General features: G+C 35.7%; 23 protein-coding genes and 1 long non-coding RNA gene across 29 annotated transcripts; 9 read left to right on the top strand and 15 right to left on the bottom strand.

The window, feature by feature from the left end:
* Positions 1-1,321: 1,321 nt before the first annotated feature.
* LOC6646104 (protein phyllopod) lies at positions 1,322-5,864 on the bottom strand. The gene is made up of 2 exons (XM_002068652.4): positions 5,484-5,864; positions 1,322-2,437 (listed from the first exon to the last, which is right to left on the bottom strand). Exons 1-2 carry the CDS (start codon positions 5,670-5,672, stop codon positions 1,508-1,510), a joined length of 1,119 nt encoding a protein of 372 aa, XP_002068688.1. The 5' UTR covers positions 5,673-5,864; the 3' UTR covers positions 1,322-1,507.
* A 3,448-nt stretch (positions 5,865-9,312) lies between these two features.
* Positions 9,313-13,113, top strand: LOC6646105 (valine--tRNA ligase). Its single transcript, XM_002068653.4, has 6 exons — positions 9,313-9,407; positions 9,468-9,685; positions 9,820-9,987; positions 10,048-11,310; positions 11,379-12,405; positions 12,468-13,113. The coding sequence occupies exons 1-6, from the start codon at positions 9,350-9,352 to the stop codon at positions 12,971-12,973; spliced, it is 3,240 nt and encodes a 1,079-aa protein (XP_002068689.2). The 5' UTR covers positions 9,313-9,349; the 3' UTR covers positions 12,974-13,113.
* Positions 13,007-15,584, bottom strand: LOC6646106 (origin recognition complex subunit 3). Its single transcript, XM_002068654.3, has 4 exons — positions 15,448-15,584; positions 14,576-15,376; positions 13,289-14,517; positions 13,007-13,228 (listed from the first exon to the last, which is right to left on the bottom strand). Exons 1-4 carry the CDS (start codon positions 15,472-15,474, stop codon positions 13,132-13,134), a joined length of 2,154 nt encoding a protein of 717 aa, XP_002068690.1. The 5' UTR covers positions 15,475-15,584; the 3' UTR covers positions 13,007-13,131.
* A 343-nt stretch (positions 15,585-15,927) lies between these two features.
* On the top strand, positions 15,928-20,223 carry LOC6646107 (nucleolar protein dao-5). Its single transcript, XM_023177802.2, has 4 exons — positions 15,928-16,073; positions 16,124-16,314; positions 16,384-17,286; positions 17,346-20,223. Exons 1-4 carry the CDS (start codon positions 16,011-16,013, stop codon positions 19,972-19,974), a joined length of 3,786 nt encoding a protein of 1,261 aa, XP_023033570.1. The 5' UTR covers positions 15,928-16,010; the 3' UTR covers positions 19,975-20,223.
* A 244-nt stretch (positions 20,224-20,467) lies between these two features.
* LOC111519075 lies at positions 20,468-21,552 on the bottom strand. Its single transcript, XR_006954085.1, has 5 exons — positions 21,341-21,552; positions 21,166-21,269; positions 20,941-21,106; positions 20,787-20,881; positions 20,468-20,720 (listed from the first exon to the last, which is right to left on the bottom strand). It is a non-coding gene; the product is annotated as an uncharacterized LOC111519075 (long non-coding RNA).
* A 3,323-nt stretch (positions 21,553-24,875) lies between these two features.
* Positions 24,876-28,144, bottom strand: LOC26530104 (aquaporin-11). The gene is made up of 10 exons (XM_047010411.1): positions 28,106-28,144; positions 27,346-27,528; positions 26,876-27,289; positions 26,127-26,771; positions 25,941-26,044; positions 25,665-25,872; positions 25,508-25,591; positions 25,313-25,379; positions 25,122-25,244; positions 24,876-25,056 (listed from the first exon to the last, which is right to left on the bottom strand). The coding sequence occupies exons 2-4, from the start codon at positions 27,521-27,523 to the stop codon at positions 26,569-26,571; spliced, it is 795 nt and encodes a 264-aa protein (XP_046866367.1). The 5' UTR covers positions 27,524-27,528; positions 28,106-28,144; the 3' UTR covers positions 24,876-25,056; positions 25,122-25,244; positions 25,313-25,379; positions 25,508-25,591; positions 25,665-25,872; positions 25,941-26,044; positions 26,127-26,568.
* A 527-nt stretch (positions 28,145-28,671) lies between these two features.
* Positions 28,672-29,472, top strand: LOC6645999 (transmembrane protein 186). The gene is made up of 2 exons (XM_023177791.2): positions 28,672-28,739; positions 28,792-29,472. Coding segments are annotated over exons 1-2 (654 nt in total). The 5' UTR covers positions 28,672-28,738; the 3' UTR covers positions 29,445-29,472.
* Positions 29,473-29,494: 22 nt separating this feature from the next.
* LOC6646000 (organic cation transporter protein) lies at positions 29,495-33,087 on the bottom strand. The gene is made up of 7 exons (XM_047010405.1): positions 32,995-33,087; positions 31,203-31,748; positions 30,438-31,137; positions 30,288-30,381; positions 29,925-30,025; positions 29,788-29,868; positions 29,495-29,730 (listed from the first exon to the last, which is right to left on the bottom strand). Exons 2-7 carry the CDS (start codon positions 31,721-31,723, stop codon positions 29,524-29,526), a joined length of 1,704 nt encoding a protein of 567 aa, XP_046866361.1. The 5' UTR covers positions 31,724-31,748; positions 32,995-33,087; the 3' UTR covers positions 29,495-29,523.
* Positions 33,088-36,423: 3,336 nt separating this feature from the next.
* On the top strand, positions 36,424-38,583 carry LOC6646001 (mucin-5AC). Its single transcript, XM_002068659.4, has 3 exons — positions 36,424-37,657; positions 37,725-38,136; positions 38,202-38,583. Exons 1-3 carry the CDS (start codon positions 36,559-36,561, stop codon positions 38,266-38,268), a joined length of 1,578 nt encoding a protein of 525 aa, XP_002068695.1. The 5' UTR covers positions 36,424-36,558; the 3' UTR covers positions 38,269-38,583.
* A 2,410-nt stretch (positions 38,584-40,993) lies between these two features.
* On the bottom strand, positions 40,994-42,479 carry LOC111519060 (caspase-3-like). Its single transcript, XM_023177845.2, has 3 exons — positions 41,781-42,479; positions 41,306-41,714; positions 40,994-41,239 (listed from the first exon to the last, which is right to left on the bottom strand). Exons 1-3 carry the CDS (start codon positions 42,448-42,450, stop codon positions 41,161-41,163), a joined length of 1,158 nt encoding a protein of 385 aa, XP_023033613.1. The 5' UTR covers positions 42,451-42,479; the 3' UTR covers positions 40,994-41,160.
* Positions 42,480-43,591: 1,112 nt separating this feature from the next.
* LOC111519064 (caspase-like) lies at positions 43,592-44,711 on the bottom strand. The gene is made up of 3 exons (XM_023177858.2): positions 44,293-44,711; positions 43,828-44,233; positions 43,592-43,760 (listed from the first exon to the last, which is right to left on the bottom strand). Exons 1-3 carry the CDS (start codon positions 44,636-44,638, stop codon positions 43,682-43,684), a joined length of 831 nt encoding a protein of 276 aa, XP_023033626.1. The 5' UTR covers positions 44,639-44,711; the 3' UTR covers positions 43,592-43,681.
* A 998-nt stretch (positions 44,712-45,709) lies between these two features.
* Positions 45,710-47,076, bottom strand: LOC26529104 (caspase-3). The gene is made up of 3 exons (XM_015177695.3): positions 46,416-47,076; positions 45,941-46,349; positions 45,710-45,874 (listed from the first exon to the last, which is right to left on the bottom strand). Exons 1-3 carry the CDS (start codon positions 46,981-46,983, stop codon positions 45,802-45,804), a joined length of 1,050 nt encoding a protein of 349 aa, XP_015033181.1. The 5' UTR covers positions 46,984-47,076; the 3' UTR covers positions 45,710-45,801.
* A 1,509-nt stretch (positions 47,077-48,585) lies between these two features.
* Positions 48,586-49,895, bottom strand: LOC26529386. 2 transcript variants are annotated; one of them, XM_023177860.2, is made up of 3 exons: positions 49,373-49,895; positions 48,835-49,111; positions 48,586-48,767 (listed from the first exon to the last, which is right to left on the bottom strand). In XM_023177860.2, the coding sequence occupies exons 1-3, from the start codon at positions 49,827-49,829 to the stop codon at positions 48,701-48,703; spliced, it is 801 nt and encodes a 266-aa protein (XP_023033628.1). In that variant the 5' UTR covers positions 49,830-49,895; the 3' UTR covers positions 48,586-48,700. The 2 variants fall into 2 exon arrangements, with proteins under 2 accessions (XP_023033628.1, XP_015033190.2); XM_015177704.3 differs by having other exon boundaries at positions 48,835-49,243; positions 49,373-49,894.
* Positions 49,896-51,479: 1,584 nt separating this feature from the next.
* On the top strand, positions 51,480-53,390 carry LOC6646003 (caspase-3). 2 transcript variants are annotated; one of them, XM_023177872.2, is made up of 4 exons: positions 51,480-51,629; positions 51,706-52,175; positions 52,242-52,653; positions 52,719-53,390. In XM_023177872.2, exons 2-4 carry the CDS (start codon positions 51,743-51,745, stop codon positions 52,783-52,785), a joined length of 912 nt encoding a protein of 303 aa, XP_023033640.1. In that variant the 5' UTR covers positions 51,480-51,629; positions 51,706-51,742; the 3' UTR covers positions 52,786-53,390. The 2 variants fall into 2 exon arrangements, with proteins under 2 accessions (XP_023033640.1, XP_002068697.3); XM_002068661.4 differs by having other exon boundaries at positions 51,480-52,175.
* A 2,288-nt stretch (positions 53,391-55,678) lies between these two features.
* LOC6646004 lies at positions 55,679-60,225 on the top strand. Its single transcript, XM_002068662.4, has 6 exons — positions 55,679-55,886; positions 55,951-56,365; positions 56,437-56,528; positions 58,890-59,447; positions 59,514-59,919; positions 59,987-60,225. Exons 1-6 carry the CDS (start codon positions 55,694-55,696, stop codon positions 60,057-60,059), a joined length of 1,737 nt encoding a protein of 578 aa, XP_002068698.3. The 5' UTR covers positions 55,679-55,693; the 3' UTR covers positions 60,060-60,225.
* A 5,268-nt stretch (positions 60,226-65,493) lies between these two features.
* Positions 65,494-66,512, bottom strand: LOC124460145. 2 transcript variants are annotated; one of them, XM_047010408.1, is made up of 4 exons: positions 66,284-66,512; positions 65,858-65,940; positions 65,657-65,795; positions 65,494-65,596 (listed from the first exon to the last, which is right to left on the bottom strand). In XM_047010408.1, exons 1-4 carry the CDS (start codon positions 66,396-66,398, stop codon positions 65,502-65,504), a joined length of 432 nt encoding a protein of 143 aa, XP_046866364.1. In that variant the 5' UTR covers positions 66,399-66,512; the 3' UTR covers positions 65,494-65,501. The 2 variants fall into 2 exon arrangements, with proteins under 2 accessions (XP_046866364.1, XP_046866365.1); XM_047010409.1 differs by having other exon boundaries at positions 65,494-65,553.
* On the bottom strand, positions 66,512-67,236 carry LOC6646005. The gene is made up of 4 exons (XM_002068663.4): positions 67,028-67,236; positions 66,871-66,959; positions 66,675-66,807; positions 66,512-66,615 (listed from the first exon to the last, which is right to left on the bottom strand). Exons 1-4 carry the CDS (start codon positions 67,149-67,151, stop codon positions 66,545-66,547), a joined length of 417 nt encoding a protein of 138 aa, XP_002068699.2. The 5' UTR covers positions 67,152-67,236; the 3' UTR covers positions 66,512-66,544.
* A 1,607-nt stretch (positions 67,237-68,843) lies between these two features.
* Positions 68,844-69,729, top strand: LOC6646006 (extensin-1). The gene has a single exon (XM_002068664.4). The coding sequence runs from the start codon at positions 69,076-69,078 to the stop codon at positions 69,661-69,663; it is 588 nt and encodes a 195-aa protein (XP_002068700.1). The 5' UTR covers positions 68,844-69,075; the 3' UTR covers positions 69,664-69,729.
* Positions 69,730-69,734: 5 nt separating this feature from the next.
* On the bottom strand, positions 69,735-70,455 carry LOC26529779. The gene is made up of 4 exons (XM_047010404.1): positions 70,251-70,455; positions 70,090-70,175; positions 69,894-70,026; positions 69,735-69,834 (listed from the first exon to the last, which is right to left on the bottom strand). The coding sequence occupies exons 1-4, from the start codon at positions 70,357-70,359 to the stop codon at positions 69,770-69,772; spliced, it is 393 nt and encodes a 130-aa protein (XP_046866360.1). The 5' UTR covers positions 70,360-70,455; the 3' UTR covers positions 69,735-69,769.
* Positions 70,456-72,317: 1,862 nt separating this feature from the next.
* Positions 72,318-80,950, bottom strand: LOC6646249. Its single transcript, XM_002068665.4, has 11 exons — positions 80,885-80,950; positions 80,535-80,736; positions 80,358-80,475; positions 79,998-80,304; positions 79,831-79,945; positions 78,677-79,749; positions 74,423-75,368; positions 73,868-74,347; positions 73,201-73,806; positions 73,001-73,127; positions 72,318-72,938 (listed from the first exon to the last, which is right to left on the bottom strand). Exons 6-11 carry the CDS (start codon positions 78,707-78,709, stop codon positions 72,524-72,526), a joined length of 2,607 nt encoding a protein of 868 aa, XP_002068701.1. The 5' UTR covers positions 78,710-79,749; positions 79,831-79,945; positions 79,998-80,304; positions 80,358-80,475; positions 80,535-80,736; positions 80,885-80,950; the 3' UTR covers positions 72,318-72,523.
* Positions 80,951-81,159: 209 nt separating this feature from the next.
* Positions 81,160-83,039, top strand: LOC6646250 (membrane-bound transcription factor site-2 protease). The gene is made up of 3 exons (XM_002068666.4): positions 81,160-81,234; positions 81,303-81,743; positions 81,798-83,039. Exons 1-3 carry the CDS (start codon positions 81,160-81,162, stop codon positions 82,818-82,820), a joined length of 1,539 nt encoding a protein of 512 aa, XP_002068702.1. The 3' UTR covers positions 82,821-83,039.
* LOC111519071 (LYR motif-containing protein 2) lies at positions 82,951-84,808 on the bottom strand. Of its 3 annotated transcripts, none has more exons than XM_023177896.2 (4): positions 83,929-84,075; positions 83,748-83,862; positions 83,335-83,681; positions 82,951-83,276 (listed from the first exon to the last, which is right to left on the bottom strand). In XM_023177896.2, exons 3-4 carry the CDS (start codon positions 83,371-83,373, stop codon positions 83,040-83,042), a joined length of 276 nt encoding a protein of 91 aa, XP_023033664.2. In that variant the 5' UTR covers positions 83,374-83,681; positions 83,748-83,862; positions 83,929-84,075; the 3' UTR covers positions 82,951-83,039. The 3 variants fall into 3 exon arrangements, with proteins under 3 accessions (XP_023033664.2, XP_046866353.1, XP_046866354.1); XM_047010397.1 differs by lacking the exon at positions 82,951-83,276 and adding an exon at positions 84,657-84,805 and having other exon boundaries at positions 83,391-83,681; positions 83,929-84,107; XM_047010398.1 differs by lacking the exons at positions 82,951-83,276; positions 83,929-84,075 and adding an exon at positions 84,657-84,808 and having other exon boundaries at positions 83,391-83,681.
* A 4,224-nt stretch (positions 84,809-89,032) lies between these two features.
* Positions 89,033-105,113, top strand: LOC6646252 (sine oculis-binding protein homolog). The gene is made up of 3 exons (XM_023177801.2): positions 89,033-89,179; positions 102,003-102,501; positions 103,124-105,113. The coding sequence occupies exons 1-3, from the start codon at positions 89,084-89,086 to the stop codon at positions 104,926-104,928; spliced, it is 2,400 nt and encodes a 799-aa protein (XP_023033569.1). The 5' UTR covers positions 89,033-89,083; the 3' UTR covers positions 104,929-105,113.
* Positions 105,114-105,167: 54 nt separating this feature from the next.
* Positions 105,168-106,877, bottom strand: LOC6646253 (guanine nucleotide-binding protein subunit beta-like protein 1). Its single transcript, XM_002068669.3, has 4 exons — positions 106,601-106,877; positions 106,366-106,510; positions 105,785-106,298; positions 105,168-105,727 (listed from the first exon to the last, which is right to left on the bottom strand). The coding sequence occupies exons 2-4, from the start codon at positions 106,501-106,503 to the stop codon at positions 105,408-105,410; spliced, it is 972 nt and encodes a 323-aa protein (XP_002068705.1). The 5' UTR covers positions 106,504-106,510; positions 106,601-106,877; the 3' UTR covers positions 105,168-105,407.
* Positions 106,878-108,033: the final 1,156 nt, after the last annotated feature.

Here is a 108,033-nt window from a genome sequence, read left to right as displayed (position 1 = left end):
ATGAAAAAGTTTTCAATATTGAAAACTTTCCGGTAATCTAGAGTACAAGCTACATGGTACCAACTGAGTTGAATACCTTCTTTTTAATTGATTGATAATAATTGACTTAAATAATCTCAGTTACAAAACAAGCGCCCGTATCCCGAATTTAACTATTTCGTTTTAGTGAATCGAAAAAAAAGATAAATTGTTCAGTATATTTTAAAAAAGCCAGAATTCCCGCTGCCATCCGTTTTGGAATTTGGACTTTAAAAAAAGCCACACTTAACGGGAAAAAAGCTGATTTTGAAACACTGCAACTCACACCGATGATGCCAACTCGAACATTTTCTTGCACTTATACCACAACTATCTTCAATCGAATTCGCTGAGCCACTATTTGAGTTTGACGAGCTCATGAATGTAAAAATAGGGTGAAGTACACGTGGAGAAACTAGTGCCTGTTTGTGTGGTTGTTTTATATTAGGGGGAAATACATGTAAAATTTTAAATATTTTTTAATTATTGTCAATTGAATTCTTTAAGAATACGTTACCAAAATAATAAAATCATACTTTTTATCAGTTCCTTTAAGCGTGTTTTCTCAAAAATGCATTTTTCTGCACAAAACCTATAATAGTTTACCAAATTTTCATTACTTTTGAGTACAGCTTCTGTTAGAATTTAATTAGTCAATTTACGAACATTTTTAAAAAACAATTTGTTTTAACCAAAAATTGTTGCCTCGAAATAGCCTTTGTTTCCGTATTAGGACTATGTTCCGTATATATTGTTATTTCTACTATCGCTGTTAATTAAAAATGTCTAGCAAATATTTTTGATTTAACCTTAATTTCATACTTTTTTCGGGCTTTGGGTTGGGGAATTCTAATTTTCCCTTCTTTTAAAACGGTTGTTTCGTTCAAAATTTTGTCCAAAAATTACGTAGGCATCATTATTGTTAATATTTAAATTTTTAATTGTCATGTCTTGTGGTTCATTTAATTTCCCTTTTTCCCAGATTAAGTGAACTTTGTAATTTTTGCGATTTTCATTTGGTTGTTGTGCTAATTATTTTTTATTTTGTTTAATTTGTAATACTTTTTCTTCTTTTTTGGAGCAAAACAAACAAATTCAACTACAGTTTTGTTAATTTTTGGGGGAGTTTGTTGTAAATTCTAATATATTTAATATATAACTTTTCCTTTCTTTTTTTTGATCATCAGCTTCAACTGATCTTAACATTCTTAGGTCTTGTCTCTTGCTTACATTCAGGCGCTAATTAGATTGACTAACAATTAAAAAGAATTTAATTAATTTTAATATTTGTTTTTGTTTTTTTTTTGTTTTTGTTTGTTTGTGTGATTTTGAGGTACTATAAATATTAACTAATGCTTGCATTATAATTGTTTTTATATTAGGTATTTCATTTGTTTTTTTGTGCATACAATTTGACTAAGTTTTTTGTTCTATATGGTAGTAGGAGGGGCTTTTGTGAGGAAGTGGGGGCGGAGGGGGTAGGTCCTCTTTAGGCCAAGGAAATACTAAGTCCTTGGGGTAATCGAAGATTTTGTAATTGTATGGCCGCTTGGTGGGAAATTTTCATGTGACTTTCTTTGTGGTCACTCCAGTTCGCTTCCTGTTCCTTTTCCGCTTCCTCTTTCCTTTCAGAAATTGGATAGCTTAGGCAACGCCTGGCGGTGGATTTTGTGGTAGAGTTGTTGTTGTTGGTGGTGGTGGTTGTCGTGGTTCTTGTGGTCTCTGGCGATGGCAGAACTTCCGAAATGACACTATCGAATTCCAATAAAATCTCATCATCGTCCAATGTCCTTGACCAACGTGGACGTGGCTTGGTGGGGCTCATAATCCGAGGTAAACGTACATTCAGCTCCTTCTCCTCTGTCTCCCGGCTAAGTGTGGTGCCCAAGCGTCGAAACATGGCCACCACTTTGCCATCAACTGTGGGCTTGGCCCATCTTTGGTTAACTGGAAATGAATCCCTGACTAGAGCTGCTGGTGCTGCTGCTGCCGCCACTGTTCCTTGTGCCACTGACATTCCCTTGTCCTGGCGTGCCCTTGGCACAACACATCTTCTTGGTCTCGGTTGTAGCGTTTTACTTTTTGGACTCCTGTTGACCTTCTCCCACACTTTATTTGAGGATCTTCGTTTGCTATAGCTTATGGCAGCCATGGGCACATTCGAGAGGTTTTGGTTTGGGCTACGCAGTTGTTGTTGTTCTTGTTGTCTGATTTGTGGACGCACTTGGGCCACGGGTCGTACTTTGGCTACCACTCCTTGCTCCTGTACCAGTCCTCCTGCACTGCTATTGCCCATATGCGATGGACTATGACTTTGGGATTCAGCATCGTTGCTATTGCTGCAACTGGATTGCAAGGAATGCCAATTGATTAGCCAATTGTTGCAGCTAAAGCATAGAAATTTATCCTCATTCAAGGGCTACAAGAGAAAAATAAAAAAAGAAGAGATGTGTGGTTAGTTTAATGTGTTTGGAAAGTGAATTATATTGAAAAATTGCTTAATAGAATATAGGGTACCCCTAAAGGTATGCAAAAGTAAGACGATAAACTTAAAAACTGCATACGAATAGTTTTTACAAAGAAAATCAATCTTAACAACGAACATAAGCTTTAGTTCTCTTTACCTTTCTTTGAAGGAATTCATTGACTTAATATTGCATAACTTTAGGAGCAAATTTCCTTCATTTTGCTCTACTAACGGTTACCATCCTTTAGAATTATACAGATTTTTCCTGTTCCTGTCCTTCTTACTTTCTTAACATTGCGTGCAACCGCAAGATAACCGTTTCGATATGCCCCTTAAACTATGCTACGCCCATGCGCTTACATTGCCCTTAACCACATAATGACTTTAGCCCTGTCACTCGTCTCATCAAATTTTCTACTGCTCACTGGAAGGTGCAAAAAATATCATTGCGAGACAACAACAAACCCAACTTAGTTAGGGCAGTATATTAATTACCTTTACACACAGCCACAGCATTCCTTTCGGGTATCAATAATAATTGTGCACCTGCCTGCCAACGAAAATTGCGCCCAGCAGCAGCAGCTGCCGAAAACCGAAAAGAAAAAAACAAACCAGCCAAAAAGGGAAAAGAGGAATGAGACCCAACACAAAAAAAAACCCGTTTGTTCGGCGGGCCACGCGACCCTATGGCCTGCTTCTACTACCGATAAGGTAAAGCCAGTCTCGATCAAATAAATATATAGGGTCCAATGACGACATTAGGCACGCGCAGGCGCAGACCCATAACCAGAACCAGAACGCCGACGCGCCGACGCAGGGACAGCTGCTTAGGACATTAGGCAATGAAAGAGTGAGCGATAGGGACCACGCGGTGGGGGGATCTGTCAGGATTTTATATAGTCTGGATCCCACAAAAGGTGAATGTGTTTGCTTGAAAATGAAAATAATATAATAAAAACCCATAATAATGCAAATTGGAGGCCAGGTGCAATCCAGACCAAGAGACAGTCGCACGCACAGCAGCAGGAGGAGAAGTAGAGACAGAGGGACAGAGAGAACGGAAGGCAGCAGATAGACAGATGCATGACAGCAAAAAGTTTTGGGAAAAGAAAAGGGTGTCCTATGCGAGGGTGCAAAGGTGCGATCGGGCGGAGCAGGTGGTAAAAAAACTAACGGTTTTTAATAAACAGGATAAATGAATTAGTTCAAAATTCTGTTAGTTACAATGACTTTAAAACACCCTTCAGTTGAAATATACTTTAATTCTTTTAAAAACTGTTGCAGTCCTCGGTAGATGAGTTGTCTAAGTGGCCTAGTCATTTAGGCAACTGAACAATGAGGATCCGGGATCCGGGTTCAAAGTGGGTAGAGGTTGTAGACACTGACTTTACTTAGGGTCATTCGTAACAGGCCCGGGTTTGATGTGATAAGGTCCTTTTGTTCGTACTCTATATACATATATTACAAACAAGATGTGTAAATATTAGTTCCCAAATCGCTTGCGATCTAAATCAATAACAAAACTACTTAGTCAGCTTATAAAAAGTACCAAATGGATGACAAATATCTACAAATTTCTATCCAATATCTTTGACCTATCCTAAGATGTTTGTTCATTATAGATAATTCTTATTATTATTTAACAAAAGAACCTACACGTTCTTAATTGGCTTAATAATTAGGCCTATATGGCTGATACCTAAAACCACCCAAAATATGCTCCATCAATTTACTTCTATACTATATTCTTTGTTTTGTTCCACAACTAGTCCTTTTTTCTAGTCTTCGTTTTTTAGTTTTTGAAGAAGCCTTAAAAATTGAGTTCCCAAAAAGAAAGAAGACCCTCAAGGAACTAGACAAATTTTCAAATTTCATTGCTAAGACTTCCCCCAGTCAATGATCTCTAACAATTGTGCCAAAAACAAAACCTAACAAATTGACTGACAATCTCCTCTGCGAAAAGAAGAAGAGTGAAAAGGTAACTGATAAAACAGAAGAGATATACAATACACACATACAGAGACAGAGAGAAAGACATAAGGGCCTACTCTGGCTCTGGATCGGCTGCAAAATCGCAGCTGTCGTTTGAGTAAACAGGGAGAAAAAAAACACAAGAAGAGGTTTTTTTTTGAGTTTTTAAACCCGCAGATATTGTGATGGAAGGCCAAGTAATCATAATAAAACAGACGAATTGTCGCATCACATTAGCTGGCTCCGTGCTCCACCTTTATCTTGAGATCAGAGAGAGAGAAAGAGAGATGATGATGATGATAGTGGGTAAACAGGTAGCCACCAGTTAGGCAGTCAGCGTCCTGTAATTGAATACCAAAAATGCATTTCCATGGAAATGTTGTTGTTGTTCCCATGGTTCATTCTATATATTAGGACAAGCTGTTCAGAATTATGTGAATGAAATGTGAAAGAGAAGGAGAAACAAAATATTGAAAATGAAAATGAAATAAGTGGCATATGCAAAGTGTCCAATTACCAAAAGGTTGAAGGGAAATACACCAGCTGCTTTAACCGGGCAAAGAGTGAGAAGAACCGGAAAGGATATGTGTGTTTGGTTTGGTTTGGTTTTTTTTTCGTTTTGTTTTAAATGTTGGTGACACAGAAACCAAAGGCATGAAAGACATGGCCAAAGAGATGGAAGAGCTTTGGTCTCTTGGCATTTAAAATATTTCTGCCTGGATGCTGTTCTGCCACTCCCCCATCCACCTTCCATTACCCAACGAACTATACCCTCGCGAAGTTCATCCCCTTTGAACCCAACATGAAACGCGCACGAACACTCCCACAATGGATGGTTCTTTTTTTTTTGCCTCCTCCTGTCGAAGGACGTTGTAACTTGGATGACTCACTCACTCATTCACTCAGTCACAAAGTTTTATCGATTTTCTACTTTGAAACGTCGCTTCCCCATCTTCTCCTACTCTTCCCGCCCATCCTATGAACAATTTTAAACGCTTTCACCCAATTTGTATTTTCCAATATTTACCTGAAATTTAAATTTCGCCTGAATTAATTGCACAATATTTGGTCCTGAGCGTGGCTCATAGATGTTAATGGTTTGATTTGTATGGCAACCGCAAATGAGGCAGGTGCGTTTCAGGTATTCCGAGGAGGCGGCTGCCGTTGAAGCTGCTGACATGGCGGCAGCGGATTCAGCATGGTTATCCGCAGACATTTTGGCGACACTCACACACACACACACACACACACTAGCACACTCTTGAATTTCCTTCTGGGGAAATTCGTTAGATTTTCATTCGCCTTTTTGCCGGACTGACGTCACACTGGCCTGAAAACTAAACTACAAACTGTTTGTTGCCCCACACTCGTTTTCGTATATAACTTTTTGTTTGTGTGTTGTTAGTCTTCCCTTTTTCGTTTGTTTTTTGGGGTGGCGCGAAAATTTGTTGTAAAGCAAAAACCAAAATCGAGAAGCCGAGACAGAGCGATAGAGAAAGGCAAGAGAGACCGACACGTCCTTTATGTTGCACGGACAAAATTCGAATGAGGCAAGGAAACATGGTGAAGATTGAACCACCGAACGTAGCACGCCACGAAGTGGTGGCGCATTCGGAGCTCGGGTTTCTTTGCTTCGACGTCTACTCTGGCCTGCCCTGCCATGCCTTGGGTTTTCTGCCTCTGTCTACCTAAAACTACCTTTTGTTCGACTTGCCTCTGATGTTGTTTTTGTGAGGCACGCTTGGCTACACTGGGAGAAATTGCCAGTCAATAAGGTTTAGTATTTATTTAACTACATATGAAATGTTGTTCGAATCGTTAAAAACTAAGTCTTGGCTTGTAACTTAAAATCCAATTTGTTAAGTATAACTTTAATTCCATTTAATAAATATTTTTTAAAGAAAGTTTTTTAGAATAGGATCATATGTACACTAAATCGTACTTCTTTGGACCGTTTAAAATCTTAACTTAAGTCAAACAAAGTCTCTTCATCAAATACATACAATAAGTGAACCAATCTAAAAACAAATGAATAATCATCTAATACTTTCTATTTTCATTATTAGGTATTGTTATAAATCTTTTAAATCTATTGAAAACATAAGTAATAGTCGCGCAAAAAGTTCTTCTTATGACCTAACATGGTTATAACTCTTGAATTTAGTAATAATTCATATGTTAAAAAACTATTTAAAATTATGCGTCAAATACTGTAGTCTGCTGTACTAATTAACATTTACAATTTTTATATGAAGAGGGTAATTATTAAAAGGAAGCAAATATGATGTCAAAATCTATACCAATTTCCTTTAAATTTTGTTATCAGCAAGTTAAATCTATCTTTTTAAAAAAAATTATATTTTAAAATGCATTAGTAATTATTATATTAAGTACTTCTTTCTACAAAGAAAACGTAGCAAATACTAAATGAAATATGTTTCTTAAATCAATTTCCCTTTTTAGATACACCAAAAATATAAATTTGATTGTTTACCAAAGAAAAAAATGCGAAAATTTTTTTGAAATCAAAAACAAATGATTTAGGATCTAGTATTGATAATAAGAGTCTTTTTAAACTAATATTTTAATTTACTAAACGTTAGTTTAGTAAAACTTCGTAGGTGCCGTAGAGTGCTCTTTGTTAAATCGAAATACTTTAATTCTTTTACAAATACTTTATATTTCCTTTATTATGGAATTACCTGGACTTGGGTCCAATTAAATTCCTTCTCAAGATAATCAAAACTCTTATAAAAAAGTTGTAAATGACCAAAAATTCACTTTTCTAATTTCAATTTTATTCTTTGGACTAATTAAGTTCTTAAGTACATTAACTAAATCAAAGTTTTTGATGAGATACTTTTTTAATTACTTTTACTTTTAATGATGAACATGAAATTTTAATAATAACCAACGACCTTTGCAAAATACTTCTCCTATTTGTTATAAAGCTTACAATTTATTATAATTAAATAAAATTCGTGGCTAATTAATGATTTTAAGCGACGTAAGGGACACTTCTTGCGACTTCTAATACTAAGAACTAAATACTTCAGCAGATATGTACTTCCTAACTCCTTTTTGAGTCTTAATTGAAATCTAATCATTAAATAAACAAACATCTCTTCAGCGTTAACGCAAAAAAGAAGTACTTTCCGAAACCTATTAAGATCATACATAACCTAATGAAATCAAAATTCCTAATTCAATTTTGATGAACCGATTATAGTTAATGTTAAGTCTTTAGGTTAATTGTTTAAGCATACTATTTACAAAGGGTTTTCAGCTCAAGAGTTTCTCTTAACAACCCATTGAATCCTGTTGTGCACTTCCTTTTGATGTCAGGAGAGGGAATCCATCGATTTGTTACGCATATGTCGATAATTCAACGATTTCAACCGACATATGCGGTGCGGAAATGTCGTTTTGCTACGGTACTCCCTTTGCACTGATTCAAATCTTTTTGTTTTCTTCCTGCCCCATTCATCATTTCATTCATGAGCACAAGACAAACTCCTTTTGTTTACTACGTTTCATGGCGTAGTAAAAGTAGCAGCATTTTAACCCAGTCCGAAACCCAAGGCAAAAGGTAAAAAGGTGCAAAAACCTCGACATAATTGAGAAGAAGGTAGAAACGAACACAAAAAAAAATGAAAACATCTGTCGCAGCACTAAAAACCTTAAAGCCGATTGCAAGCTGCAACATTGCCTCAAAATGAGGTAAATACAAGTACATTTCAGAGAGAGAGAGTGAGAGAGAGAGAGAACATATGATTGAGTTACCGAAAACCGAAAAAAATACATATAAATGAAACGCACCTTTTGGTTTTTTTTCTTTTTTTTTTGGAGCTGCAGCAGCGGCAGCTGGTGTCGATGTTGAAGATGAGCCGCACAGGCAGAGGCAGAGCCAGTGGCAGAGACTGAGCCAGTGTCTGGGATGTGGCACACATGCTACATATGTATATATTTTTTTGTGTTTTTCGTTAATGATAAGTCGTAGTTGAGGTTGTTGAGGAAACTGGGGAACACGTACATTTTTCAGCGCCATCTGCCCAAGACTTTCTTAAATATTTACGACAGAATCCTAAAAAGGATGGGTTTCGATCATATTTTGAACTAGAAGAATGATTATCCACCTAGAATTTTTACACCTGTCCATATATAAAAATTTATAAACAGCCAACATGATGCATCAGTATAATTATGCTGTAAAAATATTTTTATTTCAATTCTATTTAGAATTAATGGCAAAAGGAGATCTCATTCGAGATCACTTTGCACGATATTCGAGATGTTTGTTCATATTTGCTTAAATATATTAATTTACATACAGAATGCGTTTATAATTTGTATACAATAGAGGCAGGTATTGTTTATCCTTATCCTTATACTTGATATGTATATTGCACCTTATATTTATATATAGATGAACCTCAGATATTGTACTCTTACCCATTGTAATGGGTTTTCTCTTTTTTAAATTTGAGCACCCAAATAAATAGATATATATATATCTATCAGCACTTCAATTGTGTCCAAAAAATGGGTCAATACAAATAGATCAGCACTTTAATTGAAGCATAAATCACAAATTTAAAAACCTTTGCGAATGCCGCCAACAACGTAACGAATCTACGTCGATTTTCTTGCGTTCGGTAGCGGATTCTATCGGAAAAATACGTTACTTGAAATTCAAATATATAAAAGGAAAGTCCCGTTAATTTTGCTTCTATTTACGGTTTATCCTTAAAAATTGAAGGCATATTTAGTTTTTTGAGTCTTATTTAAAAAGTTTTACAGCAGAACAAGGCACAAACGGCCGAAAAACAAATTTATGATGATGACAAATTGTCGAGGTGGCACTAAAAATCGATTGTGGCTGTAGACTTATCGATGTCAGTACCAGCTTTAACTGCACACGTTTTCATCTGCTTACCAACTTCACCTGCATGTGAGTAATCAACAAATAAGATTTTTAGAAGATATTGCATCAGCCTGACTTGATTACTAGATCCGAGCAGTAGATTTCAACAAGTGCAACTCAAAACAATGCCAGAGCCAGCCGAAGGTCAACAAAATGAGACGCCAACAGGCACCGGCGATCCTCCCAAGTCAGCAAAGCAATTGGAAAAGGAGCGCCTGAAGGCCGAGAAGTTGGCCAAATTGCAGGCCAAATTGGATAAGAAGGCCGCTGCTCCAGCTGCAGGCGAGAAGAAGGAGAAACCCGAGGTAAGCTACTGGAATGAGAAGAGGGAAATGGAATCGGAAATCTAGGTTATGGTTTTTGCTTTGTAATTGCGTTTGGGTGAAAGTTAATTGCTCTTGTTATGCTCTCATTGTATCTCTGCCTTTATCTCCAACAGAAGCGGACAAAAGAAGTGAAGGAGGCTGCTGTATATACTGCCCAGACAGCTCCCGGTGAGAAAAAGGATTTGAGTGGTCCATTACCGGATGCCTATAGTCCAAAATATGTGGAGGCACAATGGTATAGCTGGTGGGAGAAGGAAGGCTTCTTTAAGCCAGAGTATGGTGTAAGTAACACAAGAAGAAGCCCTGAGAAAAGATATTACATGTTTGATTTTAATTGGCAGCGCGAATCCATTGATGCACCAAATCCCAATGGTAAATTCATTATGATCATTCCACCACCAAATGTGACGGGTTCACTGCATTTGGGACATGCTCTGACCAATGCCATCGAAGATGCTATTACTCGCTACCACCGGATGAAGGGACGCACCACATTGTGGGTGCCGGGATGCGATCATGCTGGAATAGCTACCCAGGTGGTGGTCGAGAAACTATTATGGCGTGATGAGAAACTCTCTCGCCATGATCTGGGTCGTGAGAAGTTTATTGAACGCATTTGGGATTGGCGGCGTGAGAAGGGTGGACGGATTTATGACCAATTGAAGTCGTTGGGCTCCTCCTACGACTGGTCACGTGTTGCCTTTACCATGGATCCAAAACTGTGTCGCACAGTAACTGAAGCCTTTGTCCGTTTGCATGAAGATGGAGCCATCTATCGCAGTTCCCGTCTGGTCAACTGGTCGTGCACTCTTCGTTCCGCCATATCGGACATTGAAGTGGATAAAGTTGAGATTCCCGGACGGACTTTCCTTTCCATTCCCGGCTACGATGAGAAAGTTGAATTCGGTGTTTTGATTAAATTTGCCTACAAAGTGGAGGGCACGGACGAGGAAATTATTGTGGCCACTACTCGTATAGAGACCATGCTGGGTGACACGGCAGTGGCTGTTCATCCCAAGGATAAACGCTATGAGCATTTGCATGGCAAATTTGTTAGTCATCCATTCAGTAATCGTCGTCTGCCCATTGTTTGCGATGAATTCGTCGATATGGAATTTGGTACTGGAGCCGTAAAGATTACTCCGGCCCATGATCCCAATGATTATGAGGTGGGCAAGCGTTGTAATCTTCCATTTATCACCATTTTCAACGACGATGGCTACATCATTGGAGATTATGGTGAATTTACTGGACTTAAGCGTTTCCAGTGCCGCAAATTGTTGCTGGAGAAGCTTAAGGAGTTGGGTCTATACCGTGAGACGATCAACAATCCCATGGTGGTGCCCATTTGCAGTCGTTCCAAGGATGTTGTGGAGCCACTGATCAAACCCCAATGGTATGTCAGTTGCGCTGATATGGCTGCTTCAGCCACAGAAGCTGTACGCTCCGGTGAACTGAAAATTGTGCCCGAACATCATACCAAGACCTGGTACCATTGGATGGACGGCATACGCGATTGGTGTGTGTCCCGGCAATTGTGGTGGGGACATCGTATTCCCGCATATCACGTTAGCTTCAATGATCCCAGCATCAAGAAGGAGACGGTTAGTTTAGAACTTTTAATATCTAGAAAATACAAATTTCTCTCACGATCTCTTTTTTTGATTTCCAGTCGGATGATGAGGAGTTCTGGGTTGTGGCCCGTACCCAGGAAGAGGCTTTGGCAAAGGCTGCTCAACGCTTTGGTGTGGATGCCAGCAAAATTGTTCTCAAGCAGGATGAAGATGTGCTGGACACTTGGTTTAGTTCGGGTCTGTTTCCCTTCTCCGTTTTTGGCTGGCCAGATCAGACAAAGGATTTGCAAACCTTCTATCCCACTTCACTGCTGGAGACAGGTCATGATATTCTGTTCTTTTGGGTAGCACGCATGGTTTTCTTTGGCCAAAAATTGCTGGGCAAGTTGCCCTTCCGTGAGGTTTATTTGCATCCCATGGTGAGAGATGCTCATGGTCGTAAAATGTCCAAATCATTGGGCAATGTCATTGATCCCATGGATGTGATAAAAGGCATCACACTGGAAGGTCTGCATGCTCAGTTAATTGGTTCGAATTTAGATCCCCGCGAGATTGAGAAGGCAAAGGCAGGCCAGAAACAGGACTATCCCCAAGGAATACCAGAATGTGGCTCAGATGCTTTGCGTTTTGCCTTGTGCGCTTATATAACCCAGGCCAGGGATATCAATCTGGATATTAATCGTGTCCTGGGCTATCGATTCTTCTGCAACAAATTGTGGAATGCCACTAAATTTGCTTTACTCTATTTCACTGGCAATGAGAAGTTCAGCACGAATCTCAGCGCCGATTCAGTAAATCAAATGGATGCCTGGATTCTATCACGACTGGCGGCCACCATTGAGACGTGTAATGTGGGCTTTGAGACATATGACTTTGCCGCAGCTACCAGTGCTTGTTATAGCTTCTGGCTCTACGATCTTTGTGATGTCTATTTGGAGTGTCTGAAACCAGTTTTCCAAAGCGGCACAGCCGAGCAACAGACAGCGGCACGACGTACCCTTTATGTTTGCTTAGATTATGGTCTACGTTTACTCTCACCATTCATGCCCTTCATCACGGAGGAGTTGTATCAACGATTGCCACGTGCTGAGCCGGCGGCCAGCATTTGCGTGGCCAGTTATCCCAGTGAGTTTATTTAAAAGTCTCCCATTCCGAATACCTTTCTAATTTACATTTCTCTGCTGCAGGCAACATCACATGGCGCAATTTGAAGATCGAATCCGATGTGGAATTTATGCAAAAGGCGGCACGCATCATACGATCTGCCCGTTCTGACTATAATCTTCCCAATAAGACCAAGACAGAGGCATATATTGTTTGTAATGATGACGCCGCTTCCAATGAGATTCTTAAGCATTATGCCAGCGATTTGGCCACTGTTTCCTATTGCTCGAGTATTCAATTTGACACTACACCGCCAGCTGGTTGTGCCATCCTAACTGTCTCCGGTCAATGTGAGGTTCATCTGTTACTCAAGGGTCTCATTGAGGCAGACAAGGAGATCACCAAGCTGCAGAAGAAGAATGATCAATTGCATCAAACTGTGGCGAAACTGCAACAGGCAATGCAGGCAGCTGATTATGCCACCAAGGTTCCCGCCGAGGTGCAAACAGCCAATGAGACTAAACTGAGCGAATCGCAGACGGAAATTGAACGTATTGCTTCGGCCATTCAGACGCTGAAATTAATGTAAACAGAGGAAAAAGCAAGACTTTTGTGCCCGCAATTTATAGCATTTTGTTGATATTTTACTATACTCGCTTTTACTTATCGAAACTTTTGTGCTTATTTTTAATACATATTCAGAAAAAATAAATAAATAGCAAAACAGGAGAGATACATATTTATAGTTTACCATGTCAAACGTGTGGCATGATCTGTTTTACGCTTGGACATCTTTATGTAGCCCAGAAACTGCAATTCCGCTACTGCTCGTGTAAAGCGTGCCCTACAAATAGAAGGAGAAGAGATTAAATAAATTAAAACCAATAGTGGGACTTGAACTCACTGTATTTGCGGATCGATTTGCTCCTGGTCTACATTTTGATCCACATCCTGGCCATCATCATTGGCACGTACCACAGAACGGAATGCCTGCAGCCAATCGAATAAATTAATCATTCGTCCGCATTCTAAATGCAATTTATAGACCACAGAGAGATCTGGTAAAGTTCCCATCAATTGTTGAGATTCCTGAAGTTCACAGCATTTGCATTGCATATAAAAATGGGGATTATTGAGTGCCGTGTGGAGGGCAGCTCGTGGTGCACCAATTATATTTCGACGCACTGTGGCAATGTCCGAAAAGACAAAGAGTTCATGGAGTGGAGGAGCCTCTTGAAGGGGACGCAAATGTGGCAGGACAATTTGGTTTTCAATGTGCTGTAATATACGCTGCAGGGAACGTGCAAATTCCGTGATGGGCTGATGATCCTGTTTACTACGCTGCAGCAATTGAGCTTTCAGCTCCTGACGTGAGGTAATTGGCCGAGATTCTGTATGACTTTCCACTGTTGGTGGTGGGGGATGATGCGCTTCCATTGTGGACAACACCACATCGTCGAGTAATTGTCTGACCTCTTGAATTTGTGGACGCATCGCAGCCAAACAGGCTTCTCCCAGCTCCAAGGGAGCAATCTCCTGTTGCATAAATTCCTCCGTTTTGGTAACACATTTCATTAATTTGGCAACAAATTCATCTTTGGATAGGAAACTAAGCATTTGCCAGCATTCTTTGAATTCCGGCAATGAAGTTATCTTCTTGTTCAAACTGAGAACATATAGTTCTCGTTTCAGTTTGCCCAGTGGACAACGTGGCAAGTCGCCAACCAGTTCGGTAACAAACTCCAGAGCACAGCGAAAATTTAGAAAATGTAGCAAACAATCACGCAGTAATTGTGGCAATTTTTTCTTCAGATAATCATCGTCTGTGAGAATGGCAATGATTCGCTTGCAATCATTAATCTGCTCCACATATGGACGAAAAGATGGCAGACGTCTTATAGTTTCCATATCGTCCGATATCAACAGTTTAATCTTGGCCAAAGCCTGTGAATAGCCAGTGCAGAGGGAAAATGCATTGCCGGCAAAATAATGTTCCATTAGGCAATATTTAAAACTCTGGATGAAACCTTGAATAGAGAAATCGTAGTAGAGGAAAATATGGGTAAGAAACTTGAAAGCCTTGCCAGAGAGATGAAAAGCATATTTCGGAGAGAGCAGCACTTTGTCCAAGACCTGAAAGTGCCAAAAAAAAAATGTTTAAATTGTAGATACCCAATTGAAGTTAACTAACCTCATTTAAGCCCGTAGGAGCAGCTTGGGTCTGGAAGACTCTTAGCCGTATTTTACTGGTCACCTGATAGGGTAATGTACTATGCACCGCCGTCATAGCAGTGGCTACACCCAAAACAAGGACAAATGGCAATGCAGTGCAGTGGGAACTCAGGATAAGTATGAAATCCTGCAAAACATGACTACTGAAGCATTCAAAGTCTGGTAAAATGATGACCAACTGTCGTTTGCGTTGTTCCAATTGAAAATTGTTGGAATACCAAGAGTTCAATTGTTTCATGGTGCATTGGGAACGTCGCAATCGCTTATGATCGCGATCCTCTATTTCCTGCTCTAATTCCTCAGAGTCCTGCTCTAATTGTCCTTCAATGAGATTAAACACCATTGACTCTATGGCTCCCTTGAGAGTGGAGCAATCCCTCGATTGGAGTACACAAACTTTTGCTCTACTCTGAAGACGCTGAGTCAGAGCCTCGAATTGCTTGAGGTGATCTGTTTGATTGATGCCAGTCAGTAAGGCGGCGGTCGGCAGAATCTCACTATCCTCCACTTGAGAGCCACATTCGGTCTCCAGATATTGCACCAACTGATCCAGAGTCCGGGAATAGCTCTCTTGCTGTAACTGCAGAATGTGGTCATGGAGCTGTTGCCAAATCTCGCCGTAGGCCGTATAAAAAGGTTGTGACGTGATCTCCGGCCCTAAGAGACTGGAGTTGCCCAAGCTACGCTTGCGTTTACTTTTGTTGGGTGTTGTCTTGGATTTAGCTGCTCGAGTTGCTCCGTTTTTATAAACAAAACAGCCCTTAAAAAGTGTGACAAATAAACCAATTGTAAAACCAAACTTCATCTATGTATTCCGCAACAATTTCTTACCTTTGAGACAGAAATTGTTGGATCCATGGCTGTGTTTGGAAATATACTGTTCGCGAAATATGCAATTCAACGTAAATAACAATTTGTTTATGTCAGCTTTGTGCCAATTCTAAAACACCAAAAACAACAATTCGTATGATCGATAAGTAAATTTGACCGCGTAAAATTGCAATATTTATTGATATATTTCGGCGATAGTCATTTCAGCTTTTTACCCGCCAGATTTGGCTGTTTTAAAAATGCGATTGCGGGATAAACAGCGGGCAGCGGGAATTAAATTTTATAAGTTGTTTCTATCGCGTTTGATGATTTAAATGCTAAAAGTGTGTTTTTATTGTTAAGGTACCGATATACACTTCCGTGTAGATATTGGCAATATCTTACTAGTTGATTTTTTGTTCGTTGATCTAGATTTGATGGCTCAAAAAAAAAAAGGCATCACTAGTCACACAGTTGTCGATGAGTTTTCGCGCGCATTTAACTTCCATCACTAACTAACTGCAGATGTTTTTGGCCCATTCTTTGTTTTTTATTTTTATTGAACATCAAATGCAAGAACTAAGATGTTAGGCGACGAATTGGATATTTACGATGATCTGGATGAGTTCCAAGAAGTCGAGGATAAGGTAAGGGCAAAGATAATCCAGATTAAGGTTAATTTGAGTCGTTTTTACAGAAATCCAAGGAGCTGCTGGATCTGGAGGAGAAGTACACAGCCGCCCAGGGCGAGATCGAAGGGTTAAAAGCCCAAAACAATAAGTTAACTAAACAGATAAAGCAAATGGAAGTGAATCTACAGAATCTGCTTGATACGGCCAAGGCGGAAATTAAACGAAAGGAGACTCTAATAGCAGAGCTACGGAAAGAGTAAGTGAAGGGGATGGGTTGGGCGGTTCCATGGGAATATGAAGAGTAACCTATTGATATCAATTTCAGAAAGGATGATATATGCTTCAGGCGGAAGAAAGCTTGGGGCGTGGAAGATACAAAACCCAATCAAAAACGTCCTAGACACGACAAAACTGATATTTTGGAAAATCCAGGTCCTATTCACAAACGAGCCAAACAAGAGGAAATAGGAAAAAACACAGTTCATGAGAGGAACATTGGAAATCCCTTTGCGGTCAACATCCCAAAAACGGATAAGACTGACATTCTCAAATCGCTAAGTCCATCACCTGGGCTCAGTCGAAAACCTTCCACACAGCATCCATCATCCAACGTTGTGCAAGAGAAGAGCATAGAAAAGCCCGTTAAAGACAGCAACCAACAAGCGCAAAATTCTGTCAGCCATAAATCACGAAGTCCATCTCCTATTTACAGTCGGAAAGCTTCAACGAAGCATCGTTCCACTGACATAACGCAAGAGAGGAGCACTAACGAACCTGCCAAAGTCACCAATCAACCAGAGGATAAGACCGCCAAACATAAGTCAAGAAGTCCATCATCTGGCCACAGTCGCAAACCTTCTACGCAGCATCGTTCTAGCAACGTTGTTCAAGAGAAGACTACGGAGAACCCTGTAAAAGGCAGCAACCAACAAGCGGATAAGACCGTCCAACATAAATCTCGTAGTCCATCACCTGGTCATAGTCGGAAGTCTTCCACACAGCATCGTTTCACCGACAGCCGGACGAGAGAACGAGAGCGGCAAAAAGAACGAGATCGAGAAAGAGAACGAGGAGGAAGACATGAAAGGGAAATTCGACGTAGTCGTAGCCCAAAGCGATCCAATCAGGATGAACGTAACCGTAAACGGGTCAGCAATGATAAGTCTAATCAAACACGTCGTCGGTCCGGTTCTCGATCCCGCCAACGTACTGCATCCAGCGGAACTAGGTATGTTGTAATCCTTTCTATTAAAGCACGGTCATCTAAGACTTATTCTCAATTTTCAGTCGTGAGCAAAGCTCTAACAAAGTAAAGTCTGACACTTTAAAAACTCTTTTTGGCGAGGAAACCAATGACCAGGATACTATTTCGACTGCCAATACTGAAGGGATAATGCAAAATGAATCGACAATCCATGTCGAAACTCTCATTCAACCAGTGGAGAACACCTTGCCAATTGAAAAGAAAAGCCAGAAAACTAAAGGCGAACTTAAGGAAATTAATGAACCACTCGCGAAATCTACTTCTTTGGTGACATCTAAGGAGTCAAAAATTAGTGAAAATAACCTAAATGACTCCGATACGGGAAAAAGTAAACTAAACTTGGACAGTAAACCTTTAGAAGAAACAGCAATACCTGGTCTGGATTTGTTAAGAAGTAAAGACAATGACGGAGAACCGAACTCAAAGCAACAAAATAAGGCTCAATGCGATGCCCATTTCACTCCGGAACCGATTCAAGTGCCACAAATACCTGGCCTTGATCTGTTAACTTCTGCAAATAATGCAACAGAGCCAAATGAATCAACACTTGAAGATATTTCCACTCCTGCTGAAAATTCCGCACTTGCAACGAAAGATAATTCGGAAATACCTGGTTTAGATTTGTTAACATTTGAAAATAATGAAAAAGATTCCAATCTAAGCCAGAAAATTGAGTCAAAATGTAAGGATACTGAAACACCAATTCAAGAATTCACTCAAAAGCATTCAAAGGATGATAGAAAAATTGGACGTATAGAAGAGTCAGCAAGCGTCAGCGTGCCGAATAAAATGGAAAATCTTAAAACTACCTATGTAAACAATCAACCTCAAAAGGATAAAAAGCAAGCCCACAAAGAAATTGTCAGCCAACCAGAAAAAAAAGAAGAAGTTGTGCTTCCTAAAACAAAAGTATCCAAAGAGGATGCTGTCGATCATAAGAAACGAAACGAAAACGATCAAAAAGTCAAGCCAAGTGACAGCAAACCGGAGAAAAAAGAATCAGTTATAACGCCTGATGTGAAAGTCTTTAAAAAGGATGCTGTGGATAAGAAAGATAAGAGAACAGACCAAACTTCTAAAGAACTACTAATTGAAATAGAAGAAAAGAAATCCCTTATTAGTCCTGAGATAAAAATTTTAACAGACTCTACTGAAGACGATGAAACGCAAAAAGACAAAAAGCAAAGTTCATGTTTACCAGAATCACTTATAACTCCTGAACTCAAAGTGTCGAAAGAAAATGATCGAAAAGGAAAAGAAGGAAAACAAACTATCAAAGAGATAAAAATTTCATTAGACAATACTGAAGATAAGGAAAAGCCAAACGACAAAACGCAAAGTTTATGTCTAACAGAATCACTTATAACTCCTGAACTAAAAGTGTCGAAAGAAAATGATCGAAAAGGAAAAGAAAGAAAACAAACTTTTAAAGAAATTGCTGTCAAAGCAGAAGAAAAGGATGCTGTTTCCACTGGGTCTATTCCAGAACTTAAACCGATTGCAAAAGAACAAGCTTTGAGTGAAAGTTCTAAAATATTTACCCAGACACTTGATGACTCAAGTAAAAAGGAAACTTCAAAAATCGTTAAAGTTGTCGACATGGAACAAAATAGCACCAATAGCAATGAAAACGCCTTACAAAGTGCATCAAAAACGAAAAAAGTTTCATCTGATTCACATGGACAAACAATTTTCCATGCAACTCTAATAACACCAAGACGCAAGCCACTTAAAGCAGGCTCTGAATTCTCTGATGACGATGAACCCACCCCCAAACGCCCCACACCAGTAAAGGAATCGAAGCTTATAACACCACCAAGGAAATCCAAAGATATAAAGCCTGAAGATCAAGCCACATCCAAGCCTCTAAATCGTGCAATACAAATCATTGAGGATATACGTTTGCCCGTCATGATGGATATCGAGCACATTGCTGTACGAGTTGATGGAGTTGATGAAAATGTGGATATACCCTTGCCACCGGCATCAGTGAAAGTGTTGCCCATGACAAAGCCATCTACGATTATGTATGCCCAGCCTGATTCCACAAAAATTGATCACAATGAGAATGATATGGTTCTGGAAGCTGCTTTGAATGTACTGACTGCGATAGAAGAGGGCAAGGATGCCTATCCGCCCGATAGGGATATGGTTGAACAGCAATTGGGCGATATTAGCTTCGAATTCGACACATTGGAATCGGCGCTGGAGCAATTGCATCAGACGTCACCAGATGAATCAATTGTCACGTCAACATCGACAAAAGCTAATCAACAACTAACAGCTAAACAGGATCTCATTAAAATTCTTAGCCGATCGCCCAATCATGAAAGTCCAATAAAGTTACCAACGGAAAAGACACCCTTAAAAAAGCGGAAAATTAACATGACGGAGAACTCACCCATTCGACCCATTATAGAGCCATCAGCCACCCAAGACAATGAGGATGACCATCATGTGACCATCGATGAGACGTTGAATTTAAGCGATGCTGCTAATAGCGATTCCAGCATAGTCACAAAACGTTGCTCCCTGGGACAAAGTGATTATCAATTTGAACGCATCAATGATGAGGTCATATTACGTGTGACACGTCGTCCCCGTCGTCGAAGACCTCCTCCGGCCAATACGGTTGAGATCAAACAGAACTAAACAATCGACAAAATTGTGATTTACTTCCACTTTTAGACAATTACATTTAAATGTATTGAATTGGTGTTATTCTCTTATTTCTTGTATATCTTTTATCATAAGATATTTGCAAAAATATTTTCTAACCAATTTAAATAGTTTTGGTTGCAAAGAACTTAATAAGAATAATGAGGGAAACGTTTATTCTTTAAATTTAAGTAATATAATTAGTGCTTTAAGTTAGAAATAAGAATAAAGCATTAAAAAATATTTTATTAACCTGCATTAATTATTCCTAAGACATGAGTATTTGCAATTTGTTATATTGCGACCCTTCTGAATTTTATCCAACCTTTCGTATGACATCTCCCGGTTGACCTTGAAAGTTAAGAGTATTTGCAATTTTAAAAAATCAAAAATCCCGGATGATGGACATCAATTTGATGAATTTTGAATTTTAAGTCTCTACATTAATGTTTCTATCCATTTACGCATCTCCAAAACAACACAGATATTCATTTTGTATGTTAATATACTTTTATTAAATCACTCTTGAATGGGACTATAAGAAGAAAACCTCGAATAATAACGTTGATGACATCAATTTTCGATTTTAAGTCTATGCCACAAGCCTCCTTACTCTTTGTATAAGCAGTTCAAACATTTTTAAACAAAAGTCTGAAAGACAAGCAGTGGGCAAATGTAAATTTAAACGTATAAATTTTGTAAATAGTGCAAATTTTGATACATAGTCTTTGCAAGTTATTCTGTAAGGTGCAAAAATATAGTTTAAATTATATATAAAGATGGAAATTCAGTTAAAAATACTCAACCCATGGTTTGACTTCAGCTGATTAATCAACTGGTGTTCTACCACCAAGTTTGCGGTACCATGAATAGGCAATGATCCAAAACCAAACGCCAAGGACTATTTAAAATAAAAAATATCAAACATTCGCTTAAGCAAATTGAGTTCAAAGTACTTACTTAACATAGCAATATATATAGCTAATGTTATAATTAAATCATTTTTAGATCTGCCATAATATTCATTACCAGCCAATTTAAGAATAATCCAGATTACGAATATTATGCAGATAACTATGCGTATAAGTTGCGTTATAACATAGCAAATTACTAGCATTTTGTTTTGCTAGAAAAGACATTTTTTTGAAAAAATATTCGTGAGACATTTTCAAGTTCAAAACATACCGCAAAAACGGAGACAATCAACAATATGCAGCCAACAATGTGAGCAATTAGGACAATCAAGGCAATAATAAAGAATAATTTGCCCGTCTCACTGTTTTTCATCCCTGTGGATATATATATATATATATTAGATTTACCCACACTCTGCAGATTAGAAGTATTTAAAATTCTTTACAATTTGATAAACCACCGCCGCAGGCGCACAATACCAAATCGATGATGGCTATGGTCAAGACGCCCCATTTCAATTCGCAACAGCAAACGTTATTCACGGTAATCATACTTGGCAGATATACTATAGTATTTTGAACAAAAAAATATATACATATATTTTTGGATCTCTATAAAAGTATCTATACTGAAAGACAAACTTAAAAAGACTGAAAGGGTGAGAGATACGAGTGTATACTTGTCATACGACAACATATTGAAAAGCCTACTCTTAAAATGGAATGGAAAATACTTAATAAAGATCTTAGACTGAGCGTAGATCAAGTTTTACAAAACAATTACAACTCACGGTCTAATTTTTTTGTTTTAAGTGAGAAAGGCCTAAATCTTGATCTCCATTTTCTAAAAGACAGATCTTAGGACAGTACAAATATAAAATAGTTTATAGAAACTAATTCTTTACTTAAAAACAAATTACATTTTAAGTCATATATCTCGCAAAGGCCATGGGCGTTGTTGGTTTAAGGGGGTCTGACACCCTCTAAGGCCGAAAATAAAGGTGTTTATTGGGAATAAATTGCGCAGAATGTAATAAATGAATTCTTAAAATCGTTTTTATTTGAAATTTCCGTTCTTTTTGTCAATATTTTCAATAAAAAAATGCGACCCGCGACCTGCAAAATCCATTGCAGACTCGCCACCTAAAATGGAAGAGGTAAAGTTTTGGCATTTTTTTTTGAAAAAGCGTGATCTCAAATAAAAAACAAAACATTTGTTGTTTTTGGAATTACGTTGACTATGTTTTCTTGAGGCGAAATTTTTTTTTTTCAATTTTTAAAATTTGTAAAAAAATGTGTTTGTCGTTCATTTTTCGAACTTTAAGAGGTCATAAAAATGGAAGGAAATTTAATTTCGAAAAAGTTAATAAGAAAACATAGCGGTATGTTTTTCGAACATTTTAAGATGAAAATTATGAAAATCGGACTAAACTTAGTGTAAGAAACGTTCCAAAACAGTAGAAAAACACTATTTTCGGGAAAACGCGTTTAAAGCGCGCTTAGGTTCTGAGAAACGGCCGGAGATTGGGACCTTTCGGTTACCAGAAACATGAGAAAGAATGCGATTTTCACAAAACCCTTTCTGTCACACATTCTCAGATAGTAGTAGGTTGAAATAAAGTAAAAGAAAAAAAACAATAGATTTTTTTTTCGGATGTTGTGAGACCCCATAATAGCAATATACTAAAGTTCTTTTCACTTCACTTGTATTACTTTTAGCGTATCTTACATTATTTAATTTAATTTTTTATTAAATGTTTATTTTTAATTACTTGTCTATTATTAGGAGTCTTATTTTTAACATTATTAAAGCATTAGTAGGAGCATCTCAACCTTTTTGTGATGCGATTAAAAAACAAACTTATACTTTATTATCCATTTATTTAAAACATTCGTTTATTTTAACCGTATTCTAGTGGATCTCCTACATTCAGTAGCGGATCTACGGGGTGTGAAAAAGGGTAAATTTCTCCCCCCAAAACTCCGAGTCGGATGGGCAATCAGAGTTTGGTTCAGAAATTGTACTTGGTCAAACAAATTTTTGACTTCGATTTGCCATCATTAGCGGAGAAATGGGGGAAATTTCTTTGCCAAAATCGATATTTCACCTCTCAATTAAAATACAAGGCCAAAACAAAACATACATATGTAGATTGTAATATAAATCAGAATAAAAACTTTGTGTTTTCATTTATTAACTTCGAGCCGTCATATAATAAAGGATTGATGGAAATAAAAAACGTTTTCCAGTCCCATTATGATCTTTATATTTACATTAAATTTATATATATTGTAGCTTTGATTTTGAATGATGGGCTTTCTTATGCACATTAGCCATTAATATGAAAGATATGATAATATCTACTTATATCTTTATTCGTGTTCATCTTCGATATCAAAAAATGCCTTATAAAAGGAATAGGCCACAAACCAGAAATAAGGACCCAAAACTGTAGAATGAAATAATATAAGTATATAATAAAACAAAGCCAAATAAATACTATCAACTAATTGTAAGCCTTACCGAGGCAAAGACCATTACATATATAGGTAGTTGTTACATTCCTTAATGACACAATTTGCCATAGGAACACAAAAAAAATTATTATAATTTGGATAAATTTTGTTAGTAAATATGGGATAACCAAACGGGCATCGTGCTGAAATGCAGCCAGAGGAGAAAGATTTAGTCAAGTCCTTTGTCTCATATTATAGAACTTACTGAGAATACGGTAACAATGAGAATAATGCATGTGAAAATATGTAAACCATGAATACCGATGAGGGTCACATAAATTTCACCATAATAGAACCAATGCATCCCTTAAAAAAAGAAATGAAAAATACAATCAAGAAACTTCAATTGGAAAGGCACATCTAATACTCACATCTGATAAATATGATGCATGGTATGATAAGCAAGATGTCAATAATGGCGATAAGAAAGCTACTCGATCTCAAATTCAAAAAGAAGAAGCCTTTAGGAATTGTTGGTAAACCCATTATGGAAAATATAATACTTGGAAAATTTGTAAGTTTTGGCAAATTTCACATAGGTATCGATTTCTTATTAGTTGGCCGATAACTTCGCTGAGTAGTAAAATAATTTGAAAATTTTTGGTAAATATATTTATTCAAGTTACTTACCCTAACGTGTGACTCTATAATTGTTAGTCGATGTCGCTTAATAATAAACTGATGCCAAGAATAGGCAACTACCCAAAATGGAATTCCAGCGACTATTTCAATTTGAGATTTACCTAAGTTTAACCTTTGACTATAAATGATTTTATATACATACTCACTCATCGATATGTTATATACGAGCAATGTGAGAATCAGAATTTTTGCCTTTTCATTATATTTAGTTTGTATTATTAGAATAACCACCCATACGATGAATATTAACGATAGAATTAAACGTATTATTTGAGTTATTAAATAGCACACAACTAAACATCGTTTTCGCTGTAAATAAATTGAAAACATTTAGTTAATAAATTAAATGTTCCATTCTTCTATACAAACCCAAAAACGAGAGAGAATCACCATCAAACAGCTAATTATATGAGCAATAAGCATTGTAAATATGGCATAATGCACTTCATTGCCAATCTCGGATTTTTTTAAATCTGTGAAACACATTTAATTTAAGATTTTCTTCTACTAAAAGGTTTGAAATGAATATTAATTACAGATGGATAAACAGAAAGCAGCTGAGCACAATATTATATCAATAATTGGCATAAACAATGCACCCCATTTTAGTTTACAACCACAAAAACCATCGACAGTTAACATCCTTTTAGTCCTTTTAACTCAATCTTAGAAATGAAATTAGAAAATTTTGATCCAATAATTTGAGACTGAAAACAACAACTTCTCTGATAACTATATAGAAACTACAATTGTCATTTATTTGAAACTAAAAGCTAAACAAACTAATTTCATAGATTTTATTCTCTTAAATAAAAAACATTATTTTATATTTATAATGTTTCTTTGATCTTGTATTTGTAGAATGTGAACATATTAATAAAATTTTGACTGATTTGACAAGAAATTAAATAAGTGGATGATAGTTTTAGCTTGATCTCTGTCTGCAGTGGCGGCGGCATCACACAATAATATCATATAAGATAGCTGCCTATATATTATATCACTGGGAAAAATTAAGGAATATAGGATAAGAAATATTCGAAATATCATAAATTGGTAAGAACTTACCCTCACAGATCTTTTAGGCATTGATGATGAATATTGGAATTTGTTCGAGTTCTATTCTGAATTAATGGCACCATAAATTTGGATCAAATGAAACAGAAACGCTAATATGAAATAACTGGGAAACTAAAAAACAAATAAAAACCAGTGAGTTTAAAGGGTTTGCATAAAAATTTGTTCATTGTTTTACTTACCAGGGCAAAAGATTTGTGTCTATTTGCCAAGACCATTCCCCAGTGTAATAACACATGAGAGCAACCCCTAAAAACGTTTAAGATTAGAAATTTTTTGAAATTATTTTGAATATTTGAAATATATATAAAGAGGACCGCAATTAGAAAGGCTAAATCTTGTCTAAATACGGCAATGTTAAGTTTAAGTTTTTGTACCTTCATTTGATTAATCAATTGGGGTAGAGCCCCCAAGTTTGCCGAACCATGAATAGCTAATAATCCAGAACCAAATTCCAAGAACTATTCAGTTAGATGATGAGAAAAGTTGTTAAACTAATAAATCATATACTAAATTTTAGATTGAAACACTTACTAAGCAGTGCAAGATCTACAATGAGTGTTGCAATTAGATTTCCTGTGGTATATTTATTACCAGTTTTCTCTAGGATTAAATCAACTGCTTCTTCTGCCTTATTTTTGGGAGTGATTAGCAATATGATGATCCAAATGATTGCAATAATGCAGAAAATTACACGTAAAAGTTGCGTTATTAAATATAAAATCACTAGCATTTTGTTTGCCTATTTAAAAATGGTTGAGAATTTAAAAGTAAAATCATTTCATAGAAAAAATTAAGTTGAATACTTACCACAAAACCTGATATGACCATCAGAACACATGCAACAACATGAGCAATGAAAATAACAGCACAGATATAGAAGAATACCTCGCCAGTTTTGTCATCTTTCATCCCTGATGAATTGCATGAAAGGATTAGAAATGGGCAGATCTCTCTCTCTCTCTCTATCTCTATGTATGAAGGACTATTACTTACATAACGATACACCAATTCCGGTACATGTTAGGATTAGGTCAATAATGCCAATGATTACAACGCCCCATTTTAGATCGCAACAACAAACTTTACTAACGGTTATCATTGTTGTTTGTTTTGTTGTATTTCAATGTTTAAACATTAAATATTTTTTTTTTATTTCTTTTTTTCTTTTTTGTGTGTCTAGCTGTGTTTAGTGTTTACGTTGAGTCTGTAGAAGTATATGAGTTAAACTGATTTGAAGTGTAAACAAAATACAATAATGCCTACTAGGATACTTTAATTTGAATTTATTTTTGTATATTTTAGTGCCTACTTGTATACAAGTTAATAAATTCTTTATATTTAAAGTATATATATCTATATATATTCATTTGGTGTAGAAGCGAAAAAAACAAACTAAAGTTAAGTTTAACAAAATTTAAACGGTCTTTTTTGTCCGTTACGCCTGCTTTGGCTTCTCCTCGTCGCCAAGTAGGAAACGGCGTACTGGCGTTAGTTTAAAGATTGGCACCGAGAGTACGGCACCCACACAAGCGCCAATCCAATAGACAATGATGTGCTCCAGATTTGTGTGTCCACGGCAGCCCCATTTCAGGGCGGTAGCCAGCACTGGATTGAAATAGCCGCCGGAGAAATTGAAAGCTGCAAGCAAGATATATATGAAAGCGTAAACTAGATTGAGATCACAATTGAACAGGACAATTGTTAGCCACGCTGCACATAAAGATGGCGCCGACTCACCCTACCTGCCACCACAAGGCTGGTGCCTACAAACGAATCAATATAGCTGCTAAATTTCGGTTCCTTTTCACTCAATGCCTTCGAGGCGAGGCGACAGAGTAATGTGGCAACACCCTCAATGACAGCTCCCAGATAGACATTCACTTGCAGATCAGCACTACATTCACCAAAGGCCCGTCCCTTATGGGTTTCGGCAAATTCCAGCCACCAGAAGACCTGTACAATGCGATAGACACAACAGCCACCCATTAGTTCGGCCCAAGTGCGTAGAGCCATCTCTTTGAAACTGGTGCGACCCTCTAGAACATCTTCCATATGGGTGTAGGGACAGGCGGAGGCATCGCCCCAAACTTTGCCCCACCAAACGGTGAGCATGAACAGAAAGACAGCATATGTAGCCACGCCAAAATTGTCAGCCACTTTAAAATAATAACAATTTAAATAATTACTTTTCTTTTTAGTTTAATTAACTTACCAATAATCAGCTCAAAGCAGCAGGCACACAATTCCGCTGCAGCAATGGCCTCATTTATAAGGACAGGAACAATGCCACCACGATTCAGGACCTTTGCTGATACTCGACGTGCTATCTGGGCAGCTATGCAACATCCTATGATGAAGCTGGAGCTTATTCCAAGCGAGGCCAGCGACATGGCTTCTGGAAAACAATTAAAAAGTTAAATATATTTATTTATTTATTTATACTGTGATTGGGCAGTGATTGTAAATTAAAGCCAATCTTCTTACTAGCTATAGCTACTAGGCCTTAAGCTAACAAATGGACTAATTGATTTTTGTTTAAATCTAAAAAGTTAAATATATTAAAAGATTTCTCTTTGAAAATTTGTTTTTGACCTTAAATCTTGAGATTGAGAGAATTGTGTACATGAATCTTTTGCTCTTTTGATCTACATATGTTTTAGCTGTTTGTTTGCCCTTTCCTATTTTCACTGCACATTTTCAGTTGTTTTCTTTTGTATTTGAAAAACTATTTTTGAGTACAGCAGCACGCCAAAAAAAAAAAAAGTGTACCCAAACTATTAATAGTTGTTGCTTGTTTTGTTTGTATTAAGTACTTAAATATACTATGTAAATTTTGGATGTTCCGTAATCTTTTCAAACCATTGAGCTGCAATAAATCATATTTTTTTGATAGTCTTGAAATACTTTTTTTTAATATTTTTTATACTAATTATTACTGAAAAAATTTGATTTATTATTATGCATTTAATTACTTGATCACGATCAGCAAGAACTAGAAGCGGCCGCTCGAATTTGACGACTGAGAAGACTTTTGCGATTTCGCATTTTTATGCTCATCTCTTCGTTCCGTGGACAATTCTATTATTATATTGCTCAATGCTCAAATTGGCTGGCACTAATTTATATATATTATAAATATTAGCAAGCTTTTTATATTCGTTTGTTGTCAGTGGTGACAACTCTAAATCCGTATCAGAAAATTTCAAAAACAATTTTACTGAATGCCCAAAGTAGATGACAATTTTTTCGAAAAAGAGTCGTTTGGTCATTAATAATAACAATAAGACTGTTTACATAGATTTCATATTAAAATATTTTACTGGTTACCATAAAGCATTCGGTATATTAATAATAATTATTCGAAAGATTTAAAAGAAACATAAAAATAATGATAAATAGAAATATTGAACCATAACCATTTAATTAATGCTTCGGTGATATAATAACATAATATTACAAAGTTTATTCATCTCTTTTGATTTTTTCCATCTGCTTTAGCTTCTGGAGTCCTTTTTGAAATAACGCGCCAAAAAGCGGTGCAGGCAACCCTAAACGTATCGATAACTTTTGTCCAAATAATCAGCTGTGACAAATAAGCAAGAGCAAGTAGGTTGCATTATTACGTTAGATTTCTAAATTAAATTTCTTTAATTTACAGTGCTGCCGCGGCTATTGGGATCTCAAATATGCAAGGCCAGTTGGCGGATACGATGTCCAGCTCCATGGGCTCAGAGTCAGCAGCGTCTTCTGGGCACAACAACAACAAATTTAAACAGTACTTCTGGTTCTGGTCTAAATGGCCAATCTTCCGACTTAAATACCAGTGCTGCTTTCTCCGAATGGCGTCCAATTTACAGATTACCTCTCATCCGTCTGGTGGCAGCTTTTAATAGGCTGAAAATCTACCAGGCCGTCGTCACAATGGCTGGAACACCCTTGGCATTTGCTCTTAGCCAAGCTGGACAAGTGTCTTCTGATGCTCTGGGCATATGTGGAGCAATTGGTGTTAGCGGCTTGATTACACTTACATTGGGAAGCTATGTGGCCACAAATTTAGTGGGCTTCATCTATATTAACGATCAGAAGGACCAATTGAAATTGGCCTATGTTGATTTCTGGGGTCGGCGACAGGAGATTGTACTTCATCCGGATGATTTGCTAACCAACTGGGAGCAGGAGACTGAAAACAACCGATTTTCGTTTTATCAACCAATCAGCTTGCGTAGCAATCCAAAGATAAGATACAAATTACTTTATCGTTTTGGCGTTGTTACAGATCCCGAACTGTTCGAGGGACTCTTTGGGGATTAAAATTGTTGAAATTTTCATGATATCACAATTATTATATTTCTTTTTTTTTTTTTTACTAAAAAAAAAAAACAACTTAAGCCTATGCATCCTGGTGCTGCAGATGGTCTTCGTTTTGACTGCAAATGGGTTCATCATCCACACTGACTTTCTGTCCCAAAGCAATGGCCTCCGCCACGGTATCCGGTAATTTCTTATGAAATGTTTCCGGCAACAGTAGGGAAAGCAAACCAGCAATCAATGATATGGCTCCAAAAAGCAGTAAAGGCAGCGGTTCATATAAGGTGCCCTAGTGTAATGGATAATTAATAAATTATTTGATTGATTGGCATTGTAAATAAAATACCAGCAAGGGAACAAAGGGAGCCAGCATGGCACCACAGCGAGCAAAGGTAGACATCACACCAACTCCTCCACTACGTATCACCTGTAAAAGTTTATTAAAGTCATTTCGTGTGATTATTATAAAGATATTTCACCGACCGTTGGCATCATCTCGGCAGTGTATGTATAGACGACAGCAAATGAGGATGTAATGCCCAGTTTGCCCATCAGAAATAGTGCAATTATCAACCAGTTGGCACCTGCGGTAAATGAAAGTTCTTATATTCACTATAATTAACTAAAAATACAACAATTAAACATGGAGTTTAATAGAATTTTATTTCATCAGTAAGTACGGACGTAAAGTAATATAATTTTATAGTAAACTCTCATGTTTTTTAGAGAAAAACAAATCTACAATCACTTTACTTGGTATCCTAATGTCTTGCACTTAGAGAGCATAAACAGATACAGATTAGTTAGGTAATTAGATGAAATATTCAGCCTATGCTTAAGACTTACCCATGGTGATGTAACCACTGCCCACACAGGTTATGGAACAAAGTAACAACGAACCGGATAAAGCCAAACGTCGTCCAAATTTGCGTAGACAAACCTAAAGAAATGATGACAGTTCTTATGTAGATTAAAGAAAAACTAAGGATCACTTACCCAAGCCAGGGTATAGCCGGGAATCTCAATAAGACAGACGAGGGCGAAATTCAAATATTTATTGCCACTCAAATTCGTAGAGTTTAAAGAAAGTCCATAAAATACAATGGCATTTACGGCCCAAATAAACAGCATTACGGAATAGCGTACCAATAGAATATGAGAGGAAAACACTTGCTTTACCGCTAACCATATTTGATTATCCTGTTGGTTGGTGTCCCTTTCATCCTTATCATTTTCAAGTTCTTGTTGCTTAAAACTTGCCATTAATTCGACTGACAATTCTCGTCGATTGACATGGGCTGCCTTTTTTATAATCTCACCGGCTTTTTCATGTTTATTGCGGGCAAGTAACCATCTCACCGATTCTGGCACTAACCAGACATACACAATGAAGATCAATGGTGGAATGGATAAAGCTAGTTGCAGATGTTTCCAATTGGGCAAAAATATGGCCAGACCTAGTAGAGCTTCACCAACGGCATAGAAATAATTCAACACTATGGAGGACATCTCACGTTTGCGTGGTCCCACCATTTCCACGCCTATTATAAAGGCCAGCGGATAGACTCCGGAGGTACCAACAGCATTGAGTAATGCAAATATCAAAAAACTAATATAATTCCAAGCCAAAGCTTGAGCCACTCCAGTTAGAGACATTAAAATAATGCAAAATAGAAAAATGTGCTTGCGTCCAAATCTAGAAGGATAAGAATATAAAAGACATAATCTAAAAGTTTCACTTATAAAGGCGTATTAACCAACCGATCGGCCAGATAGCCAAATAAGGCTGTGCCTATAACGAGGCCAGCAAAATGTATAGTGCCAACAAAGGCCAATTTCCAGGCATTCTCCGGGCACATCAATTGCCATTCCTGAACAATTGTTTGCTCTTTGCTACCGTAGACATAATCCTGACAACGTTCTACCTCCTTGGTAAAGAATGACTCTTCACATTGCCCATCACCTTGGCTGATGTTTGCATTACTTGTAACATAACGATCACATGTGGCGGCTGTAAAATGTCCCTGTTTGTTCCATGTTCCGGGTACAGCTTTCTCTAGCCATTCCGTTTGATATTGCAGCTCTTGTGGATTATCGCATTCGGGTATATAGCAGCGATATGTGGGAATTCCAGCAGTAAACACATACGATAAACTATTGGCTGCCGCAAAAAGTACGGGCAGACAGATGAGTAGATAATTCCGTCTCTGATAGCGACCGAATTCACCAATTTGTGTGAGTATTTCATCAAAATCCATGGGAGTTCCCACTGTTGCAGTCATTTTGAAGAACTAAAAAAACTTTACTCTCCAGAAGAAGAGATGGAAATAATTATAAAATAGTTAAAGGTTCTTCACCTTCTTAGAAGTATTACTACAATAAAAGTAGGCTTTGATGATACTATATAGAGAATGGTATGCCCTAGGTCATGAACATAGCATACACCTTATTAGCCTCCAAAATTTAGCTAAAAATAATGTATATGCACTGTGTGCATAGTTAAAACATTCTGAATAATACCGTAAAAAACTAGAACATTTAAATTTTGATTATTAAGAAGTTAATTGTAAAGAAATTCGATACATAGCTCGTTTTTTAACTAGATCAAATAAAGTAGTCAAGGAGTCGAATAAATTAATTTTTACTATTTTTTACTTTTAAGTACTAAAGTAGTAAAGAAACAGATTTCCAAGATTTGATTTTGATGCTATTTAAAATACTCAAAGTAGATCTAAAAATTCATTACACACTTGGTTGAGTGTGGTTTCCATTTTATTCATATTATTATAGTTGTCTCATGTCCGCCCTATGCAAAGTTAAAATCACAACTGAACGCAATATACGTATGAATATTTTATTCTATTTTGCAATACTATCAGAGATTCAAAGTAATAACTAATTCTACCCATCTACATTTTGATATTTGTACCTAAGATGTTTTGACTACCTACCAAACTAGGTTTACCATGCAAATAATAAAATTTATTTGAGTTTGGGGTCAGGGAACTTAATATTTTTTTTTCAAATTCCTATTTATAAATATATATATATGTTAAAGTAGTGTGTCTATATCTATTTAGACATGAATGTCGTAATGAATGGGAAAACAATAATATTGTAAGATCGTTTTGCTTAATTCTGGATCAATTATAAGTGACAAGTTTGTAAGATTTTAAATGCCTACTGATTAATGGCCACATATATATGTTTATATAGAGACATTTATTTTTTTTCGGTCAATTTTCATTATAGGGAAATGCATGCAATAGTCAATTGAGATAAATTGCATTGCGTGATACAATACAGTGAGTCAAAAAAATATGTTAACACTCAACCAAGCGTGCCGTTTTTAATTTAATGTGTTTTGTTTTGTTTCCAATATTAATTGAACACTCGGGGATTTGGTTTTCCATTTTCACCTGTCTATAATTGCAGTAACTTAATAATGCATCACATTTAGGGGAACCCGAACAGCTGATGGCATTGCGAAATTAGCATAGAAAGGTCTGGGTCTAGGCCTATGTCTAGATAAACCTCAATATTAACGACCTACTATAATTATCTTATCGATGCGTTTAATCGTCAAATGATGAGCTAAATTGGATTTATTTGGTATTCCTTCGTCATTTAGCGATTGTTGAAAAATAAAACACTTAACATTTTGTATATATGTATATTGATTATGTTTTGCTATTTTTTGTTTTCTTTTTAACACCGGACGACCCAACTTCTGCCGAGATACTGAAATTTCAAAATCATTCCCCGCGAGAGCTTTGCCAAAAGATACGAAGTTGCTTTCTACCGTTTGCATTCTCAGTCTTCTTTATAGCCGGCATGAAAATCAATAAAAAAAATGTATAAAGTCAAGAGAAAAAGACGGGGGCACTTGGCTTTTAAGAGAAAACCATTTAAGAGTGAAGAGAAAAAGCTCTTTATTATCACGTTAGTGGGAATTTGTTTATAGTGCGTTTGATCGCAAATTACAGAGATATTATAGAACTAAAGTCGTAACAATTTATCAAATAAATTTATTTTATATTTATATGCATAAAGTTTTTTGTAAATAATAATCACTACAAGCACTTGAAATACGAGTAAATTTATTAAATTTATTAATTACATATAATAGATACTAAACGAAATGATTAAAACTTTGAAACTAAATGACAACTAGATAATGTATAATCTTAATACTAATTTCCTTAGTAAGATCCATCCATATCTATCTATAAACAATAAAGCATTTAACGAATTATTCAAGCATTGTAAAGCTAAACTAGTTGGGAATTATTACTATATGTATCTAAAATAAAAAAGAGAAAAAATAAAATTATAACGCAAACTTATATTTATTTTTATTGCAAGACACAGAAAATAAGAATTTTACGAAAACATGCGTCATCTGTATAATGAACCTTAAAAACCTATATAGAACCATTTTTGCATCATCTTTTTTCGTTGAATTGGCAGTGAGATAGAACCGTGAGGCAACAAATGACAAAAAGGGCATCTGAATGAGATGTAGTTGATGCAACAGTTTATCAGTTGTAGATAATAAAACTTAAATCTCTTTATGCGATATTCATTTTCAAAAATTTTGAAGTTTAAAAAGTTTATTAAACTAACAAATTTTATTAATATAAAAGAAGTTATTTTATAAAGTGGTCTGATCAAACTAAACCCAGAATATATTTACAATTTAACTGCACGACAGCATTTTTCCCCATGGGTTATTTATTAGGTATCTTAAAAGTGCAATCGAAAATGTTAGGACATCGCTTAATATCCTTCTAAAACATTAAGTTTTTTTTTTATAGATTAACGTAGATATTTTGGCATGAATCTCTGATACTGTTGTTGTTATAATTACTTTGGTGTATATAGACGAAATATTAAGCTGTCAAGCGGTGTATCTGTTTTTTCCCCATAGCAAGTGTGAAATAAGAACGTACAATTCCTTTCAAATCACATGAAGTATTTTTTCGAAATTCCATGACACATTTAAAATCCATTCCTTGCCCATTGTCTATATATATATTAACGCCAAAAGTAACAACGATGCACTAATAGTCCTGAGAACTAGTTCTAATCACAGTGTGGCAACCTCTTATGTTTGGTTTCCCAACTATGTGGCATGTTTTGTATGTTGCTCTAAATTTTTTCTCTTTCCCTTTCCGGTGTTATTTTTGAAGTGATAGGTTAATGAGCACCAAATAATAATTAAAAATATCAAAGAAGCTAACATCGGCTATTCCGAAGTTTATATACTCTTGCAGTCCTTGGTAATAATAATTTTACATGTTAAAAATTTGTTTTCTGCAACTCAATTCATCAATATACAAACAAAACAATTTTACTCTCTATTTTACAATTTGTTCTTCTTCCCGCATTCCCAAAGCAAAGCAACGCACGCATACACATACAGTTTATGTAGCGTTGCGTCTGTGTGTGTATGCATGTACTCTGTTGATGACGAAAGACGTAGTAGACAGCAAGCAGCGCTGCCGGCAGAGCTGGGCGCAGAGCCGATTATTATATTGACTGTAACTCGTGTTATATTTATCCGATCACATTCAAATTGGGATCTGGGGTTTTATATCCAATATTATCACATATGTAAATTTCATAGCGATACTCCAATTTTTATGAAAATGTTTCTTTTAGAGCTATATGATATAGTGGTCCGATCCTGATGGTTTTCATACTTTATTTTTCCCGGTTAATAAAAAGCCCCGAAAAAAAATTTCAGCCCGATAGCTCTTAAGACGGCTGAGTAAAACGCATACGCACAGACGGACGGACGTCTTCTTCTGTACGTTACAAACATCTGACCAATTTTATAATACCCTCTGCAAGGGTATAAATATAATATAGGTTGAAATATAATATATTTTGATTCGGATAAAACAAAATATCAAATAAGAATGATATGAATTTATAAAGTTTTTTTGATTTTTTTTTCTTTTTTTTTTTTTTAAGATATATATTTTATTATTATTAAAGTTATTAGGATATAGTTGTATAAACTATCAACCTAACTATATTTTTTTTACAAGCACTAGGCCTTCGGCTTAGACAAAAACTACATCCATACACTAGCCCGGGATTCGAACCCGGAACCTCGTTGTTCAATTAACCGAGGACTGCATAAAGAGAAAAACGATTCTTTAAAGTTTGAATTCGAACTTTTATTTTAAATCTGATCACGACTATCGAAAGTATGTCAAACTTCAACTTGCAACAAAAAATTGAATTTTGAAAATTTTGAAAGCCGATTTTTTTAGATGATTTGGAAGATTCTGTGGCCTTATGTGTCAGCATTGCTATAAACATATTATTCATTTTGACTGATTGGTGTCTATTAGATTTTTAGTTGAAGGTCCTTTTTTAAATTCCGGTTTTTTTTTGCTTAAAAATCGATAACTTTAAAAAGACATTTGTTTTTTAACATCTAACGCAAGAATCTCTCTTTTTTTTAGGCAGATAAATTGTATTTGTAGATTCAAAAATAAACGTAATAATCATCTTTATTGACTCAATAAAATTGATTATCAAAATACTAATTATAGTACTTTTTTTGCAGTGTAAATCACAGAGTGGGTGCTCCAATTACTGCATAAAATTTATTATGGCTATCAATGACAAAGAGAGTTTAATTTTCTTCGATGGGAACGGATAAAAATCATAAAAATAAGTGGAAGTAAGTGGAATCGGAAATCGTTATAATTAACGTAAAATCTATAAATTAAGACCATGATAATGTAGGTAGATAAAAATACGTATGATTAATGGTAAAAATCACACATACGCAGAGTTGCATAGCTTTCTACGATAAGTTTGAAGAAACCGAAATATAAGCCGGCAGCGAACAATTGAAAGAGAGAGAGAGAGAGAGAGAGAGAAAAAAGCTTATCTGGTCTCGTTGATATTTCTTTTAAATAAATTGTTATACTCACAGTTAGTATTCACAAAATTATCGAGAGGAGCGGACGTGTTGACGGTACAAAAAACTGCGAAAGAAGAGTGTGTGTGTGTGAGAGAGAAAGAGAGGGAGAAAGAGACTGTATTAGATAGTGAGATAAGAAATTGAAAAAAAAAAACCGAAAAGAAACTAAACATGTCTTGGTTCAGCAAGAAAAAGGAAACTGATCAAAGCTCAGAAACGGCGCCCAATTGGTCTCTAGTTGAGCAGGATCCACGTAAAAATGTACGAACAACGAGTGCCGCCACCTCAACCACAAATACAGCGGTGCAAAATTCGACCATATTCGATCATAATAATCATACGGTAACTTACCTGTCCACACGACAAACGGTGACGCATACCCAGCAGGCCAAAGTGACGGAGATTGTACACCGACGTACACCAAGTCAGGCCGAATTGGAAGAGCTCTTTGCAAGCATGCGCATGGGTAAAGGGGCTACAACGACAACAACAACAACAACATCAACTGGCAATTCACGATCACGACCACCCAGTCTAAACGGTGTGGCTTTGCGTTCAACAACAAATTTCAAGGCCAATGCAACAAACTCATCGGGAGGAGCCAAACGGACTAGCACAATAGCTAAAACAGAACACACAACGGTGACGCAGAAAAATGGCAAAACGGTTACTCAGCGTGTGGAAACGCAACGTGTTGAGGTGAAACCGAAGAGCAAATGGCCACCATGGTCAACCCAATCATCGGCGTCCTCTTCGTCGTCATCGTCGGCAACAGCGCCAAGTTCAAGTACAGCTCTCAAGCCTTATGTGTCGCCCTATGCACACGAGAAACCATCTGCATTTGGTTATGTCTCGACATATGGCCAACAGAATCCATTGACTACCTCTTTCACACCGTCTACCTCATTTAAGCCAACTACATCTAGCAAAATACTGACCTCTACCTCGGTGCCAAAGCCCTACAGCAGTTACACAGCGCCCACAACAGCGCCCTCGCCCATTAGCCATTTTGATGCCAAGGGCAGCCTTCCTCAGAAACCATCAACTAGCTCGTCCACTTCTTCCCTATCCAAGATATTTGCCAAGAAAAAACTAAAGCCCGCTCGCGTCTACATTTTCAATCATGAAAAATTCGACACTGAGAATGAATATCGGGTTGGCAGTGCCCAGGATGTGAAGGCATTGCGCAAAGTATTCGAGCAATTCAAATGCAAGGTTGAGGTAATAACCAATGGCACAGTTGCCACCGTTAGGAGCACAATCAGAATGTGTAAGTACTGCAATGTTCAACAATAATTACCATGCAATTCTAATGATTTGAAAATTTGTCTATTTAGTGGAATCGAAAAGATTTGAGGAGCAATCGGCCTTGGTTATTGTTATCCTCACTCATGGAAGACGTCACGACAAGCTTGCGGCCAAAGATTCGGATTACTCGCTGGACGACGATGTCATTTTTCCCATTCTACGCAATCGTACGCTCTCGGATAAACCAAAATTATTTTTTGTTCAGGCCTGCAAGGGATCCATGGAAAAGGGAGGCTTTAAAACAGATGCCGCCCAACCGCATGGTGCTCCAAATGAGATTTACAAATGCTACAGCACCTATGAGGGCTACGTGTCCTTTCGCACTGAGGATGGCACACCATTTATACAAACCTTATGTGAGGCTTTAGAAAGATCGGGAAAGACAAAAGATATTGACTCCATAATGACAGATGTACGAGTTGTGGTTAAACAAGCAACCCAGTAAGTGACAAATCCTTTAATTTAAAGGCTTAGATTAACCTGTATTCCGTTTCGTTTTCTTTCAGGGATGGCCAGATACCATCGGTAACTAGCACATTGACATCAAAATACGTTTTCGGTGATTACTTGTAAAATTCCCGGTACTATAGAGCCATTGTATAGCCATTTTGTGATTGCCATTTACGACAGATACTTTTGATTTGTGTTATCTATATTCAAGTCGCACATATATATTTACATTAAGTATTTAACCAAATATTAATTTAAGACAGTATTTAATTATATTTACACTGAAATTATTTAAAGCATTTATATTAAGATCATATTGAGGTTGATTTTATGTTAATAACATATTAAGCCGATATTCTGACAATAATAATATTTTTTCATTCAATTATAGCTAAAAGCAAATGTTCATGTTTGACAAAATAAAATTTATTCAAATGATTTCAATATGTTTTTCAGTTAGATATCAAAAAATATATATAAGATATTAACTATAGGAACGATAGGTTCAAAAACTGAGCCTAAAATCTATCAAACTTAACTAAATATGGTGGGTTTGGTTTGTAATTCGCTCTTTAGACAAAAATGATTTATGAAATATTTACACAAACATTAAAACAGTCAAAGATTTTTTGTCAAGCTTTAATTTATTTAATTTATATAAACTTTACATTTATAATTTATGAATATATATTTTTCATTTTCATTACAATAAGCATTACTAATTTGGTGATGAGACAAATAGGCAGACACAGAAACACATTCAGCGTAGTTTTCAAAATGGCAAGTGGGGTTTAAGCTTATACAGCTACAACGTAAGTATAGCATACTTTTCGGCATGTCTAAATACGAAATGGAAAATGGCAAAAATATGCAGTTTCCGTTATTGGTCGTTAGTCGATTTTTATACCATGCACCCATAGTGTGAAATCACTAACCATACAACACATAGATGGGACCAACGCATGATTTTTTGATTGCAAACGCTAGCTTAGTCATGAAACCCCAGAGAACTTCGGGAAAAAACCGAACGTTCGTACTCTTAATGAGAGTGTAAAATAATTAAGTCTTGCACAGACTACAGAACGACTAAGGCAGGCCTATGTCGTTGGACATTTCGTTCTTTCTATGTATGAGTACACTCGTCGGTACATGCTCAGGCTTCGTAGTGTGTGTGTGACGTGAAGTTGTACAACATCGAATTTCAATAGGTTCGTACTCTCAATGAGAGCGTAAAGTGGGAAGAGGGCCAAGCAGCTACGAAAATACTACAGAACGACGAAGGCAGGCCTATGTCGCTTGTGATTTCGTTCTGTCTATGTATGTGTACACTCGTCAATACATGCTCAGAGTTCGCAGTGTGTGTGTGACGTGAAGTTGTACAACATCGCATTTCAATATCTCGCTCTACCAAAATTTTTAATTTTCAACAAAACAGCGACAATGCGAATAGGATAAGCCCCTGTGAAAAGAATCTCAAGAAATATTGACATCTGCTTCGTATATATCTCGGTGGCTGTACCGATAAAGTGCTCGCTTGACGATCGCATTTCTGTCAATGTTCTTAGGCTTGAATGTTTACTTTTGGCTGGTCGTATACTCATATTACATGGGACTAATCACTTATTACGATACTGAAAGCGTCGATGGCACTGAGGTTTAAAATAAAACACAACATCCAACTAAATCTTGATGGAAAAAACCCCAATTGAACAAATAAATACTCTTTTTTTTATGAAGTAATGGTAATCTGTCAAACCATTCTGAGTAATGGTTTATTGTTAAAATAATCACCTCACCAGAGGGCCGGGGCTAACTTCGACCGCGTTAAAGTTTGTATACCCTTGCAACTTTTTTGGTTTCCTTATCTAAAGCCATCAAAGTGGAAAAACGTTTTTTCTAAAAAGGCTAAAGTTTGCGAAAGAATGGCCTACAATCTTAGCATAGAAAATAAATAAGATATTGATAAAGGTCACGGCTGGACAGACGGACGGACGGACATGGCTATATGAACTCGTCTCGGCATGCTGATCAAGAATATATATACTTTATATGGTCGGAAATGCTTCCTTCTATGCGTTCCACACTTCTGACCCTTTATAAAAAAGCTGACCTGGGACTTAAACCTGGACCCTCGTTGTTTAGACAAATCATCTAAGGACTTAAAGAGTATTTACCAGTAGAGTAGAAACAAGATTAGAAACTAATTTCTTTCTTCGATTCTAATCTGATTTTTAGACTGAAGAAAAAACACCTAAGTGTTATTTACGAGCTCTGGCCATGACATTACAATATACCATTTAGAATTTTATCTACACTCATTTCTTATGGGTTCTTTATAAGCCTGAGTAATTCAACCGGAAATGATACTGGAAATGATAAGCTTATCAATGCACTTGTGAAACAAGTCGGAAATTTTATATATTTGGATGTTGTCTAAAATAAAACACTTTGCACATTGCTTTTATTCTAGTTGGCTGTGTGAATGTGTGAACTTCTTACACTCGACTGTTAAAATTTTTGATAATTCGAGCTCGCAAATAACATATCTTGAGCATTTCTGTAAGTCTGGGAATAACAGATTTTTTCCAGACGAGTCTAATTTGAATTTTCAGTGTATTATATTGCTGGTAAAATCTATATCTAATATCGTGGCTTAAACAGAGCTATGTATATGTTTTGACCAGATTTGGTATCAATATCATATAGCCCGCATAGGAACAATCGGTTCGAAACAATCTCTTTTTTCAATACTTTGTTACTTTCTAAGCAATTGTCATAAAATAATTAAATGATTAATTAAGAAATAATTTGTCATTTAAGTTAACTCCGAAATAAAAAACAAATTCAATATCATTTACTTTACTTTAATGTTATCGTTTCTTGTAATGGCATAAATACTTTGAAATATGAAACTAAAACGATAATTTTGGCCTCGTTGCACACTTCTGATCATAATAAATATATCCTCTTTTGCAAAGGTATTAAAAGGTATTTATTTTGGCCACATTTCAATGATTATGAATAATTGTGCATATAATCTCCAAAACAGTATTTTTGTGTCAATGTTGTGGTAACCGATGGAATCTGCTGCTCGCTTTAATAAATTAAAAATACAATTGGTAGTGCTAAGTGTGGTAATTAAGCATTATTTTCTACTTACTCTTGTATTATTCTTGTATTTTTTACCGTAGCTATGACTTTTCCCATTATGGCATCAATATCCTTGGTCTCTCCATCTTTCTCTAAAACCTCACAGAGAGTTTGTATAAAAAATGAACCATTTATGCGGTGAAGCCAGGAAACGAAACCTTCAAAAGTGCTATAGCATATGTAAACATCGCTTGGACTAGAAGTGGAGTCCGTTCTATATCCTATAATTTTTCCTTTGCAAGTCTGAACGAAGAATATCTTCGGTTTATCGTTCAGAGTCTGATTTTTTAAAATTGGATGGAGTATATCTTTGTGCAGCGAGTACTCTCCATCTTTGGCCATAATTGTTTCGTTTTGGCCACCGTGGCTAAGAACAACAATAACCAAGGCAGAATGTTCCTCAAAGTTCTCCCTCTCCACTAAATCAAGTAACGAAAAACATTTAATCGCGCGAAACATGATAACATTTTGAACATAATACTTACATCTACTTGCAGTTATTTGAACTGTTTCCAAAGTGGCGTTACGTATTTTCTCCACGTTGCATTTAAATTTTTTGAAAGTTTTCGTTAATTTCTCCACATCCTTGTCACTACCCTCGCGTTCTTGATCCCGATCGTCAAACTTTACATGATTGAATATATACACATTAGCAGGTTTTAGCCTTTTTTCATTAGGATTAGTCAATAAAGAAGCAGTGGAACTTTTCGAAGATTCTGGAGGCAAGTGAACCCGGATTTCGTTTTGGTTAACGTTGATGGGAGGGTCTTGAGGCTCGTGAACCTGGGCTTCGTTTTGAATGGCGTTAGTGGAAGGTTCTTGAGGCAACTGAACCGGGGCTTCGTTTTGGTTAACGTTTATGGGAGGTTCTTGAGGCAAGTGAACCTGGATTTCGTTTTGGTTTACGTTTATGGGAGGTTCTTGAGGCAACTGAACCGGGGCTTCGTTTAGAATGGCGTTTGTAGAACTTGTTGAAGGTTCTAGAGGAATGTAAGCTATGGCATCGCTTTGATTAGACATTGGCCTCAATATTGGGATTAGGTTTCTTGCGGCCGTAGTTGTAGCATCCCCGGAATTATGACTGTAGCAAGGCTTAGGGATCAACATAGGAATCAATTTAATCGGCTTTGGAAACTCCTTGTTGTTCTCCGACATTATATATTTTTTTTGATAATCTTATTAAATTTATTAATGCTAACTTCACTGGCCTTGAAATTATTCGCAAACGCGGTAAATCGGTCTTTACGTTACGGCGAATTTCCCAATACTAACATAGACAAGTCTACCAGATAAGGCATTCGTTTGTTGGGATTTCTTTGTTAAAAATTAACTGGAATCGAAAAGATTCATGAATGAGTAAGCAAGCAGCAAAGCTTATCTGGTCTGAATTACTATTCTGAGAATCAAAGATAAGGAGAAATGTGTAAGGGGTATGGTGGGGTAACAGAAATCCAACAAGGGAATCTTGACAAAGTTTTGCCTTTCAAGAACTCGTTTATACGTCCATTTTCCATGTTTCTAGTTCGATATTAATAAAATTTGGTAGGCTGAATTATTATTGTGCTGAATTTGGTTTCGATAGTCAATTGCAGGAGGAAATCGGTTTTTTCTAGATTCTGAAGGCAATAAAAGGCGTGGCAAAAATATTAAATACCAATAATCTGTTAGCATACTAAATAAATCTACATACCAAATTTGGTGATTCTTGCTTTATTAGTTTTCGAGAAAATCTTTTTTATTTAATTTTCGGGTGCGGAAGTGGGCGTGGAAAAATTTTCAAAAAATCATAATTTGCGAGTGTACTAATTTAGTACAGATTTCAAGAAAGTCCGTTTTAGTTAATTTGCGGGAGCGTGGCAAAAATTTGAAATACACTTGAATATCGCTATGAATGCAGCTCTAGGTGTTGATCCTGATCAAGAATATAAATAGTTTATGGGGTCGAAAATGCTTTCTTCTGCCTGTTACATACATTTTGGCGACTTTAACATACCATTCCATCCTATGGTCGTAATCTAGCGATAACAAAAAATAAATATATATGTAGATATTTGCCTTCAAATGAAGAAATTACGTATACGCGCAGTTGTTCAGTAAGACAGGTCAAGGACTTAATATAACTTACCTATACTGTAAAACTAAACAGCAACCAAAATTGCCGTTATCAGCAGGCGATAACAGCGATTGCTGATGACGCGCATAGCATGACAGCTCATTGTTAGTGCTTTATATAAAACCATATTGATAGTAGATTAACTTGGAATTGCAACTAAATAGTCAACACAATTTTTGGTACTTTCTTTTTTATTTACTTTTTTTACTTTCTTTATCGCTTCCTTTATTGGTTTGAATGTTTAAAAATATAAAAAATTATTTTTCTTGTCGACTATGATTTATTGTGCATATAATCTCCAAAACAGTATTTTTGTGTCAATGTTGTGAGAACCGATGGAATCTGCTGCTCGCTTTAATAAATTAAAAATACAATTGGTTAGTGCTAAGTGTGGTAATTAAGCAATCTTTTCTACTTACTCTTGTATTATTCTTGTATTTTTTACCGTAGCTATGACTTTTCCCATTATGGCATCAATATCCTTGGTCTCTCCATCTCTCTCTAAAACCTCACAGAGAGTTTGTATAAAAATTGATCCATTCCTGTTAATCCAGGAAACGTAACCTTCAAAACTGCTATAGAATATGAAAACTTCGCTTGGACTGAAAGGGAAGTCCATTCTATATCCTATAATTTCTCCTTTGCAAGTCTGCACGAAGAATATCTTTGGTTTATCCACAAGGGTCTGATTTTTTAAAATTGGATGGAGTATATCTTTGTCCAGCGAGTACTTTCCATCTTTGGCCATAATTGTTTCGTTTTGGTCACCGTGGCTAAGAACAATAGTAACCAAGGCAGAATGCTCCTCAAAGTTCTTCTTCATCACTAAATGAAAAAGATTCATTCAACTGGATGCAAGAACAATGCATTTCACTTTTACTTACTTTCATCCATCACACTTTTAACCTCGGCAACTGTTGCATCCGGGATGACGTCAGTATCGCATTTATATTTGTCTTTCAAAACTTTATTTAATGCATTTACATCATGGCGGCTTCCGGGGCGATTATATTTCGGATTGTCGAAATTTTGATGATTGAATATTAAAGCTTTAGCAGGCCTAAGTTTCTTCTTTGGTGAAGAAGAAGTACCCGAACTAGTCGAGGGTTTTGGAGAAGAGTAAGCTTTTGCATCGTTTTGGTAAATGTTAGTAGCTCTTGGTTGGCTGCTTTGGTTAGACTTTGGCAAACACATTGAGATAAGCCTGTTGCGGTCGTTGGTGTCGCCCATTTTGTTTTGAATTTTGTTTTTTATTTATTAATCTAAACAAATATTTTTAAGATTCGTGCACTGCCCTTGTATATACACACACTTAACCGCAAACAGTTCGTTACCTTTCGGCGTTTTTTTTATTACTGACGATTGAGTCTCATGTTGCACTGGTGCTGCACAAATTATGCCGTGAGTATCGATATATCGATATTATCGATATTTTTCTCTCAAAATACTGCAAATGATCGATTTTCGGCAGCACTATAGAGGAATATGTAATATTTCTTAATAAATAAATTTGAGTCTCTATATTATTATACCATTGCAAAGAGGATATATTCAATTTGGTTAGAAGTGTGCAACGGATACACTGAAGCATCTTCGACCATATAAAGTATATATATTCTTGATCAGCACGACGAGACGAATTCATATAGCCACGTCCGTCTGGATCAACGCAAACTCCTTCTAGACCGTTAAAGGTACATAGTTGAAATTTTTCATGTAGGCATGTATGTATATACATATATAGTACACGGGTTGTATCTTGGATTCAGCCGGATCGGATCATATCATATACATACATACCTCCTATACAAAGAGCAATGTCGCGAACAGTGACTTTTATCAAATACTATGTTACTTTTGAATTGATTTTTATTGTAGTTAACATCTGTCAGTTTTGTATACTTATAAATGACTCTGCTAAATTTAATCAAAATCTGATAACTAAATTATATAGCTGTCATATTCACAAACGATATCAAAACTTAAAATTGTTAATATTTATACTATTTGTACTAATTTCTTGAGTCGTTTTTAGTATACCAATATTGTTAGAGTATTCTAAAAACGCATCGAATGTGGCTTATCAGCAGGTTATCATTGGTAAAACGTGAGCAGAAGTTTTGTCATCCACGTCGAATTTAATACGGAGCCAAAGACTATGCCATTTTACTACAAATATTATTAATAAATAATATTCACATCGATAACCGAATTTTAGGTCTAGAGGTAGTCTATCTATACATTTTTCTATGCTTGTTCCACAAATGTGTGTAAACAAATCAATATAATTTCAGATATTTTATTTATTATCTCTAACTTTACTAAGACTTTGCTTTACATTATTATTGCTTCAAAATATGAAAAGTAATTAGCTATTGGCAGTCATAAATCGTCTAATTTTCCATATAGTGTCCGAATATGTATTCCTTGTATAATGTTTTACTAACATATGGTACCTGTTTTCCCCTGAAATAAGTAAATAATAAAATCGGTTACATATTATGAAGATAATAAAGCATTTTTTTTACCCACTTTGTATCGTTTTTGACCATATCTATTACTCTTTTCGATATGACATTAATATCCTTGGTATCTCCATCTTCTTTCAAAGACTTACATAGAGCATGTATAAAAGGAGAACCTTCCTTATGGTGACGCCAGGAAAGGTATCCTTCAAAAGTGCTGTAGAATACGAAAACTTCATTTGCATTAGGATGTACAGAAGTGCTGTCCGGTTGAAATCCTACGAAGCCGCCCTTACAAGCCTGCACAAAGATCAACTTTGGTTTTTTGGACAGTGTTGGATTTTTTAAAATTGGAAGGATAATATGTTCTTGCAACGAATACGTCTTATCTCTGGCCGAAATCATGTCGTTATGTGTACCATGGCTTAGGATAACAATAACCAAGGCAGAATGCTCCTCAAAGTTCTCCCTCTCCACTAAATCAAGTAACGAAAAACGTTTAATCGCGCGAAACATGATAATATTTTAAACATAATACTTACATCTGCTTGCAGTTATCTGAACTGTTTCTAAAGTGGCGTTACGTATTTCCTCCACGTTGCATTTAAATTTTTTGAAAGTTTTCGTTAATTTTTCCACATCCTTGTCACTACCCTCGCGTTCTTCATCCCGATCGTCAAATTTTACATGATTTAATATATACACATTAGCAGGTTTTAACCTTTTTTCATTAGGATTAGTCAATAAAGAAGCAGTGAAACTTTCCGAAGGTTCTGGAGGCAAGTGAATCTGGGTTTCGTTTTGGTTAACGTTTATGGGAGGTTCTTGAGGCAAGTGAACCTGGATTTCGTTTTGGTTAACGTTTGTGGCAGGTTCTTGAGGCAAGTGAACCAGGGATTCGTTTAGAATGGCGTTTGTAGAACTTGTTGAAGGTTCTAGAGGAATGTAAGCTTGGGCATCGCTTTGATTAGACATTGGCCTCAATGTTGGGATTAACTTTTGTGCGGCCGTAGTTGTAGCATCCGCGGAATTATGACTGTAACGAGGCTTAGGGATCAACATAGGAATCAATTTAATCGGCTTTGGAAACTCCTTGTTGTTCTCCGACATTATATATTTTTTTTGATAATCTTATTAAATTTATTAATGCTAATTTCACTGGCCTTGAAATTATTCGCAAACGCGGTAAATCGGTCTTTACGTTCCGGCGAATTTCTTAATACTAACATACATAGGTAAGTGTACGGTATAAGGCATTCGCTTGGTGGGACTTGACTGCAAGCGAAAAGTTTGATGAATGAGTAAGCAAGCAGCAAGGCTTATCTGGTAGAGATAGTGGAAACACTAATAAGTATAGAAGGTAAGTTAAGGTCTGCCTTATTTATTTATGTGTGGGGGGTACAGAAATGAAATAAGGGAATGATGACAAACAAAAAGGAAATTATGTTCGGAAGGGCCAATTAATCTGCTTCGAGGGTTATTAAATTTCGAGCATGTGAACCCATACGTGCAGAGTTCTCATTAAATTTTAATACAAATCAAAGATTAAAGTAATCAAAATTTTTTCGTATCTAATCTTAAGACATTGTATATTGGTATATTTATATTTGTATTAAATTTATGTAAGTAATCTAACAAAGAAATGTAAATCTATAAAAAGTACCCCTCTTCAAATAAAAAGGTTACTCATACGTACTGTTGTACAGAAAGACAAGTACATACTTGTCTTGTAGTAATAATAGACACCTGTATGAGGTGTGCTACAGAAATCCCTGTCAGTTTCAAACTAGGAGCCACAGATCTTCGAAAGATTTGATTTTATCGAACATAGTTGGTTGGTTTTGGTAGGGTTGTCATTATGTATCAATAAATTTTCGCTATATTTTTACTTTTTTATAAAGCTTCATTAATATATTACTTGAGTCATGGAAAATGACATTTCTTTTTTATTAAATTACCATAAGTTTAATTCAACAAATTCAAAATTTTTGTTGGTTGAAGAAAACAAAATTTGAAATAGCTGGCTTATATTTTGGCCCTACGACAACAAAATCAAATATTTGCCACTTCAGAAAAATTGTGGTTTTTTCTTGGAAAATATACGAAAACTACGCAATTTATTAATAAACTAAATGCGTCCTTAATTAACAATACATAATTTATGTTTTAAAAAATGTACTTTACCAAAAAATTAAAGCAATAATTTTGATTTCACTTTTCGAACTGGACTATGTTTCCAGTGGACTTATGCTTGATACAAATCTCTAGTGATTTGTTAAAACGTGAAATTAAACCAAAAATTGCATTAAACCTTTCATTGTTTGAATGCAGAATAATCAGTAATTAAACAACTTATTTTACGACATTCTTTTTTTTGTGATAAAAACTTTGTTATTTCTCTGTACATGACTGAGCTGTGAATGTTCTTTGCTTGTTTAACATAATTTAACATACTATATTTATTATGTCAACAATATACAAATTTAGAATAAAGAAAGTATTCCATATACACACACACACATTTGCTATCTGTCTTACTCTTTTGGGTTGAAATGGTAGCAGTTGACTCAATAATTTGGTAAAGCTAATTTTCCATCTCCGAAAATTTTAAACCAAAGTTTTTGCACTTTACAGTTCTTAAGAACTCAAAATATATATGTAAGATTTAATTATTATTTGAAAGTTCGTTTTCTATTAGACATTAATATATTTTATCAGAAGAATATCAAGAATAATATCGCAGCATTACCTATTTTGTCCTTTAAAAAACTTATATTTACAATCAAAATTATTAAACATGTTATGAAATATTTAAGGTTGCTCATAATTAATTGTCCATAAAGTCTCCGAAAGTGTATGGTACTGTCATTGTATATTGCAGCGATATTGGCTTCCTGAAATGAGTCAAGAATGTAATTGGTTAATATTAGATTAGGTAATAAGGCATTTTTTTTCACTTACTTTAACTTTTCATAAACCATAGCTTGAACTTCACGCATTATGGTTTGAATATCTTTTGTCTTTCCATCCCTCTCCAAGGCCTCACATAGAGTTTGTATAAAAGTTGAGCCACCTGACTCTGGTTCTTGTTCCGTGTAGCCCTCAAAAGTGCTGCAGCATTTAAAAATTTCTGATGGACTGGGTTTTTTCACATGATCATCCGTTTGATATCCTTCCAAAACACCCTTTCCGGCCCGTGTGAAGAACATTTTTGGTTTATTCGTCAGTGTGTTATTATCTAAAATAGGAAGGAGGATAATTTTCTGCAACGAATACGTCTCATCTTTGGCTGCAATGTAGTCGTAATGTGAACCATGGCTAAGGATAACAATAACCAAGGCAGAATGTTCGTCAAAGTTTGTCAGTTTTACTAATTGAATAAAATAAATAAGAAGTTGAGAAGGCTTTAATACACCGTGCACCATGACCAAATTTTTGTATGTACATACATTGGATCATCAATTCACAAATAATTTTCAAGTAAAATGAATATACTTACACTCTTGTACAATATTTATGACCGTTTCCAATGTGGCGTTAGATATCTCTTGCACACAGCACTGCAATTTGTTGAATGCTTTTTTTAATGCTTCGACATCCTTGCCATTGTCAAGGAACTTTTTTTCCGGGTCGTCAAATTCTTGATGATTGAATATGAATACATTAGCAGGCTTTAGCTTTTTCTGGTCATTGGTCTGGGGTAATGTAGTAGTAGTAGTGGTAGTAGGCGCACTAGTCGAAGGTTTTGGAGGCAACAAAACTTTTGCATCGTGTTGAATAATGTTTCTTGCTGCTGGGTTTGTGCTTTGTCCAGACATTGGCATCAACATTGGGATTAGCTTTTGTGGCGTATTTGCTGTATTCGCGGAATCATGACTCGGTAGCGGCTTAGGGAACAATCCAGGAATCAATTTGATAGGCTTTGGAAACTCTCGACGATCGTTGTTGTCTGTCATTATAATTATTTTTTATCTAATGAAATGCCTTTATATTCGTTGCACTGGTTGTGAAATTAAATTGCAAACAGTTGTTAACGTCTCGACGGTTTCCTTAACACTAAGGTGGAGAATGGCAATTTGTGTATTATTATTATATTATTTCTTCATGTGTATAAGTTAGATAAGGGTTTTGTTTGGTTGAACTTCTTTGTGTTAGGTAGTTGATAACTCTCTTCTCTAATCCTTATCTCGAAAGCTCGACCATGTTGTAAAATTTATTTAAGTATTGTCAAACTTTTTTCATATATATTAAGCTATATGTTTATTTATATATCTTTCTTCCAACACATATTTAGATATTACCTCAAAAATAATAATATGGTATGTAGTCGATTATATCGCTTTTGTTCAAGCTTTCGATGTGATTGTATCGAAAAATGTTTTTCGATTAATTGATTAAAGGCTAAACAAATCGTATGATTGTAAACAGCGTGTTAAACGAATTTCTAAGATCATAGTATGTACCTTCGATTGAGCTATAAAAGACATTAAAAAATATATAGAAACAGATTAACCAGTACCCACTTGTGTTTAGTATCTTTTCTTAATTTGGTATTAAATATATAAAAATGCATGATTTTGTATTTAGTCAGCTAAATGTCTTCTCAGATTGCTTTTGCTTTTTAATGACATTTTTAAAACATCATATCAAAACTAGCAGAAAATTGAAAAAAAAGAATCGTTTGATTAATCGTTGGTTTTAATTTTTTTCCATTGGCCGTGACACATAATCGCACCCTTGTGATTAATAAATTGATTGAATATTCGAATAATGATAATTATTTGCTATCTATGATCTATGATCTATGATCTACCAATATAAAGTAGAAAACAATTTGACCGAATAATACAAAAATAAATCAAAAAGCTAACATCGGCTATGCCGAAGTTTATATACCCTTGCAGTCCTTGGTAATAATAATTTTACATGTTCAAAATTTGTTTTCTGCAACTCAATTCATCAATATACAAACAAAACAATTTTACTCTCTATTTTACAATTATTTTACAATCACATATGTAAATTTCATAGCATACTCCGATTTTTATGAAAATGTTTCTTCTAGTTCTTCGTGAGCTATATGATATAGTGGTCCGATCCTGATGGTTTTCATACTTTATTTTTCCCGGGTAATAAAAAACCCCGACAAAAAATTTCAGCCCGATAGCTCTTAAGACGGCTGAGTAAAACGCATTCGCACAGACGGACGGACAGACGGACATGGCTATATCAACTCAGCTTCTCATGCTAATCAAGAATATATATACTTTATGGGATCGGAAACGACTCCTTCTGTGCGTTACAAACATCTGACCAATTTTATAATACCCTCTGCAAGGGTATAAAAAGGATTTAGTTCTCTAGAATTGTAATGACATACCACTTTAACAGTCACAAAAAGTATCTATAAATATTTAAACCCTAAGAAGATTAAAATTAGTAATTAATCTATATTTACGTTTAGATTAAAAGGAATTGATATTTTTTGGTTCTCTTTTCCTTATCTTGAAAGCTCGTTAAAGTTCGTTTATTTCTAACTAGGTGCTATTAAATTGCACATTTGATAGTTTAATTTCAATGTTTAACTGATAAAGACCTCTTTGCGGTTCATCGTGTAGCTTGTCGGTTTCAAACTGTCTAGACTCTAAAGAAAAACGTAAATAAAACAAATCGAACTAACAGTCAACGCTCAACGACCTTGGGTTGGCTAAATCCAAAGACATCATTAGCTTTAATGCCTTATGTGTCGCCCTACAGTAAGGAGAAATTGACATCAAGTGGTTATGTATCGGCCTATGATCAACGAAAACATTCTGTAACATCTACCAATAGCACAATATCTCTGTCTATTCCACAACGAAAAGTCAATATGGAGCAAAACGTTCAATCGACTCCCCCAAACGTCAATATGGAGCAAAGCGTGGAATCGCCTCCCCCGAAGGTATCGATCTTCGTAAGAATATTTCATTGTATTTTGCAAATATTCTGTATAAAACCTGCCATTCCGAAAACGAATAACACTGTCCATATAGACGATACCGATGCCACGAACTTTAGTGGCCCTGAGAGACCTTTGATAAGACCTTCTGTTTCTACAGTACCCAAAACCGTTGCCAACAAAAAACTGAAACCAGCTCATGTATACATTTTTAATCATGAAAAATTCGATACTCAAACTGAATATCGAGTTGGTAGTGAGCAGGATGTGAAAGCATTGCGCAAAGTTTTCAAAGAATTTAATTGCAAAGTTGAGGTTATAACCAATGCCACAGTTGCAACCGTTAAGAGTACTGTAAAAAAATGTAAGCAGTCACATATTTGTTGTATTCAAAGTAATAAAATACATTTGTCATTCATTTTTTATCTAGTGGAACAGTCAAATTTCGAGAAGCAATCTGCATTGGTTATTGTTGTACTTAGCCATGGTGATCGCCACGATAAAATACTGGCCAAGGATTTGGATTACTACCTGGACGATGATATCATTTTTCCCATTCTGCGAAATCGCACGCTTGTCAATAAACCAAAGATGGTTATTGTTCAGGCCTGTAAGGGATCCATGATGAAAGGTGGTTTTAAAACTGATGCCGCCCAACCGCATGGAAGTCCAACCGAGGTCATGAAATGCTATAGCACCTATGAGGGCTATGTGTCCTTTCGCTACGAGGATGGCACACCATTTATACAAACCTTTTGTGATGTTTTAAAAAAATTTGGAAAGACAAAGCATATTGATGCCATAATGACTGACGTTCGAATTGCAATTAAAAATTCGACCAAGTTAGTATACAATAACATAGAAAAAAACAAATTGAACCGATATCAATATTCCTTATTCCTTTCAGTGACATGCAAATACCATCGGTGCACTCTACATTGACACAACAATACGTTTTTGGCGATTATATATAATTATTATTACATGACCAGGACAGAATTTAAGGAAGGGCTAGTCAGCTAGAGCCCTCCATTAAACGAAGCTGAAAATATTATGGCATCCGAGCCGAATATCAAGGAGAAGAGCTACATCGAACATATTTTAGGATTCAATTTTAGCAATTCCGACTCCATTATGTATGTATGTACATTTATTTATATCACCATTAATACTCGCATTATTTGAGCCATGTCAACCTGTGCGTTGTTCGTAAATTTCGCCTATACAAAACGAAGCCCATTTTCTCCCCACTACTACCACAATTATAAAGTTGTTGTTATCAATATTTGTAAATATACCAAAGTTCAATGATACGGCCATAATTTGTAAGAATGAGTAAGATAGCTTATGCTTTCTACGCTTACAAATATCTGTATATAAACTCAAATCTGTATATGTACTCAATTTTTTTGCTAACACAAATATTATAAGCCTTATCGTTCTAAAGTGTACAGAAAAAATACTCATGTGCTGATTAGGTAAATATATATCATTGGAAAAAATGTCTGAAAGGGTTTGAAAACTGCGAAAACTGTCAACAGTTTTGCTGTGTGCTGTTGCTTCTGCTTCGGAAACTATGAACAGTCGAAGCAAAAGCAACAGCAAAAAACCGAATTCAGAAAATCTGACAGCAAAAGCAGCAGCAAATAACCGAAATAGAAAATTTTGACAGCAGCAGCAAACAGCAAAAATCCGAAAGCAAAAAACCCGACAGCAGCAGCAATAGCAAAAACCCGAAACAGATTGCTTTGATAGCAACAGCCAAGTTATACATTTTAATACTAGGAAAATAGTCGCAGCAGACTACTTGATTCTTGATTTTTAGCCTACTTTGATTTTACCTATACATACAATTTACATGTATTGAAAGAGTATTGAGTATGTGTACTTTCATGTGTATGTATGTTTTTAATGGGAAAACGAAATGGTATTTTCAGAGCTTGGAGAACAAAACATAACAAAACGAAATTATCATTTTATATATTTTTTATAGTATGTAAGAACTCTTTATCATATAAGTAGTATAGGCCGACTCAACTGCAAATTTATACGTTGCACTTATCGGGGTTGCTTTTGTTTACTTAAGTGTTTAAGTGTTAAGTTTCTATGAGGTGAGGTGAGGTTGTAAAAGTATTTCCGCTTTGTTAATAATTAAACATTGCTAGATAGTTGTTATCATGTAAATAAGAGTTACCTGTATGACTTTAAGAATTTACTTATGTATTAAAATAAAAGTTAAAAAGTTTTCAACCTCTTATACTATTGCTCAAAGGTTAAAAAAAAGAATTTTAAAAATGTATGCAGTTTATTAACCTAAACGACTTTAAAATAAAATATTAATCGATTGCTGTCTGAATATATGTATATATGTATGTTGATTAATTTTATTGGAAAAAGATTCGCTCAAATATATTTATAAACAAGTTTCATATTCTGATAAACTTTTCCAGGTGTAACACCTAGAATTTAGGTGTGTATTTATGCTATAATTTACTTAATAAACATTTTTTTTTAGATAAAAATTACAAATGTATTTCAAATTTATAATAACAAAATTCTATTCACATGCTTTTTGCAACCATATAATTTCGCTCACTCAAGCATACGAGCACACTAGCGCCCCCACTAGCCAACGGCTAACTCCGGCCTTATAGAAAAACGTTTATATGCATAACTTTTCTATTTTTAGTCCGATTTTGATAATATTTCATATTTTGCTGGATATTAGTATCAAATTTAAGTATGCCAAATTTAATTGCACGAGGTAGAAAATTACGGGATATTTACGAAAGCGGAAAGTGGCGGGACAAAATCTTTACGCATACAAAATGTGCGCATTTACTAAGCAAATATACATACCGGGTTCGGTAGGGGGCGTGACAAAAATTTGAAACAAACTCGATAAATGTACTTACTACACGATACTACATACCAAATTTGGTGACTCTAGCTTTTATAGTCTCCGAGTCCTGGGTGTTCATACTGACGGACGGACGGACGGACGGACGGAAGGACGGACGGAGAAGACTGTATTGAGATTAAGAGTATTTGCGGTTAGAATATAATTATAAAATATTAGCTTTTTGGAATTTTGAGCTTGATCGAAAACGTCGTAGTCCCAATGGAAATCATTAAATAAGCGATAGAAACTAAGATCACATAACACACACGAACACATATCGCCCCAGTAGAAAGTGAATATATGTATATATTTAATTTTATGTGGACCCCATAACTTAATTTTGCATGTGCCTGATGCAGTGTCATACGTTTATAAGAATCTTATATACGTGCATAAATGTGTCATATGAAAACTATCGCGTTAATGCTAAATTATAGGAACATTGTGCATAAATGTAATCTGAACAAAGGTATTCTTTATTCATAAATGGGCAAAACATTTCTTGAAATACTTTAAAAATAATTTTATTTTATTTTAGCGAAAACTATATATCATTAAAATAAATATTACACATACGCATAGTGAGCCTAATTATAATTCTAAGCATTGAAAGCATTATCAAAAAGCACCTCACTAGTTTGTTTTCTTTGTTTTGGTTTTTTCTATAAAACATGTAGTGTCATATGGGTATGTACGACGTGACGATCAGTATCATCTCTATGAGGAAAAAGTTGATGGGGCATCCGGAGAATTCATATAGGTTTTAACTGCCTACGACAGCAGACAGACTTGAAAAGTGAAAAGATTGAAAATTTTTTCAAATTATTAATCAATTTTAATTTACTTACAAAATATTATCTATTTATTGCCATATTCACCCAATATTAAAGCTCTAATTATATATGTATGGGCTTGAGTTCGTTATCGCTTACAAATTTTTAAGACCAATTTTAACTTAATTAAATAAAAAACAAAATATTATGTCGCAGTTAAAGCCTGCTAAGGTTCTCATTTTAAATCATGAAAAATTCGATAATGATTTTCACCCCTCGGAACGCATTGGAAGTGACATAGATGTGCAGGCATTGATCAAAGCTTTTAATAAATTTAACTGCAATGTTGAATTGATGACTAATGCCACAGTCGAAGAAGTTAGGGAAGAAGCACAGAAATGTGAGTAGTGATTTTATTATCCTCATGTGTACATAGACTAAATGTTTTCCAATTCTTTATGTAGTAAAAAGTGTGAATTTTGAGAAACATTCCGCATTGGTTATTGTTGTACTCAGCTATGGGGATAGATACGATAATATAATGGCGAAAGATTCTGTGTACTCACTGGACAATGATGTGCTCCTTCCCATTTCGGAAAATGACACGCTTAAGGATAAGCCGAAATTGATTATCGTTCAGACCAGTAGATTTGGTCAACTCGGAGGGTCAATGAGGGACTCTATAAAAGATGATAATGCTAGTCAAAGGGAAGTTTACAAATGCTTTAGCACCAGTCCTGGCAACGTGTCCTTGCGCAACGTGACTACTGGCGCAGTATTCATACAAACTTTCTGCCAGGCTTTGGAGAGGGACGGAGAAACCAAAGAAATTGATGCCATAATGATGGAAGTTCGATCTACAGTTAGAGAACTTACAGAGTGAGCATGAAATGTGCATATAACACATAAACTACTAAATATTGATCCAATTCATTCTCGATTTCTTTTAGGGCGCTTGGATGCCAACAGATACCAGCGGAAACTAACACAATGACAAAGAAATACGTGTTTGGTAAACACATGGACAACTTTGACTTGAATTAATCATAAGTGCAATAACTTCTCTTTGCCTTATCGTACGTTATCTTTCTGTAGAAGTCTATATTGGCAATTCGATTCAATAAAATATTTCTCAGGAAATATGTATGTATATGACTACGGCATTTGAAGCGCTTGTTTTATTACATTATTTGATTTTGAGTTTATGACGTTTCAAAGTTGCCATGCCTAACAATTGATTCCATTCTGAATGTTTTGTTTGTTCAGTAAAAGCTTATTGATAAATTATTTTTTTTTTGTTTAGAGATTAATTTGTTACTTTTTCCTAGCAATATTGAAAAAATTATAATAATCTATAATCTAGTTTAGGGATAATAGCATTTATTTGACGAAAATTTTTTATTTGTTATAATTTTTAACCGTTCGTTATATAAGAGTTATGTGTATGAAATGGTGTTTTATTTAATTATTTTATGACAATTGCTTAGAAAGTAACAAAGTATTGAAGAAAGAAAGGCTGCTCGATTCAAATCAATTCTTGAACCATTTTTTCTTGCACTTTGAAGATTATTCCTATGTTCATCTGTACGATAGGCTCGACGATTTCTCGTTTCTAACCTAACCGTTTCATAGACTGTCCTCTGTTAATTAATGCCCTTACTCGTTGAATACTAAAGCGCCGCTTTTCTCGTATAATTTCTCCTTGTTCATCGGATAATCTAGGACGTGGCATAATGATTAGATTGCTAATTGGTTTGGTTTGATAATATGGGTTACTAAACACTGCACAAAACACGATATTCGAATTTCTATTATGTTACTACACAAAACACAATATACCAATTTTTCTTTTTAGTTTTCACATTGTATATTACAGAGCACTACAATGACATTAGGACAACAGTTGACTTTATTTAAGTTGACTGTTAGAAAACGTTTGTATAGGGAAAAGAAATTGGCTGTTTTAAGGGGTTTTCCGACAATTATTTATTGTTTTTAAGATGTATGGGGGGGTAAACAAATCCGAGGGGATCAATAACCACGAAGATTGGTTCAGCAGATTTCGAGTTATAAGTGTTTGAACTAACACATTGACATAATAAATATAGTATGTTAAACAAGCAAAGAATATTGACAGCTCAGTCATGTACAGGGAACTTACAAAGTTTTTATTACAAAAAAAAGAATGTCGTAAAATAAGTTGTTTAATTACTGATTATTCTGCATTCAAACAATGAAAGGTTTAATGCAATTTCAGGTTTAATTTCACGGTTTAACCAATCACTAGAGATTTGTATCAAGCATAAGTCCTCTGGCCACATAGTCCAATTCGAAAAGTGAAATCAAAATTATTGCTTTAATTTTTTGGTAAAGTACATTTTTTAATACATAAATTATGTATTGTTAATTAAGGACGCATTTAGTTTATTAATAAATTGCGTAGTTTTCGTGTATTTTCAAAGAAAAAACCACAATTTTTCTGAAGTGGCAAATATTTGATATTGTTGTCGTGTGCCCAAAATATAAGCCAGCTATTTCAAATTTTGTTTTCTTCAACCAACAAAAATTTTGAATTTGTTGAATTAAACTTATGGTAATTTAATAAAAAAGAAATGTTGTCATTTTCCATGACTCAAGTAATATATTAATAAAGCTTTATAAAAAAGTAAAAATATAGCGAAAATTTATTGATACATAATGACAACCCTACCAAAACCAACCAACTATGTTCGATAAAATCAAATCTTTCGAAGATCTGTGGCACCTAGTTTGAAACTGACAGGGATTTCTGTAGCACACCTCATACAGGTATCTATTATTACTACAAGACAAGTATGTACTTGTCTATCTGTACAACAGTACGTATGAGTACCTTTTAATTTGAAGAGGGGTACTTTTTATAGATTTACATTTCTTTGTTAGATTACTTACATAAATTTAATACAAATATAAATATACCAATATACAATGTCTTAAGATTAGAATATTGACTTGATTTGTATTAAAATTTAATGAGAACTCTGCACGTATGGATTCACATACTCGAAATTTAATAACCCTCGAAGCAGATTAATTGGCCCTTCCGGACATAATTTCCTTTTTGTTTGTCATCATTCCCTTATTTGATTTCTGTACATCCCACACATAAATAAATAAGGCAGACCTTATCTTACCTTCTATACTTATTAGTGTTTCCACTATCTCTACCAGACAAGCTTTGCTGCTTGCTTACTCATTCATCAAACTTTTCGCTTGCAGTCAAGTCCCACCAAGCGAATGCCTTATACCGTACACTTACCTATGTATGTTAGTATTAAGAAATTCGCCGGAACGTAAAGGCCGATTTACCGCGTTTGCGAATAATTTCAAGGCCAGTGAAATTAGCATTAATAAATTTAATAAGATTATCAAAAATACAATATGTCGGAGAACAACAAGGAGTTTCCTAAGCCTTGCTACAGTCATAATTCCGTGGATGCTACAACTACGGCCGCAAGAAACCTAATCCCAATATTGAGGCCAATGTCTAATCAAAGCGATGCCCAAGCTTACATTTCTCTAGAACCTTCAACAAGTTCTACAAACGCCATTCTAAACGAAGCCCCGGTTCAGTTGCCTCAAGAACCTTCCACTAACGCCATTCAAAACGAAGCCCAGGTTCACGAGCCTCAAGACCCTCCCATAAACGTAAACCAAAACGAAATCCAGGTTTACTTGCCTCAAGGACCTCCCATAAACGTTAACCAAAACGAAGACCCTGTTCAGTTGCCTCAAGAACCTTCGCTAAAACCTGCTAATGTGTATATATTCAATCATGTAAAGTTTGACGATCGGAAGGAAGAACGCGAGGGTAGTGACAGGGATGTGGAGAAATTAACGATAACCTTCGAACAATTTAACTGCAACGTGGAGGAAATACGTTACTCCAATTGGGAAACAGTTCAGAAAACTGCAAGTAGATGTAAGTATTATGTTCAAAATGTTATCATGTTTCGCGCGATTAAATGTTTTTCGTTACTTGATTTAGTGGAGAGGGAGAACTTTGAGGAACATTCTGCCTTGGTTATTGTTGTTCTTAGCTACGGTGGCCAAAACGAAACAATTATGGCCAAAGATGGAAAGTACTCGCTGCACATAGATATACTCCATCCAATTTTAAAAAATCAGACTCTGAACGATAAACCGAAGATATTCTTCGTTCAGGCTTGTAAAGGTCAATGTACAGGATATAGAATGGACTCCACTTTAAGTCTAAGCGATGTTTACATATGCTATAGCACTTTTGAAGGTTACGTTTCCTGGATTAACCAGAATGGATCAATTTTTATACAAACTCTCTGTGAGGTTTTAGAGAGAGATGGAGAGACCAAGGATATTGCTGCCATAATGAGAGAGGTCATGGCTACGGTAAACAATACAAGAATAATACAAGAGTAAGTAGAAAATAATGCTTAATTACCACACTTAGTACTAACCAAGTGTATTTTTAATTTATTAAAGCGTGCAGCAGATTCCATCGGTTACCACAACATTGACACAAAAATACTGTTTTGGAGATTATATGCACAATTAATCATAATCATTGAAATGTGGGCAAAATAAATACCTTTTTATACCCGTGCAAAGAGGATATATTTATTATGATCAGAAGTGTGCAACGAGGCCAAAATTATTTTTTTATATTTCAAAGTATTTATGCCATTACAAGAAACGAAAACAATAAAGTATTTTAAATTGTATTGAATTTGTTTTTTATTTCGGAGTTGACTTAAATGACAAATTATTTCTTTTTTTGTTTGGAGATTAATTTGTTACTTTTTCCTAGCAATATTGAAAAACTTATAATAATCTATAACCTAGTTTAGGGATAATAGCATTTATTTTACACAACCAATTTTATTCAAAATCACCTCAAACTGCTGTTCTGTAAGTTTTTTACAGTCTGGAAAAAATCTGTTATTCTCAGAGAAATGCTCAAGAAAAAAATTTTAACAGTCGAGTGTAAGAAGTTGAGAAAACTCATAAAGAAATGAGAGAGCACGGAGAGTAACAAAAACTTGCTTATTTTTACATTTGATTAATATAAAAATTACACATACGTACTGTGAGCCGATCGAATTCTAAGAATCGAAAGAATTATCGAAAATCTATGTAATGTCATATGATTACCCAATATAAAAGCTCTTATTATATATGGTCTTGGATTATCGCTATCTGAAAAAATAAGAAGACACATTCAGAGATTGCCGGAAGTGGTGAAATAAATTGCAAAAATTTGAAAATTATTTTCAAAGTTATTGCATTTTTAATTTGTCATTCATCTCATTCTTATATTATTTTATATACAACAAAATACAATATATAACAAATATACAAAATACAAATATTTAATATTAACATATATACAAAATACAAATATTTAATATTAACAAATTTAGTTCATTTAGTCTATATATTTATTTGCCCTGCAGTATTAGAAACACATATATTTAAAAAACAGAAAGAAGAAAATTTGGAGTTCTTCATTAAACAGTTATCAGTTTATCATATAAGTTTATTAATTTATCAACCAATTCCACTAATTTTAAATCCCTGTTGGCAATTGGTGGGTTTGCATTCCCAAAGTATTTCAAGGTCGAAAGTTTTAATACTTTTTGCCTAAACAAAACAAAAACGCAAAAAAATATGTCGCAAATGGATCAACTCAAAAAGCCTGCTAAGGTATATATTTTCAATCATAAAGTATTCAATTCTGAGGACTTGAATATGCACCAAGAGTTTGATCTGTTGGCTTTGAACAAAGCTTTTCTTAAATATAATTGTGAGGTGACCCTGATAACCTCAGGGAATATGGTTAGAAGCACTGTGAAAGAGTGTAAGTGAAATGTGTCTTTTTCAAACAGACTAAATGCTTAATTCCTTTTTTTTCAGTGGGGTCGGCGAATTTAGAGGAATACTCTGCCCTGGTTATTATTGTGCTAAGCCCTGGTAAGCGTTTCGACAAAATTTATGCCAAGGATTCATATTACTGGCTCAAGTCCGGTGTGATTAATCCCATTTTGCGCAATGCCACTCTAGAGAACAAGCCAAAGTTTGTTTTCGTTCAAACAAGCAATGTTGGGGTTAATAGCCTTTTTAAAGGACATGACTAACCATCAAAAAATTTTTCCAAGGAACTTTAAATATGCAACCATGTGCAGAAATTTGTGGAATTTTGGCGGGACCGACGATATTGAATCTATCATTACTAGGATTCGAACAGAAAATCCTTTCAGTCAACATCTGCTACCATTATTAACCAGCACAATGACAAAAAAATACGTGTTTGGTCAATATATGCACAATATTACCTCATTGAACTAACTTGAACTTTCTTGCAGCAGTCCAGTTACATATATTGACTGTTCAATTCGAATACTCATTCCATAATGAGATCGTAATCAACTTTTACTTTTATACTACAGTCCACATATATATGTAAGTATATTGACTGTCTAGTTCGAATACTCCCTCAATTTTTGGCATCCTAATCAATTCAGTTGAAATGATTATCCAAAATGTAAATAAAGTGTTGAAATTAATACAATAATAGTTCTAACATTAGAACTTTATGTGAAAACAATCAAAAAATCAAATAACCACAGCAAAGTGAAATGAAAGCGGTTCGAATATACAATCTCCATTGATTCTAGAACAATCTGTATTCATCGACATCAAAAACATTCACACAGCCAACAAGAATAAAAGCAATGTGCAATAAATATATAACAAGAAAGAAAAGCAAAATATGAAGTCTTTTATTTCAGACAACATCTAAATATATAAAATTTCCGACTTGTTTCACATGTAGACTGATAAGCTTCATATCATTTCCGGTTGAATTACTCAGGCCTATAAAGAACCCATAAGCAATGAGTGTAGATAAAATTCTAAATGGTATATTGTAATGTCATGGCCAGAGCTCGTAAATAACACTTAGGTGTTTTTTTCATAAGTCTAAAAATCGAGTAGAATCGAAGAAACAGATAAATTTCCAAACTTGTTTCCACTCTACTGGTAAATACTCTTTAACCCTTTAAATGATTTGTCTAAACAACGAGGGTCCAGGTTTAAGTCCCAGGTCAGCTTTTTTATAAAGGGTCAGAAGTGTGGAACGCATAGAAGGAAGCATTTCCGACCATATAAAGTATATATATTCTTGATCAGCATGCCGAGACGAGTTCATATAGCCATGTCCGTCCATCCGTCTGTCCAGCCGTGACCTTTATCAATATCTTATTTATTTCCTATGCTAAGATTGTAGGCCATTCTTTCGCAAACTTTAGCCTTTTTAGAAAAAACGTTTTTCCACTTTGATGGCTTTAGATAAGGAAAGAGTTACCAAAAAAGTTGCAAGGGTATACAAACTTTAACGCGGTCGAAGTTAGCCCCGGCCTTCTGGTGAGGTGATTATTTTAACAATAAACCATTACTCAGAATTGCGATAAAAGAAAGAGTATTTATTTGTTCAATTGGGGTTTTTTCCATCAAGATTTAGTTGGATGTTGTGTTTTATTTTAAACCACTTATCGTAATAAGTGATTAGTCCCATGTTATAAGAGTATACGACCAGCCAAAAATAAACATTCAAGCCTAACAACATTGACAGAAATGCGATCGTCAAGCGAGCACTCTATCGGCACAGCCACCGAGATATATACGAAGCAGATGTCAATATTTCTTGAGATTCTTTTCACAGGGGCTTATCCTATTCGCATTGTCGCTGTTTTGTTGAAAATTTAAAAAATTTGGTTGAGCGACCTATTGAAATGCGATGTTGTACAACTTCACGTCACACACACACTACGAAGCCTGAGCATGTACCGACGAGTGTACACATACATAGACAGAACGAAATCACAAGCGACATAGGCCTGCCTTCGTCGTTCTGTAGTCTGTGCTCTCCCCACTTTACGCTCTCATTGAGAGTACGAACGTTCGGGTTTTTCCCGAAGTTCTCTGGGGTTCCATGACTAGGTTAGCGTTTGCAATCAAAAAAACCATGAGTTTGTCCCATCTATGTGTTCTATGGTTAGTGATCCAAGGTTGATTCTGGGAAAAAGCTAAGCCCTGCTGAGGTATATATATTTAATCATGAAAAATTTGACAACCCGAATGACGAACGGCTTGGCAGTGATAAGGATGTAAAGGCACTGGAAAAAGCCTTTGATAAATTCAAATGTAAGGTGAAGGTCATCACTGATGCCACAAGAGATGAAGTTACAAGGACTGCGAATGACTGTACGTAATACACATAAACACCATTATCCTTATCATGTGTTTATTAGATTAAATCATTTAGTGGAACAAGCCAACTTTGAGGAGCGTTCTGCCTTGGTTATTGTTGTGCTTAGCCATGGTGATCGTAACGATACAGTTATGGCCAGAGATCGGACGTACTCGCTGAACGATGATGTGCTCTTTCCCATTTTAAAAAATCGCACCCTTCATAGTAAACCGAAGATTCTTATCGTTCAGGCTTGCAAAGGACCCAAGGAATTATTTGTTAAAAGGAATTCAAGTGATTTTTCCGAAGTTTTGAAATGCTATAGCAGTGTGGAGGGCTTTGCCTCCGAACGCGATGAAAAGAATGGTTCAATATATATACAAACTTTCTGTAAAATTTTTGAGGAAAAGGGAAAAGAAAACGATATAGAGCTCATAATGCAGAAGGTTTACAAAGTAAGTAAGAAATGCTAAAGTCTTAAATTACCGCTTTCATCTATAATTATACCATACACCCATAGGGTGAAATGGTATATTAAAGTCGCCAAAATGTATGTAACAGGCAGAAGGAAGCATCTCCGACCCCACAAAGTATATATATTCTTGATCAGGATCAAAAACTGAGTCGATCTAGCCATGTCCGTCTGTCCGTCCGTCCGTCCGTCCGTCCGTCCGTCCGTCCGTCCGTCCGTCCGTCCGTCCGTATGAACACCTAGATCTCGGAGACTATAAGAGCTAGAGCCACCAAATTTGGTATGCAGTCTCGTGTAGTATGTACGCTTATCGAGTTTGTTTCAAATTTTTGCCACGCCCCCTTCCGCCCCCAGAATTTACATAAAACTGTTTTTCTTAAAAAGTATAGCAGATAGAAACATCAAATTTGGTTTATATACTCGTTTAGTTAGCGCGCAGAAAATAATTGTTCCAACTTTTTGACACGCCCCCTTCCGCCCCCGGAATTTACATAACTCTGATTTTCTTAAAAACTATGTAAGCTACCGACATTAAATTTGGTATGTAAGTTAGCTTAATAGACGCGCAGATATTGACTATTTAAAAATTATGCCACGCCCATTTCCGCCCCCGAAAATTAAACAAAACTGATTTTCTCGAAAACTAACAAAGCTAAAGTCACCAAATTTAGTATGTATATTGGCTTAGTATGCGCGCAGAATACATATATTTTAATATGTTGCCACGCCCACTTCCGCCTCCATAATTTAGAAAAAACCGATTAGCTTTTGCAATTTTTTGACCATCGCGATCAAATTTGGCAGACTAATAAATCTTATCTATTTCTATCAAACTACCAAATTTGATTGAAATCGGACTAGAAACGTACAAAATATACGTATGAACGTATTTTGCTACGCGATCCATAAGGGCAGAATTGGCCGTTGGCTAGTGGCGGCGCTAGAGTGCTTGTGTGTTTGTAGAGTGAGCGAGATTACAAATGGTATGAGGCATGTTAAAACAATTTAGTAGACATACATTTGGTTTTCGAAATTTTAAATATTTGTTTCACCTGGTGTATGGTATACCCAAGTCGGCGAGACGACTTACTTACTTCATTTTTTTCAGTGAACGTCAAACACCATCGGTGACCAGCTCAATGACAGAGGAATACGTTTTCGGAGATTACATGTGAAGGACAGACTACCATTGCTCAGAATTGCGATAAAAGAAAGAGTATTTATTTGTACAATTTGGATTTTTTACATCAAGATTTAGTTGGATTTTGTGTTTTATTTTAAACCTCAGTGCCATCGACGCTTTCAGTATCGTAATAAGTGATTAGTCCCCTGTAATATGAGTATACGACCAGCCAAAAATAAAAATTCAAGCCTAACAACATTGACAGAAATGCAATAGAAATGAGTTTAGATTAAATTATTTGCAACTCACAGATCAGAATGGAACAGGTTAAAACTACAAACAAAGTGGTCGCTAGTGCATACATAATGAGATAAATGGAAAATATAATTAAAATCACAGTGTTGATAAAACTAGTGATGAGATAAAATATTAATAATATTGTTGATTCCTGTAAAGAAACAAAAATTTTTTAATAAAATTAAATTCAATATTACTTTTACGTATACTAACAATAAGGGCACCAAAGAGTAACAATAGACAACCAATGCAATGACAAATGGCCACAGCATGTTCAATGCGAACAGCAATATGATCTGTAAGTAAAAAATAAATCTAATTGCATAATTTAATTCAAGCATTTTTTACATTAACAGGCCTATAAAACTCATCTGTTTGTTTTTGAATACCTATATTTCTAATAAAATATTGTTCAAAAATAGCAATAATAAAATTCTCATGTGGACTCAATTACTTTCAATTTTTCTTTCATGACAAAAACTTGTTAACTTTTTGTAGCTTGTCAAAAATAAGAAATTTCATAAAAATCAAACAAATTTGGACATATAAACCTTCCTTTTTGTTTAATAGTAGATAAGTGACACGATAAGCGAATAGACAATGTGTCATTAGGATGATCTCATACTAGCCAGTTCTTACCGGTGCCAATATTGACCAAAACGATATTGATAATGAAATCAACAGCGGCAATGGCAATACAACCATGTCGTAGACCCACACAGCAGCAACATTTCTTCAAAAGTCCCAATTTCATATTTTTTTGTTTGGTTTTTTTGTGTGTGTGTGTTATCGATGACAATAATTTTTACTGATAAGGCAAATGCTTATTTTTGTTTTTTTCTTTATTGTTTTCAACTTATTAGGCACATTAAAATTTTGATAAAACACTGTGTTGAACAATTAAATAAATATAGGGCCACCAAGTGCTGCGTAGAATGAGTAAGACACCAGCCAGAAGTATAAGCATATTACTGTCAATGAGTATAAATATTAGATAAGAACTAACAATTACACAAGTGTAATTACTCACTTAACATAAGTACATAGATAATGATAACAGGATACCAAATTCTTAGTATTATATCCGATATGATGAGTATTATCATTGTCATGGCCTGGATCATGGTGCATAGTATATAAAAAAGCATATATCTGGGCAGAAGCTAAAAAATGAAGAGCAAAAGAAGGTAACAAAAAAATTATAAATAATTTTAAGTTTGACTCACCTTCATACTAGCGTAAATTAAAAAGGCGGCACTTGCTATGTGAATAATCATAAAGACAATGAATAGCTTATGGCAAAGATCGGGTACACCTGAAAAGAGATTTTCAGCATATATAGTGTACTTGAAAAATATTAAAAGAATCCCGGATTTAACTAACCTGATTCACCAAAAATGCCCACAAAAATAAGACCAATCAAATCAAACACTATGTGAGCTATGCCCACAGCAATTGCCCCAATCCGAAGATCGATGCAACACAAAAATTGATGCAAATAGATCATCTTGTAGCCGTCGTTGCTTGTTCTTTTTTTGCTTACTCGATTATGTGGGAATTTTTGTTTTTTTGTGTATTTCGGATAACAAAATGTTTATAGTAAACTCATCAAATAATGACAATAAATGAAAAGTGAAATAAACCTAAAAATATTATAATTATTTGAATAGTTGTAAACTATTAACCTAACGAAACAAAAGTACTTATATTATCCATACACATGCTGGGGTTTTGAATCTGTATCCTCATTGTTCAGTTCTCAAATGAGTGAAGTAATATTCTTGTAAGTGACTGGACTCAAGTTGATAAAGATCAGAAAACTGTATATTAGAATGTCCCATCCATCAGGATCAACATATTTTCAATGGGTTCCAAAAAATGACGATCATTAAATTGTTGCTGTTTTGGTGAAGTTTTTTTTCTCCTTTATTTGGCTTACAAAAAAAATGATTTTTACTTGATTTTTGATTTTGTATAAAATTGGGCGATTTTTTAGTTGAATTAACAGATTCATTTCTTATATAGAAGGATGAATATATTTTTAAATCTCTTCAATTGTACGATTTGAACCATTTTATGATTATATGGTCAAGAGTGAAAATACTTGATTTGAATGTATAAATGTCAAGATGGTACGAATATAAAAACTATTTCGAAATGGTATCTATACATATATAGATTAAAATAGCATCGATTGGTTATGATAAAACTAATTAAAATCATTAACAAGTTTTTCGAGTCTTAAATTAAATTAGAAGATATTTTTCCAATTCAAAATGTCTTAACATAAATGGAAATTGGTTAAAAACTGACACAGATACCAATCCCCATACCAAATGGCTTTTACTTTTTTGTCTTTGTATCTATTTGTCAGACTGATAAAATCAAATTTCTAAATGTTATATCTCAATCATTTGCAATTTATCATCATTTCAAATATCATTAAACATATCTATATTTTGAAAAATTTGATTATTTTTTATCCGAATAGTTTTGAAATATTTATGCAGATTGAAAGAAAAACTCAAAACGAAACACATGCATGTTTTAGACACTTCAAAAATTGACATGAGTAGAGTTTCATGTAACTCGGATTTATTTGAATATTTTGCTGTTCTTTAGCTTTTTTTTTTTTTGGGCTTGAAAAGAAAACTGGATATCGAGTTTGATTAAAAGTTTTAATTAAATGCATAAAAAAACAAAATCAAAGCCCATGGCTTTGGCCAATTCGACACTGATAAAATAAAAAAGAGTATTCAAATTCAAGTAGGAAAAATATTTAGCACAGTCCTGAAATATTTTTGTTTTCTCTTACAATTGGCAAATAAACAAAAACAAAAACGAGAAATACCTTAAAAAGATTGAAGAGCAATAAACAATATTAAAATTGTTCAAGTATGAAATGCCTACAAGTGTTGTATAATAATTTACAGTTGGACAATGACATCGACAATTATATATATATATATGTATGCAAGTATTTGGCAAATACCTAAACAAAAACAAAAAAAAAAGGCCGGGAAGCCCAGAAAACCAAGTCAGACAGAACGTGCCGGACATGCATACAGTAATCCAAATCAAAATCATATGAAGTCATACACGCGTCGGGCCCTCTTATATATTTGTATATCTGTTTTGATTTTTTGTTTTTTTTTTTTTTTTTGGGTTTGCAATTTCGTTTTCATTGTACAAGTGAAATGACATGAATTGGGCACAATGAGCCGGGCCAGAGACGAATGATTTGTGATTTGTGGCTAATTTGTATGCGAAGTGGCAGAGGCGCGTAACTCGCGTAACTCGATTGGGAAGCCATCAACAATATTATGCAAAGAGTCCAACGGAATGGAGCTACAATCTGAGTATAAAATGCTCGATTGACCCACAAGCAACGAGTCATTCGTCAACGAGCCGAGTCGATAACGTTTTGCATCATGAAATACCAGCTGGCTATAGTATTTGTAATTGCCTCCGTGGCCGTAGTCCTGGCCCGACCAGAGCCACCAAAATCCCGCTATGGACCACCGCCGGTACCGCAAAAGGAATACGGACCACCACAACAGGCTCAACCGTTGCCAGTTTATGGACCACCCGCCGAATTCTATGGCCCACCAGCCGCACCCACTGTGGAGTCAATTGTCACCAAGAATGTCTATGTGCATGTGCCGCCAGAGGAGCCAGAATTATATCCAGCCGCTTCACCCATCCAGACAGCTGTGCCCAAGAAGCATTACAAGATCATATTCATTAAGGCTCCCAATCCACCAGTGCCAGTGCGTCAAGTTTTGCCGCCACCAGTGCAGGATGAGCACAAGACTCTGGTCTATGTGCTGGTCAAGAAGCCCGAGGAGCAACAGCCTCTGATTCTGCCATCGCCAGCGCCCACAGAGCCTAGCAAGCCAGAGGTCTATTTCATCAAGTACAAACAGCAACCGAAACCGGCTACCCAATATGGTCCACCAGCTGCTCCAGCTAACGAATACGGAGCTCCACCAGCACCAAGAACTCTGGAACAGTTCTAGTTCTAATATAAACACTTAGCCAGGTTGAGAAAAAAAAAAAAAACAAATTGTAAATATTATTTATAGTTGGCAATTATTAAAACCAAAATTTACAAATCAAAATATTTCAAATTTCATTGGACAAACGATCGTAAAAGGAATAAACCACCAAAAAGAAATATAGACCTAGAACTGAAAGAGATCACAAGGATGAAAGGATATCTAAGCGATATCTTCTTCTCTCCTCTTACCCGCTTGAAATGCATCAAAGACAACATAATCGTAAAAGTCATCCTCCATAATCACATAGATGGCCAACCAAATCAAAGTGAATAGCCGTATTAAAGCCACCAACATATAGGGTAACAATAAGAATCTTACATACTAAAAAAAAGGACATTAAAAAAATTAGAATCAGGGTTGAAATAAACTCGTTTCATGTCTTACCAAAACAGCGCCCAATAGAAGTAGAAGGCAGCAAATTGCATAAGATCCACTTACCACAAGGGAAACAAAACCCATCCAGGTATCAGCTGCATATACATAAACAGATTTCTTAATGTATTTCATATTCGTTGACTACAATTTTTTTTATTTATGCAACTCACGATCTACAAAAAACCGATCCACACCGCGTATTAAGACATCTATAATGGCAATTAATATGCAGCCGCATCTCAATTCAATGCAGCAACAACAATTATCGGCATAAATCATTTTTAGTTTATAGAAATTTTAGACATATGTCAAATAGAGAATAATTATCTATTTTGTTTATTATGATTTTGAAATTTTTGGCAAGGCAAATTAAATAAGGCGAATATCAAAATGAAAATTTACCTAACATTTTACTAACAAGACCTTTCAAACACTAAGCTAATATGAAAGACAAAATGTAAGTAATATTTGGATGAAATAGACAAAGATCAGATAACAAAGTAGGAATGGATAAAACTAATAAAAATAAAAAATACATATATGCATAAGTACGAGTCTGGTCCATGGATGCGAGAAGGGTTCCTGCTCGCGAGCCAGCTACGAGTCTATCATACGTGTCTCCATGTCGAGGTGTGGCATTACCATGATCCTTCGGATGCACATGGGAGATGTCGAGAGTAGGTCGCTCTTTCGGTGAAGTCAGCAGAAACGGGTTGGTTACAAAGGTGAATAGAAAATGCTTATGCTATGTGATAGGAAGTTAGTTACTTTAGGTATAGGAAGTCATTCATGGAGCAAGTGGATAGTGTGGATTAAAATGGGTCACAATGTACTTTTTACGGTTATGTGTGTTATTAACGTGACTTTTAAACCAGAAGACGTCTAATTATATAAAAGTCATTTGCAGCACCTCATATTGGATTAAGTATTGAAAGTTGACCATTAAAATTAAATCGATACATTTTTTTAAAAAATTGTAATTATTCTATTCTAAAAACCGGAAAACTTATACTAGGGTAAATTTTCGCAAAGAATCAAGAAAAAATTGTTTTTTTTCTAACCATTTTAAAAATAATTGTCATTATTCTGAAATATAAATTTTTAAAAAATTATTTTTCACTTTCCCAAAAATATGTTAAATTTAAATCACACTGATAAGAACATTTTTGTAATTTAAGAAAATAAAATCTGAGAAAAGTACATACATATGTATGTACATAATTGAAATCGTTTAAAATTATTTGAAATATTCTTTAAAAACCTTTAGCTTCCCGATTCACAGATGGGTTATCTTAATGACATAAAAATATTTCACTGTATTAACCCTTTGAAGACTGTTTCAGTAGTCTTGAAAGGGTTAATAAGTACATCTTTCAAGAGCTTAAACTGATATTTTAGTCGATCCTGCATCGATATATCCTTGCCAGCAGTAGTATGCCTCTTTTTTTTTCTTAATGGTTCAAAAATCAGGGTCCGACCCAAAAAGATCCATCTTAAGAATCAATTCAATAACCATCAAATTAAATATTATAAATTGCATTGCAAAACGAAAAAACAATTATCAAAAATATGTCCGAACGTGTTTTTATGGTAATTGTTTATGTGTTGGGCCAATTTCTCAATGAGTTGACCACCTTTAACCCTGACTCACATTACAGTTAACAAACATTATAAATTATAACATTCTAGCCACGTTTGCAGCAACAATTTGTCTGTTTGGCATAATTAATGAACCAACCAAAGTAATAGAGGTTACGGTCAAAAGTAAAATTTCTCTTAACACTTTTGGTTTTGTTTTTTCTTTTTTTTGGTAATTTTTCTCTTTTTTTTAATATTTTATTTCTGGGTAAATGTCTCACAACAACTAATTTACAACTAGATTAATGCTAGGATGCCCGAACCAACGAAACTCAATCTTTAGTTTTTTGTTTTGTTTTCTTCTAAGTATATTGTTAATAAACTTTAAATGAATTCCCTCACAGATGAATGGGGGCATGAAAGTGGGCGGGGTTACCTAGAACTAAACATATGTATTTGTTAGTTAGTATGCAGTTTATTACGGTTCTTTTCATTTTGTTTTTTTAGTTGGGTATAGTTGTTGTTTTTTTTGTTGTATATGTAAATCCCATAGATATATATATATGTATATTAGAATTTGTTCATGTCTTTTTTTAACTCAGTTCTTTTGCGCAACATTTTGGTGCTTATATAAGTATTTGGTTTTTTTTTTTGTCCCTTTTTGTTTTATAGGCAGATATTCATTCATATATAAATATATATAGTATATTGTATGAGATATGAGAGGAAAAAGAAAGCTGTTGTTGGATAGTTGATTAGTTGATATATAGCGAGTTATTCGGTGAGGCATTCGAAAATAATATTCGTTATTAACTCAGGAACTATTGAAAACATAAGTAATTTTCGTGTAATAAATTGTAACATTTTAGGCCACTCCCATATTGTCATCATCGTCGTCGTCCTCGTCATCATCTTCATCCTCATCCCGCTGAACAAAGAGACGATGATTGCGTGCCTCGAGAATAGACCAAACAATCAAAGGAGTACAGCCAAGAACCATGCAGGAGCCCATGCAATAGAAACAGATCTCATAATCGCCCGACAAATCCCTCAACAGTCCAGCCAATGGAGGCACTGAGATGGCTCCAATACTTTGAAACATTCGTACCAAACCATAACTCGAACTAATGCGATCAGTGCCAAAGACATCGGCCAGTAGGACTGGCATCAAGACATACCAGCTACCCAGACAAAGACCATAGATAGCTGCCGATAGACCCACCAAAATAAGAGTCTTGGCAAAGGGTATGGTAAGCACAGCTAGACCGGCTCCCAAGATGCTACAAAAAACCAATGAAATGAAATAATCGAATGCATTTCTTTAAAACCAACGACCACTTACCATAGAGTGTAGGTCTTTTTGCGATCAAAAAGCTGCAAATCGGATAGCCAACCCAGACCCAGACGTCCACAAAGATCTAAAACGGCGCTTACAGCCACCAAATATCCCGCCTCGCTCTTATTGTAACCTTGAACACAAGAAAAAGAAGAGTCAACAAAATCTACCTGGTTGTTAGCCTATCCTATGTTAGATCCACTCACCTATGGAAATGACATGAGCTGGCAAATAGTACAACATGTAAGGGCAGCCCACAGACATCAGAGTGACCGATAGACACATCAAAATGAAACTTGGTTCTTGCAGTAAGCTAATATCCAAATACATTTCAATACGTTCACAACAAGTGCGTGGCATCTTGTCTCCATCCTCGGCTCCATCTTCATCGTCGTCGTCATCGTCATCCATGTGATAACCCGTCGACACCAATTGGGAACTCAGCATACCGCTATCCATCTGCTTGAGTTCACTAAGATTACTCACTGGGGTGGGGATCTCCATGCTCTTGCTGAGGCCACGACTAACTGGCGGTGGTTGTGATGATGGTGGCGACAATGGCTTCTCTTTCTCCAGATGAGTTTGTATCTTTGAGATGACCTCATCGTTGGCAAAAACATTACGACGGCGACGACTGCCACGATTCGAGTCCGTGCCCGATGAGTGTTTGCGATAAACCCAAGTTGAATCCGTGCTAAGATCCTCCACAGAATGCAAGAGACCCGAACTACGTACCTTTTTCATGGGCTTGATGAATGTGGTCTCGCCAATGATATCCTTGACTTCATCATCGCTCTCCTGAGCTGATTTGTCTGGAAACAGTGTTAGTTGAATAACTTCAATTCTAATTAGGTAGATAAGTTGAAAATTCACCTGGTTGTTGGCTGGCCATGTAGTTTATATGATTCTTGGATTCTTCGAGAAACAGATGCTCTATGAACTTGTCATTCAACTCATTATTAGATACCACCACATCGCATGTGTCTCCAAGATAGGTGGAAGTGGTCAACATGCCCGTGGCACTGGGATTAATCTCCTCGCTTAAAGGCTTGCGACTGGCTATCTCTTCATGCTCCTCCTCATCATCATGTCCATTATGCTGTTGCTCTGCATAGGCACTGATGGGTCTATAGAGTGTAGCCGAGACACAAACATGCAACATGCAACCTCCCAATATGAGTATAGTGCCATGGAAACCACAATATTCCACCAAATGTTTAATCAGCACAGGTAAAATGAAACTACCAGCAGCTGTGCCCGACACACAAATGCCATTGGCCAATGCCCGATGCTTATCAAAGTACTGCGAGACAATCACAATGCCGGGTGTGGTAGATAAGCCTCCACCAATACCTACGAAAGTGGGGAGGAGACACAATTGCTTTTAGTCTGCACTATTTGCTTTGGGCAGGTAAATAAGCAACTCACCTGTTAGTATGCCAAATGTGAAGAGTAGATGAAGCAAACTGGTGGCAAAGTAACTCAATATCATGCCCATGGCACAAAAGATGCCGCCAACAAAGACCACAGAGCGACAGGAGAAACGCTGGCACAGGGCACTCGATAGGGGGGCCAAGACCAAGCATAGGGCCGACAATATGGCGGGTATCCAAGAGGCCACAGTGGCCGTAGAGCTGGGAAATGTTTCCATTATCTCTACATAAAGTACACCATAGGATTTCACTAAGCCGGCCACCCAAAACTGCACGGAGAATGCTCCGAACACAATGAACCAACCATAGCCACCATCTGGTGGATCGATGGTCGCCTCTGTGGTGGTTGTTGTCGACGAATCTCGATCCTTCGAAGGTTGTTTCAGGCGTTTCTGCTGTGTGGCCGACTTTTCACGCTCCTTGCTCCGACGAATGCATTTACTTTGCGCCGTACTGCCGCCCAAGGATTTGCGATTACTGCGCAATTCATGAGATTTTGCTATCAACGGTCTAGCCGTAATGCTCGATACGGTTAACAGGTTCTCATTGTCATCCTCCTCCATCTCAGAGATCTGATGTTCAAGCAGGCTGGAGTGTAGAGTGCGCGGGCAACAGGGTGCATCCAGGGTGAGAGTGACGGGTCGTCGCATGGGCGACGGTGATGGCGATGGCAGATACAATGATTCCATTTGCTTGACATCCAACTCGGCCAGGGGCTCAACAACTGACGGCGGCGCAGGTGTCGGCAATGGAGCTGCTGGTGGTGCCGAGACAATCGAAAATAGGGATCCAGCTCCAGCTCCACTGCCATCGTGTGGTCCAACTGAGCCAACGGCTGAGCCGCTGGGCAGACGATTGTCGAGAATGAGCCCTCCCGACTCGTACTGGACTCCACCAGTTGGGTCCGGTTCACTCGCGCAGTAAACCGATCCCCGTGAACCCTGCAATTGTGGAAGAGACAAACGCCACATGAAAGATGAAACACTCTGTTCACAAAATGAAAAAGGAAGGAAGTCACAATTTGTGACCAATTTGGCAAACGAATGCTAAATGATTGCCAAGGCACGACACGCAAACTTCCAGACCACAATACAAAAAACCACAAAAAAAAAAAGAAAAAGGACGACGACATCGCTGCATTACCCTAATGTATGCACTCCATTTGATTTAATTGAGTTAAGTTTAAGTTGTTTTTGAAAAAAAAAAATATAAAAACACAGAAGAAATAATAATGAGAAATAACATTGCTTCTCCTCAGGTGATTCATTGCCTTTACTTTTCATGCTTGTAATTACCCCAGAGCCAGGCAAGAGTCTCATTTCTAGGCGGGGATTGGACATTTGTTGTTATTGTGATACTTTGTTTGTTAAATCGATTGAAATAAGTTGCCATTTTTCTTGCAGAGTTGCAGACTAGTGACTAGAATGAGTGGGTGAGTGGGTGGATGGATGGGTGGGTGAGTGAATGATGGGTGGGTGATGCATGCTGTGCGCTTGCCATGACGTCGAGGAATTTTCCATTCAACCATTTTGCCAATTGCCAATCGACTGCAATGCAATTCAGGGTCAAGTTTAAGGCAAACATTATTATACTTCCTCCCCAGGCAATACAAATCAATTTTGATTTTGCAATCATCAGGCAATTTATCAAGGCGTATACGCAATATCACACATACGACACGCGAAACGAATAGAAAGCTAAATTAATGTAGGTGAATTATATCCACACGTGTCTGTTATCATCATCATCATCACCATTCTAATCATCATCATGGTTGTCATGTCAATATACTGTTTTCCAAACGGTCATAAATATATGTAGGTTATATTCTCCTGGTGTTGGAAAATTCCATTAAATGAGGGAAAAAAATTGTCAAATCATGAAACATGCAACTATTGAATGCAACCAACTGGGTTGCTGCCGGGTTGACAAAGTTAATGAGCATCCTTGCAACAGCAGAAAAGCAACAAACAAAAAACGCCTGTCCATTTGCCACAAAAAACCACCCCAAGCGCCACACCCCCTCACAATGACCTTGTAAAATGTCACAGCCTAAGACGCCATTGTGTGCGCGCTGTCACCCAGGAATCTTCCATCTTAAATTGCCAGGAAAATTACAAAGAGCTTTCTGACACAATTTTCATTCTCCTCTCAAGGTCAATTTAAGCAAATTACAAAAAAATATTTTCCTTTGCTGCTTTTCATTTAACTTGTTGCTTAAAGTTTCAGAAACCTTAATTAAGTGAAATTCCTTTAAAATTTGTATTTTTACTTTGAACATTTATATATGTCGTGTCTTTTTTGACTGATATATTAAAAATTTAACTAAAAATGTTGGTTTTTGTAATCAGTTAGCCAAAGAGTTAAGTGGAAACTTGGTTTAATTGTCCCGAGAGTGTGCCTTACACATGTGAAGCAAATTTTTACAACAATAGTCTTTCGCCTAGAGACAGTTTTTAGTCGTTAAATGAAATGACTAAGGACTCCTTAAACACTTAAATATGCATACATATAAGTATAAATGAAAGTCAGTAACTACTTTTTAAAACTTTCAGAACCAGTGGTGCCTCAAGGCAACGCTTTGTAAACACTCTGGTTGGAAAGGGTAAAAAGCAAAGATTTTTTTATGAAAGTATAAAGTATTACTTTTCAATCCTTTTTATTATTCCCAATGAAACTATCTTTTTGTCAAACAGTATGATAGTATTTGCATGGAGGATAATCTTGAAAACATAATTGATAATGTAGTCAACACTATTCGTTTTCCTATATGAAATATTTCAGTTTGAATTATATTGCTTTCCGTTTGCTTCTAAATAATGTCTTCTAGTACATTTTGAGACTTTAGAATATTATTTAATTAGAGTTCTCCAACAAAGATTTCAGGTACACTATGAAAAATATTAGTCGTTATCCACAATCGTTTCCATTATCACCGACGGAACTACCTTTTAGTATTGCTTCATCAGGGGGAAACTCCACCTACGTCGGGGTTCGAACTCGAGAACAACAAAATTGTAGATTTAGTAGGTCTCCACTGAACCACTGACTAGGTATTCGATTGCTTAATATAGGGTTCCGTTAAATATATTTATCCAACATTTGCTGTTGTTAATAGCCTGACAAAAAATAGTACGGAAAAACTGATCGTGTGTCGATGAAAAACGTCTAAAAGTGAAATTTTTAACCAAAAAGAAAAGAAAAGTATATACAAGAATGGCCTCCCAGCTTTTGCTTCATTTAATTGTAATTCTCAACAAGTTCTAGCTATTTCTAATTTTAGAGTCCTTAAAAGAAATGAAAGAACTTGATGGTTCTTGGCTATGAACATAATCTCAAAAACTTTTATGCTGTCTACGAAACAATTAAGTTCGAAAGATTAACCTAAAGTCGGCTAACAAGCAAGATTAAATACATTTCGAGGCAGATATTTGTTGTGTAAATTATTATAGAGAGATTACCAAAATATCTTGAGAAAGCTAAATCTTTTTAAAGAACTTTAATAAAAGGACCTTTATTATCACTAGAACTTCATTATATGGAAGTAAATTACAATTAAGTTCGACTGTTAGCAGAGAAATTCCAATGGTAGGAAAAAGTTTTTTAATCATCTGGCAACTAATATCTACCTGTTTGAAGATCAAATTCATATTTCTGTTACTTCTATTTTGAAAGTACTCTTTAATTCTAAAGCAGTTCCAAATCATTGAACATTTAGCTATTAACGTTTCTTCCTTGCTTAGCTTTCCTTATTGTTTAGAACTTTATCTATTAAAGTCTGTCAATTACAAATTACTATCCATTACTGGAATGCATGGAATGGTTTTTCCGCCAAATGTAGCATTAATGAATACCCATCATTAAATGACTATATCAATTTACCTGATGATTAAATAGAAAGCCATATGTTTCAACCACCCAGCCCCTACTCACATCCTCTTTGCCCTTGATGTCCCTGATGTTGACCCAATACTGGCCATTGTTTACTGGCTTCGTTTCAAATACTGCGCATGCTCACCAAAATCAACAAAATAAAGAGAAACAGAAGTGCATATATATGTATATATGAAGCCTACCAAGCCAACTCAAACTACCTCAATAATTCCGAGATTGGCCCACTCCAGTCTGAGGCTTTTGGATGATGTTTAAAAAAGATGCGGAAGTCTAGTGTTTTTTTTTTCTTTGGTCGGTAGAAAGGGATTCTGTGGATGACTTAACAGCCAATCTATCGACGGGTTATCTCTTTTACCTGTAAATGCCAGTCACGCTGTAAGGATGACATGGTCGTCGTCCTTTACTAAATGTGAAACGTCTTTGATGTTTCTCTTGTTGCTCGCGTTGTTGTTGTTGTTGCTTGGGGCGTAATTGTTGTTGTGCACCCAAATGCATTGGGTTAACTCGGCTGGTTGACTTCACTGCACAAAGACAAAGTATAGCTGAGAGCTGTAGCTGGAGCTGCTTCTTCTTCTTCTTCTGCGGACCTCCCCTCGATGGCCCAATTTTGTTTTGAATATGCTTAATTTGAGCTAACTTTTGTGCTCGTTGTGGTCCTAGTCCTGGTCCTCTTTTTCGTTCTATTTGTCTTATTTCCTTTTGGCACTGAATTGTGATTTTTGTATTTTGTTTTTTTATTTATTTCTAGTTAGTTTTGGGATTGCTTAAGGCTTCGCAAGGAACTTGTGGGGCTTGTGAGAGCATCTTGTGTCGAAAACTGTTTCCTATTTCCTCTTTGGCTCTTCCTCTTATTTGATTTTGATGATTCGGACAAATCGATATTAAAACAAACTTTTGCTGAAGCTGATGAAATTATAAACGAGTTGCAGTAATCTTGGTTTCTTTTAGAAGCTTTCTTTTTATTTAATTTTTTTTCTCAACAAAATAAGTGTTGGAGAAGCAGAGAGCAGACTTTTTCTTATTACAAAATTTTCTTTTATTCTTTTTTTTTTGTTCGACACACACAAAGGACTTTTGGTTACAGCTCTATGGCTCTACGCTATAGGTGTTAGTCGTTCAGCTTCAGATTCTCGACTGAAACCTAAAGTCTTTCGGTTGAAACGACTTTCTGGTGGAGTCTCTCTCAATGATAAAGGTGAATTTTCCTGCCAAGAAAGAGAAAGAGAGGCAAAGAGTAAATATGTGTGTTTTTCCACATTGTAATGCGCCAGTTTTATTCATTTTATTTTGCTCGGCATATTCTTAGGTCAGGTCAGACAGCTGCTTGTATTTCATTACTATCTTCATGCTCCTTGGCATCGAGGGGCAACCAATTTTTATAACTCAAAAACAATTGGAGCACAATGGTCCAATTGACAATGCACAGAACTGAGGAGCAAAAAAAAAACCGCATTGAAAATTAATGAAAATTAAAAATATATATATATACGTGTTGACATTGATTCACACCTAGACCTATAAGTACACCTGTTTTGCTACTGATGAGTGTAGCGAAAAATTGTGCGTAACTTATAGCGCCCGCTGGTACAAAGACTATCCAGGGTATTAAGTGATAGCCGCTTCTCTATAAGAAGTTAGTTAGTTCGATTCGATTTTAATTTCAATGATTAGCTGACCTTCAAAGTTCCCCTGACAAGCAAAAGGCTGAAAATTGTATAAAAAGTGGACAATACCATAAAGGAGTAAGCCAACAAAAGATCCGCGTTTGCTTTTTGTGCCAGCAAAAGATTTGCATAGAAGCATTCGATACCCATAACTGATGATAGAATGCCAATAAATATGCATATAAATTTAACAATAATTTCCACTTTTCCCATAATGCTTGAAATATGGCCTAGTTAGCGCTTTCCCCAGAATATCTTCGAAGAGGTTCCACAGATCGGAAATATAGCAATGAAATGCCAACAAAGCTTAAGTTAAGAACTGTAAGGAGTCAGGAAACCTATTGTAAATACTTTAAAAAATGTATAACTCACTGACAGAGGCAATTAAACAATCCCTACTAGATTCTGAAAAGGGTTCAACAGCTACGCTATATCCCAATATTCCATAGGGAAGACACACCAGCCAGGGAATTATGGACCAGCGACGGTTCTGTAAGTATACAATAGAGAATTAATAGATTAGTTTTTGAGCATAGTGATTATACCAACTAGCCAAACTCCAGTTATAAGTATCGATGAAGCTATTATATAGATAAGGGCACCAATTTCTAGCGTATATATTGGTGTCTTTACCAGCTGCTGACCACCACAGTGTGAACTTCCGAAACAATTAAATAGGATATAAAAAGCCACAGCAGATGATATAATGCCAATGATTATTGTAGAGATTCGCAGAAACGGAAAAACGTTTCTATATAAAAAACTGTCAATACTAAAACTGTTCATATTTATTTCATATCAATTGCAAAAGTAATTGGCATTATTGTAATTAGTTGTAGTTGTATTAACTCATAAACACTGGCAATTCTTTCTATAAGTATCCAAAATCGTTTACTTACTATAATTTAATATCTATATATGTCCGTAAAATTTTTTATTTCGTTAGTTTTTGTAAACTGTGACTTTTGAATTTCCAGTGACAAGTAACAGACAAACTGCTCATCTCTAGTTCTGCACGCAAGTCGCATGGTCCATCTCTAAACGAAAAGACAACAAATTAGGAATTTTATAAAAATATGGCAAATTAAACATAGAAAACGTTTGCATTAGTCTCTCTGTGTGGGTGTGTGTGTGTGTGTGTCAGCTAGTCTTAGACTCTCAACCGAAAGCTACGATGGATCCTGTGGTGTTCTTCGTAGTATTGACATCGATATATGGCATTTTATATTTCTTTGATCGGTTCTTTAAGGTAGGCTCTTTTGATTATCCTGAAGACATGGTTTATATATGTATATACATATATTATTTTTATTCTAGAGTTGCATGCACTATCCGTACGATGCGTTTCTAAAGAACACTGGATTCACCGTGAACTTTATGAGTGTCCATTGGCACACAAATGCCTTCAATCGTATGCTTTTGCGTTGGGGCTCCGCTGGCCATAGTTGTACAAGAAATTTTCTAGTCCGTAGCTTTAATGTAGGCGTGTTATTCGCCTTTTCACTACTGCCTATTGGCATTATATTGCTGATTATAACTATATTTAATGGCGGTGAGACGGCCACGTCATCTTCGTCCATAGACGCAGATGCCGCCTCTTTAGTGCAACTAGAGATTCTGTTGCCGGGTGTGAATCTGCCGCTTCAGGAGATTGGCTACTATATAGCAACACTAGTCATGTGCCTGGTAGTGCACGAATTGGGCCATGCCCTGGCTGCAGTGCTCGAGGACGTACCAGTGACGGGATTTGGTATAAAGGTGAGTTGAAATTTAGCTTAAAAGATATCTCTTCTAATCTTTTCATCGTTACAGTTCTACTACTGCCTCCCTATGGCCTATACAGAGCTATCTCACGATCATCTCAATAGTTTGCGCTGGTTTCGCAAGTTGCGCATCCTTTGCGCCGGTATTTGGCATAACTTTTTATTTGCCAGCTTTTGTTATCTTCTCATTTCCTCGGTGGGCATTACACTGTCACCGTTTTTTGTATACAATCAAAATGTGATAGTCACCGAGCTGACCGCCAAGTCTCCATTGCGCGCTGGTGGCGGAGATCGTGGCCTACAAGTGGATAATGTAATTACTCAGCTAAACGATTGTGCCGTGAGTAGTGAGGAAACCTGGAGTAGCTGCCTACAGAAAACACTGCCCGTGCGTCGGGGCTATTGTGTGAGTGCGGACTTTGTGCGTCAAAATGATGAAAGCATCGATATATCGCATCATTCCGCGGACGGTCGTCTCCAGTGCTGTGATGAGAGAAATCCCAATGTCAGTTGTTTTGAGCTAATCGAGGATATGACAGCGGAAGCTCCGGCGGAGTTGCCTCAGCATGTGTGCCTGCATGTACGCCGCACCTTGGAGGATGTCAGTGAGTATTGCACTGGCGGCGATTGCACTCAGGGTCATTGCCTGAGACCCTTGATGCCGAATTCAACGGCCATATTACAGTTTAAGCGCCAGCGTTTAAGTGGCGAACAATTACCTTCTGTGATCTATGTGGGCCATCCCTATGATGTGGTGCGTTCGGTAAGGGTATCCGCCTTCGTGCCACGGTATTCAGCATTAAGTTCTGCTTGGCCAGATTCATGGTTTCTACTCTTGAAATACAATGTCGTCTTTAGCATTGGTCTGGCTCTGGTGAATGCGATACCCTGCTTTGGTTTCGATGGGGCACACATCACCAGCACAGTGATACACAGTTTCCTTGTGGGACGCGTGGATCAGCATGCCAAGCGAGATCTCATCTCGCTTATCATTACCAGTGTGGGCTCCCTGCTCTTCGGCCTGGCCCTGCTAAAGGTTGCCTGGTTGAGTCTATTGAAGCCCTTAATCTAAGGAGAGAAGGACTGGAAAATTTCACATGCCTTGCGACAGACACTACTCTAGACTGCTAAAACAACGCACTTTAATATCTTAACGTACAGCGAAATATAGACACTTACAACACCTCAAAGGTTTTTATAGCTTTCTTAGTTAAACAAATCATTGTACTACTATTTATTTCTTCCCTTATTAAGTGGTTGACGAGCTCAAAAATAAAACAAAATAACTAAATCATTTTTTCTCTCCATTCACTTCACTCAATTGTAAACTGGTCTTTAGTTCGGTGAGACTACGACGTCCATGCTGTATAAGCATTTTGATAGCCACTTCATCGCACTGTTGGCGGTTCGTTTCGAAATCATGACGAGCCCAGGCTTTAAGTTCCATTTGACTATGTTTATCCGGCACTTGGCGTATGGTTCGAAATATTTCCCTATATAGTTTCAATACCTCTTGTCGCAGCATGAACTGTGGAGTAAATGAATTAAATAATAAATTCATATCGAATTTACTTTGGAGTAGTTACCTGCTTAAGACTAAGCGCCGCTTTGGGTAGCTTTGACATTTTATCATTAATTGTTAATTGCTTAATTTTTCAAAACAAAAAACAGCTGATGGGCCTGCTAGTGAAGACATTCGATATGTTATTGGTTATCGGCGCAGCTGTCGATTTGTTATCGATATGCGGAGCAACATGTCGATTTGTTATCGTTTTTTAAATGTTTTTGAAATCAAGATTAAATCAGTTGGCAGATGTAGATTGAAAATTTGCTGTGTTCTCGTTATTAATAGTTTCTCTATTTTCTTGGCGTGTCCAATTTTTCAAATTCAAAAACACTTGCATCACAATGGCCCAATTAACAATGCTAATAACTAAAAGAATAAAATAAAAAGATTCAAGAATCAATTAAAACAAATGTCTCTACTGTTAAAGCTTACCCATTGCTACCAAAAGGCTAACATTTGCATCAATCACCAAGGCAAGACAATTCGAATAGCATATTACACCAATCCAGGTAAATACAAGCCATGGTATCATCCAGTTCGGACGATCCTGACAAAGGGAAATTAATCAATCATTAAGTTAATCAATATAAATTTCAAGCAATTATTAGTTTACATTCTGACTGCCCCAAAGGAGCAGCATGCAAGTAAATACATATAAAATAGATGCCGCAACACCCGCCCAAGACATAAATGGATAAACTTGATTTTCGTCCATCTCGTTAACATTTAAATATATAAAGCAAGGGTGGCCACGGAAATTTAACTTGGGAGCCGGCTCTTTACCGGCAGAGGCTGGGCAGAGAAAAAGGTCACTTTTGCGAGTCGACGCACACAAAAATTTGTGTGCCTCGAGTTTTATGACGGGTCATAAAACGACCTTTTTTGGGTCGAGCCAGCGATCGTCGTCGAACTTGTGGGCAGAGGGACGGACAAGTCCCGAATTTTACGGGGAGGGGGAAAAAGGAACGCGATCTCGAGCACTCATCGAAAACAACCCCTATTTTTACTTGTCCCTCACTCCCTCTGCCCACAAGTTGCGAGCTCGAGATCGCGACCTTTTTCCCCCTCCCCGTAAAATTCGGGACTTGTCCGTCCCTCTGCCCACAAGTTCGACGACGATCGCTCGCTCGACCCAAAAAAGGTCGTTTTATGACCCGTCATAAAACTCGAGGCACACAAATTTTTGTGTGCGTCGACTCGCAAAAGTGACCTTTTTCTCTGCCCAGCCTCTGCCGGTAAAGAGCCACGGGAGCCAAAAGAGCCACTACGTGGCCATCCTTGATATAAAGAATGAACCCACAGCACTTGATACAATGGCAATAACGATGACTAAATATTTACACAATTGTCCACATCTCGGCATTGCATTAATAATTATTGTTTTTGAGTAATTGAAACTGGCATACTTGTTTAATTTTGTATTGCTACTAATTACAATGTAAGGAGTCAAAGTCACCTTTAACCTTGATATAAATCGGGAACATATAGCATAATTAAATGTATGATGACACATGGTGAAAACTGCAAGTAAAACAATTTTGTTGCCAATAACAAAAGTCAACAACAATTAAAGAACAAATTGCAATTATCATCAACTATTGCTAATGAGTCAGTAAACAAAAGAATATTTTTAAGTGCAGAAGAAACGAAGAGAATTTGAAAACTAATGCTAACAATAAATCTATCTGGCTCATGTTCAAATTAAATCAAATTCATTGCATTAAATGCTACATTTATCTAAATTATTGCATTGTTTTAATTTGATTGGCACAGCAGCTGCAGCAAACTGTGTCTGCTTTTAATTTCTCATTTTCTTCTGTTGAAACATCTGATTCTGATTCTGATTCTTCTTTTTGTGCAATCTTAATTATTATGTTGCTATTTAAGCATTTGGCTTGCTCTCAGGTTTTACATCTTTGTTAACTGTTAAAGAACAAAGCCCAATAATGATGATGATGATGATGACAACGACGACGACTATCAAGTTAGCCAAGGGGCGGCAATACTTAAGTGGTACTGGGCACTTACCTACACACAAATCAATTGGCAATTGGTACTACCAAAGTGCTATCACGACTACATGATGGTCTATTTAGTAGAAGGTGGAATAGTCGGTCTTTTGGTTGTGCTTGTGCTTGGGACTATCAGCAACGATTCTCATCAACTGCCAACTGTTTTCGGACCCTATTAGGGTAAAAGTGCTTAATTATTAAGTTAGGTGAATCACAACGATATTACATTTTGGCACCGTTAATCTTAAGAAAATAGTTCGGAGAAACTCTGTACCAAGAATGGTTTGAAACTCTAAATTTTACTTACGGCAATGTGATATGAATTATCCGTATATTTTACACTCACAATGACACAATTAACATTTAGATTCTAGAGTTATATATTTTTTAGAATGAGAAACAATTTAAATCTATGAACAATTTTTCAATCATAACAGATATCCTCATATTTTATTTTTGGTCATAAATAATACATTATATATGTATTTGTTAAAAGCAGATGTTCTATTCAGATAAATTTTGTCTTGAATACATTAGACTTTTAAAATTCATTATTCTGGAAAAGTCTATTTAAAAATTTAGATTAATAAATCTTGAGCTTTTCTTTAACAAATAAGTGAACCAATAAATGTACAAGGTATAAAGACATAGCTTTATCTTTATTTTTTTAAATTATAGTAAAGGTTTTAAATAATAATGGTCTTAAATTACAATATAGTCTTCTAAAAATTCAAATCAAACCTTACTAGGTTCCTTGTTTTTAAATATGTAATCAATTTGGGAACAAAGGTTAAATTTTCCTTTATTAAATGATCAAGAAAATGTTATAGATTTTGTTTAATCCATTTTTGGCCATTGTGACTATCTTATTAGCTTTGGATAAGTAAGCTAAAAGTGCTAAGTATGCTGAAACATTGCTTTGCTTTTTCGAACTTCGATAACTTCGAATTTTCCGGTAATTATTAATTTTTTCCTTGTCAGAACTTGATTTAAAAGGAATTAACGCATCTTTAGTTTGAGTTGGTTAAATTTTAATAAAGATTTCAAAAACCTAATAACTCTTAGAAAATCTTTTAACTAATATTTACACAAGATAAATTTTAATATTGTCTCAAAAATAAGTGTAAAAACATATTAAAATTTAACATTTACATCTTATAAAATGATTAAACACTTTTAAATATAATATAATGTAACGATTATAAACTAATAGTGACCTTTTCAGTAGTTCTTCTATGTTAAATCATTATTTAATGATATTCCACTTTATTCTAACTAAATCAAAATTAAGATTACCTTTTTAATGGAAAAGTTAAGTTTTGGAGAACATTTATTAAATGTATTTCCAGTTTTTATTTAACATTTCTCTTTGCTCTTTCTTTAGATATTCTCTTAAGTTTACTTACTGAAAATATCATCATAGATTTTCATTCCATTTTGTCTTTTGATCATTCTCAAGATGCATTTGCATGACCTTTATGGCTGTCAGAATTGAATTTCCCCCCATTAATTTCACATTTCGCTGTTTTTCTCTGATCTTCTACAATGTATATACATATAGATTTCAAGTGCGTTTAAGCCAATACATACATATATTGTATAAATTAAAAGAACAACAACATAAACTTGACATAATGCAATAATAAATTTTAGTTGAAAATTAACAAACACCACTGCAGAGAGAAAGAGAGGGAGCGACAAAGAGAGAGAGAGATAATGTGGCAGGTAAATGATGCAACTTATTTTTAAACTACGAGAATGCAATCACATACATAATTTTCAAATATGTTTCCTTTTTTTTTTTAGTTTGTTTGAACTATATTTCGTTTTCGCTTTCATTGCTCAATGAGATGAACATATCCTTACAAGAGAGAAAAAGAGAGAGAGAGAGGGAGGGAGAGGCAGAGAGACGCAGTGAATGAGGCAGGAAGCGAATGAGTTATGGTGTAGGTGGCAAGAGGGGGGCCATCCAAACAATACGTCATCATACCAAAAAGACCCACAGCTGCGCATACGCAAACAGAACGGCAGCAGCAACAGCAGCAACAACGGAGGCAGAATCAAGTAAAAATCCACATGCCACAGCTCTCGCCTCGTCAAATGTTCATGAAACGCGGCCGCGTGTGGTTCACTTGGTCGTTGCCGCCGTCGTTGTCGTCGGAAGGTCTCTTAGAAAATTTCGAAAAATACAAAAAATAATTCAAAAAATAAGAAGAATAAAATTGAAAAAAAATATAAAAATAAAAATCTAAATCAGATGTGTGAAAAGTGAGAATGAAAATTGAAAAATGTTTATTATGGTGCATGATGATGATTTGTTGTTGCTATTAATATTATTATTAATATTGTAGTTGTTGTTGTTGTTATTGGTGTTTTGAAAGCGGCAAAAAGTCAGAAGAAAGAGTAGTACATACCACACACACACAACACACACCACACACAAACAACACACACACACCCACGACAGAAGAAACCAATTTTGAGTGAATAAGTGCAAGAGAGATAGATGTGAGTGAACAAAAAGAGAGAGAGAGTGCGAGAGAGAGAGAGAGAGTGAAATTATATGGTTTGAAAATATAAAGCTATTTTTGGAATATAGTATATTTCTCGATGTGTATTTCAAAGTGAACGAGAAAATGACGAAAAACGAAAAAAATAGAAGAAGAGAACACAAAGAAACCATAAAGACCTTAAAAAAAATGTCTATAATCAAAAAGAATTGAAAAGAAAATGAAAACGATAATATATAGTATATGCAATGCCTTGAAATGCATTTTCGTTTTCTATTTGAGAAATCATTAAAGTGTACATATTTATGTATATATGTACATATAAACTGAACGAAGGCGTAGAACCAAAACAAAGAAAAGTGAAATTATAAAGAAAATGAAAACATAAAATAACAAAAAAAAAAAAATAAGGAAAACTAAAAAATTTTTGACGAAACATATCGCAATATGAAATTGAACATTCTAACTAATTAATTAAACTTAAAAATAGTTATTTTTTAAATACTTTAAAGTTACAATTTCTTGACGTTGATATCAAATGCCCAGAAGTTTTGAATTACGTTTTTCAAAATTTCAAAAAAGAAAATTCTGATGAACTCTTGTGTGAATACCTAAATATATACATATGTACGTGTGTGTATATATACATTTATCAAGATGTATGTCGATTTGTTATTGTTGTGTTTGTATTCGAATTTGTAGTCTTGTGTTATGTGATAGCTTGGTAACGTTTCGTATAAGGTATTAAATTACAAGACACCAAAGTGCGCGCCAAGCGAATACACACACTCAGACACACACACACACACACTCAGAAACACACATATGGGGGGGTATATAAATATATCACCCATCAGCTTCTGTTTTTCTCCTTCTTTTTCTGCCGTATCCAATGGATGCGAAACAATACGCAAAGCAAAGAGCAAAAAGCAAAAAAAAAAAAAAATACTGTTTTCATATACGAACGAAAGACGAAAAGCAAAGACATTGTAATTAATTATTTTTTTCAAACAACTATACATATGTAAGATATATTATAAACTATATATACAGAAGGATTAATCCATGTTCATGATGATGATGATGGATGGGCAGGAAATTCATTCACTTTTTCACTCTACAATTCGAATCTTGCTCCCATATACATAGCTCTATAAATAACACAATTTGTTCTTCTTCTAACTAGTCAAAACGCAAAGAAATAGAAACTAAAAAAAAGTAGAAAAAAACTAAAAACATAAACGAAATGTCGGCCAAAACTTCACCATCCAGTTTAAGAGATGCAGCCAGTGTTGGTCCAACGGTGCAGATCAAAAAGGAATTGCCCAGCGATGAAATTAAGGTAAGACTAAAAACTAAAATTTCAAATGAGATACATTTGTATCTTATTCTGCTTTGTTTTCTGTTGGCGGGGTGATTTTTGACAATGTTTAGAATGAGCATACTCAATAGAAAAGGTGAATAACACACACACACACACATAGGCTGATTAAATAGATATACCTTGTGAAATCTTTGTTTATCTGAGTAATCATTTTGAAATCGTATTAACAAACATTTCCGATCTCTTAAGATATAAATATTCCACTTTGGCCAACTTTTTAAAGTCTTCACTTAGATAAATTTTTATCGATTTTAAAATGGCAATTCTATTTTAGAATGTACTACCAAAAAACTTGTAAATTTTTGTAGTGATTCTTTTACGATTGATTATTAATAATTATTATCATCTTTCGCAAATCATTCACCTTTTTCATGGATTCCAACATGATCTTAATAGTTTTCGGTGAATTATTGTCCGATTATTAATTTTTATGCTAAATGGAAAATCGTGTAAAATGTTTGTTGTTGATATTTAAATGGCATTTTAAGGAGCTAAAAAATTTATAACTTTTTCAAACTGTTCGATAGATGATTTAGCTATCGTTTTAGAAAGTAGACAATGGGGTGCAGATTTACTTACAATAATATCTGTTGTGCCTTAATAACTTAAAGATCATTAATTGATCAATAGTAAGTATAAATAATGTAATTATTCTAAAGGCCTAAAGTGACAAACTTAAACAAATGCTTAGAAGTCTTTGGTTAAAACAAAAAGAAATATGAACTTTATATCCTATTATCTATTTATCAAAACTTTTCATCTGCTCGATTGACTTTTAGATAAAATCAAATCTTTTTGGTTTTGAGTTAGGTTTAGTCTCATTTATAATTACTACAAAAGTTCCTTAAAAGTCGTGAAGCCAAACATTAGTTGTTCTATGTAATACAGAATAAATAAATTAAATAGTTTTTTGATTAAAATTTTTTAATTGTAATCAAGGTCCTAGCCAGGTAAGGTCAGGGCGAGGGCAAGTGAAATGTTTAAATGTCTATTTTTTTACCATACACCCATAGGGTGAAATGGTATATTAAAGTCGCCAAAATGTATGTAACAGGCAGAAGGAAGCTTCTCCGACCCCATGAAGTATATATATTCTTGATCAGGATCAACAGCCGAGTCGATCAAGCCTTGTCCGTCTGTCCGTCCGTCTGTCCGTATGAACACCAAGATCTCGGAGACTGTAAGAGCTAGAGCCACCAAATTTGGTATGTAGACTCGTGTAGTATGTAGAGTGATCAAGTTTATTTCAAATTTTTGACACGCCCCTTTCCGCCAGCGCAATTTAAAAGAAGAGTTTATCTCAAAAACTATTCCAGCTAGAGACACCAAAAAGCAGAAAATGCATTTGTTTAATAAAGTTAAAATATATGCTTTACTGGTGTATGGTATACCTAAGTCGGCGAGACGACTTACTTACTTCATTTATTTAAGAACTTTCATTTTGAGGACAATTACTACGCAATTGCGTGACTCTATTCAAGAGGATATCGAGCCTCATTGAGATATGCAGAAAGGAACAACATAAGTACATACACATATGTATGATATTTTTCAAGAAAATATCTGACTAATTTAACTATGAAAAAGATTTGGCATCGAGAAGAGTCCTACAATTTGTTACGATTACATTTTTACTTTAAAGATTGTTTTGGTAACAAATTGTCCAACTTTCTAATAACCTTTTCGTTTAAACCAAGATTACAGTCGTGTAAGATTGTTGGTATTGAAATGACCGTTTGTCGAATGTTAAAAATACGTACATATATAGTTTCACCAAAGATCTTGATAAACTTTTGTCCACTCTAGTACCTACGGTTCTCAAACCGAGCTGAGAAATTTATTTTAAATTATTTTAAACTATGATAAAGGCTTAGTCAACTTAACAAAGCCCAAAGCAATATTTATGGCAAGTCCAGTCCTAAACTTACGTAGCTAAATCCATCAAAGTATAATGATGTAAAATGTCAATGACTCAGTTTATGATAAAAAATACTAAGAGGCTAATTTCAACTATAATATCAAATATCAGGCCAACAATGTCCAGTTGCTTGTTTGACCAATTCAATTTCCAACTAAATCTAGTGAAAATTTAGCATCGAGAACAAAAAAAAAATCGTTTCAATTTGCAATGTGCTGGCATTCTCTTCTGTTGGCCTTCTTTTGAAATTTGTTGTTTGGCGCAGTTCTCGAGGCATTTGTAAGCGGATGCGGAGTTAGCATTAAAGTCTAACGATTACGATTACGACAACATTGTATGACTATATCATTATTGTTGTTGTTGTTGATGTTGTTGCTGCTGGTGGTGGTGGTAAGATGAGATGATGGAGGGAACTGTTCGTAATATTATATTGATAAATTTTTTATAATCATTTTAACGAGTGACTGAATGAATGAGTGAGTGAGTGAGTGTGTGAGTCTCTGAGTCTCTGAGTGGGTTGCAAATTGATGCAGCTCGCCTCCATTCATCCTCCTCGTCTCTCTTTAACCCCCTTACTATCATTCGTGCAACTTCAAATGAGCAAAATTAATTTAATGCCACACCAAAGAAATGAGATAGCACACATACATATATTGTTGTTGCTTTGTTTTGTTATATATTCTGTTTTTTGTTTTTTTATGCTGTACGTGTAATCTGATCGTTGAATTGAAATTGTAGCCAATGGCTTGCAGTTGAACGCTATGATACCTACTTATTAAACAGAAAAATTATCATAATGAACTGAAGGTTCTTGGCTCTTGGTTTCAGAGACTTGGTCAAACTTGTGGCCAAATGCAGAGTTTAAAGTTTCCATCAGCAGCAACAAAAAATTGGGAGAGCACCAGACAAAGTTATTTTTTCCCATTCATTAAAAATTTTGCTCATTCTGTATGTTTGGAAAAAAAAATCAATTAATATATAATTTGTATGAAAATTAAACGAAAAAAAAACAACAAAAATATAATTACACAACAATTACAACAACAATAACAACAACAATAACAACAACAGCAATATGGGTGCTATTTGATAGGACTGTGGTAAGGTGATATGCTTCAAGGTTTCCGCTTTATGCCAACGACAATGGGAACAACGTCGATGACGATGACAGCGACAGCGGCTACCAAGTCATGGCTCAATGTCCTCACGAAAAGAAAACCACCCAAAAAACAAAAAAGAAAAAGAAAGAAAGAATGACAGACAAACAAAAAAGGATACGTTAGGGCATAAGAAAAAGTGGAAAAGTGGTAAAGAAGAAGTTTATGGGATTGAGATCGTAGTTAATGAAATAAAAAATGTTAATATTTTATATTATATTTAGTTAATTTGAAACTCATCCTCACTTTCAAAACAATCAAGAAGAAATAATCCAATTTTTATGCTTTGATTTCGAATTCACTTTATATATATGTACATACATGAGACTAGAAGATTGTTCAGTTCAAATATATGTATGTATGTATGTTTATTTACAAGTGCAGATCGATAGTATACTAATGTTTGTGCATGAAAAGTTCGAAAACTAGAGAATTCTTTAGCTGTTTGAAAAAATTTTTAATAATCGCATAAAAATATTATTATAATTTGTTCGCATCTTAAGTTTTTCAAGCTTCAACTTTAAAATAAAAAAGTTAGATAGTTTCGTTTGTAAAAGAAGAGTACAATTCGGTCTTGAAAAAGATATTCTATTAATATTATAATTAATTTATAATATTAAAAAAAGATATTCTATCGAATATTATTTGACATATAAAGTATACGATGGTTCCATAGAATAATGTTAGGGTTTTGTTCATATGGCATAAACTTATACAATAGAAAATTTTTTTAGAAAATTTAATTATAGATAATTCTCAGATTCTCTTAGAAAAGTGCAATAAATTTGTTTGGTATTCATAATTTTGTTTTTTTTTTCAACTCAAGAGGTCCTTAAGGTTCATATTGCTATTTTATAAAATCATTAATACTAAAAAAATTTGGATTTTTTTTTAATTTCAAAACTCTTAGTTTTAATCATTTAATGAATGCTTAAAAACTCATGAGGTCTAAAGGGTAAAATTCTAACGTTTTATAAGTTGTTACTTCTTGTTCCGATCTTTACTCAACTCAAATCTATGTAGTAAATTGTTAAACAAATGAAACTGCTTTAGTCATCATGACTAAAATGTGTATAATCTCGACTAAGGCATAAAGAATTCAGTTACACAAACGCATTGAGAAATTTGAGGCCCCACAAAATGACAATGGGCAAAATGCTAACCTGGCCAGGGACGGGCTTAGGCAGCCACTTGGGTACGCCCACGCATTTGCTTCCTTTACACACACACATATATATATATATATATAGTCATATATATATATATATATGTGCATACATATATAGATACGGAACAAAACGGACAGAGGGCAGGATAGATGGGTTTTAGGTAGTGGGTTAGCAGCTCAAATATCGCCGCAGCAGCAGCAGAACTTTAATAACAGCGCCGCAGATTGAATTACAAACAAAATAGAATATGATAAATTCTATACAGAAAACACTAGGAACCAGAGCAAGAGAGACCAGCAACAACAACAGCAACAAAAGCAAAAAAAAAAAGAGCAGCAGGGACACACACGCACAGGGTGAGAGATTGAGTGCAGCAGGAGCAGTAGTAGTTGACGTAACATGAGGCAACCTGTGAGCCTGGCAAAGCTCGCCTCGCATCAGTCACACTCGCCACACACACACACACACACACACGCATAGAGTGAGAGAGATGGAGAGCTGACAGGTGTGAAGAGTAGAAGCTAGGGCAGAAGGGCAGGTGTCGTCGGTCTGAAATGGTGAGAGCTCAAATTAAAATAACGTTAAAATAATTTGAGCTACTCATGGGGGGACAGGCAACGGGTGGTAAGGCGGCAACTGTTTGAACAGGTTGACCCCTTTTGGGCAGGTGCAGTTCCAGGTGCATCATCATCATCATCATCTTTGCTCTGATGACAAAAGTATGTAAAATATAAAAAAAGAATTGTTATACAAATTGATCGTCAAAGAGCATCATTTAGACTAACTCTAATTGGTAGCACCAATGCAGGCTACACAAACTTCTTGGTAATATAATACATATAACCTATTAGCTCTTATTTGAATTCACATAAGCAAACTGCCATAAAACTGTGACGGCTATATAAATACCCTATATCGCTTGATCAAACGAACGAATTGAGATTTTCTCTGTAATGGAAATTAATGATGGAATAAGGCAATTAAAAGAATCAATTGTTGTTAGCCATAAAGCAATTTATTAACTTTTAATCAACTAATTTTCATATTTCAAAACTCTAATAAATAAACTCACCTATTTGTATGGTCTTTGAAATAATGTTCTTTTTGAATATTGACCTCAAGCTGGCTTAAATGTAAAATAAATCAATTTTAAGACCGAAAATACTGAAATATTATTCTCCTTTTTGCTAATAATAATATTTATATTGATAAAAAATGAGCGTATCTTATAATAGGCACATTTTTGTGTGTTAAACAAATATGAAAAACTTCGAGACTATATTAATTTGTAATAAAGATTTCATTTGTAATAAAGATTTCTTGGAGCCCTTAAAATTTATTTATTGTTTGTTTATTTCAATTTTAATTTAATGAATCTAATCTTGTGAAAACATTATGTATCAGGGCTTAAATTAAATCTAAATTTTTAATAATAAATGATTGTTGATTATTGAATATATGTAGCAAGTTTAAGATATAAAGGACTACATTTTTTAAGATCCTTTTCATTTAGAAAAAAGATCCATCTGTATTCTATTTATTGTATAACTATTCTAATATCTTCGCTTATTATGTGTTTTAGTTAAACAAATATTAGAAATTAATTTGATTCAATTTTTTGAGATTAAAATTTTCAGATTTCAAACTGAAAGCACATAAGTTCTAGTGTTGTAAGCATAGCCTTTCTGTTCTTGCTTTATTGAGTTGTAATTCCCAACTTGTTTTAAAGTTGAAAGTATAAAGACTTAACAATGTTTGCTGATCATCTAGGTTCTGAAACTTCGTCTATCTACAGAAATAGAAAATCTTGGTTATACATATTGTATATATAATCTATCTTTACAGATTACAAATTTTCTAAACTCTTTCATATAAGGGGTATTAAAAAACCCCCCCACACACTCACACATACATATAGCAGGGCATATCTGATGTATGTATGGTATACATTAAAATAATATAACATATTAAATTGCAAAAAACAACCCAGAAATGAAGATAGAAAGAGAGAGAATGAGTGAGAGAGAAAATACTATAAAACTCACCAATAGATAAAGTTAGAAAGAACGAGTGAGAGAGAGAGAGAGAGAGAGAAAGAGTGAGAGAGAACCAAGTATGTCATGTAAGAATCAAAAGAAGGACGCGGCGACATTCAATCCTGAGCTATCGATATTCGATTACAACAAACTAAAAACCAACTGACTTTGCGCTTGTCTCTCTCACACATACACACACACACACACATACAGTAGAGACTGAGAAACTAGCGTAATTCTAGAATTTGTTGCCATTGGGTGTTGTTTTTTATATTTACTTTTTTTTTTTTTTGGGTGGTGGTTGTAGCCATGGTGTCGGTGTCGAAACGACGACACTGCCTCGGATTGGGTTTACCAAACTACGGTACGGATATAGAGACGGAGACCGAGACCGAGACAAAGGGCGGTAGGGGGTGTATTGGATAGGGAGATGACTGCTCCGTTGCAGTTTGGTTTTAGTTCGTTTTTAGCTTTAGCTTTAGCTCGTCTCGACTCTGTTCAGTTCAGTTCAGTTCGGTTCGGTTCAGTTTACTGGGTTCAGGGTGAGTTATTATAAGCGTATTGGGTTGCCCGGGCATCTCACATCGCCAACACCAACGCCATCGTCGTCGTTAGCTATTGCCATCGTTGTCGGGTACTTTACATTATTCTATTAGGTTTCTTGTTGTGCCCCCCCTGCCCCACAATGCCTTCTCTCTCTTATTTTTTAAGAAACTGTAGACATGTATTAATGTGGCCGACTCATATAACACAGAGCGCCAATCTTGCTTAGACTCACCCAGTGGGTTGTCGAGGGCAGTGAGTGGCAATGAAGGCAAACGGCATAAGGACAAGCGTAATAAGTCTCGCAATCAGATAAACTTCGGCATCGGCTAAGTTTGAAGTAGGTCAGCAAAAAATTGAGTGTCAAAATGAAAATAGTGCACAGTTTGCATTGTTTAACCCTTATATGGTCAATGCATATTTGGGATCAGATGATCTAGATTCTAGACTCGACCTCCATTTGCTCTTCGAGTGATCAGTTTTCAAAGAGAAAAGATTTTAAAACAATTTTGAAAAGGCAACTGGTTTATGCTCTATTTTATGATCTACAGGTTTAAGTTGGCCAACAATGCTTATCTTAAGTTTTACATTTTTTCTTTTTAATATCACCATTAAAAATTTTATAACTTTTCGCCCATTTGTGGCTGTTCAGAAGGATTGAGAAATAAGTTGAAATTCTAAGGACTTATTAATTTAATTATTAATTTATGAATTATGAATTATTAAAGTTTTGAATGCAGTTTTATAAAAGTAAATAGTAATCTACCAATTTTGCTATGTTTAATAAGCGTAATTATAAGTTATTTACAAATTCTTATTGACCTCGAAAGTATGCAACAAAAATGATTACTTTCCGCTGACAACATTTACAAAATTCTTTTTTGTGCTCAACTTAGTTAAAACCAAATTAATTCTCTTTTAGAAAATGTTGAAGAATTTTGAAATGTCTTGTTGGTGAAAACTTTGTCCTAAAGTTAAATGTTACTTATTTTCAAAAACTAACTTTTCAATAACTTAATGTAGTAGTTTTAGATTACAAGGGTTTATTTTTTGTCCATGTTGAAAATTAAATATAACTTTAAAATGTATTTTCAAAATTTCTTAAATGCAATGGACTTTCTAGAAAATATTTTCGGGGAGGATCAGATCAACAAATTAAAATTTTGGGCTCAGTATTTTCATTAATTTTTTCAAGAAGGCATTTTGTCAGTATGAGGACTTGTCGAAATCGTACGACCATTTCGAAATAGGACTAATTAAGGCTATAAAGAGCTCAAAGTAATCAAAAATTATTCTAATTCTGACTACCCGAACTTCCTACCCTCATGGTTGATTTTAAAGAATTTATTAATAGTTCTGTTTGTCAATTTTAAGAAATATTATTGTTGTTGTTGCTTTTAAAAGCAGAAGTCAGTTGTTACTGTACTATGTACAGTAGAATCCGGTTATAACGTCCGTCCAGCTATAGCGACGATAAAGTTCGATTAGTGATTTGTTGGTCCCAATACAAACTTATATGACCTCCGGGCCTCCAGTTAGTACAGTTTCCGGACATAACGACGAAAATCGTCGGTCCCTTGAGCGTCGTTATAACCAGATTCTACTGTACTATGCTTAGGGTAAATAGTTACTAGTAGAAGATTCTTTTTAAGGTTTTTTCTGTAGATCCCCTATGAACTTTAGATAAATGTGAATCTAATTGATATTAAAAATAGAATAGAATAGAAATAGTAATTAAATGATCATTATCAGTAAGCTACGCTTTTTTCGATAAACTTTCATAGGCAACAAATAAATTGATTATCTTTTACTAACTGTCACATTAGCTAGTAGACCTTTGCAATTAAAGAAAAATTTGTGATACATTTTGTTCAGTGCATTCTCATAGTGATTCTCAGTCGCATTCTTGCCACAGAGACACACACACACACACTCTCAGAATCTCAGCGTCAAGTCAGTTCATTACGGATTCATAATAAAAACGAAAATTTGATATGTTTTTGTAAGTTGAGAGTTTTGCAGAAAACTTGAAATGCTTGGCAACGAGGCGCGCGGAGGGGGAGGGATTGGGAATGAGAACAAGAATATGTGTAGTATATATATGGTATGATATGGAAATGGAAATGGAAATGGTTGAGCACAGCAATTGGCAAATGTGTCTGCAAGATACTCGAGCATTAATTACGGAAAATGCATAACACAAAAAAAAAAAAACAGAATTCTGTTCAGCTCTTATTGCACAAAATACGAAAGAGGCAAGGAAGGAGCAGCTGAAAGAGGCAGGGAGGAATGCATATAGATTCAGACAGTCAGTCAGTCGGTCCGTTGGTTGTAGACAAGATATCACCATAACAATTCCGATTTCAATTTCCAACTTCAGTTCAACACGAAAGGCATAAAATTTCAGTTTTTAATTAATTGATTTTTATTCGCATTTCGGTTTAGAATTTCACAGTTGAGCTCAGGTTTTGGTTTTTTTCAAAATTATCGTTGAGGCTGTGTCTTGGTTCGTGGTCTTATCTCTGTCTTTGGTTGTCTGCCTTGGCCACGCCCCCTGTTACCAGCACCGCTGCCGCCTACTCTCGGCAACTGAGTAACTGTCAGGGCAAGAAAACTGAACGAACGCACAAATCAGAAATTAAAAACCAAACATAAATTAACAGACAAATGATATTTATAAAAAAAGAAAAAAAAACCGAGACAGAGACAACAACAAATGAGATAAAGAGTTGAGAGAAAAAGCGAGAAAGAGAGAGAGAGAGAGAGTGAGTGAGATGGTTGGCCAGGCCTCCGATTACCGCACAGTTGGACTGCAAAAACTGAACTTGAGACAAGCGTGCCTAGAGTAGTGTTTCCCCTCTCCATCCCTCTTCTATCATCCATATCCAATGGCCAGGCAGCCGGCTTGACAAGGTCGCACCTGAGGCATGTAATCGATATCCCCAGCAAGCGAGCAAGCAGCCGTCTCGTCTCAAAAGATTTTTATCATGCGAATTGCTTAATACTCTACCAGAAACTTGAACTCAACACTTAACAAGAAGATTGCTGGCCACGATTGAGCTGCATGTGTGGACTGTTTAGTTTTTGTCAGCAAGTTGGCAGCCCCAGAGAGCTTAGCATACGATAACTCAAGTGTCCATTGGCCACAAAAATGTGACTATGTGGCGTATGAGTAATTTTCTGCATTCCTGAGAAGAAGAACATATATGTATGCTAAAACTCCAAGAATTAAACATTTAATAAAACTTTTCATGCTAAATACCCCCTTCCCCATATCTCTCCTTCTCTCTCTCTCTCTCTCTCTTTCTTTCTTTCTGTTTGTGGCCCGCAAAAGTCGAATGGCAACAACTTTTTTGAATATGAGAATTTCAATGTAATTTGATATGCATTTTTCTGTATGTAGCCTTGTGTGAAATTTGTTGTTGATGTACAAAAAGATATATGTATGTATGTACATACATATATACAAAATACAAGTATCATTTGTTGTTCTGCAAATGGAACTTTAAAAAGGGGAAAGAGAATTTAAAAGAAAAACAAAAACGAAGAAGAAAGACCAATAAAAACAGCCGCAAAATTCAAAAAAACAACATTCTGGCATCTTCAAGTCAATATTCTTGTTTAAATTGAAAACAAAAAGGCAATCCGCTCACACTCGCACACACACACACACACACACGCTCTTACACATTACAGCCAAAAAGTGTGTTGGCTATCGATGTCCAGCATCTGATGTAGTGGATTGGGGAAAAAGTTCGGATGGTTCCGGGCGGGACGATACCTCTGAGTAAACTGATCCCTTTATGCGCAAAATGCAAAAGCCAAGAGGAATCAGCCAGAGAAATTATGCCATCCTCGCCCGCCCCAACATTGTCCTGGCCATAATGAAGCTTTCACTTACGTAAGTGTGTGTTTGCGTGTGTGTGTGTGTGTGTTTTTCAAAAGTTTCATCAATGTTATCAATTACCTAAAACTTGCATTAACTCTTGTATCTCTTATATGTAGATGCATGCTTAAGGTCATAAGTTCGACAGAAAATCCGCATAATTGCAGATTGATTCCAAGTAACTTTAATTTAAGCCATGCAAATATAGTAATTGGCCAAAATATTGTCAGTTAATTAAGACTTTATATAATTTAATACCCTTAAAATGAACAAAGTAAATGACTGCAAAACATCAAAAGAAAAGAAACAAATAAAATCAAGAAAATATGCAATTAGTTGTTAATTAAACAAAATCGACAAGAAATTTGCAAACAAAATTCAATAATCATAATACACAAATGTAGCCAAAAGGTATAAAAATAAAATAATTCAAACTAAAGAATCTCTTACTTTTCAATTAAATTGTCTTTATTGGAAAAAAAACAACGATTTCAAAAAATTAAATACTTCATTTTTTTTCTTTTTGTTGTCTAAAACTATGCCCAGACCAATTTGTGGCTCAAAAAACTAACAAAATTTAATTTTTTTTTAAGATTTTTGTATATTTTTAGAAATTACTTATTTTACTTTATTTATCCATCATTACGAATCAGTTTTTAAATAGCAAAACTTGTTAGAAAATTATAACATAAAGAGTAAAACCTCTTAGGCTCAACACAATGATTTTTGTCATTTGTTTAAATGAATTTGTTTGTGAAAGTTTAAAAAATCAGTTAATAATTTGTTTTGTATTATCTTAGAAGCTGTGTCTCAACTACCTTTGGCGAATCTCAACTAAAGTCACATCTTAGCAAAAAATAAAAAAACAATTTTGATTTCATCTAAAGACTTCTCAAAATCCCATAAAATGTTCTCAAGCAAACAAATGAAATATCCAAATATTTTGTCAAAATGTCGCCAAAAAAATATAGTTATACCTATATAATAAATTTGTTTGTCTTCTTTATTCAACATTCAAGTGACTTATTGTTAGACTTAGTAAATAGTTTTGGTCTATCTAAATATTCTATATTTTTCTATATCTCTTTCTATCTTTCTCTTTCTGTATAAAGATATACATACAAACTTATTAGAACGATAAAAGTAAAAAAAAATCTGTTCCTTAATCTTGGACTTTAAAGCAAATAACAAAAAAAAAAAATTACTATTTTTAACACAGTCATGATTTTTTTCATCCTTCGTTATCGCTTCGATTAAAACTATGTAATTTTAAAACGTTCTTCAAAATGTCCTTGCAAAGATAAATTTTTTAAATACTTTTATCGTTTTCCCTCAATCGACTATGCAATTTTATAAGTACATATGTATATACATATTTTAGATTTTGGGATTAATCAATATGTGGAAAAACCAAAAAAACGTTTTTCCGTCGTCAATTCGATAAAAGATGTCTACTTATTAGACATCTTATTGCTTATTAGAAAAAAGGTATTTAATAATACATATTAAAAATATTTTTGTATTGATTCTTTTCAATATTATTAAAATTGATTAACTAAAACGTGTAATTTTAAAAATTTCGCAAGAGATGACTTAGTTAATTATCGCGAGCAAGTAGACAATTTTGGGCCATCGATATGACATTAGATATATTTGGATTTAAATGAGATACAAAGATAAGAAAGTAAAACTTGTTTTGTGTGAAGTGAATTATAACATGAATTATGATGCTGTTCTGCCAAAAAGATCAGAACTCTCAATGGTTATGAATCATGGGTAATCTTCATATCTAATTTTGTTTTATAGCAATTCAAAACCAGAAAAAAACGCGACAAATTGACACAAATGTCAAGGCTTAGATGAACATTTTATACGGTTAATGTGCATTCCTTTTATTATATTCCTTTTAAAGTCAATGAAATGCTTGAAAACCCAATAAATAATTGGAAAAAGCTTAATCAACACCTTGATAACTTTCAACATTTTTTTTGACCATTACTTTTTTACACCTATTTTCTACTCTAAAACTATTTTAATTTATGCTTAATTGTTGGGTTTAATTCTCTTTGCAGGAATTTGCTCACAATACCATGAATGAGCTATTGGGCTGGTATGGTTATGATGTCGATCGTTTGGATTTGACAGCGAAAACATCACGTCTGTTGCAGAGTGCAGCTGCTGCTGCGGTGGCCACGCAACAGCAACAACATCACCAGCAACAACAACAACAACAGCAACAGCAGCAGCAACAACTTGAAAGGAAGCGACATAGTTTCCTACGCAGTGGTCGATCTTTGTCCTATCGTAATAACAATTACAATAAGAATAACAATGCCAGCAGCAGTACCAACAACAACAATAATATTTCTGGCAATGGCAATGGCAATGGACATGAACAAATTGGTATTGGTCGCATTAGTAAATCTGGCCTAAATTGCAATAGCACAACAACAACACCCTCAGATCATGATACGCGCAGCTCACGCGAAGATGATTCCAAGAGTCCGAACTCAATTGGTAAACCGGCCACAACATCAGCAATGGGCACATCTCAAATGGAGGAGAAAATAGGTAAGCCTATGTATTCCATTGTCTATGGGTTGGATGGAGAGATGTTGATAACCTGAGAGGCTAAAGGAGAAACGAAACGAAAATAATTTGAAAATCAAAAATGTTTGTTGCTTCTTCCTGCTGCAATTTGATAAGTTCGACTTGTGGCCTCCCTTCTCTATATTCCTTCTTTAGCAACGAGTACTTCCACTCATCCCATCCCATGCCATCTCATCTCATCTCATCTGCCTGCCATTTATCCTTCATTTGCGTTGAAAATTTTGCGTAGCCGCATAGACAGACATAGACAGAGAGACAGGTTCGAAACTTTGCTAACTTTTGCTGCTGCTTCAGTTGCTGCTGCATTATCGAATAACAGAGATTCATTAAGACCCAAAATGTGGTTTACAAAATGTTTTGCCAAAGTATCCATAGACAGAAAATTTAATGGCAGAGCGAGGAAGAGAGAGAGAGACAGAGAGAAGGCTGTGGTCCCATTGGCAAAAAATAAATCTTAGAGTATCATGTGAGCAAGAGGAATGAGATGAAAATCCTTTTCTCCTGCTAGAGAGGGAGGGAGGGAGGTCGTTAAGAGTTGCAAATATGACATTGAATCTCATCCAAAACTCCTTCTTCTTTGCAGACTTCAACAACTGTTGCTGGTGTCATCGTCCGATTGCAGAAAATGCACCCGACTATTTGACCAGCACGGATGGGCCACGTTATTGTTCGGAATCCTGCTTCACCCAGAGTCGTCGGGCCACCTTCAAGAAGGCCAAAACCTGCGATTGGTGCAAACATGTCCGGCATGCCGTCAGCTATGTGGATTTCCAGGATGGCGCCTCCCAGTTGCAATTCTGTTCGGAGAAATGTCTCAATCAATATAAAATGCAAATATTCTGTAATGAGACGCAGGCCCATTTGGATATGAATCCACATTTGAGGGATCAGGGCTTGGATGCTGGCAATGAGGCGGCTCTCATAACACCGGATTTGTGGTTACGCAATTGTCGCAGCAGGTCTGCATCGCCGGCATCCACGGTTTCGGTATCGCCGGGCCCAATTAAACGGAATTCACCCTGCGCCACACCGCCAAGTAATCCAACTAAACCGCTGATCTCAGTGGCGCCCGTGTCCAAGCTTTTGGCCCTAAGGAGTCCCCAGGCTGCACAGGCATCACAGCCACCGCCTCCGCCTCAGACGTCTTTGCATCAGCAGCGGCAACAACATCAAAATTTAACAAGTAAATCAGGTCGACGGAAGCGATTGCATCGTGGTGGCCTATCCGCCGGCTCGGAGACGGTGGCCAGTCTTCTGCAGAAACAGCAACAACACCATCAGCCGTCGCCAATCAGTGCCGATTTCGCGGGATCCAGTGTGCCATTGCCACCACTTTCGCCCATGCCAATGCCGGAACAGTCTGCCCCGCCGCCGCCAGCTGCAGCACCACCAACGCCCACACAATCCTTGGGAAGGGGATGCGCCACCGCCATACCGCCCAGCTACTTTGCCACGCCCCCGAATGGAATGCTCGGGCATCCGTTTGGTGTTCGGCCACCGCATCATTTTTTGCCACCGCCTCCGGGAATGCTGCCACGTGGATTTATTCCACCTTTTGGTCCTCCGCCGCCGTTTGCCACCCCGCAAATGCCCGAATTCGGTCTATTGGGCACTGCTCCTCCAGTAACTGTAATGGTGCCATATCCTATAATTATTCCTCTGCCGATTCCCATACCCGTGCCTCTGCCCATTGTGGATTTCTATAAGGCCCACCTGACGCCCGAGGAGCGTAAGCGTTTCGATGAGGAGAGGTCACAAAAGGAGCCACTCGATTGCAGCAAGACACGAACCGATCAGGAAGAACAGGAGCAGGAGCAGCAGCAGCCGGAAACGGAGACTGAACGGCCAGAGCATGAAGTAGCTGACGAAGAAGAAGAAGATGAGTTGGAGAAACCAATACCAAAGACAAGTCCATCTATAGCTGCTTCACCATCGCCAACACCCTCATCGCCAGTTCCATCATCCATCGATTCCACATCGCCGGAAACGCACTGTATTGTCCAGGCAACATCTCAGTCGGAAACGGAAGCTGAAACATCCACCGCCACAGCAGCCCAAAAACTGCCCAAATTAAAGATCACACGACTACAAACCAAACGCACTCTAATCCAAACCAAAGAATCATCATCCAATCCACCAGCAACAAAAACTGCAGAGCCAACAACAACAACTGCAACAGCAGCTGCATCCGCCGCAGAGTGCACGGCGGAATGTAGTCGTCCATTGCGTAAACGGAAACGTATTATTGATTGTGATTTCCAGAAAATGGCGCTAACACGTGAAATCGATTCAATGGATCATCATAGCAATAGTGGCCACAGCAAGGACGAGGATGAAGCGTGCAATATAATTAACAACAACAACAACAATGCTAAAATTAAAAAGTAAATGTAATAGAGATTAGATATTAGTCCTTATTATATATATATATATAGCCTGTATTTATCTATGTATATGTATATTATGTATGTGTGTTTTGTGTATGTCAGAAATCAGGAGATATTAGAAACAGAAAACTAAACTATTTAGAAAGCAAAATAAGGCACTAAGTGCAAAAAATTCAATTTTAAATAAATACAAATATTCTAAATTATTGAAAAAAAAAAACAAAATCTAAAAACTCTTAAATGGACATAATTTAAAGTTGATGATAATTGTACTTCATTTATTTTTTACTCTAGGCATAGTTGAGAGTTAAGGCGTAGATGATTAACAATCAGTTCTGACTCTTCTCGTTGTCAAGTCGTTGATTAATTAAAACTATAAATTAAAAATATGTATGTAGAGCTGCCGAAAATATCAAAAGTCAACACGATGTAACACTTAAAACTAAATATATGTATATAATAGATACTTTCGGCAACTCTTCAGTTGTATAGATCCCAGAGTGAGATCTGGGCATCCATGCCAGCAGCTGCCATAATGGGTGCTCGCCACATGGCCACCGATTGGCTGGAATAGACCAAATCCATGACGCCTCCTTGCTTATGCTGTGTTAGCACAGCCAATGGACGCATGCTCTTCCAGGAGAAGATGCGAATGCGTCCATCCCAGCCACCGCTGGCAAATACTTTCTGATCCGAACGTATGCGAACACAATTGACTCCAGCATTCTTGATGCACAGTTCGGTGCCGCGTTGCAATTGCATGGATTGTCGTTGGTAACTAAATGTAGTTAGTTTATCCGCTAGAAAGTTGCAAAGATTAATTAAATTTCTAGTAGATTAGCTAGGAAATAACTTACAAGCCCCACCCACTATTCCACGATTGGTTAAGGAATCATAGTCCACTGTCATTGGATCGGGGGCTAGCTCAACAATGTCCACCATAACGCCAGAGCTTAGATCCCAGGTGAGAAAATGTCCAGACTCATAGCCAGCCAACAGGAACAACTGAGAGGCACACTCAAAGGGCTTGAAACAGGTGACACTGCCCAATTTGGGCAATTGCGGATCATCGGGCACTAGCATTTGTGTGGGCGCTGCCGGATCCGTCACATGCAACACGCCAATGGTAGACTCTTCGCAGGGGTAAAAGAGCAACTGCTCATTAGTATTATTGGAATTAGTGTGCAGAGCCGTGCGGCAGTAGCCCAAATGATTTCCAGGAATACTGCGCTCCTTCACATAGCTACTATTGCTTATAGAGAACATGGTAACAGCTCCTCCCTTCTCTTGAGTAACCAGACGATCTGGCGTGTGATGTAGACTGGTTATGGGATCACTACCAACTTCGAAATGCAGAGCTGAGCGATTGGTCTAGAGAGGATTACAGGAAACTCCAATTATTACAACTTTGCCAACATTAGACTTTTAATCCATTTACCTGCAAATCCCAAAGGAATACACTGCCCTTAATTGTTCCAGCCAAAAGCCGCTCATTGTCATGGAAACATAAGGAATTGACAGCTCCCATCTCTGGACATCGAAGACTGAACACTGGATCTGGTGGTAGCACCGCCATGTTATTTCTAAAAAAAACAATAAGTTTAACAAAATAATTAAGCTTTATTTAATGAAATAAACAACTTAAATTGTTGTCTATTGATAACTCTACTTACTTTTATTTGTAAGATGAATTATTTAAGGTTTTTGGTGTTTTTTAGCAGCAGATTGGTAATTTATTTATATGCAGCCTTTTCTATTCTCAATGTGCCAACTTATTTCACACTTTGAAAGCAACTTAATTGCCCTTTTCAAATACTGCGGCAGTGACACGCCCACTTGTAGTCAAACCGTAAATCTGTTTCTGTTTGTTATTAAATAATTAATTATTTATTTACAAATTTTTTCATAATAATAAAGCACGTTGGATAGTGATGGCACGATTAGAAACAGCTGATGTGTCATCTGCAATGGGTGCAAAATATCGATATTTTATCGATAGAAAATCCTACAACTTGTCCCGCTATTTCAGCCAGTGACTCGTAAACCAAGCCACTATATTTCCTTCCCACTACTCTGCGCAGTCCTTTTCAAACCTCAAAGTGCTTAGGTCTGAGCAGGAAGTCCTAAGGTCTAAGTCATTTTGGCTGGGCGCCCACATTTAAAAAATAAATAAAACCATAATGAGTGAAATATAGTTTTTGTTGCCAAAGAAGTAAAATTTTAAAACATTGAAAGTATTTACTATTTTTTAATATTGCAATACTTGTCCTCAAAGAATGAAAGAAATGCTTTTTTTTTTTAATTCAAGAATAAAATCTTTAGATATATTGGAATTAGAAAAAGTGAAGACAATGTTCATACAACTTATTGTTAGAGATATGCAGGGAACTATAAATATTTTGTAATAGAATATAGTATATAGAACAAAACATTGTCCAATACAAAATTTTATATAAAAATTATTTCGCTACATTTCTTGTCCTCATGGCCATTCGTATGTCAGTTGAATTTTTAAGGACTAGTTTTCTTCTTATTTCCTTTACGAGTAAAATCGTCTCACTTCGTTAGAAAAATACACTAACCTTGTCCACGGCTACAAAGCATTTCGCACTACGACTAAAATAATATATATTTTCAGTAAACAGGACAGTTTATCTTCAATTTCGGATTCTTATCAATGTAGGTTTAAATGTGGAAAATTCAATTTTATTTAAAATATTCTGGTGGTATGGATATAATGTAATGTGCTTTTTCTTTTAATAAAACCATTCCATAGTTGCAAAAGCAGAAATTATTTAATACTCATGATCGCCAAAGATGGACGTAGTGAAACTTAATGCCAGCAGCATATAAACATTATCAATTTGAAACGTAAACATTTTACAGGGAAATATCATTAAATCACTAAATACTTTGCCAGGCCTCACGGGCTTTAATGGACTTTGTTGTGGGCTTTCGTCGTCTCTGCGGTCGGCCTAGACGTTAAGGCACAATCATAAAAAAAAAAACATGTCAGCCAGCCACCAAAGATTGTGGCCAGAATATATTTTTCTGTGTGTGCCGCAACAAAGATCGCAAAAACAAAAACACAGTAAAAAAAAAAAAA

The sequence above is a fragment of the Drosophila willistoni genome, assembly GCF_018902025.1.
Source record: "Drosophila willistoni isolate 14030-0811.24 chromosome 2L unlocalized genomic scaffold, UCI_dwil_1.1 Seg72.1, whole genome shotgun sequence".
NCBI lineage: Eukaryota > Metazoa > Arthropoda > Insecta > Diptera > Drosophilidae > Drosophila > Drosophila willistoni.
Note: the sequence above shows the minus strand (reverse complement) of the source record. Positions and strands in the feature narration are given on the sequence as shown.

What these genes read in the sequence shown, in the direction of transcription:
- LOC26529386 (XM_015177704.3), bottom strand. Translation starts at nt 49,829, where the DNA reads ATGACAGACAACAACGATCGTCGAGAGTTTCCAAAGCCTATCAAATTG. An exon ending in CATAAATATTGTACAAGAGT is followed by an intron (nt 49,244 to 49,372) that starts GTAAGTATATTC and finishes TTATTCAATTAG; the next exon opens with TAAAACTGACAAACTTTGAC. An exon ending in ATGGTTTATGAAAAGTTAAA is followed by an intron (nt 48,768 to 48,834) that starts GTAAGTGAAAAA and finishes GACTCATTTCAG; the next exon opens with GAAGCCAATATCGCTGCAAT.
- LOC26529779 (XM_047010404.1), bottom strand. Translation starts at nt 70,359, where the DNA reads ATGATTTATGCCGATAATTGTTGTTGCTGCATTGAATTGAGATGCGGC. An exon ending in TTCTATTGGGCGCTGTTTTG is followed by an intron (nt 70,027 to 70,089) that starts GTAAGACATGAA and finishes CCTTTTTTTTAG; the next exon opens with TATGTAAGATTCTTATTGTT. An exon ending in CTTTGATGCATTTCAAGCGG is followed by an intron (nt 69,835 to 69,893) that starts GTAAGAGGAGAG and finishes GATCTCTTTCAG; the next exon opens with TTCTAGGTCTATATTTCTTT.
- LOC26530104 (XM_047010411.1), bottom strand. Translation starts at nt 27,523, where the DNA reads ATGTCGCTGGCCTCGCTTGGAATAAGCTCCAGCTTCATCATAGGATGT. An exon ending in CTGCTTTGAGCTGATTATTG is followed by an intron (nt 27,290 to 27,345) that starts GTAAGTTAATTA and finishes ATTATTTTAAAG; the next exon opens with TGGCTGACAATTTTGGCGTG. An exon ending in CACCAGCCTTGTGGTGGCAG is followed by an intron (nt 26,772 to 26,875) that starts GTAGGGTGAGTC and finishes TCTTGCTTGCAG; the next exon opens with CTTTCAATTTCTCCGGCGGC.
- LOC6646105 (XM_002068653.4), top strand. Translation starts at nt 9,350, where the DNA reads ATGTCAGTACCAGCTTTAACTGCACACGTTTTCATCTGCTTACCAACT. An exon ending in AGAAGAAGGAGAAACCCGAG is followed by an intron (nt 9,686 to 9,819) that starts GTAAGCTACTGG and finishes TATCTCCAACAG; the next exon opens with AAGCGGACAAAAGAAGTGAA. An exon ending in TTGCGTGGCCAGTTATCCCA is followed by an intron (nt 12,406 to 12,467) that starts GTGAGTTTATTT and finishes TCTCTGCTGCAG; the next exon opens with GCAACATCACATGGCGCAAT.
- LOC6646107 (XM_023177802.2), top strand. Translation starts at nt 16,011, where the DNA reads ATGTTAGGCGACGAATTGGATATTTACGATGATCTGGATGAGTTCCAA. An exon ending in ATAGCAGAGCTACGGAAAGA is followed by an intron (nt 16,315 to 16,383) that starts GTAAGTGAAGGG and finishes TATCAATTTCAG; the next exon opens with AAAGGATGATATATGCTTCA. An exon ending in ACTGCATCCAGCGGAACTAG is followed by an intron (nt 17,287 to 17,345) that starts GTATGTTGTAAT and finishes CTCAATTTTCAG; the next exon opens with TCGTGAGCAAAGCTCTAACA.
- LOC6646252 (XM_023177801.2), top strand. Translation starts at nt 89,084, where the DNA reads ATGTCGGCCAAAACTTCACCATCCAGTTTAAGAGATGCAGCCAGTGTT. An exon ending in TGCCCAGCGATGAAATTAAG is followed by an intron (nt 89,180 to 102,002) that starts GTAAGACTAAAA and finishes TTCTCTTTGCAG; the next exon opens with GAATTTGCTCACAATACCAT. An exon ending in TCAAATGGAGGAGAAAATAG is followed by an intron (nt 102,502 to 103,123) that starts GTAAGCCTATGT and finishes TCTTCTTTGCAG; the next exon opens with ACTTCAACAACTGTTGCTGG.
- LOC6646006 (XM_002068664.4), top strand. Translation starts at nt 69,076, where the DNA reads ATGAAATACCAGCTGGCTATAGTATTTGTAATTGCCTCCGTGGCCGTA.
- LOC26529104 (XM_015177695.3), bottom strand. Translation starts at nt 46,983, where the DNA reads ATGTCGGAGAACAACAAGGAGTTTCCAAAGCCGATTAAATTGATTCCT. An exon ending in TCAGATAACTGCAAGCAGAT is followed by an intron (nt 46,350 to 46,415) that starts GTAAGTATTATG and finishes TACTTGATTTAG; the next exon opens with TGGAGAGGGAGAACTTTGAG. An exon ending in ATGGTCAAAAACGATACAAA is followed by an intron (nt 45,875 to 45,940) that starts GTGGGTAAAAAA and finishes TACTTATTTCAG; the next exon opens with GGGAAAACAGGTACCATATG.
- LOC111519064 (XM_023177858.2), bottom strand. Translation starts at nt 44,638, where the DNA reads ATGGGCGACACCAACGACCGCAACAGGCTTATCTCAATGTGTTTGCCA. An exon ending in TAAAAGTGTGATGGATGAAA is followed by an intron (nt 44,234 to 44,292) that starts GTAAGTAAAAGT and finishes TTTTTCATTTAG; the next exon opens with TGATGAAGAAGAACTTTGAG. An exon ending in AATACAAGAATAATACAAGA is followed by an intron (nt 43,761 to 43,827) that starts GTAAGTAGAAAA and finishes AATTTATTAAAG; the next exon opens with CGAGCAGCAGATTCCATCGG.
- LOC6646000 (XM_047010405.1), bottom strand. Translation starts at nt 31,723, where the DNA reads ATGACTGCAACAGTGGGAACTCCCATGGATTTTGATGAAATACTCACA. An exon ending in CCGGCTATACCCTGGCTTGG is followed by an intron (nt 30,382 to 30,437) that starts GTAAGTGATCCT and finishes TCATTTCTTTAG; the next exon opens with GTTTGTCTACGCAAATTTGG. An exon ending in CAGTGGTTACATCACCATGG is followed by an intron (nt 30,026 to 30,287) that starts GTAAGTCTTAAG and finishes CATTTACCGCAG; the next exon opens with GTGCCAACTGGTTGATAATT.
- LOC124460145 (XM_047010408.1), bottom strand. Translation starts at nt 66,398, where the DNA reads ATGAAATTGGGACTTTTGAAGAAATGTTGCTGCTGTGTGGGTCTACGA. An exon ending in TTTGGTCAATATTGGCACCG is followed by an intron (nt 65,941 to 66,283) that starts GTAAGAACTGGC and finishes TTTTACTTACAG; the next exon opens with ATCATATTGCTGTTCGCATT. An exon ending in TACTCTTTGGTGCCCTTATT is followed by an intron (nt 65,796 to 65,857) that starts GTTAGTATACGT and finishes GTTTCTTTACAG; the next exon opens with GAATCAACAATATTATTAAT.
- LOC111519071 (XM_047010397.1), bottom strand. Translation starts at nt 84,678, where the DNA reads ATGCCGAGATGTGGACAATTGT. An exon ending in GCCGAGATGTGGACAATTGT is followed by an intron (nt 84,108 to 84,656) that starts GTAAATATTTAG and finishes TTCTCTGCCCAG; the next exon opens with CCTCTGCCGGTAAAGAGCCG. An exon ending in TCCTTTGGGGCAGTCAGAAT is followed by an intron (nt 83,863 to 83,928) that starts GTAAACTAATAA and finishes TCCCTTTGTCAG; the next exon opens with GATCGTCCGAACTGGATGAT.
- LOC6646106 (XM_002068654.3), bottom strand. Translation starts at nt 15,474, where the DNA reads ATGGATCCAACAATTTCTGTCTCAAAG. An exon ending in CAACAATTTCTGTCTCAAAG is followed by an intron (nt 15,377 to 15,447) that starts GTAAGAAATTGT and finishes ACACTTTTTAAG; the next exon opens with GGCTGTTTTGTTTATAAAAA. An exon ending in CTCCTACGGGCTTAAATGAG is followed by an intron (nt 14,518 to 14,575) that starts GTTAGTTAACTT and finishes TGGCACTTTCAG; the next exon opens with GTCTTGGACAAAGTGCTGCT.
- LOC6646250 (XM_002068666.4), top strand. Translation starts at nt 81,160, where the DNA reads ATGGATCCTGTGGTGTTCTTCGTAGTATTGACATCGATATATGGCATT. An exon ending in TCTTTGATCGGTTCTTTAAG is followed by an intron (nt 81,235 to 81,302) that starts GTAGGCTCTTTT and finishes TTTTTATTCTAG; the next exon opens with AGTTGCATGCACTATCCGTA. An exon ending in TGACGGGATTTGGTATAAAG is followed by an intron (nt 81,744 to 81,797) that starts GTGAGTTGAAAT and finishes TCATCGTTACAG; the next exon opens with TTCTACTACTGCCTCCCTAT.
- LOC6646001 (XM_002068659.4), top strand. Translation starts at nt 36,559, where the DNA reads ATGTCTTGGTTCAGCAAGAAAAAGGAAACTGATCAAAGCTCAGAAACG. An exon ending in TAGGAGCACAATCAGAATGT is followed by an intron (nt 37,658 to 37,724) that starts GTAAGTACTGCA and finishes TTGTCTATTTAG; the next exon opens with TGGAATCGAAAAGATTTGAG. An exon ending in GTGGTTAAACAAGCAACCCA is followed by an intron (nt 38,137 to 38,201) that starts GTAAGTGACAAA and finishes GTTTTCTTTCAG; the next exon opens with GGATGGCCAGATACCATCGG.
- LOC6646249 (XM_002068665.4), bottom strand. Translation starts at nt 78,709, where the DNA reads ATGTCATCCTTACAGCGTGACTGGCATTTACAG. An exon ending in AGCGTGACTGGCATTTACAG is followed by an intron (nt 75,369 to 78,676) that starts GTAAAAGAGATA and finishes CCACAATTGCAG; the next exon opens with GGTTCACGGGGATCGGTTTA. An exon ending in CATGGCCAGCCAACAACCAG is followed by an intron (nt 73,807 to 73,867) that starts GTGAATTTTCAA and finishes CACTGTTTCCAG; the next exon opens with ACAAATCAGCTCAGGAGAGC.
- LOC6646004 (XM_002068662.4), top strand. Translation starts at nt 55,694, where the DNA reads ATGTCGCAGTTAAAGCCTGCTAAGGTTCTCATTTTAAATCATGAAAAA. An exon ending in ACAGTTAGAGAACTTACAGA is followed by an intron (nt 56,366 to 56,436) that starts GTGAGCATGAAA and finishes GATTTCTTTTAG; the next exon opens with GGCGCTTGGATGCCAACAGA. An exon ending in AATACAAGAATAATACAAGA is followed by an intron (nt 59,920 to 59,986) that starts GTAAGTAGAAAA and finishes AATTTATTAAAG; the next exon opens with CGTGCAGCAGATTCCATCGG.
- LOC6646003 (XM_002068661.4), top strand. Translation starts at nt 51,608, where the DNA reads ATGCCTTATGTGTCGCCCTACAGTAAGGAGAAATTGACATCAAGTGGT. An exon ending in TAAGAGTACTGTAAAAAAAT is followed by an intron (nt 52,176 to 52,241) that starts GTAAGCAGTCAC and finishes TTTTTTATCTAG; the next exon opens with TGGAACAGTCAAATTTCGAG. An exon ending in GCAATTAAAAATTCGACCAA is followed by an intron (nt 52,654 to 52,718) that starts GTTAGTATACAA and finishes TATTCCTTTCAG; the next exon opens with TGACATGCAAATACCATCGG.
- LOC6646253 (XM_002068669.3), bottom strand. Translation starts at nt 106,503, where the DNA reads ATGGCGGTGCTACCACCAGATCCAGTGTTCAGTCTTCGATGTCCAGAG. An exon ending in TATTCCTTTGGGATTTGCAG is followed by an intron (nt 106,299 to 106,365) that starts GTAAATGGATTA and finishes AATCCTCTCTAG; the next exon opens with ACCAATCGCTCAGCTCTGCA. An exon ending in TGGAATAGTGGGTGGGGCTT is followed by an intron (nt 105,728 to 105,784) that starts GTAAGTTATTTC and finishes GCAACTTTCTAG; the next exon opens with CGGATAAACTAACTACATTT.
- LOC6646005 (XM_002068663.4), bottom strand. Translation starts at nt 67,151, where the DNA reads ATGATCTATTTGCATCAATTTTTGTGTTGCATCGATCTTCGGATTGGG. An exon ending in GGGCATTTTTGGTGAATCAG is followed by an intron (nt 66,960 to 67,027) that starts GTTAGTTAAATC and finishes ATCTCTTTTCAG; the next exon opens with GTGTACCCGATCTTTGCCAT. An exon ending in TATCTATGTACTTATGTTAA is followed by an intron (nt 66,616 to 66,674) that starts GTGAGTAATTAC and finishes ACTCATTGACAG; the next exon opens with TAATATGCTTATACTTCTGG.
- LOC6646104 (XM_002068652.4), bottom strand. Translation starts at nt 5,672, where the DNA reads ATGTCTGCGGATAACCATGCTGAATCCGCTGCCGCCATGTCAGCAGCT. An exon ending in AGGCGAAATTTAAATTTCAG is followed by an intron (nt 2,438 to 5,483) that starts GTAAATATTGGA and finishes TTTCTCTTGTAG; the next exon opens with CCCTTGAATGAGGATAAATT.
- LOC111519060 (XM_023177845.2), bottom strand. Translation starts at nt 42,450, where the DNA reads ATGTCGGAGAACAACAAGGAGTTTCCAAAGCCGATTAAATTGATTCCT. An exon ending in TCAAATAACTGCAAGTAGAT is followed by an intron (nt 41,715 to 41,780) that starts GTAAGTATTATG and finishes TACTTGATTTAG; the next exon opens with TGGAGAGGGAGAACTTTGAG. An exon ending in AATACAAGAATAATACAAGA is followed by an intron (nt 41,240 to 41,305) that starts GTAAGTAGAAAA and finishes AATTTATTAAAG; the next exon opens with CGAGCAGCAGATTCCATCGG.